Source organism: Plecotus auritus, assembly GCF_963455305.1.
Source record: "Plecotus auritus genome assembly, chromosome: 3".
Taxonomy (NCBI): domain Eukaryota; kingdom Metazoa; phylum Chordata; class Mammalia; order Chiroptera; family Vespertilionidae; genus Plecotus; species Plecotus auritus.
The window spans coordinates 201,839,188-201,983,366 of record NC_137772.1 but is presented as its reverse complement, the minus strand read 5'-3'; the positions used below and the strand labels follow the sequence as shown (position 1 = coordinate 201,983,366).

Genomic DNA, 144,179 nt, shown 5'->3' with positions numbered 1-144,179 from the left:
CCCCTCGGGGGATGTCGGATAGCCGGTTTTGGCCCTATCCCTGCAGGCCCGATCCAGACAGGAGGGAGTCTGATCCTGTGTGTTGAGCATCTGTCCCCTGGTGGTCAGTGTACATCATAGAGACCAGTTGTTCGGTTGCTTAGGCTTTTATATATATAGATCATGATGATGCTGATGCTGAAGAGGAGGAGAATAAGAAGGATAACAGTCAGCTTTTGTTGGAAATTTATTATATACCATTCTCAGTGCTCAGAGCTATACATTCATACTCTGCCTTTCCCCAGGCTTGTTTGCCTGGTGCACTCATGAAATATAATTATGATCTTTAAAAATATATCTTTGTATTTTTTCAAATGAGTGTTTCACTTGTAATTCAGAGGGCTTGACCTTGCCTGTGTCTTTTATCTACAGGGGAGCCCATGTTGGCATGTGTGGTAGCCAGTGCTGCAACTGTTATTCATTTTTTTTCTCTTTTAAATAGATTTTATTTTTTAGAGCAGTTTTAGGTTCATAGCAAAATTGAGCAGAAAGCTCAGAGAGTTCCTGTATACTTCCTACCTCTCTTTTACAGCCTCCTCCACTATCAATATCCCCCACCAGAGTGGCACATTTACTACAATTGATGAACCAACATCAACACATCATTATTGCCCAGAGTCCAGGGTTTACATCAGGGTTCATTCTTGGTGTTGTACACTCAGTGAGTTTTGGCAAATGTATAATGACATGTATCCACTATTGTAGAATGACGAAGTAGAGTTTCACTACTATCAAAATCTTCTATGCTCCACCTATTCATTTTTTCCTCCCACCAACCCTTGGCAAACATTGATCTACTTACTATTCCATAGTTTTGCTTTTTCCAGAATGTCATGTAATTGGAATCATACAGTTTGATTTTCAGATTGGCTTCTTGCATTTAGTAATAAACATTTAAGTTTCCTCCATGCCTTTCCAAGTCTTGATAGCTCATTTTCTTTTTAACAGTGAATAATATTTTATTGTCTGGATGTACCAGAATTTGTTTATCCATTCAAATGGATATTTTGGTTGCTTCCAAGTTTTGGCATTTATGAATAAAGCTGCTATAAACATCCGTGTGTAGGTTTTTGTGTAGACATAAATCTCTACCTCTTTTGAGTAAATACCAAGAAGTATGATTACTCAATCATTTGGTAAGAGTATGTTTAGTTTTGTAAGGAACTGCCAAACTGTCACCCAAAGTGGCTGTACCATTCTGTATTCTTTCCAGCAATGAATGAGAGTTTCTGTTGCTCCACATCCTCATCACCCGTTTGATGTTGTAAGTCTAATTGGTGCATAGTAGTATTACATTGTTGTTTTAATTTGCAATTCCCTAATGATATACAATGTTGAGCACCTTTTCATATGCTTATTTGCCATCTGGATACAGTAAGTCCTCACATCATTGATAAGTTCTTGGAAACTGCGACTTTACAGGAAACAATGTGTAACAAAACCAATTTTTAAAAAATATATTTTTATTTATTTCAGACAGGAATAAAGAGGGAGAGAGAGATAGAAACATCATGATGAGAGAGAATCATTGATTGGCTGCCTTCTGCACGTCCCCCACTGGGGATTGAACCTGAAACCTGGGCATGTGCCCTTGACTGGAATTGAACCTGGGACTTTTCAGTCCGCAGGCTGATGCTCTATCCACTGAGCCAAACTGGCTAGGGCCATCATATTTCTAAATAAAGACACAAAACATTTCTAATATAAAACATTGAAATAAATATGAGTTATATGTACATTTAAGAAAGATTAATAAAAAGTAAGGTGATTATTTTCTAATCTGCTTATAGGTAGCCAGAGCCTATCCTGGCGCCTCAGGGTGCCAGGTGAGAACCAACCCCGGACAGGACACCCTTCCATCACAGGGTGCACTCACACTCACAGTCACACTCACACTCACTCAGGCTGGGACAATTTAGACCCATCCATTTACCTAATGTGCACATCTTTGGGATGTGGGATGAAACTAGAGTCCTAGAGAAGTCCCATGCAAACATGGGGAGAAGGTGCAGACTCCACACAGATGGTGATTCCTGCTGGGAATCAATTTATTTTTCTCCTCAATGTTATAATGAAATGACATTGAGTAAAATGACACTTGAGGACCTGCTGTATCTACTTTGGTAAAGTGTCTGATTAAGACTTTTGCCCAATTTAAATAAGGTTGTTCATTGAATTCTTTGTATATTTTGGATGAGTCTTTTATCAAATATATCTTTTGTAAACATTTCTCCCATTTCTTTGTCTTATCTTATTCTTTTGAGCTCCTACTCAGTTTCAAAGTGCAGCTCAGAGCTCACCTCTGTGACAATGAACCTGTCGTCCCTTCCCCAGCATTCCACCTCTGTTGACTTTGTGCTGTCACTGTACCTTTCACAAACATCCATGGTATTGTAGATACATACCCACCAGATTGTGAGATTCCTGGGAAGAGGGTTATGCCCCTCATTTGTGCATTTCCAGAGCAGAGCACAGAGTCTGTCACTAATTAAGTACTCAAGTGAACCGAGGTGTAAAATGAGGACATACACGTGAACAGAGCATCCCTGGTTCTCTCAGAAGCACAGGGGGAGGTTTTCCTTCAGCAGAGGTAGTGAGAAACAAGCTCTGCAGGTGGCATTCTGGTCTTGGCTATACTACTCTTTACCCGAACATGGGTATTTTTGCCACATCCCAGTTGCAATCTCTACCGGAGAAGCCACAGGTGGGCAAGAAGCTGAATGCCCTCCCCACTCAGGACAAAGATGTTTGTAAAATGCTTTGAGGCTGTCCATGGGCAGGGAACTTTTTCATCACTGGCATGTAATTTTTCAGATTGTATCCTGACCCAACTCTTCCCACTCCTCTTTCCATGTTTGCATATCTGCCTGGCTAGAATCTGTCTGCCTCCAGAAAGTCTCTTCTGGTTTCCTGAACGGAACTCTACACGTATGTACATGTGCGAGTCTAGGTGGTGAAATTCTTTCTGAATTCTTTCATGGGTCAGAATGATGCAAACATTTAAATTAAAACCCTTTCCAATTCTATTCTCTCTCCACCTCAATCTCCCTTCTGCTTTTTCTCACATCTCATCTTTGCCTCTTTCATTGGATTTGCAGTGTTTTCATAAATTCTCCCCTCCCGATCCATCTAAGCTTTGGCATTTAGCTCAGAATGTGTTCCATTATGTTTAAGAACACTTTTCTCTCAATGGGGCTTTTATTGGGGCCAGGCTCAGCATTTTGAGTTAGGCTAAGCCCTAGGGGGAATGCAGTTGGGAGAAGAAAGAACTTTCACATCATTTTATAGGCTTGTGACTATTTGGCTTAATAGACATGAATGTGGAGACATTCAGATGACAAGTTAAGAAATTCCATAAGAGATCATCAGATGTTTTGTTTCCAAGACTTCAGGCTTTTGATGTTAGGTAGGAAAAATATGTGGATTCTTGACTAAATTTTGCAATTTTCACAGGATGTTTTAGGGATATTGGATATTTAGATAATAGTCATTATTAGCTTTCTAGAACAATTTATTAATTTAAAAATTCACCAAAGTATTGCATGCTTGTTGTGAAAAGTTCAAATAATATAGACATCTACAAAATAGAAGCTTAAATGTCTTTTAAGGGTCTTTTCTCCCTTCATCCATTTTCTTTCTTTCCTTAGATAAAGCATAGATTAAATAGGTATGATTTGGGACATTTTTATGTGCATTTGCATACTCTTATAGTTCTATTATTATTTTTAATGTAAATGGTCATTTTATACAATTTATTCTGTGATGTTCATTTTTTTTTTTTCAGTGAACAGTAGACCTTGGAGATCTTTCATGTCAGTTCCTACAGTTCTTCAGTGCTGCACAGAGTTATGTACATGGACACTATTGGGGATAGGGAAAATTCCCTTTTCCCTCTTAGTTCTTCTGGCTGGTAGAATTATTAAAGTGACAGAAGGCAGATTAACAGGAGAAAATGAAGTTCTAATACGTGCATATGAGGAATTCACATAGCAAGAACATTCCAAAGACAGGAAGGCAAGATAAGGAATATATGTCATTCTGAACCAAGGAGGGGGAAACAGGTATAGGACTTCAAAGGGAAGTAAGGCAAATTTGCAAGGGGATGAAATGTTTGCTAGGCCATCTAGAAACAGTGGAATGCAAGGAGGACTTTGATCAAATGGGTCTCGCTATGTTACTCCCTATCTACCTTATCTAGTTCAGATTAAACTGTAGTTATTTATGATGATATCACCCTATCATACATTCTTTTAGACAGTAAAGGGGAAGCCCAAATTCCTGAGCCTTCTGAACCTTGTTTTCAGCATGAGATACTAGTAATATTAATCTACATGCCATAGTGGCACATCTTGAGGACACTTGTTGTGAACCCCCATAACACACTGTCATTTATTTAACCACTTCCCTGGGGAGGGGTGTTTTTGTTTTTTCCATTTCATTTCTTTTTCCCCTCTTTGTATTTTAAACAAAACAAAACAAAAAAAAGCGACAAATATCCTCACATGCATATTTTTTCCTGTGTGTGTATTTCTGTTGGATGTTACCAAGCTTTATAAATTTTTGCTGAGTCTAAGTGAGATTAAACATCCCCCCTTTTTTTGAACCACTGTTTTCTTTACTTCAAATTGTCTGTTAATTTGCCTTGTTTACTGTTCTTAAGAGTTATGTGTTTTTTAATTCATTTTAGGAGGCTTTCCTCCAATATGTTATTATGAAAATCTCAAGCATACAGAGCAGTGTAGTGAATATCCATAAACCCACCATCTAATACTGATAATAAACATTTTGCTATATTTACTTTATTATAAAGTAAACCAAACTTGCATTTTCACTGTTTTATGCCAGAAATGACTTCATTTAATCTTTCCATCTTTTTATCACTTTATTCATATATCAGTCCACTTTATTTTCATGCATTTCAAAGTAGGTTGCAGATATCAGTATTCTTCAGATGCTTATCAATAACAGAATTTAATATTTATTTACAGTCCTTCTTTTGAGGTAAAATTTACATACAGTAAAATGCACAAATCTTAAGGGTGCAATTCAATGTAGGGAACTTTTTATATATTAAGAGTAATATATATATATAAATTTCTGCCTCTTTTTAACTTTATGTTATCTTTTACATACAGAAATGGAAAATTTACATAATCTACATAATTTTTTTATGCATTCTAGATTTTATGTCTTACTTAAAAAGTCTCCTCCCATTTTAATATTATTTTTAAAATTTAATATATTTAATGCTTTGGTAGTTCTATTTTTAATTTTTAAAATCCATATTAAATTATGTTTTTGTGTAGGGAGAAGCAGTCAGAAGCAGTCAGATGAAGGCTCTGGTCTACACCTTGCTGATTCACTTTTGAAGTGGGCAATGCTGCCTTACTTAGGGTAAGTGTTGCCATTTGAGAAGCAAAGGAGCAAAAGCAGTCTAGATATGTAGTTCTTTTGAGAAGACATCTAGACTACTTCATTCAATCTTGGAGATGTACTGTTGTGCAGGGAGACAATCAATTGGAGTCAATCAGAGAAATGGAAGAAGAAAATACTTGTAAGGATATGTTAAGATAATATATGCAAAAGCATTCTGTAAATTGTGTAACACAAAAGCAAACTCTTTCTATGATAAACATTGCAGGCATAAAGAGAACTATGTGTAAGGGTTCACATGTATCATGCTTTTCTCCAAACACAATTCATTCAGGATCTACTAAGAAGATAATACTGTATCATACAACCTAGCCATTCCATCCTTAGATATTTACCCGAGAGAAATGAAAGAATACATCCATGCAAAGACTTGCACATGAATGTCCATAGCAGCTTTATTTGTAATAGTCCAAAATTGGAAACAATTTAAATGTGCATCAACAAGTGAAGAGATAAACAAATTGATATATTCACACAATGGAATACTATTCAGCAATATAAAGCAATGGACTTATATAACCAATCACATGATTAAATCTCAAAAAAATTATACTGAGTGAAAGTATCCAGGAGAAATTGAGCACATGCTTTTTTATTATATATACTAGAGGCCCAGTGCATGAAATTCGTGCATTGGCAGGGGGAGGTCCCCTCAGCCCAGCCTACAACCTCTCCAATCCAGGACCCCTTGGGGGATGTCTGACTGACGGTTTAGGCCAGATTCCAGGGATAGGGCCTAAACTGTCAGTCAGACATCCCTCTCACAATCCGGGACTGCTGGCTCCTAACTGCTCAGCTGCCTGCCTGCCTGATTGCCCTTAACTGCCCCCCCCCCCCCCGCCAGCCTGGTTGCCCCCAACTTCCCCCTCCTGCCGGCCTGGTTGCCCCTACTGCCCCCCCATCCCTGCTGGCCTGGTCACCCCCAACTGCCCCCCTGCCGGCCTGGTCACCCCACGCAGCCTGCTGTTTAGTCATTTGGTCGTCCCTCACTAACCCCCCTGCTGGCCTGGTCACCCCACACAGCCTGCTGTTCAGTTGTTTGGTCATCCCTCACTAACCCTCCTGCTGGCTTGGTCACCCCATGTGTAGAGGGCCCCCTGGGAAGGCACATGGGCATTCTTTATTGTCAGCTGAACCCAGTGGCATTGGCAAGGCCACGCCCTGTGAACACGCCTTGCCAAAAGGGCCAGGGTATTGTCAGCTTGACCATTTCAGCCCATGGTGTGGGGAAGTGGATTTTGATATCTAAATCCAGCCTAGCACCAGGAATGCTCAGGGCCTACTCAAGAATGCAAATAATCTCCTTTTGTCTTGACCTTTTGGTGAAACTTCCTGGTATTTGGGGGTATAAAATAAACATGCTGCATCAGCTCTGGGTCACTGTCTCTCTATCAGAAGAGTGCAGCGGTCCACCTGGGCCCAGCTTTTCTTTCTATCTCTGTGTCTTGTCTTTTTCTTTTATTTCTCAATCCCCAGCTGCCTCTACTCAAGAATTGGACCCGCTCTCTAGCCGTGCTGGATGCAGAAAAGAGAGAAAATAGTTACACCATGCAGCCTGCTGTTTGGTCGTCTATCTGGTTGTTTCAGTTGTGACGGCCCCTGGCTTTTTATATATTAGGATAATAAAAACCTAAGCAACCATTACAGCAGAATGACCAGAACAACTGGTTACTATGATTTGCACTGACTACCAGGGGGCAGATGCTCAACGCAGGAGCTGCCCCCTGGTGGTCAGTGTGCTCCCACAGGGGGAGCGCCACTCAGCAAAAAGCTGGGTTCACGGCTGGTGAGCACAACGGTGGTGGTGGAATCCTTTCCTGCATCTGCGGCAGCACTAAGTGGCAGCGAGCAGGTGGGTGGTAAGGAGCGAGGGGTCCTGAACTGCGAGAGGAATGTCTGAATGCTGGCAGGCGGACATCCCCTGATGGGTCCTGGTCTGTGAGAGGGTGCAGGCCAGGCTGAGGGACCCTCCCTGCCACCCCTCCCCCCCCCAGTGCATGAATTTCAGGCACCGGGCCTCTAGTATTTATATAGAATTCTAGAAAATGCAAACTGTGAGAGAAGGAGAGAGTGAGGGGTTATAAAATGGAGGTGATGGATATGTTCATTATCTTTTTTTAAAGATAATGAATCAATTTTCATTGATTTCAGAGAGGAAGGGAGAGGGAAGGAGAGAGATAGAAACATCTATGATGAGAGAGAATAATTGATTGACTGCCTCCTGCATGCCCCACACTGGGGACCAAGCCCAGAACTCGGGCAGATGTCCTGACTGGGAATCAAATGGTGACTTCCTGGTTCATAGGTCAACACTCAACCACGGAGCCATGCTAACTGGGTGGATATGTTCATTATCTTGATTATAATGATGATTTCTTGGATGTATACATATGTCAAAACTTTTCAAATAGTACAATTTAAAAAGTGTATTTTATTATATGTCACTTATACCTCAATACAGCTGTTAAAAAATATCATTTACTTTGAAATCTTGAGAGTCAGAATCCAAAAGAGCTCAGACAGTCTACTGGAGTCACCTGGTGAGGCAGCTGCAGACTCAGGGGCAAGGCTTGCGTTCTGCCTCCTGGCCCTTCCTTACTTAGTCCAACCAACAGAGAACTCTGTGACCTTAAACCAGACCATGTTGAGGGAAGAAGATTCATGCCTTAACCAGTTTGCTTTGGAACCAAGATGGTATTGGAGGTATACCAAGGGTAGGATCCAACGGGTCTGATGCTAATCTCATCTCCTCACTTCTTCCCTTACTGTTTTGGACCAGTTCATTACCATTTTTGTTCAAGTTTTTGTGAGTGGCAGAATATACTATTGAAGGCTAAATAATTTCTTGGTAAACTCAAAATCAGGATTTTCACCCATTTGCTTTTCATCTGTGCTGAAGAGAGCTATTTAGGCATAAAGTAGAGTTTCTCTCAACTCCATGGGAACTCTGGGAGACTTAATCCTGTTGGATCGATTATGAGATAAATTTGGAGTTTCTGTGACCCAAAGAGGGAAAGCTTGTTAGACTTAGAGCACCAGCAAATGGAAGCTGTTGCATATCTTGGGAGAGGTTTACTTCTGAATTTAGAGGACTATTGTAACCTATTCAGGGTTCCCCCTTGTCTGGAATGTGACCTCTGTTGTCTGACTCATAATTGTGGAGGAACCACTTAATTTAGATGTCATATTCTATGATCAGAAGTGATCTTTTCCTGGATGACATATGGTGAGAGGTTCTAACCCATGTAAGACTCATTATTATGAGTTTCTGTTGTAGCTCTCATGGTAATGCTTGGCTTATCTGGGAATTACTCATGTAGCAGGTGCAGCCACCTGAAACATAGCCGAGAAACCAGAAGGAAGCAAAAAAAGGCCAATGGGTAGCCAATGTGGGCACCAAAAATTCATAGAGCTCCTCCTCCTACTCCTCTCTTAAAGTTAAAGACTATTGACTTTTATTTCATAATCTTAATTCTGATCTAAAGCAGATTAAAATTGGTGCACTCATGGGGCAGGGAGGAACTTTTAGTGACAGAAACAAGAAGCTGGCTGCTTCATGGTGAGGGAGGAGACAGAATTATAAAAACACAAATAAAAATGCAAAAAAATCATAATCTGAGGTAAGGACAAAGAGCTCTCCATAATTCCAAAGCCCAAGAATTCATTATTTTTGTACATTACAGTTCAATGTTGAAGGTTAGAAATATTTTCATAACAATGAAAACTGCTTAACTGACTTGATTTACCAAGTTTTAGGCTCTGACACTCTGGGAGAATCAATTATGTAGAATAGTTCATTCCCCACTGGACCCAATAAATGAGGCATTAATTATATTAACATGACATTGTTCATAGTTTTAAATTAGGAGCGGTATGCATGTGTTATTTTCTGAAGACACAGATGTCTGCTTTATCCTTTAGTTATTGCCAACTCCTGTGACATTATATATTTCACAAGAATATTTAGGCAGCCTATACTCCTTGAGGTGAGGAGACTGGGCTGGGAGGTGACATATTTAAGGAAGGAGAAAGTAAAGAGAGAGAATGAAGGACACAAGGGACCCTCAGTTGTTACCTGTCAATGGAGGTCCCTCATTTTATCAGCCTCTATCCACATGTCTCTCCCAGTTCCTCTTTCAAATGCGTGTGCACATGTTCCAAAATGAATAGATTTAATGGAATTAGAACAAAGGGTGGGGCTGTCTGGGGAGGTACCATCCATTTAAAATAAAAACAAATGCCTTTTGACTGCCAAGGCAGGAAATTTCTGCCCAACTGGAAGGGCTGGTTGTTGGAATGCAGGAATCCTTGAGGGGCCTTTCTGGAAAGGCCTGAGGAGGCAGAGGAGGCATAGCTGTACGAGAGCAACTCCAGGTATCCACACCCCACTGCTGCTGCTGTGGCCTGGCTGGGGAGTGAGTCAAGTTCACCAGGGGTGTCAGGACAGTGAGATGAGTCTGACCCAGCAGAAGGGGCAGGTAGACTTACCACATTTTGTCAGGGTCACCACTGTGTTAGGAAACATGGTGGACCCAAAGATGATTGAATTGAATAGCAGAGAAGAATCAGAACCAGAGTCAGGCCTCTCCTCACTCAACTTACTTGACCACAATCTTTTCTCATCATTCTACCTTTAGTACTTAGCATAGCTCCTGGCATGAGGTGTGCTCAGTCATGCTGAGTGAATGACTAAATGAATGAATGGAATTAAGACTAACTTCTTTGCTACCATCTTACCATATAATAAACTATATTTCTGAAATACTTGCTATCCCTGATTTAAATACTTGCGCGCACACACACACACACACACACACACAAAATAACAAAGCAAACAGCCACCCTGAGAACTTCTCACACAGTGAGATCCAAGGAAATTAATCAGATGCTAAAAATGGGAGAAGTCAGACAAATTACCTGCACATTATTATTGCTCACTACTTTACAAAAGTTTCCATAGAAAAAAAGAAATATTTAGTTTTTTCCTAGTAAACAGTTTGGTGATTTTCTGTTATTATTTTATTTACCCTTAGTAATGAAGTGCACACTCAGAAGTTGATGGTTAGACAAGTTTTACCCTGAGGAGTTAGCAGTCTAATTATAATGAAGACAAACAAGCATAAATACACATAAGTGCTTCTCTCATGAAAACACCCTGCAGGTAAGGCCTCTGTTGTATGGCTCCCAAACACCCTATCTTTAACTATGGTGTCCAGGATGTCAGTGTGTTCTGGTACCTGTAGTGTGGGCTGGTTGCATTTATGGAGGTGGCTCTGCCTGCTTGGAGCCTGTCCTTTGAGCCCACCGGTAAGATGTAGCTGTCCTTCCCCACTGTTCTCTGGACAGCACTATGCCGTGTCCACAGTAGCCAGTTTGCAAACTGCTGTCAATATTCCACCAGGGAAGGAGCTTGCACCATGTAAACCCACTATCACTAAGAGCACTGATGGGTCCTATTGACTTTTTAGAATAAGACCTTCTAAATAAAGGTTGGCAAACCTTTTCTGTAAAGGGCCAGAGAGTAAATACTTTAGGCCTTGCAGGGCAGTTTCTGTCCCAAGTACTCAGTGCTGCCATTTCGTTAATGCTAGGGCAACCATAGACACACATACATGAACGGGTGTAACTGTGTTCCATTACAGTTCTTTTTACGTATCAACTAGAGGCCCAGTGCATGCAATTCATGCCTGAGGAGCCGGGGGGGGGGGGTCCCCTCAGCCCGGCCTGCACCCTCTCCAATCCGGGATTCCTCTCGCAATCTGGGACCACTGGCTCCGAACTGCTCACCTGCTTGCCTACCTGATGCCCCTAACTGCTCCCCTGCTGACCTGATCCCCCTAACTGCTCTCCCCTGCCTGCCTGATCCCCCCTAACTGCCTAACTACTCTCCCCTGCCGGCCTGATTGCTCTAACTGCTCTTCCCTGCCAGCCTGATCACCCCTAACTGCCTTTGCCTTGGCTCTGCCACTGTGGCTTCATCTGGAAGACATCTGGTCTAATTAGCATATTACCCTTTTATTAGTATAGATTTTTTAAAAATAATAGTTTATTGATTTTTAGAGAGAGAGAAAGGGAGAAGAGAGAAATCTCAATGTGAGAGAGCTGCCTCCTGCATGCCCCCTACCGGGAATTGAGCCAGAAACCTCTGTGTGTGCCCTGACTGGGAATCGAACTGGCAACCCCTTAGTGCATGGGACCAACTGAGCCACACCGGCAAGAGCTATAATTTTTCTTTTTTAGACAAAAATTGGCACAGGTGGGAAATGGTTATGGCTTGGGGTTGGGGGAGGGGCTGTAGTTTGCCAACTTCTGTTCTAGATAAAGGAATCTCTTCATGATTACATTCTGGTGCAAGTTCCTTATCTGAGTACCACTGGACAGGTGACCTATGAAGGGCCATATTAGGCAGGCTCCTAAGGCCCATTCGTCTGTTGCTGGTGAGAACTCCAATACAAAATGTTGTGGGAAGGGATATAGCTTCTCTCCATGGATAAAGATTTCACCAGAGTCACTCCTACCCCTTGACCACATTGCCTTTACTCCCAAACTCACCAATGATTTTATCACCATTATCAACCTTATAAATTTATTTAGTAAATTCGTAAATGCCCACTCCCCCCTTGCTCTATTTCCTTCTCAATCTTCTATATTACTACTTACCTTCTTGCCTCTCTCTTTCTTCTAGTTCTCTGCTCTGGTTAACCTAGTTTTTGGCCAGTCACCAGCTCCCACTTTCTACCACTAAGTGTTTCTTCTACTAATATCTCCTGAGGCAGATGTTCCTTTTCTCACTTGTCATCTCAAAATGTCCAGGGAAAGGCTTTTTTGGTCATCTTTCTTCCTGTTTAGGGTCCTGACCCTGTCACTGGAGTTCTATGCTATTTAGATCTCCTACCTCTTACTCCTCTGAGCCATCATACTTAAAGACTTTGTTTCATTTGTCATAAAAAAGACTCTATTAAAAAAAAAAGACTATTCTCCAAGAGTAAGTTTCCATGTTGTGCTTCTTATAGCTGAATGCTTCTCTCCCTTTTTATCTAGTTTTCCCCTGAGCTTACCTCTACCATTTCCTAAATTGCTCCCCTGGCCTCATGATCTTCTCTTTTGGGTAGCCATTAAGAAGCACCAATGGCCTGGCTGGTGTGCCCAAGTGATTGAATGTCGATCTATGAACTAGTAGGTCGTGGTTTGATTCCTGGTCAGGGCACATACCTGGTTGCAGGCTTGATCCCCAGTGGAGCGTGTGCAGAAGGCAGCCAATCAATTCTCTCTCATCATTGATATTTCTATCTCTCTCTCCCTCTCCCTTCATCTCTGAAATAAATAAAAATATATTTTTAAAAAGCACCAATGTTTTCTCTATATGAATATTTATTTAATTGACTTATTTTATCTCTTTCATGTTCCATTCAGGTTCTTTGACACTGAATCTTTGGTTTGTACTCTCACAATCAAAACATTGAATCATAGTTTTTTGTTGTTGTTGTTTTGTTTTGTTCCAGGAGCCAACGTCCTCCAATAGGTTGACAGAGGTTGGCTTTTTTTAAACCTTGAGCTCAAAGGATCTAGTTAGTACCTGGCACCGGCTGTATGTTGTATAAACTTATTAGCCTGAGGACTATACAGATCCACCCCCCTCAGCCCCATGATTTCTTATAACTTGGCAAAGACATTCTCAGAATAGATAGCGGTAAGGTTCCAGAGGAACTGTGTGGCCCTTGGCCAGCTAGACTCCAGACAAGGTCTGTCTTCTCTCTATATATGGGTATTTCCTCCACCATTACAATATCTACCCTAACTTCTTTGAGGTGACCAGTCTGCTTCCCAGACTCTTGAATGTTCTGCAGGATTCTCCCAGAGAGGCTGGATTGTAGACATCCGTAGAATGGCTTCAGGTGCAGAGATCAGATAGGGAGAGTGAGGGAGGCTCTGATTTCTTCTCTTTTCCTCCTAATGGTGGAATGATCTGGATGGAACATAAACTCTTCCATGAGATTTCTGTTTTTTTTAAAATATATTTTTATTGATTTCACTAGTGGCCTGGTGCATGAAATTCATGCATGGGGGGTGTCCCTCAGCCTGGCCTGCACCCTCTCCAATCTGGGACCCCTCTAAGGATGTCCTACTGCCGGTTTACAGGGATCGGGCCTAAACCAGCAGTCGGACATCCCTCTCACAATCTGGGATTGCTGGCTCCTAACCGCTCACCTGCCTGCCTGCCTGATTGCCCCTAACCACACTGCCTGCTGGCCTGCTCGCCCCCAACTGCCCCCTGCCTCTGGCCTGCTTGCCCCCAAATGCCCCCCTCCCACCAGCCTGATTACCCCCAACTGCCCCCTGTGCCAGTATGCTTGCCCCAACTGCCCCCCCCCCACTGGCCTGCTCACCCACAACTGCCCCCCGCTGCTGGCCTGATTGCCTCACCTCCCCTCCCCACTAGCCTGCTCGCCTCCAACTGCCTCCCTGCTGGCCTGCTCACTCCAAACTGCCCCCCCCACTGTCCTGATCACCCTCAACTGACCCCCACTGACGGCCTGCTTGCCCCCAACTGTCCCCCCTGCTGGTCTGCTCACCCCCAACTCTCCCCTCCCCCCTGCTGGCCTGATGACCCTCAACGCCCTCCCCCCCACCCCCCAGGCACTGGCCTGATCACCCACAACTGCCATCCCATCCTGGCCTGATCACCCACAACTGCCCTCCCCTCTTGGCCTCTAACCACCTCTACCTCAGCCCTGCCACCGTGGCTTTGTCCAGAAGAACGTCTGGAAGGTCTCCCAGTCTAATTAGCATATTACCCTTTTATTAGTATAGATAGAGGCCTGGTACACAGGTGGGGGCTGGTTGGTTTGCCCTGAAGGGTGTCCCGGATCAGGGTGGGGGTTCCCTTCGGGTGTGGGGCGGCCTGGGTGAGGGCCTGTGGTGGTTTGCAGGCTGGCCACGCCCCCCATAGGGTGAGGGTCCCCTCTGGAGGGGCATGGCCAGCCTGGGTGAGGGGCTGAGGGCTGTTTTCAGGCTGGCCACACCCCCTACAGGGTGGGGGTCCCCACTGGGGTTCTTGGCCAGCCTGGGTAAGGGTCTGAGGGCCATTTTCAGGCTGGCCACGCCCCCTGATGACCCAGGCTATCAGCACCTCCTTTTTTTCTTTTCCAGCCACTCCTTCAGTGGTGGCCAGGATGGGCTGGAAGCCTGGGTCACCCCCAGCTACCCAGACCCCCAGCTCCTCCTTGAGTGGAGGCCAGGGCAGGCAGGAAGCTTGGCTTCCTCTGTCATCGGGGGCAATCCAAGCCTCCTGCTCACTCAAGCTTCGTGGCCACCACCATCTTTGTTGGGTTAATTTGCATACTTGCTCCTGATTGGCTGATGGGTGTAGTGGAGGGATGGTCAATTTGCATGCTTCTCTTTTATTAGTGTAGATAGAAGAAGGGAGAGGGAGAGAGATAGATAGAAACACCAATGATTAGAGAGAATCATTAATTGGCTGCCTCCTGCATGTCCCCTACTGGGAATTGGGCCCGCAACCCAGGCATGTGCCCTTGACCAGAATCAAACCTGGGACCCTTCAGTCCACATGTTGATGCTCTATCCACTGAGCCATCTAGCTAGAGCTTCCATGGGATTTCTTGTCATTGATTGGCACCACCATCCACCTATCACTGAAGCCAGAAACCCAGGTGTCATCCCCTTGATGACACCCTCTTCCTCATCTGCTCACGTCCAATCCACCACAGAATCATGTCATCATAGGCCTTAATACCTACTTCCTTTCTTCCCAGTGCCACTTTAGTTCAGTTGACCATCGGAACTAAATCCATTCTTTTGGATTACTAAAAAAACTATTTTCTCTGGTCTTCTTGCCTACAGTTTAAAGTAATTCCTAATCTCCACTGTAGTCAGAGAGACCTTTTTATAATGCAGATCTGATCCCTCAATGGTTTCTCATCTTTTCCATGTTAATGACCAGATTTCTTAGCCATTCCTGATCTGCTCCTTGGTAACCTTCTCAAACTTATCACTCACTACTCCCAACCTCTTCCCCTTACTTACCTTTCTTTGTCTCTGTCCTTGCCCACTTTTCCTTCAGGTCCCTGATCAGGTGTCTTGTTTTCACCTACCATGGATAACCTTCCTCTCCTCTTTAGAGGGCAGAGTAGGGTAGCTGTTGAAAGCACAGTCTCTGAAGTTGGATTATGTGCAGTTACCAGCTTTGCCATTTATTTGCCACATGACCTTGGATAAATTACATACCCTCTCAGGTTCATCCTCTCTCTCAGTTTTGAAAATGAGGTTGATAAAAAGGTTACCTATCTCATAAAGTTATGAGGATTAAGTAAATTAATATCATAGAGTTCATAGAACAGCATCTGACATGCAGCCAACACTCACTATACTTTAGTTATTATTATTGTTCTCATTGTCATTGTTATTTTCTCTTCCAGTATGGGATTAGGTGCCTCTCATATATACTCCCATTATACTGCTTTTTACCTTTATCTAGCACTTACCACACTGTATTGTAAAATCTCTCTTGTCTCCCTGTGAGACTGTGAACTTTTCCTTCATTGAACCCAAATGAGCAGCACAGTGCCTGACACAGAACAGATGTTCAGAAAAACACTTCTTGATTTAATGGATGAATACAAAGCAAAAATCTTAAATTCTCTATAAAATGAAGTAGTAGGATGAGATAAGTGAAGAAATAAATTAAAAAAAAACACACAAAACTTTAGGACAGCTATATTTCTCTCCTTATCAAAGATATACACGTGTCCTGTATACCACCAGAAACTGGAGCTCTTCTGTTTCTTGCCTCAGCATTATCAGCTGTCACCTTCAGTCTCTCCTCAGTCTATTATGGCAGGTGATCAAGAGTTGATTTATTCACCAAAACCCTTTTTCCTCTTTAACTCCTTTGTTAATTTCAGGTTCATGGCCATTCTGAGGATTTCAAAAGGCTGATTGATCTCTGGATAACTAAGATGTTAGAGGCAGATCTCAGGATCACTGTTGAGAATGTAATGGGCCCTTAATTTTTCAAACCCTCAGCAGAAAGCCAGTGTCATTAGTTCAATAATCTAAGGCTTATGATTCCTGTAGTGACATTCATTGGTGGTGGTGGCCACAGCAGAATTCATTGAGTTAAGCTCCTTGTTGCACATGGCGCCATGATGTGCACTCTGTACAGTCCTCGTTTTCTAAAAGTTGGACTTTGCTGGACATCTTCTAACAAAGCAGTGGCATGTGTTGCTTTGGAAATAGAATAGCTCATGTTTACGTGTCTTCAAAGAAGGGATCAAATGACTATTGGACAAGGGTGTTGTAGAGGTGGGTGGGATGAGACAATTTCCCTTATTCTAAGTAGGATGTAACCAGTGAAAAATGCTGGAATCATTCAAATTTTCTTTCAATAAATGTTTATTGAGCACCAACTGTCTACTGGACACTGTACTCAGTCCAGAAGACCCCAGAATAAATAACATACGCTGTGCTTTTCAGAAGCTCACAGTCTAGAACAGTCTGTCTGGAGGCGGTTTGAGAAGTCACCACATGATGCTGTGCAGAAGAGTCACATCTTATTTGGAGATTTACTCCAAAGTCAGCATATAAAGTGAAATGACAAATAGTCTAGAAAATCACTTCCTCAAAAATCTCCTAAAATAACTCCTAGAAACTTCCTTTTTTTTCTTGGCATTTCAGCGAGAGCTTCCTTTTTCTTTTCTTTTTTTAATGAAGCCAAGGTATATTTTGTAGAGAGTGGGAAATAAAAAGATGTCTTTCTCTTTTTATTTTGTGTTTCCTTTTTCTCTTTCTGTTTCCTGCGCATGTGCAGTTAAATCCATGCAAGTTAAATGTGCATATGATGCAGCCCTTCGGTTATCTCTCTAATGGAAGTTTATAGGAATGTATAAAGTGCTCTAAAAGCACAGAGGGAAAATATTCTAACTTTTCCTAAGGAAATCTAGGAAGGCTTTACTGAGGAGGTGTCATGTGAACAGGTGAAAGGTTAAGAGCTTTCTAAACACAGTGAATAGCATGAACAGCAGCCTGTAGCTATGGGAGAGCATAGTTTCTTCATGATCTAGAGTTTATATTTGAGTCAGGGATGATGACAGTGGAGAAGGTGGGGAGTGATAGGAAATGAGAGGTTCATCAAAGCAAGACCATGAAGGGATCAAAACATACCATGGGGCTGATACAGATGGAGAAAAGAGTGATCAGGAACATTGTGTCCACTCTCTGGCAGCTCACTAGCCCCTAGGCACCCTTCTCGCCACTTCCCTTTACTGTTAACTACTTCCTGAAATGGCCAGATACACTATTCTTCGTCTCAGTCCTGTTGTGCTACTTCCGACTCATGGAGTGTTATTTTCTAGCTGACGACAAGGATGTGTTTCTATTTCCTAAGCCTCTTTTCATCTAAGCATCACCAAGTCATTTGGAGACATTGAATCATTACTAATCTTTATGATGGCCCTAGATGTAGGTGGGTTTTATGGTCTATTTAATAGGCTGAGGCACAGCTGATCTCAGGGAACCAAGGAACCAGAGTTTGGCCTGGATGAGAACCTTGAAGATATTCCACATTCTGCTTTGTCATTCAGACCATGAAATGGGCATCTTTAGGCACCATGAAAATATTGCCTTCTTTACTTCCCTGGGAAGAAAGAGAAAGTGAGTTCCATATTTAGACATCTCTGGAGAAACTGAGGAAATGACAATGGAATTTCTGGATTAGAATTTATTCAAGACTAGAGGCCCGGTGCACGAAATTCGTGAACAGGGCAAGTGTGTCCCTCAGCTCAGCCTGCACTCTCTCCAATCTGGGACCCCTGGAGGGATGTCCGACTGCCCACCGGGATTGGGCCTAAATGGGCAGTCGGACATCCCTCTTACAATCCAGGACTGCTGGCTCCCAACTGCTCGCCTGCCTGCCTTCCTGATTGCCCCTAACCACTTCTGCCTGCCAGCCTGATCACCCCCTAACCACTCCCCTGCCAGACTGCTTGATGTCTAACTGCTACCCTGCCAGACTGTTTGCCCCCAACGTCCCTCCTCTGCCAGCCTGGTCACCCCTAACTGCCCTCCCCTGCAGGCTTGATCGCCCCCAACTGCCCTCCCTTGCAGGTCTGGTCCCTCCCAACTGCCCTCCCCTGCTGGCCATCTTGTGGTGGTCATTTTGTGTCCACATGGGGGCAGGATCTTTGATCACATGGGGGCAGCCATCTTGAGTGTTGGAGTGATGGTCAATCTGCATATTATTCTTTTATTAGATAGGATTAGATAGGATAGAGGCCTGGTGCATGGGTGGGGACCAGCTGATTTGCCCTGAAGGGTGTCCTGGATCCGGGTGGGGGTTCCCTTGGGGCATGGGGCAGCCTGGGCGAGGGGCCTGTGGTGGTTTGCAGGCCGGCCACACCCCCTGGTGACCCAAGCGGAGGTCCTGGTATCTGGGATTTATTTATCTTCTACAATTGAAACTTTGTAGCCTGGAGCAGAGGCCTGGGCTGGCCAGGGTATGCAGAAAGCTTGGCTTCCTCCATCGCCGGGGAAACCCAAGCCTCCCTCCTGCTCTCTCCATGGCCACAGCCATCTTGGTTGGGGTTAATTTGATTACTCACTCCTGATTGGCTAGTAGGTGTGGCTTGTGGGTGTAGCAAAGTGATGGTTAATTTGCATATTACTCTTTTATTAGATAGGATAACCTAGGTGTTATATTTAAAGCCTAGAGGGATTCTTTATCAGTTACAACCAGATTAGGCCACATATGACAAGGAAACCAAAATAGCAGTGTTTTAAATAAAATAGAAATTTATTTTCCATTCAAATATAAGAAGTCTAGAGGTAAGCAGTCTAAGGTTGGTAAAGTCATACACAGGGATTCAGATTTCAGTCTTACATAGTACTTTGTTATCCTCAGCAAGTGATTTGCATCTCATGATCCTAAGTGGCAGCTCAAGCTCCAGCCATCGTACCCACATTCTACACAGTAAAAAAGAAGGAAGGGACAATTAAGAAAGGGTGAGGGTCGGGTGGGGAATCCCAAGAGCAAGAACCCAAAGAACCCAGCTCTACATATGTGATCAGAAAAGCCTCTCTTTTCTCCTTGGTAACAAAGGAGAATCCTGTGTCAGCTATAGGAGCCATTCTAGAGAGTCATTAATCCCCATACTTGTGTGATATGATTAGCACTGGTCTTATGTAAATGCTAGGGAAAGAAGGGATCATCCTATTTGCTACCACACTAGCTCTCCAGGTTTCTTGACAACATCAACATGGATGAATCCTGTCTATTGATGTTTCATTCACATAACGTCCACTCATTCCATGCAGAGCCATAAATATCAGGCCCCTTATGGGGTGACTTTTTCTGATTCCCTCCCTTTTCCTCAGACTCTCAGCTGTTTGAATGACGCACAAGAGGTAGCTGGAATCTTTTTAGCAATTGTAAATATGAATTTCCTCTGTACCTAGAGTCAGACAATACATATATGCATAGTGACCAAAGACACAGGAGGGAAAGAGGAGGAGGAGGAGGAGGAAGTAGCAGTTCCAGTAGAGAAGTAATGCTGGGTGGAGGAGGAAGGAAGTGGGTGGGGCTGGCCCAGCCTTGTACAAATATGTGAATGAATCCAGTTTCTTTACAGGGTCCTTCCCTATTGTTGGACATAATCCCTTTCACTTGTTCCCCATGTCCTCACAGCCCTCCAGTCACCTATCCTCAGGGTTCCCCTTAGCACAGACATGACCAATCTTTTCCTCCCTTTGTCCCAAATAAAAGCAACATCTCCCATACTATGTCTCCAGGGATTCACATAAGTGACAACACCTAAATAATGGTTAATAAATCATGGGGTCTCAAAATGTGTTATATTTATCCACTCTCCTCAATGAGTTTGATATGCTTATTCACATCCATCATTATCAAGATAAGCATATGCTCCTCCCAGAAGCCATATTTACACTGGAAGAGATTTTACCTTCAATAGAATCCTAGCAAAGGGAAAAGAATTATGTAGGAGGTGTCTTTCTAGGGCTAGGGCTGGGGTTCTAGGTTCTCAGCAAGAAGGAGGGAGAGGCGGAATGGGGGCTCACTTCCAGCACCAAACTGGTGTGTGCCTAGCTCCATACTAAGGGGTTTACCCACAATGAATAAAAATGTGAATGGAGGTTTAATGAATGGATAATTTACAAAACTGTGGGGAAGGTTGAGAGAACCAGGAAGGGATGGGGCAATGTGCAGGACAAACATAGTGGGAAACCCACCACCTCTCAGCCTGAAGGCCCAAGGGGCAGGAGTGGCTATCAGCCCTAGGGAGGACTCTGGCTTCGGGAGAGGGGCCATTTGACAGTAGTTATGGCATTGGAAGAAGAACACAGCCACTGACCAAAGATGGCCTGGTAGGAGGGAACACATTCTGGAACTGTCTCTCTTCCCATTCTCCAATCTTTTATCTGGCCTCCTATTGGTCAAACCGACTGGAAACAAAAGGTACAAGAGGGCCTGGGTAATAGTCTGAAGAGTTGAGCCTCCCAAGGGCATGGTAGAGAAAGGTGGAAAGTGGACCTGGAGAAGCAAATAGGAAATGTTTTAGTACATAAACCTTTAGAAGCCTATACTTTAGTATAGGAGACAGACTGACGTGCATAGAAAAGGCAGTGTGATAGGCAATAGAAGACCAGGCAAGGTGACTTTGCTGGGGTAGAGAGTCCTGCTTAAGAGCTGAGGGAAATAAAATTGGATAGTTACTAGGATCAGTTGGTGGAGAATTTCAAGTCTCAGGGTTGAAGAAACAAAATAGTGCAGAGCAGCCATCAAGGTCATTAATAGAATATATTATTGAGTAATTTTTAAAAAAGATTTTTAGTGGCTGTTGGCAGGTCCTGAGTATTGTCTGGAGGACTCCAAATCCTCAGATCACCTATTATCTATAACTAGAGGCCCAAGTGCATGAATTTGTGCATGGGTGGGGTCCAGCTGGCTTGGCCCCAATAGAGGCGGATTGGGGCTGGCCTGTCGGGAGGAGGAAACAGCAGGAGGTTGGCCTGCTGGCCCACCCTGATTGGGGCCTGCTCAGGGCCGGGCCAGTTGGGGGGAGGGGCCAAGGGCAATTGGCTGGCAGGCCCCATCCCCGATTGGGGTGGGTGGCCGATTGGGGGCAGGGCTGGCTGTGGGGAGGGGATGTGGGTGGTGGGCCAGCCAGCTGGCCTCACCCCTGAATGGGGTGGGGGGCGTGAATCGGGGGTCAACTGCCGGGGCAGGGGCTGTGGGAGGTTGGCTGGCCTGCCCCACCTCCGATTTGTGTTGGCGGGGGGGGGGGGGGTTGATCGGGGGTGGAGCTGGCTGGGGGAAGGGGCCGTGGGCAGTTGGCTGGCTGGCCCTGCCCCTGAATGGTGTGTGTGTGGGGCAATCTGGGGTGGGGCCACGCAGAAGGAGGGGTTGCAGGAGGTTGGCCGGCCGGCCCTGCCTCTATTGGGGCAAGGGGCGCGATCAGGGGCAGGGCCAGTTGGGAAGAGGGGCTGTGGGCCAATTGGGGTGGGTTGGGCCAATCAGGGGTGGGGCTGGCCTGGGGGGAAGGGTTCGCTAGCCGCAGTGGGTGTCGTAGCGACTGGTTGTTTCAGTCATTATGGCGTTACGGTTGCTGGCTTTTTATATAATACTAGTGACTCAGTGCATGAAATTCATGCACATTAAAAGGGAATTAATTAGAGAAAATATTTTAATATTGCTATTTTCCCTTTCTCTATAATAGAAGTGTCAGAGATGAAAGAAAATTAGTAAAATGTATATGAAAATCTTCCTCCTGTCAGAGTCTGGGGCATGCCGTGGGAACCAGAGTCAAGTCCCCGTTCATCCATGTGTGTCTCAAAATCGTGCGAGGCCCAGACCCGGCTGGCCCCACCCCCATTGGGCTAGATTCAGACCCGGCTGGCCTCACCCCCGTCAAGCCCTGCCCGGGCGGGGGGCGCATCCTCAGGTCCCCCGGCTCGGCACTGGGGTGGAGGATGTGGCCTAAGGTCTCCCTGCCTGGGCCAGAATGGGGGGTGTGTCTTGAGGTCCCCCATCAAACCCTACAGGTGGGGGTCATGTAGCCTGAGGTCCCTTGTCAAGCCCCAGGGGTGGGGGCTGCGGCCTGAGGTCCCCTAGCCTGACACCAGGGTGGTGGGCGCAACCGGGCCCACCTGTCAAACTCCACCGGGCGGGGGACATGGCCTGAGGTCCCCCATCAAGCTCAGCTGGGCGGGGGGCACGGCTTGAGGTCCCCTGTCAAGCCCCACCAGGTGTGGGGGGGTGCAGCCTCAGGTTCCTGCTGATTGCTCATTAAGGCTCATTATGGGAACTCAGCCTCTGCTGTGGGTGCAGCCATATTGTATTATGGAATCCCTGCCTCTGCTGTGGGCACAGCCATATTTGTTACGGTGTGATGGTCAACTTGCATATTCCCTCTTTATTAGAGAGGACTAGTGGCTCGGTGCATGAAATTTATGCACGGGGGTGTTCCCTTAGCCCAGTCTGCACCCTCTCCAATTGGGGATCCCTTGGGGGACATCCCTCTCACAATCTGGGACTGCTGGCTCCTAACTGCTCACCTGCCTGCCTGCCTGATCACCCCTAACTGCCTCTTCCTGCCTGCCTGATCACCCCTAACTGCCCTCCCCTGTTGGCCTGATCTCGCCCCCAACAGCCCTCCCCTGCCGACCTGATCTCGTTCCTAACTGCTCTCCCCTGCTGGCCTGATCACCCCTAACTGCTTCTGTCTGCCTGATTGCCCCTAACTGCCCTCCCCTGCCTGCCTGATCTTGCCCCCAACTGCCCTCCCCCGCTGGCCTGATCTCACCCCTAACTTCCTTCCCCTGCTGGCCTGGTTGCCCCCAACTACCCTCTCTGCCTCAGCCCCCATCACCATGGCTTTGTTTGGAAGGAAGTCGGACATCTGGAAGATGGCTGGTCGACCCGGTCTAATTAGCATATTACCCTTTTATTAGTATAGATAGATCATATAGGATAGGATTGCTTAAATGGGGGGGGGGGCCTTTTTCAGCAGGAGGAGATGCTCTTGACAGACAAAAATGCATAATCCCTATATCTGGACTGATAGCCAGCCATATGCACTATATGCCAAACTGGTCATTAAAAAATTGAACCAAACAGCTGTTTCCCTTAAAACCCCTCCTCAGCCCCCACCGTAGGTTCTGCCTTTGCAGTTCACCCAGATTAGGTTCTGATTGGTTGGTTTCTATGCCAGTCAGCATCAAAAGCTCCGCCTCCTAGGCAGCCATTGGCTCCTCACACTTCACCCAGATTTGGTTCTGATTGGTCAGTTTCTATGCCAGTCAGCATCTCTGGGCCTATCAATGGGCCTGATCAGAGAGGCGGGGCTGATCAACAGCTGCCACGGAGGCTACGGATCAGACCCTGCTTCTCTCTCCCCAGGCTTCTGTTTGGACCTGATCCACAGCCCCCTCAGCAGTCAGTGCTGGGTTGGGGAGCCTGAAGCAGTGGCAGTCAGTGCTGGGTCGCCACGGCAACCTAGCACTGACTTCTGGTCCGTTGAGCCTTTGGTCGTTTTGGATGTTACAAACCCTTGGTTTTTATATATTAGGATAGATAATAAAAGCATAATATGCTAATTAGACTGGAAGTCCTTCCAGATGACCTTCCAGAGGAAGCCACGGTGGCGGGGGGGGCAAGGAGAGGCGGCGGCTGTGGTGGGTGAAGCCTGAGACAGCCACAGTGGTGGTGGGGGCCAAGCCCCTTACATGAATTTTGTGCATTGGGCTTCTAGTTATCAATGAAATTAATTCTTCTCCTCGCGTCTTTCTTTCCTTCCTTCCTTCCTTCCTTCCTTCCTTCCTTCCTTCCTTCCTTCCTTCCTTCCTTCCTCCTTTCCTGCCTTCCTGCCTTCTTTCCTTCCTTCTAGTATTACTTGATTCCTTTGCATGTGGCAGGCACTGTGCCTGACATCTGCCCCTGGTTGGTTTCCATCTTGGATGGCTCTTCATCACCATTGCCCCGTTCACTTTGTCCTGACAACTAGCCTTTCCAGACCCTTTTTAGTGACAGTGCTATTTCACTGTGGCTTGCTAGCAACCACTGTTGCTTAGGGTAGAAAGAAGAAGGTTTTTCAAAAGGAGTAACCCATATGGAATATTTAAGGTCAAGTGTGGACAGAGGAGTGAAGGGAAAGATTGGGATTCTGGAAATTCTGGACTAGAAGGGAAAGGCCGCGGGGCAACAAGGAAGAGGAATATCTGTGCCATTTAGTTCAATGTTATAGAGGTAGATGTATTTAAATGATAGCTCCTGTTGCTTCCCTTCCACCCTGTCCTCAAGAAATCAGCACAAATATGAACAAAGAGCTATCTCAGCAGGTGAAGGTAGAACTTTCTCTCAGCTCTCCTGACTCAGAACTGACTTTATTTTAAATATCTAAACCAGGAATTCAGTAGTGTACAAGCTTCATTCAAACAGCCTAGAACCATTAAGCAATGCTGACAGGCTCTTGGACACTTCACATGAATTTCTGGCAGTTCCCTTTGCCAACATGCCTCTCTCCCTGTCTATAGGGACCTGTTTATCTTTCCCTCATTCTGCCAATGGTCAGTGACTTGATTTCATCATTTCTTTGGAGAATTACTTTTCAGACTGTCTCTCCTCTGTCCCTTGGAGCCACTGCTCCTTAATAACTCAGCATGTCTAGCCAGATTATTCTGAAGTGTCATGAGGCTTCCCCCTAGATTCTAGTTTTTGTTGAGTAGCTACCTGTTTGCTGACAATGTATTTCATTGCTTTTACAACTTCTTCTCCTTTCTCTGATGAGTCACAAATGTCAGTAGAGTCTCCATCTTGGTCTCCACTTTGAGCAGCACAATGGTCAAGAGCACTAACAGTAGACTGCCTGGCATTGCCATATGCTTCTTCTATTAGCATCAATGTGATCTTGGACAAGTCACTTACCCTCTTTAAGCCTTAGTTTCCTCATCTGTAAAACGGGAATGATAATATTTCCAATTTTTTAGGACTGTTGTGGGGTTAAAAGAGTTCATATGTATAAAATGCTGGACCCCATGTCTGACTAACTGTGTGTTTTCAATAACAACATGCCTTTATAATTATCATTGTTGGGGCTATTTTATGGACCAGGGCATAGTATAGGCCCCTTCAGAGTATAGTGTGCTGATTTACTCTCTACACTGCTTTCTGTGCTTGGTTACAGGGGTCTTCTAGGCACAGAAGTGACTTGCAGTTCTAGGTTTATCTCCAAGTAAAACTCTATTTTCTCAGGAGGAGGAGGCTAAAGTTCAAGCTCTGGTCATGAAAGGCAGCTGTAACCTTCATCTACAGCAGTGGTTCTCAACCTTTCTAATGCCGCGACCCTTTAATACAGTTCCTCATGTTGTGGTGACCCCCAACCATAAAATTATTTTCGTTGCTACTTCATAACTGTAATTTTGCTACTGTAAATGAATCGTAATGTAAATATCTGTATTTTCCGATGGTCTTAGGCGACCTTGCTAGCGGCTCTCAACCTGTGGGTCGTCACTTCTGTTGATCTCTTACCCCCCGCCAAACCCTCCCCTGCCTTCCTGCTATAGTTTGACAGTGTGTTCGATGCTTCTTTGCCTCTATTTTTGTTCAACATTGTGCACTTACCAGTTGAAAAAAAAATTATTTTCGTTGCTACTTCATAACTGTAATTTTGCTACTGTTATGAATCGTAACGTAAATATCTGTGTTTTCCGATGGTCTTAGGCTCTACAGCAGCGGTTCTCAACCTGTGGGTCACAACCCACAGGTTGAGAACCGCCAGGGTCGCCTAAGACCATCGGAAAACACAGATATTTACATTACAATTCATTAACAGTAGCAAAATTACAGTTATGAAGTAGCAACGAAAATAATTTTATGGTTGGGGGTCACCACAACATGAGGAACTGTATTAAAGGGTCGCGGCATTAGAAAGGTTGAGAACCACTGGTCTAGAGCTTTCTTGCAATTGGAGAATTAACTTATGTTGGAGCTGAAGTTCCTTGGAGATCTTTTTATTTTTATTGTTTAAGGTATTACAAATAGTAGTACATATATTTCCTTTTTTCCCCCCCATTGACCTCCTCCCGGCCTCCCCTACTCCCCAGCACTTGCCCTCAGGGCCTGCCCCGCCCCCAGTATCTTGTGCCTATTGGTTGTGCTTATATGCATGCACACAAGTCCTTCTGTTGATCTCTTACCCCCCACCCCAAACCCTCCCCTGCCTTCCTGCTGTAGTTTGACAGTCGGTTCGATGCTTCTTTGCCTCAATCTATTTTTGTTCAACATTGTGCACTTATCAGTTGAAAAAAAAAAAGAGTGCAAGTTATGATCACTTCCTTAAGGGGCCCAGTGGCAGCTTGGTCTAGAAGCATGGTCTCTTAATTCCCAATGCAGCACTTTTTCTATGCCACCAGAGTTTTTCATGTTTTAGATATTTTGTATCTGTCTGTCTCATATATTTGAACCTCTTCCCTCAAATTAAATATTTTGCAGAGCCCCAGTGTATGAAGAGGGAAAGCTGAGCTGCTCTGGCTGAAAGGAGGTGCAGGCCTGGATCCCCACACACTGGCCTTTTCTCCACCTTCCGCAGCAGCCCTCACACTGCCCACATCCCTATCTTATCAGGACTTGTGCATCTGTTTCTTTAACATGGTGTCAAATTCCACTTTTCTAACCAGTTTTTCTAGTATATGGAGTTTTTGAACCTATTCCGTCTTAAATGGGGGTTGTTGGCTAATGTTCTCCATATAATATATTATAGATAGAGGTGTTTTGGACAGATCACCTTGACCTTTGGTCTTTGCAAGGAGACTAGAAGCCAGCCTGACTCTGTAACATTGGCCAAGGTTCTGAAGGATGGGAAGGACCCTAAAGCAAACAAGCCTACACCCCACTTTCATCAACCCAAATATTTCTGTCTTCAGCTTGCAGCACACCCAGGATTGAGTTCCAAAAATTCCATTTCACTTTCTTGGCTTCCTTATTCACTCAGTTACAACTGGACCAGAAGGAGTCTTGGCACGAAAAGCCTGCAAGGAAAAGGCTGTTTCTTTGAACTTTGTTGACCAATTTTGCAGACATTTTAGGTTCAGATAAGGTTTTGGCTGGCCAGTCAATTCTTTCTACATGTTGTTCTGATATGAACCCAAACTCTTCTACCTTCTGAGGTTCCCTTGTGAAATCATGACTATAATAAGCTGACATTCCTGATTTTAAAGCCAAGTTTTCCTAAAGGTCCTTTCTCCTCTGTGCTCCTGCTCCCAGCCATGCAACTCTCTGTTCCGTCAGGGGGAATGCAGTCTGAGACTCTTCCTCTGGTCCCTGAATGGCTGCTTAGAGGCATCCGTGTGTCTGCTCTGGCTGTTCAAGGGAGAAGGTAAGAGGAAGGTTTTTGAAAGCATTATTTTAGCTTTCTCAGCTATTTCCTACTAAGCTTTGCCTTAGTCAATTGAGCCTTTCACTGTAGTGGTTGTAATGAGAGCTAAGTGTGTAGTTTCTCTCCTATTTAGGGAGGAGAGAGAGAAAGGGAGAGTTTAAGAAAGCTCATTATCTTCTAAGCTCCATGAGGTCAGGGAGCATAACTGCTTTGTTTAATGCTATATCTTCTTCTGTCCCTTTACATATCTGGTCCATAGTAAACAATAAATACTGGTTGCAGGAGAATGAACATCTGCCTTCCTGCATCAGTAGATCTTCTCTTCTATCTCAGAGTTAAAAAATATAGCAGAGATCCAGGTCATGGACTTCAGTGGATTGTCTAATGTCTGTGGAGACTGCTTAGTAGGGCTACCTTTAAGTTAAGGAGGTCACTTTATGTGGAATGTTTGGAAGAATGTTGAGAGTTCTTAATGCTTCCAAATAATCCCACATTTTAAAGCTCAGCAGTTTACCATTTTAGATGAATGTATTGGGGTCTTGAATGTTTGTTTAGTAGGCATTCTCCATGAGAATGCTGATATTCCTAGAGAGACATCCTCAATAGATTTATTAGGGAGATGGAACAACAAGGTGTGGTGGGTGGAGTGAAGGTTTCAGAGTCAGATGGACCTTAGTTCTAACCTCAGTTCCACCATTTACCATCTATGGGAATTGGATAAATTATTGGACCTCTCTCAGTAGGTTTCCTTATCAATAAAATGGCTATAATAATATCTACCTCTTAGAATTATGAGAATTAAGTGATATTGCATACGTAAGGTGATCAACCACATCCTAAGAAAGAAGTGTTGAGGGGGAGAGGGTAAGAGAGGGTGGTGATAACAACTTCTGTCTTAGATTTAAAAATTTGTCTGGGATTAGTCCCATTGATTAATATTGCTTCACTGGCATGTAGAACTAGTATTAACCCTTTGGGCATATGGCTTGGCAGTCAGACTGCTTCTGGGCACGTTTGAAAAGGGGCCATTTCCTCTGAGCCAATGCAGCTCTGAGTCAGGTGCACAGCTTGGCAGGAAAAGCACAGGTCAGATATTAGTCCCCATCTGCCCCCTCAGCCAGTAGTGCCTGTGCAGTGAACTACCTGCCCAATCATATGGGGCGGGCTCACCAACTAGAGATAAAAGTTTACAGTAAATTTTGGATCTGTCATCAAATTTAGTAGAAATTTATGAAGGAAAACCTATTTATTATTTGAGGCACAAGACCTGGTTCAAACCACTTTCACATCTAATTCTATAACCCAGGGCAGGATTACAAAGCAGGTAAACATGCCAAGCCCATTTATTCATTTATAAAACAGTGATAACAATACTCTTAATTATTTATTGTTACATAACAAATTATCCTAAAATTTTGTAGCTTGAAAAAGAATAAGCATTTATTATCTCACAGTTTCTGTGAGTCAGGAATTTAGAGGCAGATTAGCTGTTTCTTGTGTAGAATCTCTTCTGAGGTCTTGAGGTCAAGATTTTGGTGGATCAATCAAGGTAATATGCCATATCAATAGAATAAAAAACAAAACCAACATGATCAGTTTTATATAGACACTAGGGAATGCGTTTGATAAATTTAACACCCTTTCATGTTAAAAACACTCAAGAAAGTAGAAATAGAGGGGAACTTCCTCAACTTGGTAAAGGGCGTCTATAAAAAACTCAGAGCTAACCTCATACTTAACTGTGAAAGACTAGATGTTTTCCCCTGAAAGTCAGGAACAAATCAAGAATGTCACTCTCTCCACTTCTATTCAACATTGTATTAGAGGATCTAGCCAAGGAATTAAGCAAGAAAAAGAAATAAAAAGTCATCCAGATTGGAAAGGAAGAAGTAAAACAATCTATACTTTTAGATTACATGATCTTATCTATAATAATAAAAGCATAATATGCTAATTAGACCGGACAGCTGAACGACCTTCTGGACGTCCTTCTGGATGAAGCCACGGAGGCGGGGGCCGAGGCAGAGATGGTTAGGGGCGATCAGGCAGGCAGGCGAGTGGTTAGGGGCAATCAGGTAGGCAGGTGAGCAGTTAGGGGCGATCAGGCAGGCAGGCGAGCACTTAGGGGGCGAATAGGCAGGCAGGCGAGCAGTTGGGGCAATCAGGCAGGCAGGCAGACTGGTTAGGGGCGATCAGGCAGGCAGGTAAGTGGTTAGGGGTGATCAGGCAGGCAGGCAGAGTAGTTAGGGGTGACAAGGCAGGCAGGCAGAGTGGTTAGGGGCAATGAGGCAGGCAGACAGAGTGGTTAGGGGCGATCAGGCAGGCAGGCAGGCAGGCCAGCGGTTAGGAGTCAGTAGTCCTGGATTGCGAGAGGGTGCAGGCATGGCTGAGGGACCCCCCACTCCACATGAATTTCATGCACTGGGCCTCTAGTATATAGATAATCCTAAATAATCCACAAAAAACTATTTGAACTAATAAATAAGTTCAGCTAGTTTGTAGGATATACTTGCAATAAACAATCTGAAAATGAAATTTAAAAATTATATTTATAATATTATTAAAAAATAAAATTCTTGGGAATATATTCATCAGAATTGTAAAATTTATGCTCTAAAAACTACAAAACATTTTTGAAATAAATTAAGATCTAAATAAATAGAAATCATTCCATGCTCATGGATCATAAAACTTAATATTGCTAAGATGGTAATATTCCTCAAATTTATCTACAGATTCAATATAATCCCTATCTGAATCTCAGCTGACTCTAAAATCATATGGAATTACAGAGACCCAGAATAGACAAATAATCCTGAAAAAGAAGAACAAATATGAAGGACTCATACTTCTCAACTTAAAAACTTATTCTCTCTCTCTCTCTTTCTCTCTCCTCCTCCTCCTCCCTCCCTCCCTTCCACTCTTTCTAGAAATCAGTGGGGGAAAAATAACCTTGGTGAGGATTAACAACCCCCACCCCAAACACAAACAAACAAAAACTTATTATAAAACAATAGCAATCAAGACAATGTATACTGGCATAATGATAGACATATAGACCAATGGAATAAAACTGACTGTCCAGAAATAAATCCATGTGTCTGTAGGAAATTGAGTTTTGCCAAGACACTTCCATGGGGAATAGAATAGTCTTTCCAATAAATGGTGCTGAATAAAGTTGGATTATCTCACATCACATACAAAAACTAACTCAAAATAGATAAAAGCCTTAATTAAAAGGGTTAAAACTGTAAAACTCTTAGAAGAAAACATAGGTAAATCTTCATGATCTAATATTTGACAGTAGATTCTTAGATATGACATCAAAAGCACAAGCCATGAAAGAAAAAAATAGTTAAAAATTGGACTTCATTAAAATGAAATTATTTTGTGCTTCAAAAAACACTGTCAAGAAAGTGGAATGCAAACCCCTATGGAAGAAAATATTTGGAAATCATGTATCTATTAAGAGACTTACATCTAGAATAGACAAAAACTTACAACTCAATATTAAGAGACAAATAACCCAATTAAAAATGGGCCAAGTAACTAAATAGACGCTTTTCCAAAGAAGATATACAAATGGCCACAAATACATGAAAAAATGTTCAACATCATGAGTCATCAGAGAAATGCAAATCAGAACCACAATGAGTTGTCATTTCATACCCACTAGGATTGTTAGAATAAAAAAGGTAGATATAACAAGTGTTGGTGAGCATGTAGAGAAATCAGAACCTTTATTTACTGCTGGTTGGAATATAAAATGGGGCAACCACTTTAGAAAACACTCAGGTAGTTCCTCAAATGGTTAAATATAGCGTTATCATATAACCCAACAATTTCACTCCTAGTTATATACCAAAGAGAAATAAAAACATATGTTCATGCAAACAGCTGTGTATGAATATTTATGGCAGTATTACTCATAATAGAAAAAAGTTGAAAACAACCCAAATGTCCATGAACTGATGAATGAATAGATAAATGGGATACATTCATATAATGAAATTTAATGCATCTATAAAATGAATAAAGTACTGGTATATGCCACAACATAAATAAACTTTGAAAACATTATGCTAAGTGAAGGAAGCCAGTCCCCAAAGGCCACATATTATATGATTATATTTAAATAAAATGTCCAGAAGAGGCAAATTGATAGAAACAGAAAGTAGATTAGTAGTTGCTCAGGGTTGGGGACTATGGGATAATAGGGAGATAGCTTAGAGATATGGGATTTCTTTTGAGATGATGAAAATGTTCTAAAAGATTGTGGTGATGGTTACACATATATGTGAATATACTAAAATTGTACACTTTAATGGGTGGATTGCATGATACATGAAATGAACTATATTTCAAGAAACCTGTCATTTAAATAAAGATGTTGGGAGAAGCTGCAATGATCTGAATTCTTGATAGGAACTGTAGGATCCACTTCTAAGTTGCTACTTGCTGTTGTCAGGAGACCTCCACTCCTCACTGTGTGGGCTGCTAAATTAGTCAGTGTTATGCAGACAAATAGGATATATAGAGACACACATATATATTGATTTTATTACAGGAATTGACTCATGCAGTTATGAAGCCTGAGGAATTTTCTGGTCTGCTGTGTGCAAGCTGGAGAACCAGGGTAGCTGCTGGTGTAATTTAGAATCTGAAGGCTTGAGAATCTGAAGGCTAGTGGTGTGTGTAAGTGCCAGTTTAAACCCCAAAGCCCCGAAACCAAGAGTGCCAATGTCCAAAGGCAGGAGAAGATACTAGTAGATGTCTCAGCTCAAGCAGAGAGAGCAGATTTGCCTTTCCTCTATCTTTTTGTTCTATTTGGACCCTCAGTGAATTGCATGATGTCCACCTGTGTTGGTAAGGGCAATCTTCTCTATGCAGTCTATTGATTCAAATGCTTATCTATTCCAGAGACACTCTTACAGGCACACCCAGAAGTAATGTTTTACCAGCTACCTGGGCATCCCACAGAGCCTTGTCAAGTTAACATGGAATTAACCATCACAGCTGTTGAGTGTCTTCACCGACGGCAGCTGGCTTTTCCTAGAGAGAGTGACCCCTGAGTAGAGTAAGGTGAAAGCTGCAATGTGGGTCGCATGGAGGTCACACTCCATCATTTCTGCAATATTCTATTGGCTGTACCCGTCAGCCCTATTCAATGTGGGATTGGCTACCAAAGAGCATGAACACCAGAGGGTAGAATCATTTGAAACCATCTTGGGAGTTGAACTATCAAATGAAAAAATGGGCATAAAACATTCTGTAAACTTTAACCTGCTATTTAAATATTAAATATTATAATTTTATTTTTGACCTATATTAATTGTCCAAAGCTAATGACAGTTTGCTTATTAATGGTCCCTGCTTTAGTTGCTCAAAATTCTTATAGTGTCCTGGAATTCTGCAACTATCTGCAAAATAGAAGTTAAAGTTTTTGAGATGATGTGTCCTTGTTGGCATTTAGTTGACAGAAGGAAACAGATATAAGGGAGAATAAGCTGGTAGTTCTAGGATTTACTGGGATGAGAACCAAATGACCATTTTAATTTAGATCAATTCTGTAGCCCTGCTTTTCAATTTGGCCTTTGTTTCCTCACAGCTTTATTAGGTGGGCTGAAAAGATGCAAAAAGCTAAATTACAAAATTAACAAAGTCGAGGGAAAAGAGACCCTGGACTGGGACCCAAGAAGAAACACTGAGTCTCTCTGGGTGATTGTCCAGGGAAAGGCACTTTGCACGCCCCTTATATGGAATCTGGTCCAGCTTCAGGCAGGCCCCAGAGTGCAGTCTCAGACAGGATGGAGAGGAGGGTGTGGTAGAACTGCAGCCAGATGGCTGCAAGCGGCCAGCTCCTCCCTCTGTGTTTGAATGGCTTCTGGAACACAACACTCCCCAGCCTCTAAGGCCCTTGACAAGAACAAATTTCAGTCTGCCTTCTGATGTTCTTTGGTTATGATTCTATCACAGACAGCATATAGAGTTTAGGCTCAGTACAATTATAAAAAATACAATCCCAGGTTCTCCAGTTAAAAATCAGAATTTGATTATGTGGGTAATTTCTACCATTGGCCTGGATGTTTCCTTTGCTAGCTCCAGTGGCTGTCTTAGGAGAAAGCTAGTCTCTCACACTTACTCTCGCAGCTGTCTAAGAAATCTATTGTCTCACCTATCTAGATATCTATAATTATAAAAGCATAATATGCTAATTAGATCGGACAGCTGAACAACCTTCTAGACATCATTCCGGCCGTCCTTCCAGCCGAAGCCACTGAGGTGGGGGCCAAGGCAGAAGCAGTTAGGGGCGATCAGGCAGGAAGATGAGTGATTAGGGGTGATGAGGCAGGCAAGCAGAGTGGTTAGGGGCGATCAGGCAAGCAGGCAAGCAGTTAGGGGCAATCAGACAGGCAGGCAGAGTAGTTAGGGGTGATCAGGCAGGCAGGCGAGTGGTTGGGGTGATCAGGAAGGCAGGCGAGCAGTTAGGGGTGATCAGGCAGGCAGGCGAGTGGTTAGGGGCTATCAGGCAGGTGGGCAGAGTGGTTAGGGGTGATGAGGCAGGCAGGCAGGAGAGCAGTTAGGAGCCAGTGGTCCCGGATTGCGAGAGGGATATCTGACTGCCAGTTTAGGCCTGATCCCACAGGGATCCCTGTAGGATCGGGCCTAAACCGGCAGTCGGACATCACCTGAGGAGTCCCAGATCGCGAGAGGGTGCAGGCCAGGCTGAGGGGACCCTCTCCCCGTGCACGAATTTCATGCACCTGGCCTCTAGTCTTCTATAATTTCATAAATATTAATATCTGTGTTAGACATTTCCAGAATGTTCAGGTATCTTATCTCATTGAATCATCAGTGTGACCCCATGACATAGACCATGTTACCATCATTTGAAGGCTGAGAAAACAAGAGACAGGAAAGGTTGAATAATTCCTTCAGTAGCATGCAACTAGTAACTGGCTCTTCAATCTGTTTCTCTGGGCTTTCTCCTGACCCCCTTCCTTCTCCTTTCTTCAGCCCTAGATACTAGGGTTTCCCTGAACTCACAGTACCACTGTTCTTTCTTGGGGAAGAGAGTGACCTGCTAAAGTGACCCACCTAGAGATACATAACACTTTCTACATTCTCATTAAACACCTGTTCTAGTTTGCATCATTCCTAGGAGCCCCAATAGAGCTTGTTGAGAAGTTAATGAGAGGATAGAGGGAATCCTGGAAATGGCCAGAGACCTCTTACAGATGAGCTGGCAATAACTCAAAATTAAGGGCAGCTCTGCCAGTCCCACATAAATTCTGGAATCATCCCTACTGTCTGAGGCTCCTCCAACTTGGTCTTGCTCAGAGGGGTCCTGGAATTGGTTTGGGCTCTATCCTTGTTTGGATTCCTAGCTTGTGATGGGATTAAAAACTGGACCAACCTCTGTGGGTATGTGGTGGTGGGAGGGAGCACAAGGTTACACCATATGCAGCGATCTAACTCCCTGGTTATCTTGTGATACTCCTTAGCACCTAGCACAATTTAGCACAGAGCAAGTACTCAATAAATGTTTTTGAATTTAATCAAATGGTAACCAATATTTTGTTTCCCCCCACCTTCTAGAAAACCTATTCTACAAATGAAATACACTTCACTGAAGTTCCTCCCTATGTTCCTCCCTTCCTCCCCCGCTTTCTTCTTTTTTTCCTTACCTCCTTCTATACATTCGTGTATACAGACTGCTCCCATTTGAGAGTGCCTTCCAGTCTCTGCTGTCCCACACAGAGAAGGGCGGAATATAAACAAATAACGAGCCTCCCCAAAACAATCTCACTTGATCTGTTTTTCATCACTTCTACCCGCAATACATATCAAATGTAAATTATCATTAATTCATTCCACACCAAATCCAACTGTTTGTTCTATTTTATTTTTTTACTTCCTGCATTAAGAAGCTATTACCCATAGTCCTCCACTCCCATCCCTGGGGAGAGAAGAAAACAACCCTGTTGTTTTCTGTGGGTGGCCTGTGAGGGTTATTGAGCAGATGTTCAGGGAGTTAGATTTCAGCATCTGTACATTAGTGTCTGGATCACTTTGGGAAGCTGTTAGTATTCAATCAGCTACTACTTGAGTACCCACCCACAACCACCTCTATTACTTTTTTTCTTTCTGTTCAATTCTATATTATTTAAATGAACTCTTCTGCTCTCTGAATGTATAGTGTCTTAACAGTAATGAGTACCAGTTGCCTAATAATATACAGCAACAATTTCAAAATTATTTAGCTCATACATATATTGACAATTATTTTCTCAGTGACTTAAGGACATCAGAAAGCCTCAAGAAAATGGTACGCAATCTCTTGACCAAGCTCCATAGTTTTCTTTGAACAAGTTACCCAAAGCTTTTCAATACAGAATGCAAAAGAGTAGTCCTAACAATTTCTGTGTATATCCTCTTTGAAAGGAAACAACATGTGCAAAGTAAGTTCTCCAGCTCACTTAGGAGAAATAGCCCTTTATGGCCAAATGGTGGAGAAATCAAATCACTGGATTGAAAACAGAACTCATGATGTGATACTTGTGTTCAGGGAGTAAATATTTAAGAGTTTAAATTTAGCAACTCAGTTGAAAATGACCATATATTTATATGTTCTAAAATGTATGATTCTAAAGGACAAAAAGGAGGAACTTGTAGGAGAAAAAGAATGAAAATCAACTAAGTGAATTCCAATAACTCAAAGTATTCCCTGGGAAGGTTTTTCTTTTAGACAAAGAAGTCTAAGAAAATTATTTGTTTCATAATAACAAGAAAAAATGATCTTGATCCATGAGAAAGCAGGGAAGGATAGAAAGAAATTAACTTGGCTGGGCCGGTTCCTTTAAAATGATCTCAGAGTGGAAGTTCACCAGGCTACCTGTGAAAAGGATGGAAAAAATGGAAATAACTTGCTGAGAAAATCAGAAAAGCTAAAGCAGGAAATGAAATGCAACTAGCAAAGGACATAAAGAGAAGTAGAAAAAAAATGTATTATTTAAATACCTAAGCCATAAGTGAGAGATATAGAAAAATATTACCCTTAATAAGTGAAAAAAGAAAGTTAAAAATATGGGATAATTAAATGCCAAAGTTAAAAAAGTTTAAATTATGAAAGTAATTTCTCATATCAAATCCCTCTATTTATACATAACCATTTTGTGTACATTTTGAAAAACACTTTGATGCATTTTCTTCTAGACCTGAACTATATAATGCTTAAAATATGGTTAGTTCAAATTGAGATGTATTGTGTCAAATATACACTTGGATTTTGAAGATTTAGTAAAAAAAAAAAAAAAAAATCCCGCTTGTCTCAGTGGATAGAGCATCAGCCTGCGGACTGAAGGGTCCCAGGTTCGATTCCAGCCAAGGGCACATGCCTGGGTTGCAGGCTCGATCCCCAGTAGGGGGTGTGCACACAGGAAGCAGCTGATCAATGATTCTCTCTCATCATTGATGTTTCTATCTCTCTTTCCTTCTCCTTTCCTCTCTGAAATCAATAAAAAAATATATTTTTAAAAAATCCCATTGATAATTTTTATATTGATTGCATCTCAAAATTATTATATTTTGGATAATTGTGTTAAATACAACATATTATTCAATTAATTTCACATAAATTATACAACTGAGCCACATTATGTTTCTACTGGATAGTATCTTTCTACATTTAATTTTCTATGCATAATAATCAGGAAGTCTTTGTTAACCTAGAATTACCTAATGTTAATCAATGAAAATGGGAATCAAAGTTCGTAAGTGGTATTAAATTAATTAAACAAGGAGGCCATTAGATTGAGGTGGCTCTAATACCATGGCAGCCTACAAAAGCAAACCAAAATCTAAGCCTGTAAATGCCTCAAGGTTATGAAATCAAAACACTAAGGACAACTAATCACAGTCAACTAGACTTTAAGCTATAGCCAATCAAATAATTTCCTTGCTTTGCTTCTGTAGCTTCTATCTATACAAGTCTTTCTCCTGACTCCTATTCCTGGGGTGCTCCTGACTACTTCAAGTTTGGCGCTGCCTGACTTGTATCAATTTTAAAATTTTTAATATGCCTCAGTTTGCCTTTTAACAGTCCTTTAAAAGATTAATTGTAATTTTAATCTTGATAATGTAATAAAATACACAAATAATTTTGTTATAAACCGTTTAAATAAAATTTAGGTTATATTTGCAATTATACACCAATACTTAGAAGAAAATATCAATCAATAAAATGATGGGAAATGGGGTCAGGAACTACTTAAAAAATATAGTTTAATACTACATCACTTCACACTGGATTTGTAACACAATCATAAAGCAGTCCAGTTTTGTAAAAATGTTTGAAGAGCTCATCAATTTCCTCAATAGCTTCTCATAATACTTTACTAGTCAGATCATTCTCTTTTGTATGGCCCATCTTGTCATCTACATTAACTTTCTCTTCAATTTTTTTATTGATCTAACTCTCCAGATCCTTATTTTCTAGAGGCCTTGCATGTGATTTGTGCAGCTCTCCAAACTCCCTCTCAACTCATTAAATTTTGCAACTCTGGAGACTTAGATAATAAATATGTGGATAATGAGGACCCCTGTGTACATTTCCATAGCTGGGTAACAATATAAAACACATCAATACCCTGTATTGCCACTTAACCTAATATCACAGTTATTTTCTAAGAGCTTTAAAATTTTTTTATAAACATCATTGTAAATGAATGACTACATGGAAGTCTATCCATCTCACAGATAAATTACAATTTACACTTTATTGACTCTCTTATTTTGGATGTTTATATGTGTGTATTTCTATTATAAACAATGCAACAAATAACAACTCTGAACACACATCTTTATTCCATTCCTGTTTGGTTTCTGATAGATACCTAGAAGCATAATTATAAGGTAAAAAATTATGGACATTTTTACTTAATCTGCCAAATAGTTTTCTCTGAATATTAGTAGTAATTTATACTCTTACCAGCAGCATATGAGTGTTCATAGAATCATACTCTTGCCAACATTACTACCAAGAAAAATATGTCTGTTAAGCTAACAGTGCATAATAAGTGTTCAATGTTTTCTATGTGACAATTACTCTTTTAGATACTTTATAAATGTATTCTAATTTAATTTCCCACTAACCCTATACATACAAAGGTTTTATCCATTTATAGATATCTGAGGCTTTGAGAATTAACTGATTTGTTCTAAACCAAGACTTTCTAGTTCTAAAGCCCAGGCTATTGTAATGTGTAAGTGGCAAGTATCATGGTTGCTGAGCACATGGAGAGCCATTATAAGTTAGGGTGATCAGGACATTTATGGTTTCCAGAAAACAATGCATTTAAATGATCCCTTCAGTGGTGGATAGTCATGAGGTAGAGAGGAATAATAAATGGTAATTAAAGCAGAGATGAGGGAGGTGAACAAAAGCACAGAGTCAGGAAAGCCCAGAGTCAAAGGGTAGACCAGTTGGCTGTAATGTACAAGTTTTGTAAGCTGGTTTGGTCTTCCAACTAGATAGGTTGGAAGATTATCTTATGAAAACTCGTGTGATGGCATGCAGCACAGACTAGAGTAGGGAAATCAGGATCTTAGGCAGGAGACCATTGCTGCATTAAAGTGACTAGTAGTAAATTCTTTATTCGCTCCCAATCAATCTTAGGATGGAGTCCAACCAAATAACTTACCCTGGTTGGCCAGGTTTGACATGTCTTTCCCTTCTTTCTTCTCTAGCCTCATTTTACCCCTTGCCCTCTCACCTCTAGCCTCACTGAGTTTTCAGTTTCTTGAACTTACTATGTTCCTTCTAATGCAAGAATCTTTGAATAAATTATTCTGTCAGTAATTTTCTTTCTTCTATCAGCATGCCATGTCCATTTTTCTAGTCAACTTCTACTCATACTTATTGTTTCAACCTGAATTGTGTTCTTTTTGAGAATACTCATTTCAGTTAGTAGTTATATACTCATTAGTATTATCTTGAGCACCTCATACACTTTATAAAGTCCATTGCTGGAAGACAGGCAGTCTGTATTTGTTTTTGCTTGCCTAGTTCTAACACAAAGCCTGGTGCAGAATAGGCACTCAATACACATTTGTTAAATGAATGATTAAAAGAATGAATTATCTGAACTCGTGAGCATTAAGTCAATAGGGATAAAATGAGTAAGAAGGAAAGGAGATTGAAAAGGTTTTGGAAAGAACTGACTAGACTTGGTGGTTGACAACATATGGGGATGAAAGAAGTAGAGGGATTAGTAATGGTTTTTAAGTTTAGCCTCTAAGTGACTAGTAAAGAGAGAAGTTTACTAGTTGCTAACAGAAGTGCAGAAGCAAGAGATACGATGAATTTAATTTTAGATATATCGAATCACCATGAAGACCCTGAGGAAGACAACATCTAATAGGCATTTTGGGGTAGGAGTAGTCATATATAGAGATATAGATTTTGGATACATTTTCAAAATGAAATTAACAAGGGAAAGAAAATAAATAGAAGAGCAGAGGCCCTGGGAACTGAATTTTGACAAATGTCTGCATTAAGGACACAGTAAAAGGAAGTGTTGACAAAGGGGACATGGGAGCAGGCAGAGAAACAGAGACACGAGGGTGTGTGCTGCCACAGATAACAAACACGGATGCTGGAGAGGAAGAATGAGCAGGGAAAACTAGTCATTGATCCTTAGACATTTCCTTGGTGACATTTGGAAGTAAAGTTTCTAGAGAGCATGAGGTGGGGAAAAACACTGTTTTCAGGAAAAGAGACTGCTTGTATAGATACTGATTTAAGAAGTGTGACAATGGAAAGAACATAAAAATAGGATTGTAAATAGTGAAACAAATGTTGAGGAACATTTTTCAAATGATTAGAAGTCTCATCGTGCTCACAGAGGAAAAAACATCTGTGGAGAGAAGTGGAAGGTACTGCTGGATAGAGGCAGCCATGCTTACCCAAGGGGAGGGCTGGAAGAAGTGATGAAGTAGTTGACGAGACTGGTTACCTTGAGTAAAAGAGGATGCTCTTTCTGGAAGGAACAAAGTCTTTTGAGATGGAGAAGGAAGGCCAGGCATCGATCTTAGATAGGAGATTATCATTTTTTGTCAAGACTGCTGAAGATATTGGACTGGGAAGGGAAAACAGTGCTAGAAGGACGTGGGGTAATAGTGAATTACTCTAGGTGTCCATATCCCCAATATTCTCTACTTGTACAAGCTCAGACTGGGGGGGAAAAATGAGTTGTTGTCCTAAAGCAAGTTGTTTGTCTGCCAGGCCAGTACTGATAAGCCTCTTTAAAATGCTCCAGAAGCCATGAAAACCAAAAACAGAAAAAAAAAAAAAAAAAAAAAAAAAAAAAAGGCAGCTTTGGGGGCTGACCTGGACCAGCAGTAGCAGTGCATTCTGGGATGGTACTCGCAGCTGGCCCTAGCCACAGCGTGCCCTAGCTGTGGCCCCTCTGAGGACTGTGGGAAGAGGCTCTTTCCTGTGTACACAGGTGGAGAACACCACATTTATAATCTCTAGCCCTGCCTCTGGCCCAGCCCAGCTGCTGACACCCTTCCTTTGGTCTGTGAACTCTACTACATGGTCAGGCATAGGGCAGCTTGGAGGCAGTCATGAACATCCCTTACATTTCCTCTCAACAATTCCAAAAGGGCTTTCCCAAAATATGATCTAATTTCATTCTCATGGCACCATGGCATTACTGTCCCCAATTTAAAGATGCCAATCATTAAATGTCTTGAGTGAGGCCATGACACTAATGCATATCTAGGCCTTTTAATTTGAAAACCCCAACTCTTTCAGTCATCCACATTTTTTACAATTGACTGACCCATTTTGGTGGTGAAGAGGTGGGTTCTGGGAACTGGGAGGGAAGAATGGGGGGAAAAGTAGATGACAAACCTGGATGGAAACATACCTGTATTTGCCATGCAGCCTGAGCTTACAGATAGTCACCTCCTGTGGGTCAGGAAGCCAGTTCCAGTTCTGCTAAAGGAATTGATGGTGTCTATAAATTTAAAATATTTTCATGGAAATCAAAGTCTTAGTGAGTTCTTAGAAGCAGTAGAGCAGACAGTTCGTGTGTGTGTGTGTGTGTGTGTGTGTGTGTGTGTGTGTGTGGTGATGTTGGTGGTTGGAACACGGACAGGAGGGAGAAATATCTAAAACTATACTTGTCAATCTTAGACAAACCCCATTACTTGAAACACAAAAAGGAAATGGCCTATTTCCCCCTCCTTCCGTAGATGTGTGCTGGTCCCCTCCCAGGTGAAGGGCACTGACCAGCTCTGTGACCCTGGGCGAATCGCTTCATCTCTCTGGGCTTCCTTTCCTGGAAGACGATGAGGCTGCTCTAGGTGATTCCTAAGGTCTGACTAAACTTAGTTTCTGGGGGAATGGAAATCATTGCAGCAGGAAGAGAGACGTTTATTCGTGTGAACTTCCTGTTCAGGCCTTTTCTGATTTCCCGCAGGGGCAGTGAAACCATTAATGGATCTGTGAACAACATCGTTTTCTCAGAGGTGTGTTTTGCCCTGGTGCTATTTGTAAAACTGACTGTCCAACTGACTAACCAATTAACCAACTAACTATTCAACTATTCAACTGACTAACTGACTGACACATACCTGAACAGCAGCCAGAGAGCAGGGAAGGAGCCACTGAAATGTCTTCTTCTGTGAAAAATCAGCGAAGGACGGCTAACATAGGGAGTGGTGCTGAGATTTCCCTCGGGGATCCTGGATCAGCAGCCTCCGGCAGACCCCAGATGTGAACATGATAACTTATAGGGCCGGCAAGTGGTCCTACAGCCAGGCCATTGTGCCTTGGAAGTGAATCATGGCCAAGAATTTTCTCTAAAGCTCGAGTGTCGGGAAGGAAGCCCCGGGATGTTTCCTGACACAAACCTGTAACCGCCTGGTGCTCCTCAGCTTGCAGAGCACTGTGACTTGGGTTTCATGTGGCGGTGCCAAGTGTGGAGGGGCCCCTGTGCACTTTCAGTCACGTGCCCTGGTGACTCAGGCCCTTTCTGGTTCATGCTTGTTGGAGTATGGGAACCAGGGAGGAAAAGTGAGAAAAACTTCTGCAGGAGCTCTCTGGGAGGGCCAGGGGTTGAGTAATAGTTTGTCATTATCCGGGTTGCCCTGAACCCTTTTTTTATGTGCACACTATAAAGTTGTCTTACAGCTGCAGAACTGCCATTTTCAGAGAAGGTTTCCAGAGCTCATGTATTCCATCTCCTGTCTCCAACAGGAGTAAGCCAAAACCATCTGAAGGGGAAAAAAATCTACATTTCACCACTTCCTTTAATGAAATAGTTTGGTATTTAACTCCCTCATCGCCAGAAACACTTTTCATGCCGTCTAACCTGAGTCCACTCTGCCACGTTTCATCACGACTGCTCTTTCTCTGGGAGACAGAGTGGAAAATTCATTCCATGAGAAGATGCTTGTTCCAACTTTATTTTCTCTTCCTTGACAATCTACTGCCCTCTGTTCTTTCAACTAGATTTCCAAGGTGTCTCCCTTTAGAAAGTGTTTGCTGTTGAACCCCTCCTTTCCATGAAGAGACCAGAGCATACCAGCTCAGAGTTCATTTAATCGTGCCTTTGTTCTTGTTGACATGCTGTTTTGAAAATACTTTGGGTCTATTTCAAGGCCAAGGGCTCTTTATTTCCAAGCAGGACAGTTCTTCTGAATGCAACGATGGTATTATGAAAAGTGCCTGGGCTTGGGGTCAGAAGCGCTGGTCTTCTCACGTACAAGCTGTTACTTGAGGCACATCTTCCACATTTGAGAGGAGGCTCTGTTTACTCATTTGGAAAACAGAAAATGGGGCTTTAACTGCTGAGGTCATTGTGAAGATAAAGAAAGAAAGGTACTATAAGTGTACTATATAAAAGTGCCGAGAATAATGGCTTATGTTTAACAGGTGACCCGCGGACACATTCCTTAAGGGCAGGGCATATAACTTTCATTTCTATAGTTTTTCTTGATAAGGCCCCAGGACGCCACTTTGTCCACAGGGTAAAATTAATGAGGATAGCTGACTGCCCAAATCTTTGGTCGCTGAGGAAAACAAAGCAAGATGAACAGGATTCAAGGCCATTTTGTGGTCTGATGAGGTCTGGAGAAGTAAAAATTGAAGGCCCCCATGCCAGGTGGGTTGAAAGAGGTGCGGAGGAGGGTGCAGTGGTGTCTGAACCAGGGAACCAGCTGAGGCAGGATTTATGGAATAGGAATCTAGGGGAAATAGAAAAACTGAGGTTTGGTTCTAAAGAGAAGGCTGATGCAGGCATATGTGGAAGAAAAAGATGCCAGCAATGTCCCCATGGGGGAAAAATTGGTCTCTTGTCGCTTCACCAGCTCTTAAGAGTTCATCTTGGTGCTGCTTTCTCTCTGTTTCTGTGTTACTTCAACAAGCCCATTCTGGTCCTTATTTGTGGGAGTGGGGTTTCTTTTTCCAGGTGTTCAGATTGATTATCTAGAAGGGTGCAGAATTAATTGCTGCAAAAATAATTTATTTCCCCCCAGAAGACACAGGATCTTGCCTCCATCTGGTTCCTTAGCCCTTCTTCTCCAAAAGAGCCCCAGACTCAGGAGATGGCTGCATTGACACTTTGGGGAGTACAAGGGACGAATGTCAACACTGCTTCAATGTGACTCCAGGTGAAGTGGGCAGGATTGCTTAGGGGTTGAGCAACCTGCTCCACAAGAGTTCTGCAGAGGGAAATGAGATTTGGGTGGGAAACACTAAGCCTGGAGATTACTGAGGGCCAGGGAGGGGTTTGTTTATAGAGGGTGAGGCCTTCTCTCTTGTTTTCTACTAGGTCAGATGAACAGAGGGATGAGGGGTGGGGGAGTGTTGGAAGGTCACGTCCACTCCACAGCTTACCTCTTTGATCAAAGCAAGTGAAGCACTCTGGCGGCAGTTGCTTATTTATTTTTCTATCCAGAGTGCTTGACCCACAATAGGATACCAGGTGATAAATAGCTACTTGTACGCAATGATTTTTGGTTTGTGGAATGACAGATGCAGGGAGCTGAGTTAAACACATTCCTCAGTTCATTAACAGGCTGTGCAAGGTTGCATTCTGGTTTTATTTTGGTTATTTGTTTTTTTCCCTTTCACCCCTGACCTTCACTCCCATTTTGCTTCTTCCCCCTTCCTCACTCCCCTATGCTTCCAGCTGCCAGTCACTGACTCACATATGATAGTCTCTAACGCTAGGACAAGTACTCTCACATTTGTGCTCCATGGACCTCTGTAAGAGCCTCTCTGAGCACAGACCCAACATGGGGGATTGCTGGCATAAAGTATATGAATATTTAATTTTTACTCAATACCCTCCCGGTTGCTTTCTAGAGATGCTGTGCCAGTTTAAGGCTGCTCCAGAAATACATGCATAAGTCTATTTCCTTGAATCTTCTTCATCCCTTGGTATTACTCAGCTTTTTAATTATGGTATATTGGTTGTATATAAAGTAGTAAGTCACTGTTTTAAAATTTGTACTTCTCTGATTTCCTGGTCTTCCTAGAAATACATATCTCATCTCATACTTGGTATCTATTTTCTAAATTGTGTATTCCATGTTTTGTTCACTTTTCTTTTGGGTTTCCAGTCTTTTTCATGTTGATTTGAAAGAGTTCTTGTATATGTGAGACACAATAATATCTATGTATGTAGATACTATAATTTTTGTGTGTGTTGTTCTTATCCAGTTTAAAATCTAGGTCATACTTATTCATTTCATAAAATGATTGCCATTTTAATTTTGATAATGGTTATTTATCTATGCAAGCTTTAAATATATTCTTTGCCAATTTTGACACTTTATAAATTCATTATAATGTGTCTAGGTATGAATCCTCCCATTTATCCATGTTGCCTACTTCTCCATAAGTCTACTTCTCTATTCCATATCTTAACCTTCATTTTTTGTTTCTTTTTTAGAAAAAGATTAAAATGTATATAGTGTTTATTTATTTATTCTCACTGAACACAAGTCCTATAGTGTTCTCTTGTATTTATTTCTCTTACTGGAGCATTTCTTCCAAGAGGCTATTAAAAGAGGTTTATAGGTCCTGCAATGTCATTATTGCCCCAGATTTCAAAGATAGTTTAATCAGTGTCATAGTTCTAGGGTGAAGGTTCTTGTCTTTCAACAGTGAAACAATTATTCTCATGGCCACCATCCATTGTTGATATTAAGAACTGTTCTTTTTCAGGGGATCTACACCTTCTCTGGAAACTTTTAGAATTGTCATTTTTGTTTTTGGTTTCTTGGAACACAAATTTATTTTCTTTACCTTTTGAGCCCTCATGGCATGACACCAAAGGAATGAAAATTGGTACAAACTTCAACAATGAGGAGAATGTGAAGAAGGTCTGCAGAGGATAAACAATGGTATGATATGTGGATTACAGGAAGCAGGAGGAGGACTGAGGGCTGATGAAGTGAGGTACACAGAGGAAGGTGCTGTGAAGAACAGACACATTGCAGGTGGTTGTCCAGGGCGATTTTTCTTAAAGAATTCTGGAAGGGCGCAATACTAAGAACTGTAGATTTGATGGTGGACAAGTGGGAGATACAGGCTTAGAAGAAACCCCCTTACTTCTTCACCCAGAGGTCATGGCGGAAGGATTGTTACTCTCTAAAGAAATTAAACAAGCTGCTGTTAGTGTGGGAGCTAATGCCACATCTGGGTCCATTTCTACTCAGCCTGAAATGGATCCCAATAGTCAACCATGCCTGCTGGTGTACACTGAATTTATGATCAGTTTTGCCAATCCCCCAGTGAGTAGGTATATGAGAGAATTGGGACATATGAAAAAGAAACACTGTGAAATAGAGAAATGACCAAAATGAATACAAGAGATAATTCTGGGTAAATAAGGAGCTTTAATAAAATGAATTTGTATCCTCTAGAGATATTTATAAACACTCTACATAAATTAAACGAGGAAAAATCTAATTAAAAAGTTGAAGGATAAAATAGAGGAAAAATAAAAGAAAAAGATATATATGAAATGATCAATAAAAAAATAACACTTATAATAATCCAGGATGGCCCAGTAGCCCAGTTGGTTAAAGGTTGTGAGTTTGATCCCCAGTCAGGGCAAGAAGCAACAAATGAATGTATAAAGTGACTTTCCACTAGGATTGTATAACTAGGAAAAGTAATTGTGAATTTTAAAGGCAGAAGAAAAGACATTTGCAGATAGGTGAGATGCTCACTTCTATACGTTTAAAAATAATTAAAAATTTTTTTCAATTATAGTTGACATACAATATTACATTAGTTTCAGGTCTACACATCTTTTTAAGAAGGTTATTTGAGAACACACTCCTGCAAGATGAGGGTGTAAAAAGCAAGCTAGAGGGAGATGTAGGATCTGGAGGCAGTATCTCCAACCTCGAACAGTAGTGAAGAGAGATACAGATGATAGTTTTCCTGCAGGTCTAGTGAGAGACCAGTACAGATTTTACAGCTGAAGGAAACACTAATTTGTATCCTCCACCATCTATGAAGATATCATAAGCACAGAAAAGTTAGTTCAATTGACTGAGGTCACACAGTGGTAAGTAGTAAGTTAGTGATCAGGACACAGCCAGGCTGACTTCCCAGCCTGAACTCTTTTTTAAAATATATTTTTTTATTGATTTTTACAGAGAGGATGGGAGAGGGATAGAGAATTAGAAACATCGATGAGAGAGAAACATTGATCAGCTGCCTCCTGCACACCCCCTACTGGGGATGTGCCAGCAACCAAGGTACATGCCCTTGACTGGAATTGAACCTGGGACCCTTCAGTCCGTAGGCTGACGCTCTATCCACTGAGCCAAACTAGTTAGGGCCCAGCCTGAACTCTTACTCCTTATTGTAATATTGTTTTTTTCTCGTAACTTATCTTAAAATGATGAAAGGTTTCCACTGGGAAAATGAAAACAGCAGTACGTTCTATGTGTGTAAAACACTCATTTATTAGAGTCAGATGCAAAAAAAAAAAAGCTATGTAAAATTACTAAATTAACAAATAACTTTAGAGAAATCAAGAAATAGTTCCTAGAGAAATGAAGGTAACCACCAGGAGAGAAAATTTAGACTGGAAGGTGATTTAGTTGAGGGAGAGGGCATGGGCAGGAGGAAGAGGAAGGCAAAAGATCGCTTCTTTGCATGTTAAGTCTTCCTCGCCTTTTAAAAAATTAAATTATGTGAAGGTATTACTTTGAAAAAATTTTAATGCTATTTCTGTGTACATTTAAAATGGTGAATAGGGCTTGTTTGGAAGATAAATCACATGAGGAATTATAACAATATGCAAAGGCATGGAAGGGAAAAAGTTCATGGCTTGGTGGAGAACAGTATGGCTTAGATGACTTGACCATAGGGTGGTTGGGGGTTGGTAGGAGTCACTGGAGATGACTGAAATAGCGGACCAGGGCGAGGCTGTGGAAAGCATAGAATACTATGCTAAGAAGTTTGGAATTTCCTTTGTTGGCCATGGGAAATTATGAAAGATTTTGAGCAGTGTGGTTCTGTCTGTGTTTTAGAAGGCTCTTCCTTATGGCAGTTTGGAGCAAGGTTGCAAGTGTGGCTGGAATAAAAAAATCTTCCTGACACTTTAGCTGTTTCCCTGAATGGCTGTCTGTTGTCCCACACTCGCCTGTTGGCTGGGGCGGCCCCTGCCCAGTGACACACTGATGTGGTGGAACGTTGGTGGCAACGAGTGGGCCACGTGGCATCACCCTTCCCTGCCTCATTCGGGAGCCACTAGGAGCCCACACCTGGGCGGTGTCTCATTTCAGCTTTTTAGACCTTACTATAAACTATTTTTTTGGTCATTTTTCAAGACATGTTTTAGCTTTTAGTACAGGATTTTTACCAACTTCTCCCCACCCCCCTCCACACCCTTTAATGATTCCCTTGGTTTTCATAAAGAGTCTTTCAGTTTTTCCCTCTGCCTTGCCAGTTCATCGAAGAAGTAGGATATTTTTTCTCCTCCTTTTATTATTAGTACGTATTTTTAAAATAATATAATGGAAAAAATGAATATAAACTTCTGGCCTCCTGCTCTCTAGGTTCACACCCACTGGTGTCTTTCCTCTGAGGCTTGTTAACTTTCTATCCTGTTGGGAGTGTGTCTGTGTGACCAGGAGCCTTCAGATGGCTTTTAGCCCGGGTGCTCCTGTTCTCATCATTTCCTCCCTGCCTTCTTACCTACTTCCATCCCTGGCTTTCTCCTGCCCTCTGGTTGCCAGGCAACATGGCTCAGGGGCAAGAGAAGCTGGCTGGCGATGCCCAGCTGAAAAAGCATTGGTGTTTCTTCCTCTTGTAGCAGCCTCCTGGCTGGGAGTGAGCAACTAGCTGAAGGTCAAAGGCAGCCATCCATAGCTGTGGCATTCTTTCCACTAGGCGTGAACCTAATTCTGAGGGGGAAATACTTGAAGGCAGGGAATGGGGTGAAGTAGGGCAGTTAGTTTTCCCTTCACACCCAAAAGGCCACGTGGCTCCTGCCTCCTGGCAGGAGAGGGTCAAAGTTGAGCTGAACAGTCTTTGTGCATTTTAGGAATGTGGATCTCCTTTCCTTCCATGCCTCTCCTTCGGAAGACTGACTTCTTGAGATTTGACACTGCCAACATGACAAATTCTCTTGCTCGTCGAGGTTGAATATTTGGGCTGGAGATGAATAGCTTAAGTATAACATGGGAGTTTGTTAGAACTGCCAACCTCAGTCCCACCCTAGACCTGCTGAACCAGAACCTGCATTTTGTCAGAATGGCCAGGTACTTTATATGCACATTAAGTTTGAGAATCACCGATTAAATACTCTACGGTCTACTTGGTTAGAATGAGAGCATGCAGCTGACTGCAGAACTTTCATGTTCCAGATATTTCTGCCTCTCCCCTGCCCAGTGGTGCATCACAGAGCCACAGTGTTGAGGGGGGTGGGGCGTGGGTGAGGTGTGTGCAAATGCAGACACTGTCTCAGCCTGATGGGAGCCCCTTCCCCTTTCTCCTTCATCCTTATCTTACCCAGGGTGAGGCCAGGCATGCGCAGAAGTGTTATCTAACCTTATCCTGGCATAATCTTATGAGATAACAAAGCAGGGGGTATTAATCAAGTTTTAACAATGAACCCTGATTTTATTGATGAGGAAATGACTATCTAGTTCAAGTTCACAGTACTAGGAACCAGACTCACCATTGTGATTGCTGAATATCTCACTTTACATCTTCCTTTTGCATGTGACCTAGCTTAGGACTTCCAGTCCCTTTCAACATGAAGCTCAGAAAAAGAATTACTATGAAAAGAAAAAACAATCAGAAACAAAATGCTGGGTTTGGGTTGACTCATAAATTCCACCACATAGGGATAAAACTAAGGACTTTTTCCTGAGCCTCTGCAAATGATTCCAGTAGTTCAGAGGCCCTTTTGAACAAGAGGTTACATGGATTGAGTTTCAAAGAAAAGAATGTCAAAAGAAATCTTCCAGATGAGAATGGCCTCCAGATGTGAACATTGCTCTTCCAGATGTGTGGAAGTATGGGGTGGGGGAAATGGGGGAGTGAGATGGTTCACATGTCTGCAAAATGAAATGGAAAAATATCTCTCAGCCACAGAGGAAAGTAGGACAAAGGGAAGAGAAATGAAACGAGAAAAACAGAATCCAAGTTAAACTCTTCAATGTGGGATCATGCTAACTGGAAGGAATCATTCCCACGTGGGCTGACATTCTAAATATGCGGTTAACATCGAGGCCACGCCTCAAACTGTGCTGCTAGAGAGAAAACTCAGAGGGTATTGTGCCTGCAGGAACTCATGCTCCTCTAAGCAGATCTGATTCGCCCTGTAGAGGAATTTCCCCGTGAACTGTCCAAACTGCAGAGCAGGCAGGACAGGCTTTGAGTCTTACTCGCGGAGAAGAGAACTGAGGCCAGAAATGCGGAAGGAGATGGAGCCAGCAACTGTACAGTCCTTTCTTTCTTCAGCTTCTGAATCAGCAACTCATTCTCTCGGGGATCACCTGTTTTGTTCCTTTACAATGGCTAGGAAGTCCCGTGTTTCACAGATGAGTAAATCTGAAACCACAGAAAATAGGCTTTGTGGCCAAGTGACTGTGGTTTGTCACATTTCTGAAATCTGAGCCATTGTCAAACTCCTGGCTGCATGGAATGAAACCCCTTTATTTTCCTCTGTTTAGCATCTTCACCTTCTCCAGAAAGATCGGCCAAATTACTGCTCCCACACATTCCTCTTCTCCCAAACCCTAATTTCCATGTCATTCTGGACATGTGATTTTTATTCTATCGTCTGTATTTTTCAGTGACACAAATAACTCATTATTTGCTGGTCCCACTGGTGGTGCTCCACATTTTTATCTCCCTCTAAGGTTTTCAGTATTTAAAGAACATATACCAACAAAATCAGTAAATGTAAGTTGCTAATTATTTGTGTCATTCAAACATGTGCACATGTAACAATGCCTATATACTGATCACACATGCACAAGTCATAATCTCTGGCCAATATGTTAATAATCCTATCTGATAAAGAGGGAATATGCTAATTGACCCTCATGCCATTGCAAAGATGGTGGCGCCCACAGCCAATAAGGAGGGGATATGCTAATTGATTGCCATGCCTTCAAAGGTGGCGGCACCCACAGCCACAAGATGGTGGCGCCCAGTCCGCTTAGCCCTGCCAGGGTGGCAGGTGCGTGGTAAGGCCTGGCCCGCCCCCAGGTGAGCCTGGCTTCTCTGTGTACCTGCCTCCAGAGTCCCCCAGTTCCCTCAGCCCCCCAGTCTCCCAGGGCTGGCCCGAGGCACAGGCAAGCCTTGGATGGCAGCTGCCCAGCTGCCCAGGGCTGTCTGAGGCTCAGGTAACCAGGGCCAGCCAAGGCTTGCACTGCTGGCAGTGGCAGCAGCAGAGGTGTGATGGGACATCTCCTTCCCCTGATCGCCGGGTCGCCTCCCACCCCTGAGGGCTCCTGGACTGTGAGAGGGGGCAGGCCAGGCTGAGGGACCCCCCCTCCAGAGCATGAATTTTCATGCACTGGGCCTCTAGTGCAATTAATAATTACCAACATGTACAAGTTTACTAGCTACCTTCTGTTTTCTTATGTGGGACCTAATTTTTCTCTGTGATCTGTAGCTCAACACATTTCTCAAAGCTCACACTAGTCTGAAGGTAGATTACCCAGGTAAAAGGTTCTGAGATCATTGCAAGGGGAGTGCATCAGTGCACCCTTGGTGCATGGATATATGTCATTGATCTGGGAATCAAGTACCAGGAAGTATAGTAGTATTATGATCATGATCAACACCACCAACATCATCACTACCATCATCATCATCATCATCATCATCATTATTGGCTAATTTTTAGTTCTTTATTTCCTTTTCTTTTATTCTAATTGGAGTTGAATTTCAAGCTACTGTTTAAGCCTGATTCTGAGCAAATTTTGATATTCAATTAGTACCTGATTCCATTTTATAAAATTGTTTCTGTCCTGACACACTAGAATGTACTCCTTTAAATTTGTATACTTAAACCCACTTAGAATTGGTTTAAAGCTTAAGAGGATAAGTAAGCTAGGTTTCATTCAGTCTGTGGTTTAAAAAATGTATACACTTCACTCTGACATTTAACTACAAACTTGGTGTATTTCATGCCTTTGAATCAAATAGATTGTGTTTAGCATTTGTGGTGGCAAGTTATTTAGTTCTTGTGAGTTGGTTGTATTCATCATCTTTTAAAAAAATTCCTGGTGCTACTACCATGAGCCTCCTTTGCCCCCAAATGCTGCACCACAGGCCTTGAATCATTACATATTGTCAGGGTCATACAGACTTTCTTCTGCCTTCTTATCTAGGCTTTCCCCACACTGCCTCGCTGAGTCACACATCTACTCCAGGAGAGATGGTGTTTAAAAATTAAAAAAAATTATTTTTCAATTAGAGTTTACATTCAATATTATTTTGTAGTGGTTTTAGGTGTAAATCATAGTGTTAAGACAATCATTTACTTTACAAAGTGTTCCTTTGCTATTTCAAGTACCCAGCTGACAGTATACATAGTTGTTACAATATTATTGACTATATTCCCTGTGCTGTACTTTACATCCCCGTGACTATTTTGAAACTACCAATTTGTACTTCCTAATCCCTTCACCTTTTCACCCAGTCCCCCAATCCTCCTCCCTTCTGGCAACCATCAGTCTGTTCTCTGTATCTGTGGGTCTGTTTCTGTTTTGTCTGTTTATTTACATTGTTCTTTAGATTCCACATATAAATGAAATCATATGGTATTTGTCTCTCTCTGACTGACTTATTTCACTCAACATAATACCCTCTAAGTCCATCCATGCTATCACAAATGTAAAGATTCCATATTTTTATGGTCAAATAATACTCCATTGTATATATAGGGTGGGACAAAGGTAGGTTTACAGTTGTGAGTACACAAAATATAGAGTTTATTCTTACCTTATTATTTATTAAATATTGTATTGTTTTCCATATGAACAACTGTAAACTTATTTTGCCCCACCCTGTATGTACCACAGCTTTCGAATCCACTCGCCTATTGATGGGCACTTGGGTTGCTTCTATATCTTGGCTATTGTCAATAACGCTGCAGCAAACATAGGGGTGCATAGATCCATTGCACTTGCTTTCCTGATTCTAGCTGGTCTTTTCAGAGAGAAGGCAAATGGCTTTTCTCCTATCACAATGCAGGTCCCTGCTGGAGAAAGGATATCAGCGGTGTCCTTTGTAGCAAATCATACCTCAGCAGTGACTAAAGATAAAAACCCAGCCCTTGTTTTTGGAATCCAAAGGATGTAATGTCATTTGGAATGTTCCTTTCTGTTGACTTGCCCTCCACCTTTCAGGTAAACCTGTCTGTTATGCTTAGCTCTGCCCTCTTGCATGTATGTGTTCATTCTTATCTTTTGGTAACTTAAGCTAGAGAAAATGCCTCAGGAATGACTGCTCTCCATCCATGAATTCTTTTCAGCATACTGTGACACCTGGTCCTCTCATGTTAATCTATTAGATTACATATACATTTGTTGCACACCTATGTGCCAAGCAGTTTACTGACATCGATCACATTTATTGTTACTTACAACCCAGTCAGCTAGATAGTATTGTCTTCATTTTGCACATGAGGAAACTGAGGCTCAGAGCGGCTGAATGCCTTGTCCAAGACCCTGTAGCTAGAAATCAGATTAAACTGCTCTGTCTGATTCCAGAGCCTCATCTCCAAGGACATTAGTTCTGATTCAGGTTACCCCAGGAGGCACTCTGTGATTTCAAGAAATCCTCAAATGCCCAAACCAATCTACTTGAATTCATTTTATCAATAAAAATAATAATGCCTATATGACTCATAGGTGGTGTAATGAAGTGAAAAGAAGGAGACAAGTATGTCAAAGCTTGAACGGTTAGAAATCACCCCCTCTACAAAAGGAAAACTTCAGGTGAAAAAAGTAGATGTTTCCCTTAGAATGACTTTTGCCATAGGTGTGTGAACCTGCCACCGCCCTTTTCAGTGGGTGGATTGATTTAATTCTGTAGCTGAACCTGATTGGGGAGATTCCTTTCAGGTTCATGACCCTGCTCTTGGAGATGCAGAATCTGTAACTGCTAGGCCCTGTGTGATGGAACAAAGGGCTAGAGTTATCAGAGTGAGATAAAACAGGATCAAGGACTTGATACTCATTTTATTGAAAAATTGAAAATGCAGATATTCATTCTAGAACTTGTAACAAGGTAGTGTTTCTATTAAAAAAATGTATAAACCATTTCCCCTCAAGTTTATTTTCTTGGGCATGCCCCTGACACCTTCAAGAACAACCTCTCTTGATCACCAGAGGACAAGTCTATGTATGTATACAGTAGAAGCATGGTTGAGGGAGGTTTATACCCTCATTGTGCCTCCTTCCGTAGAGTACTTGAGGCACACCGACACAAATGTGAGGCACCAGCAGTGCTGTTGCTTCCAAGGGTGACAATTGATGTGCTCCAATGTGCTCCTGGAGCTTGGCAGACCATCCTGGGGGTATAGAACTAGTCCTCTGAAAGTCACAGTATAACTCTGCAGTCTGTCTTATCATGAGAAATGGTGTTTCTGAAGGTTGCACAGAAAACTTTACTTATGGCATGGAGAAGACCACTGAATCCAAAAGGACTGTGGAGAAAAGGGGTTTAATTTCTGAGCCCTCAAAATAAACATTTAGGAAAGTGCTTTTTCATGTGTGTTTTTAAATTAACTGCAAATAAAGGAGAGAAGGCCACACCTTTCCCAGGATCCCCTTTTTAGATGTTTTCCCTTAGAGAAGGGTCAGTAAATAAACATGAAGCCACTAGACAATGACATGGAGTATGTTATCAAAATGGCATAGAAAAGTGGATGAAGGGAGCATGGAAGGGAATGGGTGTCAGTCTCCAGGCAGTGTATCAGGGCCCTAGTTTGTGTGGAGGATAGTGAAGATTGGTTTGGAGAGTAGGGAAGGCCACATGGAGATGTTATTGTTGATATAAAGGGGTAGGAATCTTCAAGGTGAATAGAGTGCTGGGTAATACATGAACATGATTGGAGCCATAGGGCTATGTCATGCTAAACCAGGTGATAATGAGGTTTAAGGGGTGTGTAGAGTGGGAAAGTAAGGGGGCCATATACAGGTCCTTGAATCAGATATGAAATGATCTGTGAAACCAGTTATTCTGAGCAGCTACTTGTGGTATCACTTCACAGAAGAAAACAATGAAAGCCAAAGCAACCCCTCAGAAGATAGCTCTAGTCGTCTAGCACGAAGAAGCTTGGAGATGAACTAGTGTTGATACATTTGGAATGGAGAAAAATACCTCAAAATAGAAAGTAGGGCAGAGGAACAACTAGTAGGATTCAGAATAAAAAAGGCTATGGGATTGGAGGAGTGATACTGAATGTACTTTTGGTGAATCTTGGGATTTTTGAGCAGGAAAAACCCTTAGTTCAATATCCAATATCCTTTTTTTACAAATGAGGGAACCAAGATCAGTAAAGAAGGTGTACCTATAGACATCCACATGGGCCAGTGAAGCTCAATTAGGCCTGTATACTTTTTGAAAATAATATAAACATATTTTAGGGTTTAGACATAGAAAATTCCATGATATAATTGGAAGATGGAAGCAGAAGAAACAGAATGTCATGTTTGGGTTCATGATTTCTGCAAGCTGATTTCAGAAACTCGACCCCTAATAAGCCCTGATCCTTGGAGAACTTTGGTGGATAGAGAGTTGCATTGGGGCTACTGTGGATGGAGAGAATCAGGTCATCAAACAAATAAACAAAAGTAACAACAAAAACCCTTTGGAAAACGTGGTAGGTTGAGAACTGGTAGGATCCTGGAGCTATACCCTGCTCCAGGGGGCTCCAAGATCTGGGAATAGTTTGAGTGACTGGATCGTTTCTAAGGGGCCCCATTCCAGTCTGGGTCACCCAGCTCCCACCCAGACTCACATCAGCTTCACACACTGTGGTTATCCATGATGCTTCAGCCAGCACCAACTCTTCACATCACATTATATCCAAAAACAAACAAACAAACAAACAAAAAACACGAACTTTCCCATGGGCTAGGAATGCATTTCATTTCATTTAGCTTCATTTAAAATACACTGTTAGAATTGTGTTCCACAATTCTGCCAAATACTATAAATATGGAGAAGTCACAGTGGTCTCCTACACCCATGAAGAGGTCAGTTTTTGGATGAATAACAGACAGGGAGAATTTTAAGTACATCCTGTCCTGTTAAAGGCCCGCCCCCCCCCCCCCCCACACACACACACACCAATTCTGTTCTCCTCCCTTCTTCTGCTCCCTCCTGCTCACCAACCTGTCCTGTCCCAACCCAACAGAAAAAATAATTGACATGAGGGCTGAGCCTGGGCGGAGTTGAGGATTTCTTCTTTCTCTTCCTCAAAGTGCTGTAAAACCTTCCAACTGTAAGGGAATACCACCCCCATCCCGTGCCCCTCAGCTCTCCTCTGGCAAACAGGAAACTGCCTGGGCTGTGAGGATTCTGAGCCAGGAAATTGGTCTTTGCTGCTCTGGCTACCTTCCCCTCAGGTTCTTCCTGGCCATTCAACACAGTTAAAAATAGTAACCACCAAAACCAGAAGAAAAGATGATTTCACTGTCTACCCACGGCAACTCGTGGCCTGATTTGGATGGTGGCAGATGGAACTAATCCTTGGACTTGGCACCTGGAGAATTTTCTTAGGGTCAAGGCTGGCCCTTCCCTCAATATTTCAACACCTGGTGCTCCCCGAAGAGCCAGCCCATCTCGGGAGGACTGTGAATCAGGCAGAGCTGGCTCGTCACACACGTACTTGTACACACACGTGTGCACACACAGACACACGGAGGGTGAGATTGCCATGGAAACCAGCCACTTCCCTGGGCACAGCCTGTGCACAGTGCAGGCAGCACACACCCATCCTGGCTCCTGAAGGCAAGGCTGGGGCAAACCTCTCTGCGGTTTGAGCCAGTCACTCCTGCTGGTCTGGGGCATGTGCATTCTCCCCTGAACTTGGCAGGCACCAGCATTTGTACAACATGCAGAATCCCACTCTTAGCATTAGGGAGAAGGAGAAGAGAAAAATAATTTGCGAAGGCACAGGGGGCCACCAGCAGTTAATTTTCAGGAATAAAGGAGAAATCTTTTTTTTTTTTACCATGAAGTACCTACCTCCACCGGCTGCCGTGCAAATTAAAATTTTCAGAATGGAGGCAAATTCACAATGATGAGAAGATACAGGTAACCTCACTATAGGGCAGAGGGCCTTCCATTTTGCTTAATTTGCTACACAGTTAATCAGGCAAGTGGGTTTGAAAATAACTTCTATCTAGCCCAGCCAGTGTGGCTCAATGGTTAAGTGTCAGCTCATGAACCAGAGGTCACAGCCAGGGCACATGCCAGGGTTGTGGGTTCGATCCCCAATAGGGGGCATGCAAAAGGCAACTGATCAATGTTTCTCTCTTGATGATGTTCCTTTCTCTCTATCCCTCTCCCTTCTCTCTAAAATCAATAAAAATATATTTAAAAATGAAATAACTTCTATCTACGTGCCTGGCACCTCTGGAAGTGTTATGGGGAGACAGAAGATATATATGATCTCGTTACTATCTTTGAGAACTTCATAGTTATTTAAAGAGGAAGAACTAACTTAGCTGAAATAAACTAGAAATAAAACACACCAAGCATTTAAGTACTGAGCACCTACTAGAAACTGCTCTGGGAAAGGCAGCTGTGAAAAAAAGCATAAAGAAAAGCCTACCCTCAGGGAGCTTGGGTTTAATGCAGGAGGCAGGGAATAAGTAGGAGGAGTCAATAGAATGTATATACTGGGTGGTGTAAGTGCTTAGGGGAAAAATAAAGCAGCGAAGGGGGATAGCAAGTGTTGGGGAGGGGCTGCAATTTTAGAATAGGTGACCAGAAAAGTTACTACTGAGAAGATGACATTTGAGTAAAAGCATGAAAGACAAAAGGTATTGAAATTGCATGGTCCAGGCTGGGTAAGCACTTTACTGGAAGCAGAAGAGCAGCTCAGTGAGTAGCCAGAGGAAATGCACGCAGGGGTGAGGCTAGATCTGAACCTTGGAAAATAGAGAAAACTTTAGTAGGAAGAAGAAATGAGAGAGACAAAATTGATATCATTATACTGAAATTCTGTAAACTGCAATAAATGTTTTTCCTGTGTCTCATGTTACACACTTTGAAGAAAAGCAATGATATTGCCTAATTATACCCTTTGGGTAGATGCATTAGCAGGGATGTCCGGCCATCTCCATCACTGCTTCTGGGACTGGGAGGTTGCATGGGTGTGGGGGTGTCCCTCACTCTAGCAGAGTTTGTGGGGAGGTGGCAAGGGCAAAAAACTAGGGCTCTGCCCTCAGCCAGAAGGCCATGGATTCAAATCTTGCTTGGCCACTTACCTTGTGACTGGGCATGCTACTTCATTCTCTGAGCCTCAGTTTCCTCATCTCTAAATTGGAAACACCACCTTTAGAAGAAACAGGGCTGTTGTAAGGTACACATAAAGCACGCAGAAAGTCGTACCCATTATTATGATTATCATGATATCGCATAACTATGTGAAATAAAATGATGGGCACCCTACGGTTGTTGTGGGATCTCGTCATAAGTCTGAGGGGTGCTAATGGTAGTCAAACTCATATTTCATTGTAGAGCTTTCTGCCTGGGGCAAGTGACTAAAAGGGGGCCAAAGAGAGGTTAAGTGATGTGCCCTGGTGACTAGACACTGGGGGTGTTGTTAGATTGTACACTCTGACCTGGAGTCACCAGGGCAGAGAGCACTTCTAGGACCCGGGGCTGCTGATGGGAAAGGGAGTTGAGATGAGGCAGGCAGAAGGTAGATGGGGCTGACTAAGGTATAGGTCTAAGGCAGGCATCAGCCAAGGGGCCATGAGCTCCTGGAAACCTTCCTTCCAGCAGGCACAAGCTAGTTTACTAGCATCACAGAGTTGATGATTGCCTATCAGTCCTTCCCCGAGAAGGGACACTCAGGATGGGACCTGGGAGAGCTAGCCCATGGACTTCCACCTTCCCCAGGCACTATTTCTTTCCCTCTCTTACTGATCTTGACAGTTCATCCATGTGAGTACTCAAAGGCCATACGATAAAATCCTGATAAAGCCAACTGTGACACTATGAGACGCTTCAGGCTTTTAAAAGTGGCCTGCCTACGACCTGAGGGACTGCATGGGAAGTGAGTCAAGAAGGCCAGAAAGCACTCAAAAGGTTGGGAAGTAAAGCACGGGATGGAGAGAGCTAAGTGCTCCAGAGCAAATTAAAGGTCCATGAGTGCGATAGAGGCTAACACTGTGGGAGGTAGGAAGACCAGGGGCTGCTGCAATGGCCACATTTGCTTCTGGAGTGTTCCAGCCACTTTGCCAAGGGGCACGCTAACCACTGAGCTCAGGTGCCCCTTCCAGCACCTGGGACAAGCATTTCCGCAGCTTTGTGCACTGTGCCTCCCATGTGCGATCTGGATTCCATATCATGATGGTGACTCAGACCTCTCTTTTGTGTCCCATGGGTCTAGCAGACAGGCTTTCAACTGCTTGCTGATTCATTATCAACAAGGCAGTTACTAAGACTTCTTAACCCTTAATTTGTTTTAAACATTTATTGAACACTTATCACATGCTATAGCACGGTCTTTTATCTGAATCACCTTGTCTTATTCTCATAAAATCTTTATGAAGCATGCACCCTTATTATATTTATTTTGCAGAGAAGGAAACTGAGACTTATAGAGGTTACATTATATGCTCAGGCCTCACAGTTAGTAAGTTGTAGGGTCCAAATTCAGAACATAGTGCTACAGGGTCTCTGTTTATGTATATGAGTTCCTAAAGACAGGAGACAAGTGATTTTTTGGAAGGGGGCAGGGAGATTAACTTATTTATAGTACATTTTCACAATTATCCATTAACTTATAAACATATTTTGTTCAATAAAAATAATAGAGCACCCACTGTGCTTAGGCATGGTTGGTAATTTGTGAGGATTCAAACACAATAGACCATCCTTGCCTTCCAGGATCTCACCATCTGATGGAAAGAGGGAGACAAACAAGTAAATGAATATTGTGTTTTCTTGTGATGATGTCAAGACAGCTGTGCTCAGAGGCTGTGGGAGCTCCTCGTAGGGGAACCAAATCCATGCTAAGTGGGGGGTGTCTTCCTGGAGAAGTTGATGCCCAAGCTGAGTCTTGGAGACCAGGTGGGAGGGAAAGGGAATTTCATCAAAGCAGGATGTTGAAGGCTTAGGGATGTGCTAGAACCATGTGCCTGGGATATGAGGCATGAGAAGTGAGGTGACATGTTGGTGAGGGATGGGACTGGTGATATTGGCAGGATCTGACTGTGAAAGGCCTCGCATGCTGGCCAAGTAGTGGGTCCATGTTCTAGCAATGATGGGCTGCCATTGAACCGCTTTCCAGAGAGGAGCGCCATGGTAATTTTGGAAAGCCACTCTGAGAAGAGCGAGAAGAATCAGGAGAGGGTGCCTGGAGTTGGGGGACAAGATAGGAAGTGACCACAGAGATCCAGGTGAGTGATCAGGAACAGGGCTACAGAGGGCTTTGATTTGGGTTATAGGGCTTTGAACACTCAAGTCCCCTCCATCCCAAATCAAGAAAATACATATTATGCCTTCATTCTAATGTTATTAATGTCATTTTTAAGTTCAAATTGGTATTTCTAGTTTGCTTATATCCAGTGCTCACTGATTATCACTTAGCAAGTCTGCAGACATTATTGAGAGCCTTGATAACAAGTAGTATTCAAGGTTCCTACATATGCTCTGTCCTTTCTGAGATGGGTTTTATTCTCTTCATTTTAGAGATAAAGAAGTGAGGCTTGGAAAGGTTAAGAATTTGCCCAGAGTCCTTCAAAGTGAAAAAAGCTGGAATTCAAACCAAGCCCATCATCTCAGTGAAGTCTCATCATGGGTTTTTGGTATTTGTTTTGGGGGATAATTTCTTGCCTTTCCACCCACACTTTATAACTATTTTAGAAATCCAGATCCTATAGAAAATTCATTTTTGTACCTTCCAATTCTCATATTAAGTAAGGGTCGCAGGCTGGGCCAGGTACTGGAATGAAGGTTTTGTAGTTCGGAAAATGTTTTCACCTATGTTACCCTCATTATATCTCATGTATTCCAATGAGGTGGGGAAAGCATTATTATTTCCATCTTACAGATGGGAAAACTGAGGCTCAGAGAAACAAAAGTCAGATAATTAAGTGATGTGGCTTGCTCTAATGCTCTGAATTTTCCCTTTTTCCTTTCTGTTGTCTTTTATTGACTACGTTCAGGTGGCAAATGGCATCCCATGACAATCTTTGGTGTATAGGACTCTGGGAAACAATTGTTTGACCCTCTGGTTGTTTCTGTCTTTACCTCCAACCCAACTAATTCAAGTAACACTGAGTACCTACAGTGTCCAGGCCCTGGGTGTCCAAAGATGTACAACTTGGCCCTTAGGGAGTGAGTGGTTAACAGAGGAATGGACAAGGGCCAGCTAAGGGTGAGACTGTGTGGTCAGTGCCATCTTAGAGGAAGGTGCAGAACCCTCTGGATCCTGGGGAGGGATTACTCATTCTGCTTAGGGTGGGGTGGAGGGCTGGAGGAGGCCTCACTGAGAAGGTGACATTGGAACTGGCTATGGAGGTAGAACAGCATTTCTTCAGGGAGAGAAGGGTAGGACAATGGCAAAAACAACAACCCAGGTAAGCCCTTGCTATGTGTGAGGCCTCATGTTAGAAACCTTACAACTATTATTTATTTGCCACTCCCAATAACCCCGTGAGGAGTGAACCAGTATTATCTGGATTTTGCAAAGGAGGAAATGAAGGCTTAGAGAGGGTTTGCACCTAAGCAGTCTGATCTCAGCACAATCTTCTACCCCTACATCACAAGACCTGGCACTCAAACTGGAGACTTGAGCTTAAGCAAAGCCTCAGAAATGAGAAAATACCCACTACGTTTAAGGTGAAGGGTGGGTAAAAGGAGGGCATAGGCTTGAAAGGTGCATGGGGCCAGTGGGTGATGGGCCTTGCATAGCATGATTTCATTTTCCAGCAAAGTTAGGTTGCAGTTATGTGATCCTTTTTGGTAAGATCTGTATTTTATACAGATAACTCTGGTGGCAGGAAACCGCAGGACCCATAAACCCCAATGCCTACAGGGAACCAGGCCCCTAAAGCTGAGAGACCAGGCCATGTGGGAAGGAGGCGATGTCCCTGCTGAAGGTAGCAGGCTCCATGCCCCCGCTCCAGCTCTTCATGGTTTAGTGTTGCCCTGTGGGAATGAAGTCTCTTTGTTGACAGTTTCTCTGATTTTTTTAAAAAATAAAATTTGGAAAACCAAAATTTTATTTGAAATTTCTTAATCTTAAAATATAGAAAACTAATTTAGATTACTTTTAGAACCTTTTCAGGGCCAAACAGGTTATGTGTATACCTGCTGGTTCAAAACCTCTAGTAAAAGGTACATCTTGGGATAGAGAGTGCTTAGAGGCAAGGAGACCAATGTTAGGAGGCCACTGTAACAGTTTACTAGACAAAAGAATACCTAGACAAAGGCCATAGCAGTAGGCATGAAGAACAGGGGTTAGGCCTGAAATAAATTTTAAATGGATTAAATCAAACTTGGTGGCTTTGGCCTGGAGGTGGCAGAGGGAGGAGTCTAAATGAACTGGGTGGATAATGGAGCTGTTAACTCATTTAAATTTTGGACAGGTGTTTATTGAGTATCTACTGTAGGTTAGGTATTGTGTTAGGAGCAGAAATACATCAAGGACTGACATAGTACTTTGCTGTGAAGGAGCCCAGAATTTTGCGAGGAGGTCTGTTGGAGGGTAAGCCCAGAGAGATTTGGGGCCACAAAGGAGCACCTCCTCCAGTCTTAGGAAGTGGGGTGCCAGGGAAGGCTCTGCTAATGAGAAATACAGGAGAAGTGCACATGGGAGAGAGAAGATCATGAATCTGATTTTGAATTACTTGAGCTGAGCCTTATCTCCAACCCTGCAATTTCTGTGATCTGATACCCTCTGTGATGCTTTTAGTTCTGTGACAGTTAAAAGCCCAGATGGCTTGCTCACTTTTATGACACATTCCTTTCTTGCAGTCATGTTTTCCTTTAGTCCTCTATTAAGATGGCCAGAATAAGTGGGTATATCACTGAGAGTGTAGCAGATGTGTTACCGCCTTTGTCCATGGCTTCCCCAGGTCCCTCCCCACTAGCTGTCTACCTTGTGTGTTGCAATATTTGTAAAGTGAGCCTGTGCTTACTTTTTTAGTTTACTCATCACTGTTGTGATGAATAACCTGCTTTCTTTCAGGTATTATTATTATTTGGTGGGTTAAGGGGACACTATATGCTGTTAATCACTCTATCTACTTCTGGAGAATACCCCACATTCTTTACTGAAATCCTTTAGAAAGTTCTGTTTCATTCACTCACAAATGTTTACTGGTTGCCTACCAAGTGCTAGGAACTGTTATAGCTGCTTAGGATGCACCTGTGAATAAAGGACTCCTACCCTTAGGTAGCATTACTTTGCTGTAGCCTAAGTGCTTGAGCCAGGAGAATGTTCCCTCTAGCTCTCTCTTAAGTGGGGCTGTGGTTTTCATCACCTGAGCCTCTCCATTCCCTTAGTGTGGCTTTCCCACAGCATGGCAGCTCCTTAACCTGGCAAGTAGAGATCCACTGTCCCAAACAGGACATTAAGTGCTTTGCCCAAGTTCTAATTATCACTGTTTTAAATCCCATAGATGGCAGCCCCTCTACATATTCTGAAACCAATTTATGTTCTCTTTTGAGAAGATAAATTCTTAAATCCTATCCATTGACCATTCATCAGATGTGCACCTTCTGTCATAAAGCTCTTATAATCTTTAATTCTTTGTCTTTAACTAAGAGTTCTTTCTGGGGGAAAGTTTCTAGTATGTCCAAAGAGTGCCTGGGATAGAAGTTTGAGCTGGTTCATGAAATTGAATTTGGTAGCTAGAGTAGGATATTCAACTAAATTTCCCTAGGGAGGGCTGTTTCTCATCAGATTGACAGGCATGCAAAGAATCCAGATGTTTGCCTACTCAGAGAACACGGGTGCAGATTGTGGGGAGGGATATTTTGGAATTACAAGCTGCTCCTTGAGTATATAGAAAACGAAATGGAGTAGTTCAAAACCACCTCAGATACTGGGAATCCTCTACCTTTTTGGACCACCCTGGATCTACAGCAGACACTTCGTAGCTTCCACGAGCCACAAAAAGGTAAGTAATGTAGAGGAAAGAGAAAAGTTTCAGCAAAGAAAGAGTTAAAAAAACACACCTAAGAAAGCTAAATGCTTTTCCTTAATGGTTCTGTGGCCTTGGTCAAGCAATTAGGCCTTTCTGAGCTTCAATTTTACTCTTCCATTATGTTTTCTTAAAAAGAGGTTAAAATACAAGAAATGTATGTCCATAAGATACTATGCAAATGTAAATTTTTAACTGTTGTTGTTATTATTTGTAGCAGGCCTCTCTCTTGGAGTCAATATTATTCTGGACCTGAATCCATGGGCACCCCTTCAGCAGGCTGAAGACAGTCTGATTGCCAGTGCCCAGTGAGTCAACCCCTCCCTGCCCCGCCCATCAGCCAGCCAGCACCAGGGCTAAGGAATCTGTGCAGCTATCATCTTGCCACCATCTAGCACGGACCTTGCATTTTATTGCTTCTGAGCTAAGGCTGGAAATTCCTTGGCAAGAGCCCCACCAGCCCGGACTTGTCTGTTTCACTGCATCTAGTTTGATGAGGGCACCGCATGGTACCAGGAGGCAAGGAGCTATAAGCTCATCAGGGACAGATCACTGGCACATGTCTTGTGGCCTCTCTGAGTTCAATGTGGGCTCCATCCTGTACAATTGGCTAGGGTCACATCCTGAGCCATGGGATTAAGGCACACAATGAGAGTAAAATGTCATGGGCCTGGAATTTTGGGAAATGGGTGTGGTCAATCTGAGAACACTAATGAAGCAGTCCATGGAATTTAGCCAGAACTAAAGAATCTTAAAAATCTCACATTCCTGGCAATTACCCAGCCCTATATATTTAGGGTTCAGCAGTCCCATTTGGATTCATGTTCTCAGATGGAAGATCAGAAGGACAATAGTATAACCTGTTGATCATTGATCACTGTTGATGAAGTTAAAAAGAGAAGGAAGAGTTAGAGCTGGTTAGCATCCAGTTATAAATGCTTTGCATGAGTTATTAGAATTGGGAAAGTGATTATCATAAATTTTAATACTAAGAGGAACCCTCAAGATCATGAGGACTAGAGAAAAGAGGGGAAGGCAATGTGATGACAGAGGCAAAGGTTGTAGTGACACAGCCACAAGCCAAGGAATGCCTGCAGCCACCAGGAACTGTAAGGGGCAGCTTCTGAATTTAGCCCAGTGATACAGATTTTCTTCTCCTGTCTTCCAGAACCATGAGAGAATCAATTCCTGTTGTTAATCCTAGGAACTAACTTCAGAAGATGCAGACTCTGACCTTCAATCATCCCAGTGCTGGAAGATTGGCTGACCTTCAAATGTAAAACCAGGATGATGTAGAACCAGGATGATGAAGACTAGGATGACGCACACCAGATCATCACTTGACCAGTTTTGAGATCCGTATCAGAATGGACTGTGCTAGTCTGCATGCAGAGAATTTTTCAACCCCCTCCCCTTGATTTATTGTTCTGCTTTTTTCTCTCCCTCCTTATAGAAACCTCTGTCTGCACTGAAATTCTGGAATGGGCTTTGCAACAAGAGTCCCCCATCTCCTCAGGTGACTGGCACTTGAGTAAACCACTTTCCCTTTTTTACCAGCATCTGTTTCATGAATTTAGTTTTTGTGGCAGCAGGCATCTGGGCTTGGGTTCCGGTTCCATTTATGAACCAGGAAGTCCTTACTAGATACCAAATCTGCCAGAGCCTTGATTTTGAACTTCCCAGCCTCCAGACTGCAAGAAATAAATTTTTGTTTTTTATAAGCCACTAGTAAAAAAAAAAAAAAATCCCATAGATAGCATAGACTAGGATCCAGAGTACTTATGTAAATTTTCCAAAATTGCACACAGTTGAGTGATGTAATCTATACTACATGCCAATCCAGTGAATGGGGCATAAAATATTCAGTAAGAGAACAAATTTGTCATTTCATGTGTAGATATGTTATGTACAAGGATTTCCATGATAGTATTGTTTATGGTGACAAAAATCAAAGCAACATAAATATCTATTGTCCATTAATAGAGAATTTAAAAAATACTTTATGGTAGATGCATGTAACAGAATACTTGTAGCCATTACAAAGAACAGTGTAGATCTAGGTTTATTAACATGGGAAGCTGTGGGGCTGAGCTAGAGGGGACCCTGTGACCTGTTGTGTGTGATAATAGCAGATGTTAAGCAGCATGTACATCAAGCATGTCAAACTCAAGGCTAACACGAGCCAGAAACAAGGTTTAAGTTTATGTGGGCCGCAAAAAAACCCCAAAAGCTTCAATTTTCATAGAAATGTAGGTTTATTTCGATAGAGACATGCTGAATACAAAGGGCTGAAATAAATGAGTAATCATTAACATAAAATAATAGAACATTTTAATAAAAATTAATATTTTTTCTTGAACATGAACTTACCAGACACTGAATAACTGCACAAATTAATAAGCGTAATGCAAATAAACCTATTTTTCTTGTTCTCCGAAAGCGAAATATTTGCTGTTGCGCACACCAAACAAGTCAGTACAAGACTAATGACGTGGCCATCGGCTGCTAAAATATTCGCTGCTAGTATTAGTGGAGAGAAATGGTGCGCCGCGAGTAAGGCGCGTAGGGGAAATGGATACAACACGATTATAGTAATCAGTCATTAGCGAACATTGTAGTTCGTTATTAATAAATGTGTAACAGGATATTGCAAAAATTAAGTTATGACATTTTTATTAAAATGTTTCTTACATACCGTTATATTGGCTGGACCGCAAAAATATTCGTTGTGGGCCATGAGTTTGCCATGCTTGATATATATCATCTTGGATCATATTTTATACATGTATACCTACAAATGAAAGAATGTTTGCAATAATTATCTTAGAAGCGAAGTTTAAGATTATTTTAATTTTATTATTTACATTTTAATGCATTATTGAAATTTTGTTCAAAAGAATGATTCATTTGCCCTGGCCAGTGTGGCTCATTTGGTTGGGTGTTGTCCCATGCACCTAAAGGTTGCCGGTTTGATTCCTAATCAGGACACATATGCTGGGGTTGTGGCTTAGATCCCTCCATAGGGGTCATGCAGGAGGCAGCTGATTGATGTTTTGCTCTCACATTGATGTCCCCCCGCCCCTGTCTCTCCTTCTCCCCTCCTCTCTCTCTAAAAATCAATAAAAACATTTAAAAAAAATAGTGGTTATTTTTTACAACCAGAAATCAAATAGTAAAAGGACATCCTTTTGGGGTCATGGATCCTGTGTGCAGTTTCAGAGATCTGCAGAATGGTGGGAATGAATGCCCCCACATCTGGTTGGTTAACAGTTGCTTTCCCCTCAATATAGGCAAGTGCTGCTCAGCACACAATCCAGAAGGAAGGGCATTTTGGGGGGCATGATGCCTTGGATCTTCAAATGAAAGTTCTTAGTAAAATGGAATATTAAGACATGCCTAGTCCACACAGTATATTAAGACATTCCCAGAACATCAAAATAAAGTCTTTTATTAAGAGTAAAAATTAGGAAGAATAGAGTGGTTGGTTTGAGCCTCTGTGGATGAGACCCTCCCCGCAAATAGTCACAAAGGGTGGCAGAGATTGATGGACGCCCCCCCCCCCCCGCTTCCCTCTCCCTCCCCCCACCCCCCAGACTAATTTACATGACAGGGTGTAGTCTCAGGCAAGTATGGCTAAGGTGAAACTATAACTAGAAATATGTAACTGAATAAATCATACTGGATAGCACTGTAATTTGGCTTAAAGTCTAGTGTGTTAACCAAAGAGGGGATGATCAGTGTGGGGTCTGGAAAAGGAGCTTTGTGTGCTGTCAGCTTCTACCCAGCCCAGCTAGGAAAGACAAGCTGTAAAAACTGAGACTGCAGACTCTGCCAGGTCCAAGAGCCTTGAGACACCTCCACGCACTACCCATAAGGAGTGGGGTGGACCTGGCATCCATGTGTTTGGAATGGCAAATGCTACCTTGTTTTGTGTGTGTGTGTGTGTGTGTGTGTGTGTGTGTGTGTGTGTGCGCGCGCGCGCGTGCACGTGAACCAGTCTTAAGGATTTGAAAGAGGTCGTTTAGTCTTGTTAGACCTAAAGATATTTAACTAATCACCTTAAAATTTAACCGGAAAGAATTTCCAAAGAGGCTGAATTATTGAGTCACTCTACTTTTTATTTGTGGTTACTAAGACATAATTTGTGATCCTGAAAGTGCTAACTTGGTCTCCAAGGTTACTTCTATAGTGTCCCTGTGTGTTCTACTGACCACACAATCCTAGTGGGGAATACATTTTAAGACACACCCCCACCCAGGATGGGCTGCCTGGCCCCCTTCCACGACAATTTCCATGGACAAATTTAAAAATATGTGTACATTGCTTTTCTTATAGCTGTGGGAGCTTAGCTAGAGGGTGCTCTGGTCAGCAGCTGAGTTTGAGGGGAAAATTTTAGAGGAGGACACAGATCCTTGTACTTGAAAATTGGACACTCCATTGATTAAATGTACTAGATTTTAATGTAGGCAACATCTACTTACTGGACCTGCTGCCCACTCTATGCAAAGGGAGGGGCAGTCACTGTTCCATCACTTATGAATACTCAGTACCTGAAATGGTCCATTAAGCAGTAGGAATCAAGAGGTCAGTAGCATGAGGGGCAAAGTGAAGAAGGCAATATACCTTTAAGATCTCCCTCTGGTGTTGCAGTTGACTTTAGTTAGAGAAAGATAGGATCTTTTCACTTCTTATTTTGTTTGCTTGTTATTCTTCTCTGGCTATGAAGCCATAGCCATGTAGACAGAGGTTGGGAGGTCTGTTCTTTTAGCCATTTCAGCCATCCATACACATCCCAATTGCCTGAACAAGTTGATTACAGCAATTAATATTAATTTGGTAACTGTCCAAGGTGGCAGGGCTGGCTAATTTCACCTGCTGAGATTCAGACGTCTTCTTCAACGCAGCCATGTCTCTTCTACAACCGCCTACATCATAGCGCTTTGTTATGGAGACTTTCCACTCAGCTGGAAATTTCAGGCCAAGGGCCCGTAATCTTGGAAACTTGGAGTTTCATCAGGTTTATCTTTCAAAAGCAGTTTCGGGACAAGCTCGCTAAGAGACAAGAAAAGGGAAGACTAAAAGGATTTTAGAGACTTCTCATTTTGTAAAATCACATCTTGCTGAAAGGATTTTAAGAAAGCAAACAATAAAAGCAGGAAGAAACAGCCTGTGGGAGAAATAAAGAGAGGTGCATAACAGAAAGAGGTGACAGGGAGGAAGATGAAATTTCTGGTAAGTTCTCAAATTTCAAACAGGAGTGGCAAGGAGCACTTGGAAAAATGCTATTTATCATTTTTAATCAATTTACCTTTCAAGCAGTGGTTGCTAATATGAACAATGACATTCGATGCACATATCACAGCTTTGGGGAGCAGGTTTGAGATTCTTTTTGGCTAATTGAGTTTGAGCAAAAACAAGTTCAAGCTCTTCTTAGTTTTCTTTCCTAGGAGCCATTGAGGGGCCAGACCTACCTTAGGAGAGTTCTCCTTATATCTAGTCATTAAAAGCCCTTGATTCCTACATTCACTGAAAGCATTTACGCCAGTTCATACTTGAAAATCTGCCCCAGATGGCACCATGCCAGAAGTTGATTCTTATTGCTTCAGAAGGAGGGGCAAATATTGCCGTGACTGAGCAGCACTGTGGCACTGGGCAAGAAGGGACATTCCTTCCCAAGAATATATGGCTTTATTGGGGTCAGATGAAACTTTGCCCAGTTCTTTACTCATGCGGGATGTGAATGTGTCTAATCCACTTTCCCAAGGAGGGGAACGGGAGCACAGCAGGAAGGCAGATGACCCCTATGAGTTTGAATGGACTGAGAAGACACCAGACAGAGCTGCATTCTCCAGGCCCATGCGGTTTTAGACCCTGGGCCCTTCGCTGTCTGTCCGCAGACTTAAAATCGTCCAGCTCACAGCCATGGAAAGAAACAGCCTTACTGCTTTAATCCCGTCCAGAGGCACAATGGACCAGAGCCTCAGCCAGAACAGGTCCAGTTTCCTCCTCAGACTTGATAACTTTGCTTTTTTAAAATGAGCTCATAATTAACCATTTCAAGGGTTAATTATGAGCCTTTAGAGATCCTGGATTGGCATTTATTTAAAAAAAATGTTTACACAACTTAGCTTTATGTGCTATGTGTGTGAGTGTGTGTGTGTGTGTGTGTGTGTTTTAAGAGCCAAAGCATTTAACATTTTCTTTCCAAACCCTACATCTCCAAATGTACTTGGAAGGAGAGACTTATTAGGTCCATTAGGAAGACTATGTTATCTACTCCCTTAGAATTATGGTGAGAAACCATATGCAAGAGGGCAGATCCCTGGCTCACCCCATTGCCAGGCAGTGGGAAGAGAGTTTGAAAGTGGCAGAAGGCCTTGGGGGTGAAAGGCAAACGGAAGGGTGGGAGAAGGCCAGGGGGAGTGGTAGAATGCTGCTCGGAGAGAATGTGTGTCATTCTGTTCTTATAGCCCAAGAGGGTTCCTGGGCCTCACCATCCTGCCCTCCCCGAGGGTTAGGCTGCTCAGAGATCACAGGGACCAACCTATTGCTGGGAGTGGCTCCTCTCAAACAGGCATTTTTATTATCAAACAAGTGATGGGGGAGGCGGGGGAGGAAAGATGGGAGAAACTGAAGCCATCTGCTGCCACATCATCCGTTTTTAATGAAAAATCTACCCTGTCTCATCCTGACAGGGACAGAATTCAGTTCTTGGACTTGGGAAGTTGTGGCATCAAATCAGTGTGTGTGTGCGTGTGTGTGTGTGTGTGTGTGTGTGTGTGGTGTTTTCCCCATCATCTACTTCAGAAAATATTCTCTCCTTTCCATTAACATTTTTTTCCCTAAAAACCAAAGTTGTATAGGTTCATTGCAGTGGATTTGGAAACTATGACACAAAAGAAACTAAAATTCACCTATAATTTTACCACCTAATTGTATCAATATTAGGTGAATAGCCACCAGTCTGTTTTTGATTTTTTTTATGGCATCTAAGTTCCTAGAAATCTTTCTCACATCTGTGACCCAATGCTCTGACAGTGCCTAGGACGTTGTGCCCTGCAGATGTTGGTTGAATGAATGAATAAATAATTAACTATATAAGAATAATTTGAATTGAATAATAGAAATAAAGTTGCTTAGATGTGACAAACTTGGAACCAAGCTGCTCCTGCTAATTAACTGTGTCTCCTTGGATCAGTCACTTTACCTCTCTGGGCCTGAGTTTCTTCTTTAGCACAACAATCATTATAGTTAACACTGATTGAGTGCTTACTATGTGCCAAGCATTGCTATAAGCTCTCTCTGTGTTTCTCACCATAATTCTATGCGATAGGAACCTTCTACCCCCATTTTATACACAAGGAAACTGAGGCATGCAGAGGTTGATTTGCCCATGGTTGCACAGATAATAAGGAGGAGAGCAAGGCTTGAACTCAGGCATCGGGACTCTCCTTTCCAGTGGAATGCCTTGGCTGAGATTAGATGACTCCTCCGGCCCCTCCTGGCTCCAGTGCTGAGTGAGGGAGGAGTGGTGCAGGGGGGTTGTGCCAATTATGCTCCGGCTGAGCACAGGACAGCGAATTGTAGAGCAAGGTCCACATGATTAGTGCATGGAGATCACAGAGCAAAGTTCTCAGCCACTTCCTCCCGACTGCGTGGAGTTGGCAGGGGCATTCACCAAGTGCAATGATAAATCAGCCGGCTGTCCAACCAGTGCGCCGTCATTCAGAGGCAGCTTTACCTGGGCTCTTGGCGTGTCCCCTTCTGCCTCCAGGGCCGCTCCTTAGAGGACAGTGCACCCGAGTCAGGCAGGGAAGTAAATAAGAAAGAAATCTGATCATTCCTGATGGTGAACAGCAGCTGATGCATTTGATGGGAGAGGGAGCATGGGACTCTCCTTGGCCGATCAAATAGGATTTCAATGGGCAGGACACTGTCCCTTCCCCTCACCCTTCCCAGATGAAGTTTGGGCACATAACTTGTGTTCTGCCTTATCCCCTTGGTAACCAGGGCTTCCTTTTGGTAACGAGGAATGGGCTTCGGTAAACAGATCTATTTGTGTGACTCCTATTACTCATTTGAAGCAATGTCACTCCTTTTTCCACTGTGGTCTGTGTGTCTGAGTCAGAGGGAGCCTAAACAGGCTTCTTTGAATTGATGGCTCACTCCCAACCTCTCTTGACAGCCTGCCAACCTAGAAGGGCGTAGCTTACCAACAAATCTTTTTTTTTTTTTTTTTTTAAGCCAGACTGATTCATAGAAACTCCTTTAAAACACAGGGAAAAGAAACCGCCCATCACACACCCCAGCACACCAGCGCAGGAAACTTATAACCTCGGGAGGCAGGTTCCTCCCCTCACTGTGGTCACAAACCTCCAGAAGAGCAGACCGGGCAGCTGCCAGCTCCTGCCACTCCAGGCACCTCCTTCGCTGGGACCCTCAGGTAGGACAGCTCCCAACACTGTGGGGAAACTCAGAGAATTCTCTCTCCTTTCCACTGCTCTCTTTCTTCTGACCTCATCTAAGTTTTTCTTTTTCTTTTTCCCTTTTCAATTTTTCTGTGATTCCTTGCACTGAATCTTTGAAGCATTTGGCTACAAGTGGATACTGAGACAACTTTTTCCGTAAGGTTCAGAGAAACGTATGTGGACGGCGGGGAGGGCCAGGGAACTCAGCAGGACAGGGCTGTCATGATCTTGCAGTACCTGGGTGCTTGCTCTGCAGAGGTGAAGGGAGCAGAGACTTTGGAACACACCTGGAGAGGACAGTCTTTACGGAGGAAACGCCACAAACCTTTGAAGTGACAGGCGGCGCTTGCCAGATGTTTCCCATTCCTCCATTTTGATTCAAAAATTGCTTCAGGACTTGAATTGTGTCTGCTTCGTTGGTTGTTTGCTGGTCTTTTGGGGGTGATGGTGAATAGAGGGTTGCTTTTCAGTTTATTTTTGCTGTGGCTTTTACTGCTGCCTTTTTCCCCTTGTTCATTCACTTTTTTTTGAATTTAAGTGTTTTTTTTTCTGCCCACAGGTTGGGAAAGAGAGGTGGGTTTTGTTTAAAGGAAACCGTTAGAGAGAGAGAGAGAGAGAGAGAGAGAGAGAGAGAGAGAGAAGCAATTGCTTTTTTCAAATAAGACTCCGGGAGGGGTTCACTTAATAGAATCCGGAGCCCGAGCTCCTTCTCTCCTTGGCCAGATGTGCACGATGCGAGAGGCAGGAGGGAAACTGGAATTGGGGGAGAGGGTGGGGCGGGGAACTTCATCTGTTCCTGTAACAAATGTTGAATGGCTTTGTGCTTCCACCCCAGAAATAGCTGCATTTTAGTGCTGAGGGAACAGTTAATAAATCAGAAGTGATGAAAAAAAAATGCTTTTTAGGTGGATGTGGAATTTTTCTAAATGGAAGGCAGTCATTGTTCGGGGACGTGTATCGTCTCACGCTTCCAAGTTGTGGCTGCACAGATGCAAACACTCGTGCTAATCACGAAGTGAATCTGGAGAAAGGAAGGAGGGTGCTTTCTGTTTGCTTTTTTTTTTTTTTTTTTTTAGGTTAGCATTTTGGTGAGGTGTGGCCTATTTCAACATAGTTACGGGTGGATTCCAACCCCCCCCCCCCCCCCCCCGCCCACCTCCCTCCTGCGCCACACACACATAAACAAGAGGACGAAAATGACAGGATTCAGCTTGTCTGGTGAAATTAGACTTTTCCTTTAGGAACGCAGTCCGTTGGAAGGGAAGGTTTAAATGTAATCAGCCTGTGTACACTGTACAGGCAACGCTCCTGGGAAAACTGCCCTCAGGGGGATGATTAAGTAAACGCAAGGGCAACCTTTCGGGATGCAGGGAACTCCCACACTGGCTTCAAAGGTTTTTTTTATTTCCAGATTACCTGATGTGGATTAGGGAAGCCATTATTAAGTTGATAGCAATGGTATTCTATGAAGTTAGTACACATCTTTCCGTTTTGCGTGGGTTAAAACTAATAAGCTAACAGCAAATTGAAAATTCTGTGTGTAAACCATCATGGATTGCATTGTTTGTGCCCTGTTTGACACTATACGGTAGTTTTATAAATGAGATAATAGGCTGCGTGTTATTTCCTGGGCTTGGAGGGCAACTGAAAAAAAAAAATGCAATTCTGATTCCCGCTTTCCCCTCTTCCTCCAAGAAGTAGTGAGAGTCCTTAGCGAAGGCAGTTTTTCTAGATCTCAACTGGAAGTCCTTGACAAGGCTGAACGGTGAGGGTTAGATTCTCCTCCCCTGCTGCCTCTCACCCTCAGAGGAGGTTCGAATTCCACCCCAGACTCTGAAGAATGGGGCGGGGGCGGAGCACTGTCTGGAGGGCTGCGGGACATCCGGTCTGGTGTCCTGGTCAGAGGTCCCCCCAGACTGTACATTAAGGGCACTAAACTGTCCTGGGAGTTGTCAGAATGTTGTCAAGGACCAACCCAGGACAGATCACATCTCAGAACAGACGCTGGCTACTTCCCAGGAGTTCAGGGCAGACCTCCGAGGAAGGAGAGACATCCTTCCACAGACCACGGAAAAGACTCGCTGTGGCTTTCCCAACTCTTCCCACTTCCCTCCTGAGACCAGCGTAGGCCCATGCAGTTCCCAGGGGGACATGCAGACATGGGGGGTGGGGGGGCGGTGTTACCGAATGGGCTTCACCAAGGCCGTGCTGTGGATGAAGACTCTCTTGGCTTGGTCTGGCTGGCTCTGTGGGTTTTGGTTCATGCCGGACCACTGAGATCAATGGGTCCCGCAGGAAGAAGCAAAACAGCTTTTTATAGGCTCATCAGCGCCTGATGGGGAACACATCTGAAAAAATGGCCAGAGAAAAGGGCACAGGACAAATTTAGTTATATTCCATCCTTAATTTTATTCTCAGTTTGGGAGGGATCTTGAAGATCCACTCTTCCATTCTCCTACAATATGCCGAAATCTTATTTTTACACCATCCTGGACAGATGGCCATTTGACATTTCTTTAACATTTTGGGGTGGGGGATGGGAGGCTCAGTACCTCAGAGTGCACGTCCATGCCCACCCCCCTTTGCTGGACAGCCCTAATGATTAGAGTTTCTTAAATCCAGTGAAATTGGGTTTCTAGAACTTCTATTCTTTGTTCCTAGCTCTGTGGTCCTGAAGCGACCCAGAAAATATTCCATTTCTGTTGTTGCTCCACCCAATGCTTCTTACCTCTAAACATTTAACCCTTACTTAATTGCTAATGAATCAAACTTGATTATTATGAATATTATTGCCTGAGACTCAGCAAAAGGAGCAGGAGACATTTTGAATCTTTGAAACTATGCACGTAGTAAAGCATAGCCATATGATTTGAGTCCGAGGTATTTCATTTTCTACCTTCTTTAAACTTACCACCTGTATATACAAAAGCTCAGAGATGTTTGGGACTCTCAGATATACATGCTCAGGGGGACACACCCAGTTGCTCCCCACAAGGTCATGGTTAAATCAGTTTAATACCAGACACAGAGGCTTTTAACGTGGTCATGTGGGGGTTGTCCCTTAACTTGGTCCAGAGTTCCTGTAGCCCGTGCCTTCACACTGTTACCACCTGTCATGGTAACTATGGGAACAGGCTGCCAATTGGTGTACCCTGGGTCTAATTGCTGGCAGATGATCTGGATGTCAATCCCTTGATGGAGCTCATCATCCTTAACCAGTACAGGACTGGGGTCTTCTGACCATGAACTTCCCGTTTCCAATCCTCTTCCCAGTTCTGCCCAGATGACTCTGATTTCTATTTAGTGATCAAGGGAGCCCAAATATGGTTCTTATTAGTAGTTTAATGAATTCCCAGCACCCCACCCCAAACACAATGTCTCAAGATTATACTTGGTAACACTTTGGTCCCTGGCGCTGGCTAGGTAAAGTCATTGCTCTCAATCTAATTGGAAGATTCACTGATAGGAAGCATAAAGATAAAACTACAAATCCTCATGGATGTTGCTGTTTCTCTTCCCTTTTAACAAAATATTTGGATCAACATTTCCTTTCCTGCTGTGGAAATGGCATTTTCCTGCTAAAATGGACTCCTCAGCCCCTAGTGCCAGTGGCCTTATGTGGGTGTGGCAGTTTTTGTGTTTTCTGAGCTTATTTCATGAATTCTGTCTTCCATCGGGGAAGGTGAAATTGAGAACCTTTTAGGCATAGGTTGAAACTGGTGGTAGAAATCCCGGAGTAGATGCAAACACTGAACAGGAAGACGAAGGGGCTGTGGTCCTGTGCCGACTCTGCCGTGGGACCATGGTTAGGTCACTTGTCTTCTCAATGAACTTGGGGGTTTCCAAGACCCGTGCAGCTCTGAAATTATATTGTTCCAAGGTCCTAACATTCCTATCTTGAGAAATCCTTGGCTCATAGCTAGTTTAATCCATAAAAATTGGTAGAAAAGCGAAATGAGGCAACTTGTTGCACTGAAACGACCATTTTAGAGGATCGAGGACCCAGGTAGTTTCTTCTGCTTCATCCACTTGGAGATTTCTTGGGCATGGGGTTCGCCGGCTTCATCATCTAATAGCAATGAGCACTCACTCAGCTCTGGGGAGAAAAGAAAGAGGTTTGATTAATAAAACACAAAGAAGCCAGCTCTGATGAGGAGGGGCAGGCTACCTAAGCCTGTCAAGACTGAGAGCAGCCAGGCACCCAACCAGGCTCAGGGAGAAACTGAGCAGGTCCTGGGAAAGGAACTCCACCCTCTTCTCAAGGAGGGAGACCTTGCAGCGTGAGGGTGTGTCCGCCAAGGTGTGGATGGGAGCCAATAAGGAACACATTGAGTGGAGGAAAGGGAAGCTACTAGGAGGAAAGGGCAGAGGAAGGAGCAAATGGGACTGCCTGTATTTCCCTAGGGCCCCTGTGTTGGGACAAAGAAGAGAGGCAAATGGAAAGGCCTAGAAGGGGGAGAAAAAGCAAAGTGGACAGAGAAAGACAAAGGAGGTGAAAGAGCAAGACAGAAGTGTAAGGATGTTTCCACTCCTAAGTCCCTCCCTCTTGTTTGGGGACCACACACCCTTCATGCTTCAGGACACGCCTCAGGTTCAAACATTCTGTTCACTGTGCCTGGTGAAGAATCTTAAGTTGCACAGGCACAAATGTTGGTCAATACATCCTTGGTATCATTTGTGTTTCCATGGAATATTTGTGCCAATAGGGCAGTGATTTTCCAGACATTTCTCAACTCTTTTCAGAAGGATCAGATCAGAGCTGAGAGCCAAATGAGGTTCTTGATACTAAGATTTCTTCCTTCAATTAATCAAAGTCCCCTCCTCAACGGGCTGGAGCTATTGGTTTTGGAGAGAGGATTCCTATCCTGAAACAATGAGTCAGACCAGTGGGTGTGTTCACACTTCGCTCAGAAAGAGCTGAGGCCTGGAGCTTCCCTTTGCTTTGTAATTCCGTGAGGAGGGGACTCCGTGCTGAGGGTGGGGGGCAGGACGGGATGTTTGGAGCTCATCTCAGGGTTTGCAGTGTGGGGGTGGGTCCGGGCCTGTGGTGGCCAGGTGGGAAGAAGCAGTGGCCCTTAAAAAGACCCTTTGTTTTTGCCAGTGGCACTGTTCTGAGGAGCTGTGTTGACTCCCTGACTAACAAGAAGGTAGCAGGGGGAACAGGGTAGTTTGAGATCTCCTGCTGAACTCTAAGACAAATATAGGAGCGAGATCACACTAGAGTGGAAGAAGCCTTGCCTAGATGGCGGGAGATGGCGGGCTTCAGTTCTCATTCTGCTTTCCCTCTGGGGACTCCATTTCCTCCTTTGTCCAGGGACTGGACTGAATAACTTCACCACCTCTGAACTTCTAAACAACCAACTGCCCTAAAAAAGAGTGACAAAACTCGAAGCCCGCCCAGTGCTCTCTGGGCACCTCCGGTTGAGGGGCAGTGCCCCTCCCAGCTCGTTGCCACCCCTCAAGGCTGCAGCTTTGCTGGTTGAAGCATGTTGCCGCCATCTACTGTCGACCCGCCCAAGCGCCGCTGGGCCCGGGCCACACCTTGATTTTCTTTCCAAACCCTAGTTATTATTTTGGCAACCTCTCCCTTGAAGGCGTTCTGGCCGCCAGAGCGCTCCTCTTTGACAGAAGCAGAAGACACTGATGCTTCCGTCCTAGCCCGCCCGCCCGGGAGACTTCGCCCTAGGGCCTGACCAGCTGCGGTCTGGGGGCGTGGGCTGGCTGCCTCTTCGCAGCCCACGCCTGGCCTCAGCCTTTGCAGATGTGGCCCTGACCCATTCCCTCCCCGGACAAGGGGAAATAAGAGAGACACGGAATTCTCCTTGGGAGCATTTGCAAAAACAAGATTCATGCTATTTGTTTGCCTTTAGCGTAGTTGCTGGTCCTCAGACGCTGCCAGAGAAGCCAAAAGCCCATTTCGCTGGCCGAAGCCTCTCGTTTTACATGATTGAACAAAAAGGATAACCAGCCACGGTATAGCCTTTGCTCTGTGTCAGGCATGGCCCTTTAATCCTCACATCAACCCTATGAGGTTTATAGATCACAGTTAAGAAGCATGGAGTCAGCAAATCACCACGATGTATACTTTAAATGTCTGACAATTTTATATGTCAATTAGACCTCAGTAAAACGGAAATTAAATAGAGAAAAAAAGAAGTGGTAGAGTCAGGATTTGAACCGCAAACCTGTGTGCCTTACCATTAGGTACTGCCTCTCTAGGAGCCACGGACCAGGGAGGTTTTGTGATTTTCCCAAAGTCAGCAGCTGGTCAGGCTGAAGTTTCATGAGAAGCTGGCTTTCTAATAGGTGCTCTTTCTTCTTCTTTTTAAAATAACATGCTTGCCCCCTCAGCCCCGCCCCCTAGTCCCTCCTCCCTACGTGGGAGTCTGCGCTAGTCTGTCTATGCCAGTGCCGATCAACCCTACCCTTTCCATGGTGCCCTGTTTATGTTAGCCAGCACTGGAGAGATGCAGTCCCCTTTCCCCAGGATCATGAAAAAAAATAGATGTTTTCCTTGGAGCATGGAGATCCTTGTTACTTTTGCTTCTTGATGGCTGATGTTTCTCCAGGTCATAAAAATTTCCCTGCACTTAAAAACAACAGGCCTGGTATGATGTGTATACAGTGAGGAGCAACCCGGAGTTCTCACCTCCCACACCAAGTGTCAGATATCCCGAGGCAGGAGGAAATGGTTCTGCAGGAGCTTTCTCTCCACACGTTTCCCACGGAGAAATGAATGCCCCCCTCTCCCACCCCTCCGTGAAAACAATATTTAGAATGGAAAGTACACTTGATATCAAACAACAATAACAATGGCCAGAAAAGCTCATCCAAGGTCTCATCCACTGGCCTGACTTGAATCCCAGCCTTTTCCTCCTCAGGATACATCCTCTATGGCTGCTCCAGAAGAGAGTATTTCCTTTTCTGCCTCTGTGTGAAATAGACATCCACTTTGCCCACGCAAATGCTCCCCGGTGGGAAACAAACACATCAAAAACAAACCAACAAAAGCAAAATTGACCTGGATGTGTGGAGGCTGGGAAGACGTTTGTGCCACAGCCCTACACAGTGTCCTTAGGGAGCAGCTGCAGCCGGAGTTTCGGGTGTCATGCTGAGGAAGATGGCACGGAGTCGCGGGCTGACTCATGGAGATCATATGACCAGGAGCAGCTTGGCTTTCATCGTCTCTTGTGCCTCGGAGGAAGCAGCCCGCCTTTGGTCAGATGGTGTGAGAAAGCTTTCTTCAAAGTTTGCAGTTATCCAGAAAGAGGGTGGGATGTCACTGCTGGAAAAACATCAATCAATGAAAAGGCAGTCGAGTCATCTCAGGACTGTGTTCTAACCTGATTGAGATTTGGGAACCTCAGGTGGTGCCCTCTGGCTAATTTTCTGATTACCTGAAAGTTCTGTTGCAAAGGTAACCATTTTAGAAACGGGCTGAAGAGGAAGCATTAGACAAAGGGCAGGACTAAGTTCAGGGGAGTCGTTGCCAAGAGAGACTGATGCATTGTCAGAAGGACCTTCCTACTTTGGGGGTGTGTGTCTTGGTAGGTAGTGAACTCCCCGTGACCAGAGGAGTTTAAGCCTGAGTTAGGTAGTTCCTTGGTGTAGCTTTGTAGGTGAGTTTTCATGTACTGGGGAGGAACTGCAGTCCAGAGATTCTGTAACTGAGTTAGAAAAGTTAAACCCGTGGACAAATTAGTGTTTAGAAATTTAAGATATTATCTTTTCACTCATTTCCTCTGGAATAAAGGACAATAAGCACATATATATCCCTATATAGTCAAATGTACTGAGGAGATATTCATGCATTTACATAGGTTTTTATATGGAAATATATAACAGTTTGCATGTAATAAGATGCTCAATACATAGTTATAGTAATATATAAATAAATCTAAAAATAACAAAGGACAAAAGTTTATGTTTTAAAAGGAAAGATTTTCCCTCTAGAATTCTGTTCTTAATTATAAAGCCTTCAGTCTCTTTGACATTATTTTTCCATCAAGAAGAATATATTTATTTGCTCACCCAACAGATAATTATTCAATACCTATCATACACAAGATGCTTCCTTCAGGAGCTTAGGGTCTTCAGCGTGGGGGAGCCAAACATTTCTGAAAATAGCTGTTACCCACCAGGCTGCCACTAGTGGTTTTCATAAAGGGCAATGGAAGAGCTACAGCATAACTGGGAGAAATGACAACTTCTGACCTCTGTATCTGGGAAGGCTTCCTAGAGGGGGCAGGATTTGAGCTTTTTGAAAAGAATTTGATAGGTAGTTACTGGAGAAAGGAAGCTGTTTTCTTTCTGAAACCCAATTCCTAGGATCCCCACATTCCTAGGATTGCCAGGGCCTGAGTGCTTGCAGGGTTTGGAGTCTCTTTCCTGGTGGCGGGGAGTTTGGAGGATTTTGAACAGAGGAGTAACATGGTCAGATAACACACTGGTAGTGTGGAGGGTATATTAGAGGGGTCGTTCGGAAAAAGGACCTTGGGTGATGCTGATGCTGCGGTCCAGGCTAGGACATGAACTGGACAAGGACAATGGGAAGTAAAGAATGGATGCGAGATAAATAATGGAGGAAAAACTCATGACCGGACTGTGATGTTTTGGGCAATAAAAGCAGGATGAGAGGAAGGCGAAACAGGGGACTTAGCATCTGGCTGTTATTACTCTCTTCTCCCCAGAAAAGCCTGGGCCATCTTGGGCTGCCAGGGAAATGACCAAACTGCCTTCTCCAGCCAGCCAGCGCCTCAGGCTTCCCAGAAAGCTCTCTTGCGCCATCTGGTAGAGGATATCTCCATGTAGCCTTTGTCTGGGAGAATCTCACCCACCCTCCGATGAATCATGGACATTTGAGCTCTGCGGGACTCTCCTGCTGCTCACAGGGCCCTGGCTCCCTGTTTCTGACTGTTATACCGCCAGGCTCAGGGTATTCTTCAATGACTCAAGCCTGGGATTTCCACCACTTCCTTTGCTGGAGAAGTAGGTTTTTGGTTACTCTATTTTATTGTATTGTTCCCAATGATTGTACCACAGATCACCTTAAAGAATTACTTCCCCCTGACTCCGGTGGCAGTTTAATAAGCACACAGACAACACGGCAGGAAGAAGTTATCTGACCAGGAGCTTAGCAAACATGAAGCCAAATGACCAACATTTTTAGGAGTCAATTATCTTAAAGTCTCCGTAGTACTAGTTTCTCATTAAAAAAGAAAAGGTGTCCACAAGAGCCTGATAAATTTCTCATAGTCTGAGGACCTTAGAAGTGTTAGGTTTCCCAAACAAAGGCAAAGAGGCAATCAATGCAAGGCAGTCTCAGAGCTATGTTCCTTCGATTCTTTCATTTGTGGGGGGGGGAACGTATTAAGAGGGAGTCGAGAAACCAACAATCACTTAAGTGAATGGAGGCAACTGGAGGGCAATTATCCCCCTGCCCACAGGAGGTCATCATTTACAGCCTCCATCACCAGCAATTGTAATCCTCAGGGCCATTTCCAGGAACTGCAATACATTTTCTATTAGCCAAGAACTTAACCCACATCTAGAATGGTTGTGAGGCTTGCATCTGGGACAGGTGCATAAAGAGACAGCTTCGCTAATGCGGCCTGGGCATTGTGGGGAGGAAAGGAGAAGCATGGTCAGAAACAACAAATGGCGGCGGTGGAAAGGGAACTGGCAGGCCTGTGCCTTAGGACAGAAAGAAGAATCTAGGAGGGAGAACAGAAAACCCATGTGTGGCTGTTAGTCTCTTACCTCCATTTCTCTTAGCAGTCACTTTTCTCTAGAGTTAACATTCATGCCTCCTATATTTTTCTCAGCTTTCCATCCAGCCCATGGAGCTTTGACCAACCTGTGTTGGGCATGTTGGGTTGGTGAGGGTATAGGGGGAGATCTTCCTCTGCTTACAATGGTGGGTGGAGAAATGTGTTCCTGGAACCCCACATAATATAGTCAGTGGATGTCCTATCCTTTAAGGACACTGTGCATTGACTAGCTCTGGTGGCCTGTATCTGAGAGTCTAAGCACCACAAATAACCCTGTTGTTATGGGACTTCCCAACAACCAACTGACAAACTTTGGGACTGCCTGGTCCATCAAATGCTGGGAGAGAGGCAGGCATTGCACCCAAGTAGTCAGAATTGCAATGTTGTTATTGTCTACTTCCTGGTTCGAGCTGCCCAGCTATGACTAGGGGTATGCTTTGCATTGGAGAGTGCCATCCATGGCATTTTAGAGAGGTGTGAGGGAGAAGTCAATTATTGTTTTAGTGGAACATACTGCCAATAGCAACCAATACTTCCAATGATATTAATGCTCAGAAATGGTCTCTTTTTAGTGCTATGAAGCAAGATATACACCAGGGCAGAAAATGAGTCTCCCTCGAAGCTATACTGCAAGTGATGGGTGTGTAGAAGTCGAGAGAATGAGATCTGCTGTTATTTAAACCTATCTGCTCTGCTCTTTGTTAGACCCCCAGACATTCACCCATTAGGTGCCACTCATTCTTAAAGATCTAAGGGTTGTTTCCCACCCAACTTCCTTAGGCTGGGGGTTTCTTTGCTGAGGGTCATTATTATAGAGACTGAATAACCAGGAATGATCCAGGCCAGAAATTTAAAGATACAGTTCATTCTCTTTCCACATGTGTTGGTAGGGCCACTGAAAATAATGGAAGCCCTTCTACACTGACAATAGATGACACTAAAAAACCTGACAAATTTGGGGCAGTGAAAAGATGAAGTTATAGGTATAAAGTGATAGCTCTACTAAACAGCCACTTCCTCTGGCTGTATCCAGAGGCCAAAAGCAGAGAAAACTGTGTGTTCTGCACACTAAGAACACTTGCCATTCCAAGACAATGTGCTTCTTTCCTTGGTGAGTGGATGGAACACAATCAGAAATCTAAGATGAAAGAGAGTCACTTTTTTGCTTGATTTCACCCCCGCCCCCGCCACACCTCTCCTTTTGCCTACACTGGGCAGGAGACAATGATCAGATGGGGCTGTGGGTTAGATCAGAAGTGAGATGTGCAGGCCAGGAACTCGAGTGCCCCCCGGAGGTGGGTGGATGGGCCAAGGTGAGGGTGCAGGGGGAGGAAGATATTTGGAATGCAATGATGTTCAAGTCATCAAAAGGGAGGGTGTGACCAGGTATAAATCAGGCAGACAGAAAATGCTGTTGAGTCCCCAAAGACATGGAAGGCTGAGAAGAATGAACTTTCTCCTCTTCATTCCTGAGGGTGTGTTTTAAGTGGTCTCCCACTCAAGCGGCAAGGATTAGTCATAATGGCAACTTGTAAGAGGACCAGAAAGGTTGCATATACACGCCCTTGTGACCTGGATGGCAGATATCCTATTACTTGCACTTAACATGGGGCAGCCTGGTGACTGATTGACTGGTTTGGGTTGGCAAGAGCTACTCAGTTTCATATAATAATAATAGTTACAACCACAAGCAGAGCAACCCCTTTGGTACCTGCTGTGTGCCAAGCATGGTGCTAGGAGTTTCACATATGTAATCCAATTTAACCCTCACGTTTCCCTGTTGCAATCTTCCACTTCATATAGGAGGAAACTGAGACCAAAAGGTCAAGTAACTTTATATGATTCTAACTCAACCTCTGTCTAACTCCAAAAACCTCTTTTCACAGTGCATTAAAGTCAAGCAGAAAATTGTGGAGGTATGTAAGAGCCTGAGAAAAGCAAAAATGAATTTGAAGGCCTGCAGAGAGTATTCATAGCAGACACATGAAAGCTCCAAATTCTCCCCCGAGGAGACAGGAGAAACTTCATCATTTTTGTCACTCAACTCACAGTGAAAATGGACAAATTCCTACCAAATAGCCTGGGTGGAAGGGAAGTGCTTGGATGGGGAAGAAGGGCGGGGCTTGTTGGAGCAAGTGTGGAAGTGTCTGCCTCTCACTATTGGCCTGTAAAGAGCAAGGTACTCTAGTGTTTCCTGAGCAGAGATAAAAGGCACCTGAAGTGCTGCAATTAGTGCTCTTCAATAAATACCTGCTCCAGTAGGAAAGTGGCTCAGGCACACTCAACACTTCAATTAAATGAGGCAGAGTGAGAGAGAGACGTGGGCTGATTGCAGGATGTGCAGAGCCCCTAGGTGGGGAAGTCCACATGTCCCACCCTGCTAGGGTCTGAATAAGCAGAGCCCTTTGCTTTGAAGTCCCTGGGGGTCTGCACTGCATGTGACTGTTTGGGCATGACACAGCACTCCTGCAGCCGACATAAACCAGAATAGCCTCCCATGTGCATCCTTCACACTCCCTTTATGTCCTGGGTTTTACGATCAATGGGCTCTCTTTTTCTACACTGCTGAGATTATGGCTGAACGCTTTTGTTTATCCATGCACATTCTTAATCTATATTAGTTCCCAATTCTCCCACCATGTGATTTATGCATTTGACTGTCTTCTGCATTAAGTCTTGAAGGACTGGAATCTGTATAAATGTCGCATACGCTTAGAAGGCATTCCAAGCTGCCTGCTTCTAGAGCCCCCAAAACTGTCATATTGAGTCTGTGAAATATAACATGGCTCCCAGACCAATAGCAGGTTCCTCACCATGGGGCACACACAGCCCAAAGGCTCAGGTGCAGTGACACAAATCTGAAATGGTCAATATGTAGGTGATCAGACCATTAAACTGCAATTCTGTTGTTATAATTATTGAATACCAAACAGCACGATAATAATAGAAGTTGTGGCTCTCACATTTTATATCTCACCTGGGATCAAATTAGTCGCCTCTTCAGTCTATGGACACCGAGTAATAGCTGCTGTTCTGTGGGACACATCCATTTCTATGACAATTGCTGGATGCACAGTTTGACAGAGGCAAGGACACTGCCCTAGTGGAAAATGGAAATTTATATGACGCTGCTGCACTGAAAATTATAGTTGTCAGGAGGCCTTTAAAAGATCCAAGTCCTACGGTTTGGCCTCTAAAACACAAACAAAATAAAGTAGTAACAGTTATAAAATGTCCTTTTTTAAAACAGGCTGTTTTGGAGAGATGGGTATATAAGTACCTGAGATGCAGAATTGTGTTTATATATAGGTATATGTCAATAGACGAATAGGCACTTAGGGAACCAGGCTAACTAATGTTTTTAGGAATTTACGATGAAATTGTGGTGGTTTTTATTGCAGCGCCTTCAGATTGTAGCAGATAGCCCACAGGTGTGGGAAAGCTGAATTATCTTCTTGCCTCTGACAGTAGTAACCTTTTGTTTCCCTCTTGTTTTCTCCTTTCTTCTCAGGACTCGGAACTCACCAAGTCATCAAAAAGCCAAGATGTTGGTATTACTGGCTGGCATCTTTGTGGTCCACATCGCCACCGTCATTATGTTATTTGTTTCCACCATTGCCAATGTGAGTAATGTTCTTTTGTTTATTCATTCATTCATTCATGAGTTATTTAAATATTTACATAAAGTGCTATAAAGAACGTTTAAGCCACAATCCCTGCCCTTCATGAATTTTCAGTTTAGGTGTGGAAACACACACACACACACACACACACACTCTTTCTCTCTCACACTTCAAATAACTAAATAACAGGAGGATAAAAGTCATCAGTGTCTGCATGAGACTAGAGGCAGGAGAACTCAATGAGGCTTCTTCAGTCTCTACAGGAGTCTTCCCAGCTGAGGTGAAGCTTGCAGGAGTGCTAGGTGGCTGGGCTTTCTCTTGGCACAAGACGGAATAGTGGGAGGAGCATAGGGATACATTCCAGGCAGGGTGCCCAGGTGGGAGGGACTGACTTCCTTCAGGGCATAATGAAGACACCTAGGTGTCAGGGGCAGAACTTCCCTTCCTTCTGGGAACCTCAATTAGGAGAGATGAGAGTGAGATGGTGAGAAGCTTTGGTTGCCAGACTGATGGATTCAAGTTCTGGGCAGAGAGTAGTAGCCTGTCAACGTGGAATTTTGCAAGATTATCACTCACTCAAAGGAAACAACATAAAATATTATGGAGGGAGCGTGTTCCTTCTCTCAGAACCTTGAGCTATTCTGCCCTCTAGTGCTAGTTTGCTTTTCTTTTGCTTTTCTCAGGAAAAACAAGACAGCTTATTGGACACAAAAACCAAAAAACACCAGTCGCTAGATAGGCAAATGATGGATCCAGAATCTGCATAGATCCCTGTCACAGTTAAAGGATAAATGGGTTTTAAAGTTCAGATAGAAGAGTTTTGCCAACATTGGCTGGGGGGGGGGGGGGGGGGCGCGGTGATTATAAGCATGGCCAATGTAAGCATGACTGTGATAAGACAGAACCCTTGCCCATGCAGCCTCCCCCAGACTCTAACTCAGCCATCTGTATGCCAATCCCTGAGTCTCTCAGGATAATAGGTCTGATGAATGACTTCAAAGTGTATTCATGGATGCCAAAGTGCTGAATACTGAATCAGGAGCAGGAAACTGCACGCCCTTGACCTTGCCTTTTCAGTAATGTGCATTTTAGCAGACACACTCCATGTGGACAGTTGGGGGTTTGTTTCCCATTCCTGAAGGATAACTGGGTTTGTTGGGCACAGTAAGAAGGGGAGCTGGTCCTGTGGTGAGCCTCAGGGAATATATTCTGGCCACTTTCAGCTGCCCCACAGTAAAGTTCTTGATGTGCAATTTTGCTATGAAATTACATTGCATGTTGTGACAATCAAAGTTGGATCCTTCTGTTTAGATGAAAGTGGCTTATTAACCACCAGGACTCATTGCTATTTTTTTTTATCCTGTGTTTCTTAGTTGTCTCCAGTTGAACATTTTTCCTTATTTTTTTCCCCCTTTTTTTAGCCAGGCCATTACATGACACAATCTTTTTAAAATATATATATTTTCATTGATTTTGGAGAAGAAGAGAGAAGGAGAGAGAGGTAGAAACATCAATGATGAGAGAGAATCATTGGTCGACTGCCTCCTGCACTCCCCATATTGGGGATAGATCCCACAACCCTGGTTCATAGCTTGACACTCAACCACCAAGCTACACTATCCAGGCAACACAATCTTGATCGAATCTCATTTCCACTAAGAGATGGGTTGCATAGCCACATGTATGGCTAAATATGGTGTCTTGCTTAAGATTTGTTTCCGACACAAGCTGATTTGATATTTCCTTTTCTTTTAAAGCAGAGGGTCAGTTTTAAAACAATGCTTTGTTTCCTCCTGGTTTCAGGTCTGGGTGGTTTCAGATTTTGGAAGCGCATCAGTAGGTCTTTGGAAAAACTGCAGCAACGGTCACTGCGAGGGACCCCTGGCATATGCTGACGAAGGTATCTGTAAAGCTATTGTATTCAGTGCTGACAATTTCTGTGATGGGGGAAATGTCCAGCCTGTCGGGGATTGGTTGGCCTGACACCCTTGCTCTCCTGCCCCTGTGTCCACAGATGCGCTCAAGGCAGTGCAGGCCTTCATGATCCTTTCCATCATCTTCTCCGTCATCTCCCTCGTGGTCTTCGTGTTCCAGCTCTTCACCATGGAGAAGGGAAACCGCTTCTTCCTCTCGGGGGCCACCATGCTGGTGTGCTGTGAGTATCTCAGGCGCAGACTTCAGTTTACCCAGGCAAAGCTTTTAAGTAGATCTTACCATGGGTGCTCCCGGCAACTTGAACAGATGAGCACATGGGTCTGGTTATTTGTCCTCTTTCTGAAAACCCCTGCTAGCTGCTTGGAATAAGAACCCTTGTCTGCTTCGTTGTTTAAGTCTAGTGCTCTGAGGCAGCGCCCGAGTGGCAGGCCGCCCACCCACAGCACTTGTGTACAAGATGCTTGAAGAGGGCCAGACAGGTGGGAATCCTCGAAAGATAAAGCCACCGCCACAATGCTCTCAATTATTGCCACTCTCCCTTTCCTGCATTCTTCCCACACATATCCAGTTTGGTGGCATGCTTGCATCCCGGGGCAGTCTGCCTACATGGGCTGGGTTGTGGACATAAGGTTCTGTGTTTTACTTCACACTTGCAGCCACAACCCAGTGCAGATGTGAGAGCCCAAGCAGCTCTAATTTATCAACAGGACCACCAAGCTCAGATCAGGGCAGATCAACAGAACTACTGTTTGGGGCCAAACAGCCAGATTTCATTTTCCCATTGCAGATGAAGAAAATAGGATCTTTTAAAAATTACAAAACCTGTTCTTGGTTTTAATGTAAAAGGAAGAAAGGAAGAAAGAAAGAAACCAAAATAACTCCCCTTCTCCCCCCAAACAAACAAAATACCTAAACTTTCTTTTTTCCATTGCAGGGCTTTGCATTATGGTTGGGGCGTCCATCTACACTCATCATTATGCGAATGGTTATGGAATTTCATACTCCCCAAACCACCACGGCTATTGCTTCATCCTGACCTGGATCTGCTTCTGCTTTAGCTTCATCATTGGCATTCTCTACCTGGTCCTGCGAAAGAAATAAGGCTGAACAAGTGTATGGGGATCTGGGGTGGGGTGGGGAGGAGGGAGCCATGGAATCTGGGAGGGAAGTGAAAGTTGCCCTGCAGGAAAAGCCAAGCCAGGGGAGGGGGGTGGGGAGGGGGGACATGAGGGTGGGAGAGGCTGAAACCCAAACCTTTACTCAGGAGGTTTTCTACTGTCAAGCCCCTGCCCTTGGGAGAAAGTAGTTGGCTAGAACTTCCATGCTCCCTTGATGTGGGCCAGAGAGCCTCTCTCCAGCCACCAGTTCTCAGTTACACACACTCACTCAAAGGGGGGGGCGGGGGGGGGGCACCAGCTGCCACACCACTGGCTCCGCTTCTGAGGGTGAATTCTGGGTCTTGCACTGTGGTCCTCAGACCTACTGCACCAAGTTAAAATAGCGGTACAAGTTCCAACAAGGGCAAATCTTGTTTTTGTACTGAGTATGCTAAGCCTGGAAGCCCTCCTGCCCTCCTGACCCAAAACAAAACATCACATTCCAGTCTGAAGGGCCCACAGGAGGGCTTCGGCTGTGGAGCCATTATCCCTCTTGAAAACAGATATTTAGCTCTGTGCAATTCAGTGGTATTTGTGACAAAATGGTCGGAAGGGATATAGTCATGAAGCCAAGTTGGTGGGTTAGTTAAATCAAGAAAGAGAACTTTTCACAGTGGAAGGCCTGGGACGGGGGAGGGGGAACGGTCGAACCCAGACCAGCCCTCACACAACTGACCCTCCTGGAGACTTCTTGCTATGGACTTTGCTAGGCCTCTCGCTTAGAGCCAGGGCAGCTCTTGTGGAGTTTCTGTAATGCCACCAATGAAAGCACCACACTAATTATGGGCTCACGGGGCAGTCTTGCAACAATGCTATATTAGGGTTATGATTTTAGGATTCCCTCTCCCTGCAAGCAATGATTCTTTTAAATATAGAATGAGAGAGACGGACATAGCTCCTTGTAACGCACTCCGTTACTCTCCCTCGAAATTATAAACTTTTCTAATTATCCATATTGGGGACCAGAGGCAACTCTGGCTTTGACACTGGCTGGAGTGGTCAGCTTTCGGAAAGCTTGCCTATCCTGCTTCATAGGGGAGGCAAGACATTTCTGGAAGCTAATTGAAACACACACAAACCAAAACCAAACAATAGGTCCTTGGGTGAAAGGTGCTATGTAATTGGAAAGTGTTAAGCATATTATATTTAAGTCATGATAAGAACAGAGTGCCTGTGCTCCCAGGAGAATAAGAACATTTCTGTGAGAGAAGTAAAATTATAGGTGATGGGCAGGTATTTTCTTTAAGGAAAACACACACACACACAAATCTCTGGTGGTGCCCAGTCAGATGGTAATTGATCTGCCTGTTGCCACAGAGCTTTTCTATATAGGACTTAGAGGTAGTATGTTATTCCTGGTTAAGCAGGCACTGCTCTAGCCTGGAGCAGCTATTTTAAGCCATCTCAGATTCTGCCTAAAGGGTTTATTTTAGGAAGACATTTCCTTGATCACCCTGGGAAGATCTACCTTAGGGAGAATCTGAGACATCTTGCCTACTTTTCTTCTCCTAGCTCTCTCCTCATGTCATTTCTTATAAACTTTTCCTTTTTGGGGAGTTGTTATGCAATGATTGCTAGTATTTATGTAAAAGGACTCTTACTAAGTATATTTCTCTATGTTCATTCTGGTTAAGGGAATGTTGAGGACAGACCACTGAATTATCTGGGCTGAAGGTAGCGAGGCTGGCAAGCAAAAGCTATGGATAATAAACTTTTTAATTATCATTTAATTATCACATGACTATAGAAGGCTGTCTTATGTGCAGAAGCATACTTACATATCAGATATATTCAAAAGAGATAATCGCATGTTAAAAAGTCAGACTATGACTGGAGTGAACCATGTATTCCCATGTCTTTTACTTTGTTTCTGTGCCATTTATGTCTCATGTAACTGCATTACAGTGGTGGGTTGTTCTAGTACTGTATTTGGCTTCTTCTTTAATAGATTGATATTTCATATACTATAATTGTAAATATTTTGATACAAATGTTTATAACTCTAGGGATATAAAAATAGATTCTGATTCCCTTCACTGTGTGAATGTTTTCTTTTGAAAAAAAAAATGTAGGAAATATGGATAACAGTGACATTTATTCCTAATTAGATTGTCAATCAGTTTGATTTGGACACCTTGGCATTTATTTGAGACATTAAGCTACTTTCTGCTAATACATTAGACATTTCTACATTAACTTTCAGGCAATTGAATATTATTAAACCTCTTAAGCACAGAATGGAATGTACTCTTACACTAATACATTAGAGATAGGTTGTGATCTTGAATCAGAATGGCTTATGACATTAAGAAATGAGATACTTGCAAAGTTTCTTGAAGTAGCAAACTCATCTAATGTGTCTTCAATATATAAAGCAATTCACAAAGGTATGCAACACATAAATTTGCAGGAGCCCATTCATTGCATAAAATGGTATATATTTGTGTGGGCACTTTGAGAAAAGAAAAGTTTTACTGCTTTCTATGAGCCATAAGGATTGGAATCAGTGCTACAAAGTAGGGTAGATACTATGTGTCCCAGCACCATGTCAACACCAGTATGAGAAAAATGGTTTTAATGTGGAGTCGGCAATCTTCCAGTCCCCTACGGTCTTGATGAAATGACTTCACAGAGTAATACACAAAAAATACATAAAGGACCCTGAAAACCAAACTTCAACATATTTTAAATTTAATTACTTAAATTGCATTAATTATTGATACCCTCTAAGAGACATATATGATTTCTTAGGTTGCTTCCAGGATACCATTATAAGAGGCTACTCCTCTTGCTTAGCTCTCCCAGGAATTCTTTCCCCCACATCATATGCCAAGTCATGGATCAGAGCTCCAGAGAATCCCTTCTTCCCTTATGCTTATAGGTCTTTAGTCATAATCTCCAATAACCTCGCTCTACCCAAATTACCTTTTTGCCAAGATGAAATCGTCCACCTCAAAGACCTAGATGGTGAATGGGGGTGTATTGATTGGGATTCTCCAGAGAAACAGAACCAACAGGATATGTGTGTGTGTGTGAAGAGATTTATTTTAAGAAATTCACTCACATGATTATGGAGGCAGGCAAATCCAAAATCTGCAGTGGGGAGCGGGACTGGCAGGCTAGAGATCCAGAGAAAAGTCTGTGCTGTCCAAAGGCTGTCTGCTGGCAGAATATCCCCTTGTTTAGGGGAGGCTAGTCTTTTGTCCTATTCATGCTTTCAACTGATTCAATGATGCCCAACACTGTGGTGGGGCAGGGGGAAGGGGGAGACATGTTTTACTCAAAGTCCCAATGATTTAAATGTTAATATTATCCAAAACCCCCTCATAGAAACATCCAGAAAACATTTGACCATGTATTTGGGCATCATGGCCCAGCTAAATTGACACATCAAATTAATCATCACGGGGGGGAACATCCTTATCAAGGATAAGACACTGGCTTACTAAACATTTTCAGAGATGACTTAAAAGAAGCCCAGACAGTGTTTACAGTTGACACTTAGCTCTCTTCAGTGGTGACATTGTAACATGGGGGTCAACTTTCAAGATGATCTTAGATATCCTGTGAAGAGACAGAAAATTGCCAGTCTTTTCTATAGGAGCTTAATAACTATTTGTTGAGTTAAATGTCTTAGGAAGAATCAAATTGAATTGAATATTGAAGTATTAAATTGAGTATTAATTAAATGCTCTTAGTTTGTTAATCCTCATCTGAATATATTTTTTCCCCATTAATTTTTAGAGAGAGTGGAAAGGAGAGGGAGAGACAGAGAAAAACATTGATGTGAGAGAGATATATCAATTGGTTGCCTCCCACATGTACCCCGACCAGAGCCAGGGATCGAACCCAGGACCCTACAATCCACAGGCTGATGTTTTTTTCCACTGAGCCAAACTGGTAGCCTAATTAAATATTTTTAGAAGAAACTGGTCTAAATTATGAGTATCAGGAAGATGAGCTATAGAGCTCTCCATTACCACTCAAGAATATGACCGCTGGGCAAATGACAACTTATTTATTCATCAAAGTGATACACTTGAGGTACTAAGTGGTTAATAGACAGCTATACCACTGTGCTTTGGACTCAGCCATTACAGTCCCTGTGCAAAACTCTACTGACTTTCAGGCACAGAAAAAAATATTTCAGAAAGGCCTTGAAAGAAGGCATATCACCAAGAAGATAATTGTGCAGGACTCCACACTTAAACAAAAAGAGAAGCCGTCTTTTATTTGAGTAAGAAATAGCCAGAATATACCAAAATTCAGATAAAATGTTCCAGTAAAAAGTGTGTAAATGAGTTGAAAAGAAGGGTTTATTACAGGGAACAGAGGGGAATGGGGTCAGATGATGGGCGGTAAGATAAAAAGAAGAGAACTCGCTGGAAATTTTGAAGTAGATCTTGAGGAGGAGTGATTCCTTTTTAAAGACGTGTTTGCAGTCCAGAAGGGCAGGCAGCTTCAGAGAACACAGGAAGTAGGGAAGGCTCCATGCTGATTATGTGGACCCCAAGGAGAGGAGTGTTTGGAGTCCCACCTGGCCTTACTTCTGTAAGGAGACATGTGGGGCCTACTCATGGGGCTGAGGGTGACTACTAAAACATGTACAGTGCTGGGTGCTTGATGCTGTACCTACAGGCTGGGGGAAAAGATCAAGCAGACCTCTTTCCTGTCTTACAGTCCAGTTTGGGGGTAAGTCTCCTACCTGGAGAAAATGGGAGGGGCTCTGAGGGAACATGGAGGAGATGAGGAGAACTGCCACCTCAGGGAGGAGATAGAAGGTTGAAGAATGGAGATAGGAGGATAGAAGAGATACACCTTGCTTATCTCTTACCTGCTCAAATCCCCCTGCCCCAAAGGCCACTCCTTTGTTCCAGGCTCTCAATGTCTTCCATCTGGATAACTGCAGGAGAGAAACATTCCACTGGCTTCCATACTTTCATTTATAGTTCCTCCTACCTATCCTTGATGCTGATGTCAGGATGGGTGCTGATGGATTCTTCTGTTACTGCCAGGGACCCAGTTCAGGGCTAAGAGGACCAGAACTCCAGCATAGGATGCCAATGCATATAACCTTACGGCTCCATCCCTGAGGACCTTGAGTGCATACATGTGGAGACCCCAGCCCACACATCCAAGACCAGTTCTCACCCCTCTCCATCCTGCAAATGGCTGTCCCATCAAGTTTCTGGAACTAGTCCTATAAGAACTACAAATTCAACCCATGAGTTTCCTCCCCCTATTTTTTGCATTCCTGGTCTCAGGAAATAACCACCTATTACTAAGATGCACAGGCCAGAAATGCAAGTGTTATTCACGATTCCTCTTTGTACCTCATTCTTTACATCTAATTAGTACTTGTATCTTGTTGATTCTAATTTCTAGATTCCTTTTCCCCCCATCTCCCTTACTATGATATTAATTTAGCCTTTTAACAGGATTTATTTAAAGGAGCTGAATAGTCTCTCAAAAATTCACGCTATAATGCATTTTTCACCCTATTGCAAAAATGATTGCCCTAAAATATAAATATTATCATGTACTTCCTCTGCTTTTAATTCTTCACTGGCTCCTTCATGCTGTTCATGATAAAATTCAGAGTCCTAAACTCATGGCAATCTTTCCTCATCATATCCATTCCATCTTTGAGCTAAAACCTACCACTCACACCATGCTGTAGGGAGTGTTTCCCACAAACTATTCCTTTCTCATGAAGATCCTTCCTTCTTCTGGTATCTGGCTCCCTTATCTGATCCTCCAGATTCAGCCGATTCCTCATCTCTGAAAGGGTGACCTGACCACCCCAGGCCCTACTGGGATACTCTTTGTCAATGCTTATTCCAGCAGAATATTTTTTCACTAACTATTTTAATTGTGGGTTTAACTGCATGCCTTGCTCACTAGACTGTGAGCTCCATGAAGGCAGGGAGCTCATCTTTCATTTCCTTACCCCCAGCATTGAGCACTATGCATGGCAATTAGCAGATGCTATATAATAAAAGGGTAATATGCAAATAGACCAAACAGCAGAATAACCAAACAACCAATCAAAGGGTACTATGCTAATGATATGCCAAGGCTGCTCAACTGCTTGCTATGATGTGCACTGACCACCAGGGGGCAGACAGTTAACTGGTTGACCAGTTGCTATGATGTGCACTGACAACTAGGGGGCAGTAGGTTAGCTTGCTGGGGTCTGGCTGATCGGGACTGAGCGAGATGGGCTGGACACACCCTGGAGCCCTCCCACAGTCCCTCCCTGGCCCGATCATGCACTGGTGGGGTCCCTCAGCCTGGCCTGCACCCTCTTGCAATCCAGGACCCCTCGGGGGATGTCAGAGAGCCAGTTTCAGCCCGATCTCGTAGGCCACTCCCCTTAGGAGGGCACCAGATGCAGGGCTCATGACTGGGGAGCGCTGCTGTGGCTGCACGAGCCTTTCCCGATCGGGACTGATTGGGTGTGAGCCCGCAGCAGGCACAGTGGGGCTGGGATGAACGGGAGCGGCAGGTAGGAGCTGCAGGTGGTGTTGGACTGCAGGTTTTGGCCCGATCCCTGCCGGCCACCCAGAGGGACCCCACCCATGCACAAATTCGTGCACTGGGCCTCTAGTATTCAATATAATTGTGAGGAGTGCCAGGGAAGGTGCTGGGTGATATCAAGAGGGTGAGAGAGCCCATCCCTTATGGTTTAGAGGGAAATTAGACAAGTGGCTCCAATGCAGGTGCATCGTGGTTGATGCTGAGAAAGCTAGGAGGGAAGTTACCTCTAGGTAACTTGAAATATTTTTAGGTTCCATAAATTTGGTAAAAGTCATCTCTGCAAGTGTGTACTTTTTTCTTCTTCATAAAATTAGGACATTCATAAATTTCCCTGGAGCCATCCATGGATTTCTGGAGTGCCCCATGCCTTACAGCAATCTGCTCCAGCCCTCATCTAGCTGCCCTCCATGGATACATGTGTTTAAGGAGCATTTGAGATGAATTCAAAGGGTGGGTAAAATTTTGAAAGTTGCACCTGTGGGAGGAAGAAGGAAGCTGGTTCAGAAGGATGGGCCAAGAAAAGCATAGAGATGGAAATGCTAGCTGGAGCAAGTGACCTATTTGGAAAGGTAGATTGGGGTCTCTGTTGCAGAAGGTCCTGACTCTCAGTGATTGGAATTTTAAACCGATTTGGTGAGATCATAGTCATTAAATGATTATAGAATGGGTTCTATGGGAAGAGAAAGAAAATGGGGAGAGGGTTGGGAAGCTGTTACAACAGTCTAGAAAAAAGGTATACTTGAAGTAACTGGAAAAAGTGGATGGGATGGGAATGGAAGAGATTAATACAAAAAATATGGCTTAGATGCCATATGACTCAGCAAGAATTTAAGGAGAAGACAACAAAAATTATTCTGATGTTACAAGCCTGAATGCTGGAAAACTGGCCATGCTGTTAATGAAACAGGAAAGCTGGAGGAGTAATTGACTTTAGGGGGAAGATGTCAAACTTAGATCTGGACATGCTAAGTATAAGGAGCCAGCTGGATATTTAGGTAGCCCCCTGCTTTCCAGTCTAAAGAAGTTCTAGGATAATTTTGAAGGGCTCCATTCCAGAGTAGTCCTGGAAGTCCCTGAAGCACCCAAAATATAAATCCTGAAGAGGCTGCATATTTTCCACATTTAAACTCTAGATAGTTAAGCTTTTCTGGCACATCCATCACTCTAAGTCAACTCACTTGGGACTGACCCTTCCCATATCTGTTTTAATCCAGCTGTCATCTTATTTAAAATTTTACTTTTAAATTGTTTTATTGCAAAATTTAGCTTCCTCAAATTAGCATCATAATTTCTCTTTATGTTAGCTCCAACCCAGATCCTGTAGCCCTCTGGGAACAAGTCAATTGGGGTGGCATGGACATGGAGGGGTAACAAGAGAACAGGGCATGGATCTGTGTCACCTGGAGTTTTAATTTGGTATTCCATATAACTTCTCATTAAAATATCTGATTTTTTTGAATTCACTTTTCAAAAATGCTGTATTTTGAACACTTTTAACATCTGCTTTTGTTTTAAAAATGGTTGTCTTTTTTCTTTTTAAAAGACATCTTTTACTTTTGTCCAAACTTTTTTTACCCTCAAAATGGAGACTTCTTTTGGGCAAACTATTATGATGCTGAACCTCTGAACATCAATCACACCAATGAGAAAGATCTAAAATAATGTCTGGACACAGTTAGCAGTGACCTGGCATAGACATTAGTCACATGACATTATGAAAAAGCTAATGTGATACTAGGATGTATGAAGAAATTTGAAGATGAGGGGCAATAATCTGTCTATATTCTAAATTGGTAGGATTATAGTCTCAATTAGAAGACTGTATTCAGTGTTGGTCACCACTGTTCAAAGGGAAGTGAAGAAATTACAGTGACCATAGAAACAAGCAATGAAGATGATTAAAGCATTGGAAAATAACTCCCAGAGTGAAAGATGAAACGTTTTTTTGATGTCTCCAGAAGGGATGACTAAGGTGGGACACAGTTCTGAAAAGGTTTTATAAGGTGATGGATGGTTAACAGAAAGATATAACACTAGAATGTATGATGGAGGAAGATGGTGAGCAAACCAAAAAAAGTGCTCTATCTTAGGTAATTTAGGCCATAGTCAGCCTTTTATCCTTTCCTGTACTCTTGGCAGACATTACTAATTAATGACAACACCCTCTGCAGAGTTGGGGCCAACTCTCAAAATCCTCTGTTTGGAATTCCAGGCAGCCTCTGCCAGTCCTTTGAAAATTTTACTTAAGAGGAAACCCATTTGCTACTCTAGGTTTAGACATTTAATTTTCTGAGGGCTTGAGTTTTTACCAGATGATTTCTCAAAGCTCTTTGCAGAACCACAATTCTACTAAATCATTTGGTTAAATGAGTTTCATGATGAAGGAACTTAATTTATAGATGATAATGGATCTTGGTCCTTTGAGTGAACTGGACATCTCTGGAACGCTTTCAGTGAAGGAATTGGAAGTTTTGTTGCTTATTTTATCACATAAAGTTTAGTTGTCCTCTCAAACAAGCTCTTCACAGGCATCTTAGAAAGTCTAATAATGCTGACAAAAACGTCTCATAATGCTTGAACAAAAAGAAATATATGGATGGAGCTAGTTATAAAGGAAGCATTTCTACCAGGATATTCTCTTTAAAATATAAATACTTAGTCCAGGAGAAGAAAATTGACTTTAAGTTGACCTTGAATGCAGATTGGCTGAAGAAGGCATTGTGACCCTCTAATGAAGCTAATTGAAATCTATTTGTTTTTTTTTCTGTATCTCATTTTATGTTGTTATGAAAAAACATGATGAACAGTGGTTTTCTGACATGAGTCTCTGGGAGGTAAGCCATGATGAATGGCAGATCAGGAATCTGAAGGGCGGAAATCAATACTTGCTGTTACTCTGTAGTAAATTATGAGAAGGGTTGGACCAGACAGAGAGACAGATGTTACTTTTCAAATCACACTGTTGGAACTTCCATTTTTTATAAACTTCCTCCCTCCCTGTGGATATAAGTTTCTGTCTTTGCTATGTATACTCTCATTGTATGGGGATTTATATCAGGACAATTAAAAAGGTTGCAGATAATCCAGCTTGTTAATGTCTGAATTTTCTTCTCTACCATCTAATTTCTCTAGTTTTTCTAATGATGAGTCATATAGTTTGTTTTGTTGAAGGAAAGTCTTTGGATCACAAAATGGATTAAAATAAAATAAAGAGAACTAATTGTGCTTTAAAAGAACCTTAAGAATTTCCTAATGCTAAGTTCAAGGGCAGCTTCTTTCTTAATGCTGTTTGGCTCAAAAGCACACAGACTGGAATCACTGAATTGGAAATACAAAAATAAGAGATTTTTAAAAAACCATTTCTTCCAATGAGGTCAAGCAACAGTTTTCATCATTTCTTAGATAAATTCACCATGTTCCTCCTCCTCCTCCTCCTCCTCCTCCTCCTCCTCCTCCTCCTCCTCCTCCTCCTTCTCCTTCCTTCTTCTTCTTCTTCTTCTTCTTCTTCTTTTCTCTCTCTCTCTCTCTCTCTCTCTCTCTCTCTCTCTCTCTCTCTCTCTCTCTCTCTCGTACATTCTGTATAAATTCTGTATACCAGAAAAAATAGGAGTGCTCATGTGCAAGGCAGAGTGTGGGTTGGAGAGGTTCTGGAATAAAAGGACCGGGAATAAGAAGAGAGTTTATGAAGATACTAGGGGCTCAGTGCATGAATGTGTGCACCTTGAAAGGAACTGTGGCTACAGTGGGTACAGGGGTGGGTCTCGGCTCATTCTCCAGCCCCTTCCTGGCTCCTTCCACTGTGCCCGCCCCCCCGTCCTTTTTCTACCAGCAGGCCCACTCCCGCCACCTCCACTCCCACACCCTGATGGTGCCACTCCCACACCCTGATGGTGCCGCCCTGCTCCCACCTCCTGACAGCCCGGAGCGATTTGTGCCCGCGGCAGCAGTGGGTGTGATTGGGGCCAACACCATCAACAGGTGCAAGTGATGGCTGCTGTCCCAATTGCCCCTCATGAGTTGGGGAGGTGGAGAAGCCCTCAGGGGCGATTGGGGCTGGCAGCTGCTGCTTGCACCTGCTGATGGCACTGAGCGACTGAGACTGGCACTGGGCACAGGTGGCAGGTGTGAGCAGCAGCTCCAGTGCCGGTTGCAGGTGTGAGCGAGGCTGGCACTGGAAGTAGGTGCAAGAGGCAGCTGCCAGCCCCAATATCCCCTCAGGAGCAGGGGGACGTGGAGAAGCTCTGAGGGGCATTCGGGGCTGGCAGCTGCCACTTGCACCCGCTGACGGTGCTGAGTGATCGGCACCAGCACCAGGCGCTGGCAGCAGGTGTGAGCAGCAGCTCTGGCACCAGCAGTGGGTGCAAGTGGGGCCAGTGCTGGCAGCAGGTGCGAGCACCCAGTGAGACCACTGTGCACGGGAGCAAAGAATATTCAGTAACCAACAGAGGCTTGCCCGATGACAGTGGCCAGTGCCCCGCCTTGGTCTGGTGCCCCTGCTCACCTGCTCCACCATCCTGCTATGGCTGATGCCTGCCATGTTCCGCATGTGCCCCCCTGGTGGTCAGCGTACATCATAGTGACTGGTTGTTCGGTTGTTTAGTTGTTCGGTTGTCCTGCTGTTTGGTCTATTTGCATATTAGGGTTTTATATACATATAGATAAATCATGATTTTGGCTATTTTTCAACAAGAATGTAGATAAGCCCAAAGAATGCTATATCTGTCTTACACTAATAAGACCTATTTTACACTAAGAACAATAATGTATTTCCATTTTCCAGGTACCTCTTTGCTCCTTCTGTCTTATGGATACCCGTGAGGGGGTGAAATTCACAGAGGCTTTCAGATGGACCTTTCAGGGCTGAGACCAAGAGCCACCCCTTAAAAAGTGCTGCTTGTCAATCCAGTTAACAAATAAGATTAACATCCTCATCTTAATGAGTGGCTGGTTCCCAGTCTGTTATTTCAGACGTTGACACTAGATGTCAGGGAAAGACTTAGCATTCTAATTTGCAGGTCTCAACACCATACAGCAGAAAGGAAGGCTGCCTGCTGAGGGAAATCAGGTATTGAAAATTGGCAAATTTCCCACTGTGACTACTGGGGACAGGGTTGTAGATTCAACCCCCAGTCAGGGCACATACAAAAATCAACCAATGAGTACATACATAAGTAGAACAACAAATCAATCTCTCTCTCTCTAAAAATCAATTTAAAAATTCCATTTATAGAATGGTTTAGGTCAAGGTCACTTCAGAGAATTAGGTTATTTTGGGAGGGGAGAAATAAGAATCACCAATTTATTCTTTCAACTTTATTATAAAATATATTCAATTTTATTTAGAACAAAAAAGAACAGTAGATATAGCATGGTCATGTTCTTATAATCCTTTTTGTTAGTGAATTAGGAAACAGCCAACCTGATTAAAAATTATAGGAATGTCTCATAAGATCATTGCAATACTCTCTGGTAGTTTCTTTCATTTTATAAATGATATTAACTAAAAATGTGGTTTTGCTGCAGAATAACTAAATCTTGACCTGCTTTAGTTACATTGATAGATTCCCAAGGCTCTCAGCCACTTAACAGGCTTTCTGATGTAATAAAAAGCCATGTGCTTTTTCATTACTGTGGATGGCACATTCAAAAAATTTCCCCCTCCCACTGTGCCTCTCTCTCTCTCTCTCTTTCTCTCTCCCCTCCCTACCCCCCGCCCCACTACTTACCTACCTGAAAGAAGGCAATGTGAACAAACTGAAATCAGGCAGGACAGTGTAAAGAACAAAGCCAGAAAAGGGTACATGATTTTCCTCATCATGCACACCTCCCTCCCCCTTTAAAGGGTCATTACCGTAGTCTTCTCAATCATCCTTCCAAAATAAGGAGTCATCTGCATGCCCAAAGCTAAAAATAGCACTCCCCCAGTGGGAAGAGGGCCCACCCAGACATGGTGTAACAGTCCCACCCATGGAAATACATCCCAGGAGTCTTCTTGGTAATTCTGGAAGCCATTATATCATCATCAAAAATAGCATTTGATGTCACATGGGTGTGTCTTTACTTATTTGTGAGCTGGATGTTGGGCAAGGCTCAGGGAACATGAGAAGAAAAAGACAGAGCTTCTCTGAAGGCTTACAGTGGAGATGGGAGGCAAACGGGCCAACAAATCATTCTAACGTTCATGACAGATATTGACAAGGATGCCTGTTGCCACACAGCGATCTTGACAACCTCTTCCTGTTGGATAAAAATTGATGTGGACCAACAATCGAGGTAGTTACTCAGTGTAACTCAGATTAGAAGATTACTCAGACAGGAATAAAAATATGGGCTGTCAGTATTATTGATTGATTTGTTGACTGGCTTATTAATTAAAAATACTCACATGGCACATACTCTGTGCTAGGTATCATTCTAAGAATTTTGCAACCATCAATCCATTTCATCCTAAAAACAGATCTACTAAGTAGGTACCAGTATGAGTCCTATATTACAGATAAGTAACTTGCCCAAGTATTGATAGCTAGGGCTAGAATCCTGGGAGCTATTTCCCTTACCTTTTCTTCTACCCAGTTTGAATCCCCACCCAACAACCTTGTGTTATGATAACAGTAGAGGCCCGGTGCATGAAATTTGTGCACTGGGGAGGGGGTTGTCCCTTAGCCTGGCCTGTGCCCTCTTGTAGCCCAGGAGCCCTCAGGGGATGTCTGACTGATGGCTTAGGCCCAATCCCCTGACATAGCAGCTTCTGTGTGCTCTCCTGTTGATCACCCACTCTGAGGAAGGCCAGCTGCCATGTCACAAGGATCTTTAAGTAATATGATGGAGATCTCCACATGGTGACTGAAGCTCCTTCCAGCAGCCGGTATCAACTGGCCAGTCCCATGAGTGAGCTACTATCATTTTGATAGGAATCACACTATCTGAATTGTCTCATTCATTTCTTTGTTCATTTGTTTTTGCAATCCCCTCTCCCACTCCTCATGTCACCAACACTTTAGAGAGCAGGGGTTGTCTTGTTCACTCACTGCATCCCAAGTGCTTTGAAGAGTACTTGGCATACAGTGGCTGCACAACAAATATCCCAGTGAGTGAAATTCTGACCTGGAATTGTTGGCTATAAAACGAAACTATGCATAGTCATCATGCAGAAATCATATATATTAGAACATATACAGTAGAAATGCACCCAGCACAGACTCCTGGGATATTTTAAGAACTCAAGAAATGTGATTCTCCATTCTCTCTTGCCCATATTTATTGCAAACTCATCTCAAGGTTCCTAAAATGATAAGAATTCCATGCCTCTGGCCTTGTCCACACCTACCCCCTAACCCAGGACTACTTTAGTATCCCTTGCTCCTTCCCATCCATGTTCTGCTCCAGTTCCTACTCTTTTCTGGTCTCTTCCACAGTTGTTAGGATAAGTGTGCCCCCTGATGTCCAATTCATATTTTCTCAGGCCATTAATCTGCTAAAAAAATATTCAATGACTTCGAATTATATGAAGAACAAAGTCCCATCTCCTCAGCCTGGTATCCAAGACATTTCAGAGTCCGGGTTCAATCTGCCTTTGCAGTTGCAGTCTATTCTACTCTTCCCTGCCTCCCCGACCCTCACATGCTTATGTGTCTGGCACCTTGACCATGTCTCAAAGCTATGCCTCTACTTCATCAAAGCTGTGTCGACCCTCATGCTGTTTCCTCTATCTGAATTGCTATTCCTTCACTTTCTTTTGCCCATTTAATCCCAGGTCACTCAAACCCAGCTCAAAGACTCTGACTTCCACGAACTGCCTGACTTCTGTTCATGTTGTCACCATGACAATTAGACTATGTCTTATAATTGGTTTGATTTTCTACAGACTTGCCTTTACCAGGTTTGTAAGTTTCTTTAGGGCAGGGGTGGTATCTGATCTATTTAATACCTAGTAGGTCCATAACCTGAATGGGTAAATGAATATCAATGCTGAGTCTGGAGTCCGTGTTTCTGGATCCTTGTCAGACTGGACTGAGAGGGAAGAGGCCACTTATGTTAATACTGGGACAGAATATTTAAAATTGGAATGGCCTTGGGCATAAGTAGTCTAAACTGATAGTTGGGTTTCCACTGCAGTTCTGTGAGCCTGAGCTTCCTTAGGGAAATGATGCACACAGTCATTTCTGAATCTCCTCCTTTATATTGAAAGGAAGAAAGTGAGGAACTCGGGAAATGTCTTCTGTACTCTGATAAAAGGAAAAGTGTGAAAGTTGACATTATTAGACTATCAATGACATGCGTATGGGAAGTTGTATTTCTGAAGCTCTATGCCATCCCAAAATTGAATTGAATTTTATATTTCATTTGTTTGTATCCCATGGTAGCTGTATATTACAAGTAATTGAGACAAACAAGACTGATGCTAGGATATAATCTCTTAACTAATTTCAAGACGAAGGACTATATAGTAATATATAGTGAAGTCAACACATTCCTGGAGCTTTAGTAACTAGATAAATAAAAACTTACCTTCTTCCTGAGTCACTTTGCTGTTTTTCTTAATGATCTTTTGTCTCTGTTTCCTCATCTGAAATTTAGAAATACATCACTTCCAATGTTACTAACAAGTTAGGTGTCTAGTGAAAACTGATTGAGTTAGTCCTATAAAATTGAACATTTTCCAGAAAAAAATGCCAGTTGTATTAGAAAATGTTAAATTTGAAGTTGCATACTTGGGATCTGTCTTTCTGGATCATAGACCTGTACCCAGAGACCAACATTATAGGGTGCATTGTCCTTGATTGCTCTTCTTGGCTTTTGGGGAGGACATTTGCCTGCCTCAGAGAACAACCTTCCAGCATTCAGATGGCTAAGTTTGGAATATCTACTGCCAGGTTCTATACAGAAGGCTACCACGATAATCAGGCCAAGTCCCAATAACCTAACCTCAAGGGGAGATCCAAACCAGCTAGAGAGGCTGGTGGGAGCCACTCAGCCAGTCTCTGGGTTTCCATCTCTATTTCTGGGTGGAAGAATACATTTTCTTACCAGGCATGTCCTACTGATAAAAAAAAAGGGACCAATCATATTACTTATAATCACCTGTACCACGTGGTTTTATAAAGCAAGATATGCTATAAATGCTTACTTAGCTCTATGGTTTATGGCAATGTAAACTGAGTATAGTTTTACGAGGAAGACTAATTAGAATCTAGTGGGTTTGGGGCAGGTTTCCACATTCCCTGGGGTTTTTTAAAACTTTAGGCCAATCTTGGATCTTGAAGACTAATTAAGTGGGGCTTCTCCTTGACTATCCAGGGCAACTTCATTTGGCACTCATCTGTTGGCGACCTTCAAAGTCATACTCGGGTGAAGGTTTAGACATTTCTTGAGGGGACTAGCTAGAACTTAACACTCTCAGGCCCACCATGAGGAGAGAGTGTTCCTGTGGGTCAGATCTTTTATGCTTATGCAAACTTGTAGAGAATTATTTCATAAGTCCCAGCCACTGCTCAGAAAATAGCGTATAATTTATATCATGTTCCTGGCAAACTTAAGCTACTTTGTATGGCCTTGCAATTTAGACTGCCAGGCATAAGAATAAAGCCAAAGCCCACATCAACAGAGTTGTGTATATTCCTTGGCAAACAGTTCATAGCTCACCACATTCTTCTCATAACCAGATGAGGCCTGTGACATAAACACCAGCTGGCTGGTGTATGGTTACTTTGTTTTATTTGAAAGTTTCTTTAAAACATACCACCCACCAGTACTACCACCAGCCTTGTAAAACTAGAGGTACCCTCTCAAAGGTCATTTATGAGCCAAGGTCAACAGCTTTCATGACTGTTCAGGGAAAGGTTGCTCACCAGGGCACTTGCTGCTGAGCAATGCAAGCACATTTACAGATGAGGCTGTGAACGCATGTGCTTGTGTCCTGTGTTCTGAAAGTGAACACTGTCTTGCATAATATAGATGCAGTCTTGGCTAAATGTATATTCAGCAGAATGTTCCTCTCAGCCCTGCTCTAAGGAGATAACAGATAATGCTATTCCATCAGTTGGTATGAAGTGGGAAAGGGTCAAGAAAACATTTGCAGATTAGAGCAACAGGCTGTGAGATACGTCCAATCATACCATCCCAAGTCTCTGGGCATGAGCTACATAACCAGAATTTGTAACCAGCAAAGACAAATTTTACTATAGGTTAATTTTTATGTGAGACTGAGCTTGTGTGAATGAGTGACAGAGAGGTAGAGAGGAGAAAGAGGGAGGGTGTAAGAAAGGAGAAAGTGGGAAAGAGTGAAATTGATGAACGAGAATGAATAATAGGAGGTAGAGATAAAAAAGCAATATAAAACAGAGAGGTATAAATGAAGTAATAACATTTGGTAATTGTGGAAATAAATCACAAATAGAATTTTGGAAAAGAAGGGATTTAGTATCCTGAGCAGGAATTTTGAGAATATGGCTGTAGATAGAAGAAAGATGACATGAATAATGGGGAAAAAAAAGGAACAGGCAAAGGTAAACACTTCAAGAAATAGGTAGGAAACAAGATGTGCATTAGGAATTTAAATAAATTATTTTGTCTCCCAAGTTTTAACTTACAATGTTTTCTGTCCATGACAGTCTAATTCCCAATTAAGATATGCTAATAAGGCTGACCATATACCCACTATGCCTGATAAGCAGCTTATTTCCTTTTTGAGTTGGGGGAAGGCAGCTATCTTGTCTTTCCACACTTAAGTTTCTCATTGGCATTCTTCCTCCAAAGACATAAAGTGACCGCATATTGTTCTAACTAATATTTGTTTTAGTCGAATACACTTTCATCTCTGCTGAACTGGCTACTAGCTGCTTATATAAACTTTGTATTTCTCCATCTGCTTTCAGTTACCTTGATCAGAAATAATATTCACTTGGATCATTTTATTCATGGGGAAAATTGTCTTCATTCTGGTCTGTTTATCTGTGGATAAATGTAATTATTTTCCAACATGTAAAGTATCTTAGGAGGCTGTAAACATGCCTTAGAAGTAACGTTGATAAAAAGGGGGAAGTTGTGCCATGGAGTCAACTTTGCTGACCTGCCAAAAAGAGACAGTGACTATGAGCTGAATCATGGCAATGGAGTGAAAATCTGGATTGTCCTTCAAGGGCTGTTAGAAAGCACATCAGAAAATGGCAGGAGGACTTAACACATATAGCAGCCAATTACTAGGCATCCAAGCATTGTGAGGCAGTGGTGTGCTGTCACATTTCACAGAGGTGAAACACACCTATTTACATGCAAATTTCTGCAGTGAGAGTCCCTGACCCAAGGTACAGCAGGAACTCCAACATCCTTCCCAAGGGGTTCTGGGGTTCCCAGGACTTGATTATATTCTCCTGATGTTATTGACAAGTTCTTGCATCAGGCTTCTCCCAGATTTCCTCTGCTGGGCTCATTTTCACCTCTTGATAGTGACTAACACTTCTGGTCCACTCCACCCCAAAATGTCATCACAGATCCTCTCTTTATTTCCCAAGCTAACAGGAACATAAAGATATGGAGAGTAGCTGTGGTTAAGATTATGAGCTCTGTAGTCAGATTTCATGAGTTCCAATGCAGGCTCTGACCCTTACTTGTTGCATGGCCTTAAACAAGTTACTTATACCTCAGTGTCTTTCTCTGTAAGGTGCGGGTAAAAATAATAGTTCCTTCATAGAGTTGCTGTGAGGATCAATGAGTTGCAATATGAAGAGCACCTGGCTCATTGTCAACCCTCAACACATATTAGTTATTACTAGTGATAGATTGTAATGGTTGAGAAACTTTCCTGAAGACTTGAGGTTATAGGAAAAGTACAGCTTTGGGAAGAACAATGTGAAATTGGATATGAGATGCTGCTGCTGAATCCATTGGCCACTCTGTGGTGCAGAGTCCCCAACCGGTTGTTTTTCTCCTTAGTCCTCAGCCTCCGCATCCTGCTATAATGACAGTCTTCTTTAGTTCCCACAGTCCTCTCTCATCACCCCACATCCTGGGCCACAATTCCTACTCTCTGAGTTTTGAGGAAGCCAAAAATCAGTAAACAGCACGACAGTCTGCACTCAAGACAGACACTTCTTTCACTTGTACTCTTTGTAAACCTTAAGTCTTCATGGTCTTAATCTCTCCCCCAGATTGGGCAAGGAGTCTTTCATTTGCATAACCACAAGTCCCATTCAGGAATTTCCCAAACAAACAAATGGTCTCCTCCCAAAGCTTCCTGCCATTCCCAGCAGAGTGGAACCACTTCCAGAGTCTCAAGATTTGTCTCTTAGCACTGAAAAGATTAAAAACACATCTCTTGACAAAGATATACTTGTGTTCAGCCTATGAAGCATGTTTGGTGTTGTTGATGATCATTACCTTGAGGAAAAATCGGAGGTGCTTCAGGAAATGGTCTAACCAGTGATTACATTTCTGGGTATATAGCCAAAGAAATCCAAAACACTAATTCAAAAGAATATATACATCCCTATGTTCATTGCAGTATTATTTATAATAGCCAAGCTATGGAAGCAACCCAACTGCCCATCAATAGAGTGGATAAAGAAGATGTGGTACATACATACAATAGAATGTTCCCCAGCTATAAAAAAAGAGTGAAATCTTACCAGTTGTGACAGCATGGATGGACCTGGAAGGTATTATGCTAAGTGAAATAAGTCAGAGAAAGATGAATGCCATATGATTTCACTTATATCTAGAATGTAAAGAATAATATAAACAAACAAAAGAGAAACAGACTCAGAGATACAGAGAAAAAACTGACGGTTGCCAGAGGGGAGAGGTGTTGGGGGACTAGGAGAAAAAGGTGAATGGATTGAGAAGTACAGATTGGTAATTCCAAAATAGTCAATGGGATATAAAATATAGCATAGGAAAAATAGTCAATAATATTGTAATATGTTATGTGATAACTATGTATGGTGTCAGTTGGGTACTGGAAATATGAGGGGAACACTTGGTAAAGTATATGATTATCTAACCACTATGCTGTGCACCTGAAACTAATCTACACTAATAAAAGAGAAATATGCAAATTGACTGTACCTCCACGATGCCCACCAGCCAATCAGGAGTGAGTATTCAAATTAACCCAACAAAGATGGTGGGTTAATTTGCATACACAGGTGCAGAGTGAAGACTGAAGGCTCCGGCCCAAGCGAAGACTGAAGACTGAAGACTAAAGACTGAAGATGACTGAAGACTGAAGACGACTGAAGACTGAAGACTGAAGAGGCTTGGCTTCTCCACTGTGGCTGGAGTGAAGGCCTGGGTCCTGGGTGCTGGAGGAAAACCAGTGCTGGCAGCCAGGGGAAGGAAGGCCTATTGCACAAATCGTGCAACGGGCCTCTAGTACCAAGTAATACTGAATGTAAACTGTAATTGAAAACATAAAAAGAAAAAAAATGGTCTAAGAACTGGATGAGTAAAGAGATAAAGTTGGTGTCAATGACACTGAGAATTGTTTGTTGGAAACATCTGATGAAGCTGGAAACTGGAGGCAATGAACATATTTTTATTCTGTATGCTTCCCTTCACTACAAAGTATACTGTCTTTCTATTCTAACCACCCTAGCTTGTATTTTCATCTCTCTGAAGAATAGTTTCCTTGAAAATCATTAATATTCTCAAAGTTGCTATATCCAGTGGCTTTTTCTTAATCCACACCTTCCTCCTTGATTGTTTAGAATATTTGACATTATCAAAATTCTGTTCTCCATTGGATCTCGTAGTCCTTCATCTCTGGATTTTCCTGGAATATTTGCTTGCTCCTTCTCAGACATTTTTGTGGTTTTTCTGTTCCCACCCTTTTCCCCCAAATGTTATGGCCTAAGACTTTATCCTTGACTTTTTTTTTGTTTCCTACACTTTCTCTTCTAGTAACCTTATTCATTGCTATAGTTTTTTTTTTTTTCTTTCTGCAGATGACTCCCAAATTCCTACCTTGAGTTTTGACATTTCTTGTCTGTGCTCACTTTTCCAACTGCCTTTGAGCCTTTCTATTTAGATATTCAGCTAAAACATTAAACCCAAACTAAAAAGTCTTCATCTTCAAAACTATGGGCATTTGTTAATGTATTAAAAAAAAAAAACAAAAAACCCAATGGTACCATAATCTTACATTGAAGCAGATTTAAAACCTCAAGTCAAGCCGAAACCGGTTTGGCTCAGTGGATAGAGCGTCGGCCTGCGGACTGAAAGGTCCCGGGTTCGATCCGGTCAAGGGCATGTACCTTGGTTGCGGGCACATCTCCAGTAGGAGGCGTGCAGGAGGCAGCTGGTCGATGTTTCTCTCTCATCGATGTTTCTAGCTCTCTATCCCTCTCCCTTCCTCTCTGTGAAATATCAATAAAATATATTTTTTTTTAAAAAAAAAAACCTCATCAATATTTTCTAAAAAAATTTTAATTCTGACCCATAGTAAAAAATAGATTTTATATCATAACTGGTATACATACACAGACAGACACATACACTCATGTAACTGAATAACATTTCATAAAATAGTACTTACCCTCACTGTGTATGATGCTCTCTAATCTATTTTATTCTAATCTATTTGATTCCATTTTAAAAAGTCTGGTTGTGTGACCCATTTAATTTGATTTCATGACCCACTAAAGAGATATTGCAGTTTAAGAAATATTGCTTTTATGTAATCTTTGATTCATCTTTCTTTTTAAACTCCCAATCTAATCAGTCATTATGTAACAGGTTTATTTCCAAAATGTCTTGCATATTCAATCCACTTTTCTATTTTGTCTCTGACTCTGTCAAATGTCCCCTTCCTTGGGAAGGCTTCCCAGGTGTCCTCAGCTCTGGGCACTCTCACCCTCCTCCAAGCAACTCTGCTTCTTAAATAAGTATCACACTTCACAACGTTCTATTTTCTTATCTTGATTATTTTTTTCTTAGACCTTGTCACTTGACAGTACGCAATGTCTTTATATGTTTATTTATTTTCTTCCCTTTTCACTAAATTAGGAGATGGAAGATTTGGTATTCCTAGCCCTGAGAATGGAGTTGTGCTTGGCGCCTAGACCAATAAGACGAGGTTGGAGAGAAGAATGAATGAATGACTTCCAGCAGCAGCAGGGATGACTGTTTCCTCTAGGGCCAGGGAGAAGGAACCTCCAACAACCTTCTTTTGTTTTTAATTTTAATTTTTAAAATATATTTTAATTGATTTTCAGAGAGGGACAAAGAGAAAGAAACATCAATGATGAGAGAGAATCATTGATCTGCTGCCTCATGCACATCCCCTACTGGGGATCGAGTCCACAACCCGGGCTTGTGCCCTTGACCAGACTCGAACCCAGGACCCTTCAGTTTGCAGGTCGACACTCTATCCACTGAGCCAAACCAGCTAGGCTGTTTTTTATTTTTAAACACCTTGGATATTGCGCCCACCCTCATGGCCAAGGAATGGGCATGGGCATATTGACTTAATATCTCCATTTATTGCCCTGCCCTGGATCATTCATTGTGAATGGTTCTAATCAAGGCCCACCTTACAGCCAGGAGTGGGTTGTATTCAACAAAAAACCCTGGGTGTTACACTGTAAAAATGGGGGAAGAGTTGGAATGGATGTTGAGAGGAAATCAAAATGCCCATGACAAGGATTCAGAGGTGGTCTAGCAAAAACATTTACCTTCAAAACTGACTTTGCATCCAACCTGCACATGCTGAACAGATTACTATACAAAGTCAGTGAAATGACACGTAACTTCCTCTCCCCAGACCTGCCTCTCCCTGCTCCTTCCAGCTAAATCTTTTGGTCTACAATACACTACTTGTCATTCTCCAAAACACATAAAAAAATACACTGTCACACTGTTGCTTTGAATGGAATGACAAAAATGAATGATTGTGTCGGTGGTTAACATTTCATACAAATTAATGATGCACGGATAGAAATGGGAATGGTGCAGAACACTATTCTCTACATTCAAAGATGCCCCAGGGAAGGGATGTGGAGGGACATTCAGAGACATCTAAAGCACTGCTGGGAACTGGCTAGGAGGTCGTTTCTGTAACTTATAGATGCTCTTCAGCTGGCAAGGCCCATTTTCTACAGGAGTCCCCTGAGCCAAGATGGGACAGTGGATTCAAATCCCCTGAGATCTCACCATGTTGACTCTTTGGTACCCACCATGTCTTCTTATATATGAAAGAAGAAAATCACCCTCATCTCCTTTCTCACACCCTGACGTCACTTTTAAAGAGATAGAGGCAGCTACTGTAGTCGAAGCTCACAAGAGGTCTCTCAGTTAGTGAAGTGTGGGCATCTTTAGCAGGGATAATGTTAGCATATGCTGACACATTCATCCTCGCTGTTCCTTGTGGCTTCCATAACCCTTAGCATACCCAGCCAGGGAAGGGAAAATTTAGTGAGTGCCGCAGGCTCTGCAGAGACCTCATCCATCCCTTCTGAGAGGACTCATAGATGTGGCTATTAGTAGGCCAGTGAGAGGCAGACCAATTAATCTGTACTACAGAAGACCTCAGATCCCTTTCTGTTGAAGTAATCTTGCTCAGGAGTCTTTCTGTCATCAAGACTTCTCTTTAAGCCCTGGCCAGATTGCTCAGTTGTTTGAAGTGTCATCCTGCAACCAAAAAGGTTGCAGGTTTGATCCCTGTAGGGACACATTATGAGAGGCAACCAATTGATGTTTTTCTCTCACATTGATGTCTCTCCCCCAAATCCCTCTCTCTCATCAGTGGAAAATATCCTTGGGTGAGTATTTAAAAAAAGTTGCCTTTAAGCCTTTCATGCTGACCCACCCTCTTATGCCACTGATTCCCTTTTATTTATTTACTGAGGCCTGATGCACGACATTCATGCACTGGGGTGGGTGGGTGGGGAAGGGTCTTCAGCCCAGCCTGCGCCCTCTCACAGTCTAGGACCCCTCTGGGGTCCTTAGCGCTGCCACAGAGTCAGGAGAGGCTCCCACCACTGCCAATGCGCTTGCCAGCTGTGAGCTCCGTTTCTGGCTGAGCAGCACTGCCCCTGTGGGAGCGCACTGACCACCAGGGGGCGCTCCTGCATTGAGCGTCTGCCCCCTGGTGGTCAGTGCACATCATAGCAACCAGTCATTCCGCTGTTCAGTTGATTTGCATATTAGAGTTTTATTATATAGGATATTTGTCTTTGAAGGTCATTTTAATCAGAATTAACTTGGATAAAAGTACAATGCAGGATCTGGAGATAATAGGATGGCCGAGGGTGGTGTTCACTAGTGGAGTAATCTGTGGGAGTGGGAGTTGTCTGTCCACAAATATCCAAGAGTGTGAAAATCCAAGCTTAACTACTCTTTTGGATCAAAGTTCAAAGATTCTGATACAATCTGGGAGGATTAACACCTCAACACATGGTCTGTTATCAACCACTAGTCTATTAGTAGAGATTGGCTTTCTTAGATTGCCTACTCTGTTCTCATACCAAATCAGGACAGAGCTTTATGTGTACTATCTCATTTGATTGTCCAAACAATCTGTGGCAGATCTTATTTTACAGATAAGAAATTTGAAGCCCGAAGAGAATGTGATTTTATTCATCCATCTATCTACCTCTCTGCCCAGCACATTTAATAAATGCCTGCAATGTAATGGATATTGTGCTGGAAGCCAGGATAAGATAAGACCTCTGACCCTGAGGAATTCTCAATTAAGTAGGACAGAAAGATAGTGAATTTTTACTGGTAATCCTACCTGGAGTCATATGTGTAGCTGGTTAATGGATAAAGTGGGATCATGACTCAGGTCTCAGAACTCCCAATCTAATATTTTTTTCATTGCATCAAACTGTCTCTTTCATTGCAGCAACTGATTTCCTGATGTGTGAAATATAGCTAATCTATAAAATGTGGCATAGATAATAAAAATGATTGCAGTTCACCTCTTGTGGAAGACTCTTTTGAATGGCCTTAATGAATCATATGCGATAAAAATAATAACTAGAATACTGTAAAATTGTCATTGGTCTTTCTGTATTCCTAATCACTCAGTGATGCCTCCCCCAATGGCAAGGGATATCCATGGCCTAAAGAACCATGGTGTAGGTACTGTGCTTCATAATTTTGAATTATATTAAAATTCTTCCTTTTGCAGAGTAGCATTTCTTTCCCAGCCAAACTAATTTCATGGCCTTTGCTAATCTGCATGGATCTCTAGCTCCATTAGAGGGGCAGGTAGAAGGAAGGCCTAAGGAGTGATGAAAGCTATAGACCTTTCCTTCAGATATTTGTACATACATTCATAATTTTACAAACATTTTCATGGGTTTTATGAACTTCTTGAAACTTATTCATGGGACAAGCATGCAATTCAGATAGCTCTAAAGAGACTCCAGGGCTCAGGTAATTTGACAAGATATGACTATGACTTATTTCACCTATTTCCAGGAGTCTCTTGATGGAGGGCAAGAAGGAATTCTGCCCACAGACTGTCTATAGACTCAAACTGCACAATTCTGTTCGTTTTATTTTTTGGAGAATCTTGACTGGTACAGATTTTCCCAAAGGCTACTGTTAAAATTGTGGCAAAAAGGAATATGATATACAGAGTGCACCTTGTTTCCTGACAGTGGTAGCTGTGCATGCCTCTGCCAAGGTGGCAGATAAAATGTGTGCTTGTTCCAACTGATAAATCTTACAACTGCCCTTTGAGACTCATTATCTTAGAAAAGTGTGAGCAATTTATACACTTTCAAAAGCACCTGCATGGTCTAACAGAATAAAAATATCAGATTCCTGGAATCTAGTTTATGGAGCAAGGCATAGAGTGATCAGGCCAGTCAATAAAACTGTGCCCCAAAAGAGGACTAACAGACTGATTGAACTACTTGTAGTTGTCCAGAGCCGCCATGTGGCTTCATACCTCTGTGCCTTTGCACATGCTGTTCCTTCTGCCTAGAATACCCCTACTCACATTGTATATTACTCAGGGTTCTCCAGAGAAACAGAACCAATGGAAATAAACACAACAAATATATAAATACTAGAGGCCTGGTGCATGAAATTCATGCACGGGAGGGGGTGGTGGTGTGTCCCTCAGCCTGGCCTGCACCCTCTCCAATCTGGGACCCCTCGGGGGATGTCTGACTGCCACTTTCCAGCAGTTGGACATCCCTCTCACAATCCGGGACTGCTGGCTCCTAACCGCTCGACTGCCTGCCTGCCTGCCTGATTGCCCCTTAACCTCTCCCCTGCTGACCTGATTGATGCCTAACTGCTCCCCTGCTGGCCCGATCGCCCCCAACTGCCCTCCCCTGCTGGCCTGATCTTGCCCTTAACTGCCCTCCCCTGCCAGCCTAATTGCCCACAACTGCCCTCCCCTGCCGGCCATCTTGTGGCGGCCATCTTGTGGCAGCCATCTTGTGGCGGCCATCTTGTGATGGTGTCATGTGACGCCACCTAGGCTTTTATTATATAGGATTATACATACATATGTATAATATGTATACATATTACATATATATAAATGCAGTAAGTCCTCATTAACTATGTTGACAGGTTCTTGGAACTGCAGCAAAAAGATGTATAATGTAATTAATTTTACTATAGACTAATTGATATAAACAAAGTTAAGTTCCTACAGCAAGCATCTCATCAATGTTATAACAAAACAATGTTATTTGAGGACCTGCTGTGTGTGTGTGTATAAAATATATATGGAGCTCATATATATATGAAGAGAGAGCGGGGAGTGGGGGAGACAGAAGATAGATAGATCTATTTTAAGGATTGGCTCACATGATTACGGAAGAAGGAAAATCTGCAGGATGAAGAGATGATGCTGCAGTTCAAGCCTGAAGGCTGTCTGTTGGCAGAATTCCCTTCTTCTGGGGAAGGTCAGTCACTTGTTCTATTCAGGCCTTCAATTTATTGGATGAGGCCCACCCACATTATGGAGGGCACTCTGCTTTACTCAAAGTCCACTATTTTAACTGTTAACCTCACCAGAAGTACCCTCATGGGAACATCCAGAATGATGTCTGACCACATATCTGGACACTGAAGTCCAGCCAAGTTGACACATAGTTTGCCTGGAAACTTCTAATTTTTTAAGGTCCAGCCTAAACTTCTTGTACTTTGTTCTGCCACTGGACTCTGCATATTCTTAGATTCTAATCTATATTCCACAGTATTGTAATGATTTGATTGCATGCCTGTGAGCCTTTCGCGTTCAGGGACTGTGGGGTCTATTGGAGACAATATTTCAAGATAATATGCTAGGCCTTACCCAATACCCAGCATAGACAGTTGCGCAGTGTAATTTGTGGAATAAAATGATAAATTAATGGAAGGATTTAGAAGTTAGAAATAATATCAGCATTAAGTTACTTAATCTTCAAATAATGATCTTTTTTCTTTTTTTCTTTTCTGGAATATTTGGTGCATCAGCCATGCAATAGAGCTTGGTCACCTTGTCCCAAGAACACATATACATACTTACCCATATTCATTTTAAAAGGTCATTAGAGGTGGGTACAGTGATTAGCCCTTTCTGCCTTTCTCAGGGCAGAATGAAGCAGAGGGAAGAGCCCAAGTTTATAGATTTGCCTTTGATTCATATAGCAGCCCCTTGTCAATTGCCTGAACTTGGGCATGATTCGCATATCCTCAAATCTCTGTAATTTTAATCAATTATATGAGAACAACAGTAATAATACCTAAAACACAATATTATTAGAAAAATGAAGCATCTAGCTTCTACAGTAGTTCCCCCTTATCTGAGGTTTCACTTTCTGTGATTTAAGTTACCAGCAATCAACTGTGGTTCAAAAATACTAATTAGAAAAATCTCAGAAATAAACAATCATTAGTTTTAAATTGCATGCCATTTTGAGGAGCATGATGAAATCTCACACCATTCCCGCTCTGTCCCACCGGGGAGGTGAATCAGTCCTTTGTCCAGAGTCTCCACATTGTAGTTGCACTCCACCATTAGTCACTCAGTAGCTGTCTTGGTTATCAGATAGACTGGCACAGTAATGCAGTGCTTGTGTTCAAGTAAACCTTCTTCTACGTAAAAATGGCCCCAAAGCACAAGAGTAGTGATATGGCAATTTGAGTACACCAGAGAAGCTACAAAGTGCTTCCTTTAAATGAAAAAGTAAAAGTTTGGTACTATCTGTGGTTTTAGGCATCCCCTGTGGGTCATGCATGCATACCCCATGGATAAGGGGGACTACTGTAGTAGGTCCTTAGTAAAAGTTGATCTCTTTCTCTCTCTTTTCTTTTTTATCTATGTTTGAATTGATATCTAGTATATAGTGCATTAACTATTGAATAACTAAGAATATGTTGATGAGTTCTAAAGAGAGTCTGAATATCTTTGATTCTCTAGGCTCCCTTTTTGTCTTCTTTCAATTTTTGACCAAAAGGGAGAATGTGGAGTGTGTAGGAGATGGTCCCATATGAAAGAACAGAGGAGATGGCTGGTGTTGGTACCATTGCATTCTCTATTGCAATTGGAAATTTCTAGTCTTTTCTGGGACACAGGCACCTTCGGGAATCTTTAGAATGCTAAGGATGCTTTCTCCACAAAAATGCACATACACGCGACATTTTGCATATAATCTCAGGGAGTTCACGGATCCCATAGACTCCACATTAAGAACCCTGGGCTAAAATCTCATATTCTCTCTCTCTCTCTCTCTCTCCTCTCTCTCTCTCTCTCTCTCTCTCTCTCTCTCTCTCTCTCTCTCTCTCTCTCTCTTTCTTATCTCTGCCTCTATATCTTTGTTTCTGTTTCCATCTATACTTTCATCTACTTCACTAATGTGTTTAGAATTAGGATCTGGATTTTGCATGAAAAAATGAGTAAATGAATAGGATAGTAGAGGGCAAGAAAGAGCCATGCAGTTAGAATCGTTCCTTCCCCCAGCTGCCCACCCCCCTGGAAATTTCTCCTTGTAGATGCTGATCTATTATAAGGCGGAAGGTTGTAATGATTAAACTCATAGCCTCTGAAAGTAGACTGCTGGGTATAAATCCTGGCTGCGTGCGACTTGGGCAATTAATTCTGTCAGTCTTTCAGTTTCCCTGTTTTAAAAATGGAGATAATGATAGTGCCACCATATTGAATTGTTAAAAGAATGAAATAATATAAGATATATATGATTTTAAAATAAATTTTAGTAAGTGCTCAGTAACTGTTAGCTGCTACTATTATTAATTTTGTTGATTATAAATCAGCAATATTATAATTACTTATATGCAATGCATGACATACTACAAATAACAAATTCAACATCATTAAGAGAAAAACTGCAACTAAAAATACTCCTTTTGCAAAAACAAACAACTCCCCTTTCCTTAAGGTGACTTACTCTTAAATAGGAATTATAGGATAACAGGGTAACAGGAATACCATCCTGGGTTTTTTTCCTGAGACCCAGTGAGAAGTGGGATCCATTGTTCACAAGGTGTTTTTTCTCTAATAACAAGGTTTTCCATTGGGAGAGGAACCCCCATAGGTTACTCTAGAAGTTTACTTCTAGACATCACCAGGAGGATTTATGTCTTTTTGTCTTTTACTTAGGAAGGGGTCTCTAGCCTGGTAATTATTTTTATGCCAAGACAAAAAGGTATACTATTATGTCAAATTATAAAGCTGACATTTTCCCATGAGAGGTTGCTTGAAAGCAAGAAAAAAAGAAGAAAAAGAAATGTAAATGTGCAGTCATCACTGTTAAGGCTTCACATTTTTAAGGTAAAAGGCTGTCTAAAATGGAATTTATTTTTCCTAATTTATAGGTCTTGTTTACATTTGGCCCTTCATTCTTCTCTTACAACGTGTGCCTACTTGCTTTTTAAAAGGAAAAGATTAACTATTACTTGCCTGCTGCAGAACTGTCCAGTTTATGCAGTGTTACCGGGAGGGGAAGAACCATTCATCCTGGCCAGCTCCTGGCACCCCACTCCCGCTGCTGGAAGGGGAAGCTGCAGTTGAGTTTGCGTCCAGAAGGTGGCGCTGCCTGCGAACCGTGGGAGGGGGGAAAGTCAGGTAGTGGAGGTGGGGAGCAGTCACCAGGGGAGATGGGAAAGCAGGTAGGGAGGAGGAGAGAGGGAGGAGGAGGAGGAGGGAGGGAGGGAGGGAGGGAGGGAGGGAGGGTTGAGCAGTGGCAGTGGTCATTGTTCTGATGGTTCCAGAAGTATGAACTGTGACTTCTGAAGGGAGGCAATTTAATTCTAATTGTAATTGAGGTGGGAGGAGACACCTGCTTTAAGTTAGACAGGTGTGGGAATGTCTAGAAACAGGATGAGCCAGCCCTCCCAGTAGCCTATTTGCTTGAGATTTGAAGCTCCTTCTGGGACAAACTCATCCTGAGGGAGGAAGGAGGGGCGCTGAGCTTGACCAGTAACAGTATGTCCCTAAGTGATAATTGTGTGAATTGTCAGGGGTGGGGGGAAGGAGAGAGAGAAAGAGAGAGAGAGAGAGAGAGAGAGAGAGAGAGAGAGAGAGAGAGAGAGAGAGAGAGAGAGAAAGAGCCATGTAAATACCAGAAGAGACCTTTTACTAAAAATCCTATAAGGCACTGAGGTACAAGCTGCACAACCTTGGGTCTTTGGGCAGAGTGTAACACCAGCGACGGGCCCAGAGCAGGTCCCAGGTGATGGACTAGGTACCCATGCTGTAACTGGCTGGTGGGGATGTTACTAACAATGGCCATAATCACCATGCACCCAGAACTTATTTTCTTCCAGGCCCCATGCTAAGTGCTTTGTAGTTTTCTCTCATTTAGGTTTCAAAACAAATCTAGAATTTAGATTCTATTTCCAGTCTCATTTTACAGAAGAGGAAACTGAGGGTGACTTAGCGTGTGGACAGAGCTAAGAAGCTGCAGAATCTGGGTTTGCAGCAGGTGGGCCTGGCCCCAGGGCACATGGCTGCTGCCATCCTTGCCCTTGGTACCTATTTCAACTTGTGCTAGTGACAGGACTTGCCCACTGGATGTGCCCAAAGGACAAGATGGGTCATGGTGGAGGGTTCAAAGCAGTGCTGAGTGGCATTGTCTTGAGGTCATTGTGGTGCTCTACTAGACTTGAGCCAGACCTTGAAGGCTTGAGTTTGGGAAAGAATCAAGCATTTTAGGAAGGGGCCTAGAAGGGAGAAAGGAGTGAGGCAGGGGCAGGCAAGGTGTGATCAGGGGCACCGAGAGGCCAGTCTGACCAGAGGAGGGGGCAGTGGCATGAAACCTGTGTAGGAGGGGTGGGCTGGAGCTGGCAGGCTGGAATGACATATCAGTGATGCCGACACACATGGGCACAAAGAAAACACAGTGAAGGGAGGGTAAGGTGGGCTCTACATTCCTATGACCCAGAGGCTAGCTTGTCTTCTGTCTGCAGGCTCTCTCACCAAGCTTTGAGTTCTTGGTGCTGACCTGAGGGTATGAATTATTTATGGGTCCCGGTCATCCCAGTGTGCAGTTGGCATCAGAAATGAATTTTTTTTTCCTGAAGAAGGTTGCAGAGATAATAACTTTATTGTCAATTCTCAATTATCTGTGAGGAAATAAGGTTAATTGAAATCTAGAGATTTCAATAGCTAATAGCTTTGCTTTCCTTGGTGATCCATCTTTCACCACTACTTCCAGAAAATAGTAAAATTGACTAATCAGATTTTCACTTTTCCTCTTTTATGTCCTCCATCTGAAATGTTAATAAGCAGTGAAATGGCCCAAATGTGGACAGCAGGAGCAAGAGGAAGGGAAGCAGGGGTCTGGATAACTGTCCACCTAGACATTAAGTTCCCAAGAAACCGGGAATTGAGCATTGAGGTGTGTTGGTGCCAACATCATTGTTGCTGGCCGCTGATGGGGATGGGATGTGAGGGGTATCTGAAGTATAATAACTACAGATATCATTGAAATTCAGAGTTCAAGGGCATCCCACACAGTCTACATGTCCTAAGAAATTTGACAAACTATCCTGTTAGGGAGGCTAACATGGGGGGCATAAGGTAAAAAATGGGGGTGAGTTGAACTGAGCACCAGCTGGTGGGGTGAAGGAATTCAGTGAACAACTCCATGCCCCTCAGTTCCTTTCCTCCTCTGTTCTCCTGTATGGCGGTTTTATGTGGTAAATATTTATGTAGTATCTGAATTATTGGTGATGTCATACATGCCCTTGTATCTTAGAGCACATTGTGATTTAGAATTGAAATTCTTTCTCATCCCCATTTCTCCTGAGGAGGATTTATTCTTGATGTAAGGATGTGGGACCTTGAGAACATTTATGTCTGAGAGAAAAGAGCTTGGTGTGTAATCTAAGAGCACCCCTCCTTTCTCTCATAAGCAGGGGAAATGGATTTTGGCTAAATAAGGAAGTTGTAAGTGGAGGAAGGGGGCAGCGGACTAGAGAGAGGGAGGTTAAGAATTTTCCACCTTTCTTGACAGTAGAGTAGGAGGCAGTAGAGTAGGCAGTAGGAGTAGGAGACAGTAGAATAGAAGGCAGATGCCTTGGGGCGGGAAGAATCAGTCTTTAGCCTGGGGATGTGGGGAAAGAGAGCGAGGCAACCTGGCAGGAAGAAGAAGCAGGGATAGGATGGGCTCTGTGTGGATGCAGCTTCTGTTCAAACCCTTATCTACTGTCCTGACAGAGCTATACAGAGAGAAGAAGGTGCTGTGGCAGTTCCTTTTTTTCTTGGCACACACTGCTCCTTCTTCTGTGGCCTATGACTTCTCCCACCTGACAGCTGCTACTCTGATGTCTTGCAGTCCAAGAGCCCAGGAGCAATGCCTGGCCTTTGCAGCTTCCTGACATGCTGGGCACATCCCCTGGAGCCTGAACTTCAGGGGTCTCTAGAGCTTGATGGATCCATGGGTTGGGTGTGTGGGGCTACATGTGCCACGCCAGCACCGCCAAGGGTGAACCTGAGGAGAGGCGGTGAAGGATTGAAGAAAAGACAGACAAGAGAATACAGCTGGGGCTCAGTGGATCTCCCGTGCCTGGATGAGGACACAAAAGACCCAGCCTGCAAGCTGATGCTTTATTTTATAGTCTGGTTAGAACAAGGGTAGATTAACATGTATACAAATGTTCTTGTTTTGGCAAAACTTGCTGCACCTCCCATAGCCCATTAGCTACTTAGGAAGGAATTAGGGAGGGCTACAAGGTCAGGCTTAATTATGCTAGGAGAGCTCTGCCCTCCAGGCTGGGACTTGTTTGTGGCCCTGCTACAGGTCAGCCCGAGGCTTGACCCTAGAGCTGCTCCCTACAGCTACATATCTTGGCACATCAAAGCCTAGGAAAGGGGAGTAACACCCTCAGGGAAGAGAATCTCTGAGGATGAACACCCTCCAAGACTCTTCCCACACTCCTGGTAACATCCCATCTTGTTACAGGATGTGAGTGACTATGATGGTGAAGAGAGGAAGTTGGACAGGAAATTTGAGTGCTGATATAATATGGAGAGGGGATTTCTCTATATGAATTTTGTGAAAGTTTACTCCCATGAGATCTCTTGAGTCATGTGTTGCTTACTCTCAACATGAAGTAAAACCCCCTGGGATTCTGGAAGCAGATGTTATCTGACTGTGATCCTGGTGACTCCTGGGAGACTGTGCTCTCTTTAAAAACACACACACACACACACACACACACACACACACACACACACACAAACTAGATGTAATTTTTAATATTTTTAAAATTAATTTTATAAAGAGAGGGAGAAAGAGAAACATTGATTTGTTGTTCCACTTACTTATATGTTCATTGGTTGCTTCTTGTATGTGCCCTGACCAGGGATCAAACCCACAACCTTGGCATATCAGGGCAGTGCTCTAACCAGCTGAGCTAAGTTGCTGCTGGGAAGTCTCACAGCTTATTTACCAGGTTGTCAGAAGACTTAATTTTTGTTTTTGGCCCCATGAAGGGTTAGATGTATTATTTGGCCACTAACAATACAGTCTTGGAAAAGTCACAACATCATCCTGACTTCAGTTTCTTCATCTCAGAAATGAGGGGGCTGCATAGCCCTGGCCGAGTAGCTCAGTTGGTTAGAGCATCATCCTGATATGCCAAGGTTGCAGGTTGAATCTCCAGTTAGAGCACATAGAATCAAAGAATGAATGCATAAATAAGTGGAATAAAAACAAATCAATATTTCTCTCCCTCTCTCCCTTCTCCCTCTCTCTCCCTTCCTCTCTCTCTCTAAAAATTAATAAAAAATATTGACTGGGTTGCATACATAATGTCAAAGGTTATTATTCACCCTTAATAGGCTTTTATTCTAAGTCTCTGGATGAACAGCTTCCATCTCTGACTTTATTTCCTTATCTACAAATGGGGGTAATAATACCGCCTTTACCTTGTAATCTATGTAAAAGCACTTAGAGCTCTGGGGAAGAAAAGCATTATTTAAATCCAGAATAGAATAATTATTATATTCTATTTGTTCTCACTCGTCATTCATCATTGCTGTGCTCTGCAATTACGGCCTGGGGTGAGTTATGTGAACAGTCACACTGGGCAAATTTCTTGGTGATGGAGCATTCTGATTGTGCCGGTGGAAAAGACACCAAAAGTCTTTTACTTAGTTATTTTAGTGTGGAACTTGCTATCTATTTCGAACATAAGATATGTGGTTATTTGGTCTTTGTGGTGGTTTTCTTGCCCTTGAATTTCTGTGGGAGTTGTTTTGACCAGTTCTGACCTGGGAAAGCACAGCAGGAGTCCTTTTTGGCTCCCAGCAAGACCTTGCTAATGCCCCTAACTGTGATGTCACCTGGGGTTTAGAGCATAACCAGGGTCCCCATGCCTGGAAAATTTGCACAGCCGAATGTGCATAAATAAAGGCAAACCTCACCTAGCTAAACAAACACACACAGGCTTTATAATTGCTTTTGTATTTTCCCATTGTAGCCACCAGGGGCTTCCCAAATTGTGGTCGATTTTAATGTCAGTGGAAATCTACTGGGAATTAACAACAACAAAAAAAAAACATTTTAAAATTAAATACAGTGCCTATGAAAGTTCAAAGTCTGTTACCTTGTTCATTCAACATCACTATTCATGCAAAATGTCATGCAAATCAGTCCTTATTTACTGAGTACTTTGCTTCAGTAACCAAAAAATGCAAAGAAAAAATTGCTTATGGTTAGCCATCTATTTTTCCAAAAATAGGACTGCAATTAAAGTAGTACCACATGATGTGACTGATGATATCAGTGTAGGAAAAGAACCACATTTTGGTGGCTGGTGCTCAGGGCTGAGCATCTGTCCCTCGTCAGGAGCTGGGCAGTGTGTCTAGTAGAGAAATCCTGAAGCACCAGGGCCGTGGGCAATGTAGATGCAATGCTGGACACAGAATGATGAAAGTATTCTTTGTGGTGAATAATCACAACAACTGTGCCTTCAGATACCCTTTGAGAACCTGATTTCACCTCTATGGTGTTGAGTTTCTTTTTATATAAAAATGAGAGGTTTGGGCATTGGAATTTCTAAGTTCTTAAGAGTCTCTGAGTATTTTCAAAAACAGTTAGGACCACGTATTATGCATCTGTTATATTCATTTGCAATACAAGGTAATTTGAAAATGTTTTCTTACTTAACCCTCACGACCATCCTTTGAAGTAGGAATAGTCAGTTCCATTTTACAGATGGTGAAACTAAGCCCAAAGAAGTGAAGTCTCCTACCAATGGTCACACAGGTTGTAAGTGACAAAGCCAGGGTTTGCATGCAAATCGGTTTGATTCCAAAACTTCTCTCTGCCCCATTCTCATACTGAGAGAATAAATTCAACTAACCTATGTGATTTAACTCTCAGGGAATAGCATTCATTGCTGGTTGCTGTATCAGTTAATTTCACTGGTGGTAAGCATCAGACCAGACAAATTCACATGAGTTTATCCTATCACAGAAATATGGATATAGGCTGTCTTTGGCAGGTATTGTGGCTATAGAGTCATCAATAACCTCAACTCCTTCTATCTTCCTGCTTAACCATATCCTAGGATATAGTTTTCATCCTCAAGGTTGACTTATGGTCCAAGATGGCTGATGGAGAACCAGCCATCACATTTGGGTTGCAGGCTGGAAGATGAAGGAAAGCAAAAGAATATAGGTGGCAGGTCTCCAAGTTGAGTTAGCTCCATTTAAACAAGATTTCAAAAGTTCCACGTGGCCCCTCTGCTGAAAATTAGTGAAGGACAAGAAGGCTGTTCTTAGGAACACGGTTCATGGAGGCCCTTGTGACAGTGATTGTCTCCAACTTGCCCCCAGAGATAATCAAATGGGATGGGGGCAGAATTTAAGGACATGGACACGCGTACTGGTGAAAATGTTAAGCTGACAAATGTAATCTTTATTATGAATGGCAGACTGCCCAGTTAAACACTAGAGTTTATACTGTTAAGGAAGAAAGGGAAAATGGGTATTGGGAAGCAAACAGCTGTCTTTGTCCTAATTACCAACTCCATGGCTATCCCCAGCAATTTCTGCTGTTGGAGCTCTGAGCTTTTGCAGATTTTTGCCTGTCCCCAGCCTCTCAGGTACCACTTTCCTTGCCTGTGGTTGGATATGATTAGGCATGTGAACTAGTTTTGGACAACAAGGTATGAAAGGCTTGTGAAAGGGTTTCTTTGCTCTTAAAATGTGATGTTTGGGAAGAGATTGACTTTCTTCTACTGGACATTGCTTGTGTCTGGCAATGACACCCAGAAATATAGTAGCCATCTGTGTAACCTGTGGGGAACCTACTTCTGAGAACAAAGTTGTGCCTAGAGGATGGCAGTGGGTATATAAGGAAAGAACTTGGGCACTTGAGGCTATATTGACCAACTCTGGAGTTGGCCTACTTCTGGACTTTTCATGACATACATTTCCATGTTGTTTAAGCCCATTGAACCAGGGTATTTTCTTACTTGCAGCCAAAGGCATCCTGACTGACATGCAGGAGAAAGAAAGGAAGAAAGAAAGAAAGAAAGAAAGAAAGAAAGAAAGAAAGAAAGAAAGAAAGAAAGAGGCCCATCCTTCTTTCTCCCCTGATGACAGCTAGACAACAAACTATGTGTATCTGAAGACTGAACCCTGTATTGCTCTATTTCTTATAAGAGGGACTCTTGTTTTTGATTTTCATAGAGAGGATACCTTTACAAAGAGTATTTAATAGGCTCAGGTTAGAATCAGAATATTTTAGAATTGCAAGGGACTTAAGACTCAAAGAGAGTCAGTGATTTCCCCAGAGTCACACAGCTAGATAAGGGTAGAATTGGGGCTGGGCCAGGCCTTCTGGAGACCTACCAGAAGCACTCTTTTACTGTACCATTGTCCCTCTCCCCTGGTCTGCCTCCATTCCAACCAGTGGGTCTGACATTCTGTGGGTCTGACATGCTGTGGATCTGTCTTGGTTATGGTTAGAGCTCTTCCTAAGTGTTGGCCTTGACTTTCTGCCCCTTCCATATGACCCCCCTCAGTTCCAGGCTTGAGGGCTGGCAATGTTGGGAATGATGACTTACAATTGTAGGAAGGAAGTGTTTTTCAGTGTCAGTTGTTGCCAACCACATCAGCCATGGCTGTCGCCCTTCCTCTCTCACTCCTCTTGCCAAAGTGTGCTGGAAATCATTAAGATGACCACGTCTCCTTCCCTTGAAATCAGACCCCACAGGGTTTCTGTGCACTCAAGCCCCATCTGCTCTTCATTCCAGACCATGTCATGTCACAATTATTCCTAATCATGTCTCATTTGGCCAGTCAGCATGCACCTGACTGGGAGAAATTGCCCCAGTGAGAGTCAGAAGTGTGTGCAGCTGTACAGGGCTGTGGGAGAAATGCTCCGGGACCTAAGTGACTGGCTCAATCATGTTATGTGGAAATTTTCCAAGAGAGGCAGCATGACAGTCCTGGGCTCAGTAGTCAGACCCAGCTCAGCCACCTACTAGTTGTAAGAGTTTGGACAGTCTATTTAAATTCTCTATGCCTCAGTTTCCTCCCCTGTAAATTGAGTATGATAATAACCTACCTTGTAGATTTTTAGTAAATACTAAGTGATATACACAAAGGATCTAGAAAACCCTCAGTAAACAAGAAGGTATCTAGTAGGCATGCAATAAACTATTAACTAAAAAAATAAACTTTTATCGTGCAGTTACAATAGCATTTAGGCTTTAATTTGTGTTTTTTTTCTTTTTTCTTTTTTTTTTTCTGAATTGATGCTCTTTACTCCTTGGTTTGACTTGATACTTACTGGTTCCCTAGAACTCAGGGAACAGGTTAAGTGTCTTTCATCCCCAGTTATAGATTCTTAGAGCTGAAGGAAACTTGGAAGTCTTTATCTTGATCTGCTTGGTCCTGGCCTCTTATATATTACTAGAGGCCCGGTGCACGAAATTCGTGCGCAGGGGAGGGGGGTGTCCCTCAGCCCAGCCTGCACCCTCTCCAATCTGGGACCCCTCAAGGGATGTCCGACTGCCCGGTGGGATCGGGCCTAAATGGGCAGTCGGACATCCCTCTCACAATCCAGGACTGCTGGCTCCCAACTGCTCTCCTGCCTGCCTGCCTTCCTGATTGCCCCTAACCCAGCCGTGGGCAAACTACAGCCCGCGGTCCGGATCCGGCTGTTCTATCCGGTTCTCTTGCTCTCCCCTCCACTCCTTTACTCTGAATTTATATTAGTTCACACAAACACTCCATCCATGCTTTTGTTCCGGCCCTCCGGTCCAGTTTAAGAACCCATTGTGGCCCTCGAGTCAAAAAGTTTGCCCACCCCTGCCCTAACCGCTTCTGCCTCCCAGCCTGATCACCCCCTAACCACTCCCCTGCCAGCCTGTTTGCCTCTAACTGCCCTCCCCTGCAGGCCTGGGTCCCCCCCAACTACCCTCCCCTGCAGGCCTGGTCACCCCTAACTGCCCTCCCCTGCAGGCCTGGTCACCCCTAACTGCCCTCCCCTGCAGGCTTGATCGCCCCCAACTGCCCTCTCTTGCAGGCCTGGTCCCTCCCAACTGCCCTCCCCTGCTGGCCTGATCACCCACAACTGCCCTCCCTTGCTGGCCATCTTGTGGTGGCCATCTTGTGTCCACATGGGGGCAGCCATCTTGTGTGTTGGAGTGATGGTCAATCTGCATATTACTCTTTCATTAGATAGGATAGAGGCCTGGTGCATGGGTGGGGGCCAGCTGGTTTGCCTTGAAGGGTGTCCCAGATCAGGGTGGGTGTTCCCTTGGGGCATGGGGTGGCCTGGACGAGGGGCCTGTGGTGGTTTGCAGGCTGAAACTGGCTCTCCAACATTCCCCAAGGGGTCCTGGATTGTGAGAGGGTGCAGGCCAGGCTGAGGGTCCCCATGGTGCATGATCGGGACCAGGAAGGGACTGTGGAAGGGCTCCAGGGCATGTCCGGCCTGTCTCGTCCAGTCTCAATTGGCAGGACCCCAGCAGCAAGCTAACCTACCGTTGGAGCATCTTCCCCCAGGTGGTCAGTGCATCTCATAGTGACTGGTCAAATGGTCGAACGATCAGACACTTAGCCTATTAGGTTTTTATTATATAAGATTGCTAAGCAAATAGGATTAAGACAAAGGAAGTGAATCCAACAGGTAAAGCCTGAGTTACTATTACCCTATGAGTTATAAGCAACTCCCCTCTTCCCCAAGAAGAAAATACTTTCAAGATACTATTGAAGCACCAGAAAGAGCAGCACCCTATTAAGACCTCATGGTGGAGGACAGCTGGCTTTAACCTGTCCCATCTTTGCCTACCCAGGCCATTCTGGGCCTACTTCAATTGGGGTTGCTGCCTTTCCTCTGAGGTTACCTGGATCATATGGTCTTGCAAAAGGTAGACAAGCCTAGAGAGAAGGCATCCCCAGATATTGTCTGAATTACACTTAGCAAGAGACGGAACTAAGGGGTATACCAGGGTGAATAACAGAAATTGTAACTCTTTGCTCTGTCCATTGAGAGCGCCAACTCCTGATATGATGACTAACTTCATGTGACCTTGAGAGTGTAATATACCTTTGAATTTACCATCCTCCTTAGAGGTAGAATGAGGGGAATTTAAGACCTTGAGTTATCCCATGATTCTTGGATTTGATCAACAATGACCTCTTAATAGCTGGTAAATTTGGTTAATTCTATTAGTGTCCTCTCTTTAATGGCAGAGGTCATATTAGCTTTCTGTTCACCACTTGCTATTGGTTTCTTGTCTGTACTGATGACCGAGGGATGCAAACTCCACTGTGACGAGCATGATGTCTATATCGGCACAGGCGTGCTCACATCAACTTCACCATAATTCAGGGAATGCCTTTCATGTCTTCTAATAGAAAACAGACTAAGGAATAGTAAATAAAAAAAGTTAAAGATATTCTTAAGGGGAACATTTGCTATTTTAAGATCTGAATAGCTGGAGGATATTTTGTGACAAAGCCAGGCAGTCCTCCTATCATGGGGACACTTGAAAATTCCTCACTAGGCACTGTTCTAGAGATTGGCCTGAATGCATGGGACAAAAGCTGCTGGGTCAGAGACTGCACTGCAGTGTCAAGGGCCCAGCTCCTGAAGACTTTTAGAAGACCCAGCCCTCTCTTGGCCATCTGGTCCTAAATACCAGAGGACATACTGACAATTAGTGAAGGACAGAGAAGGCCGTTCTTAGGAACACGGTTCATGGAGGCCCTTGTGACACAGTGGCTGTCTCCAACTTGCTCCCAGAGATAATCAAATGGGATGGGAGCACTGGCTCTGGATTGCACTGATGTTATTCCACATCTGCAAGAGCCCTGTCTTATTCTCTGAGTTCCAACTTCTATTGAGAGGCAACACACCGGGCCAGGCTACTTGGGTGCTGATTTCTCTATCTTTGGCTACTCACACCCTCAATTCCTCTGTTGTTTGTCTTTTTCCACCTTAATATGCGTTCCTCAGTGTAGCTCTTTCCTTTTTCATTCACTGTCTCTTTAATTTCTCACTGGTTTTTCATTCTCCAATTTTCAGCATTTTCTGGCCTCCCCACCTTATCCTCCATTCTGCATTTTCCTCTCTCAAGCTTTCTTTCTCTTCTGTATTCTACCCACCATTTTATCCTTTATTCTCTCTCCCTCGTTGTCATCCTAATTTCTCCATTCTGTTATCTTTTTCCTTCCTCATAAAGCATTCTCTGACATATTTTAAGACAGATGTTAGTGCTCTGATAAAAATAAGAGTTTGACACAGAAATCTTTTACTGAGAAACCCTTGCTCTCTATTCATCTTTAGGCACTGTGGTGGCTCACATGCTTGTGTTCCATGTTGCTATTCATCATGCATATATTTAATGTGCTATTTAACTCCAGGATAAGGCTGGTTTTTCCAAGATCAGTTATTAGTTTTTGAAGTAGGTCTTTATTATAGATAAGGAAGTTAAGTGGTTGAGCATGGTTTTATATAAACCAACATAACAACCAAGCCGAAAAGAACACTCTGTCAGGCGTGGAGGCCAGAGCCTCTGGGTGGTCCTCCTTGACTCCCCAAAATAGATTAGATGCTCCACCAACGTGCTATTGTGCTGTGTGTTCTTCTTCTGGAATGGTGCTTGTCAACCTGCCTGTGTGCTTGGCCATCTCCCCAACCAAAGCATAACTTTGCATAGTGTCTGGTATGCAGTAGGTGCTCAGAGCATGAAGTCCAGAGAATACTAAGAGATCCTAGTGAGAGTATTTTCCTCAATCAGTTCTTTGCCAGTTCACAATGAAATTCCCATTGGTAGGTGAGATCAGAGGGCATTTCCTTTTGAATAGATATCCCAAAGAATGAGTCAGCATTTCTTTCCAACAGGCCTGTGCTAGGAAATATGGGTATCAGGGACACCAAAATAAATGAGCATGCCTGATGTCCTAGAGGAACCAAGAGTCTAGTGACGGTTCTTCCAAAATCTTGAATTTGATTTTTCCCAACCCCCAATTTTGGTTATCTTTACATTTGTCTGAATGGGGAGTGTCCTCAGCTCTGTCCTTCCAACCCCACTGGATGGGAGCTGTGCATCTGCTGGTGTGGCTCATGGGACAGGATGGTGAACTCACTTCTGTGGGATTTTCCAGTGTGTGAGTTTCCCATGTAAATGCACATGTATTTTTCTAACCAGGGCCTGTGAAGCGTATGCTATCAGGTGCGTTGTGTGTTTTTTTGGAGATTATCATCCCCACATGATTTTTTAAAAATTGTTTAAAGTATTACATATGTCTCCTTTTCCCCTGATTGACCCCCCCCACTATGATCTCCCCCCAGACAAGACCCCTCTGCCCCAGTGTCCATGTCCATTGGTTATGCTAATATGCATGCATACAAGTCCTTTGGTTGATCTCTTACCACCCTCCTGCTTTCTCTCTGAGGTTGGACTGTCTGTTCAGTGTTTCTTAATCTCTGGATCTTTTTTTGTTCATCAGTTTATGTTGTTCATTATATCCCACATATGAGTGAGATCATGTGTTATTAATCTTTTTCCAGTTGACTTATTTCACTTAGCATAATGCTCTCCAGGTTCATCCATGCTATTGCAAATGGTAAAAGTTTCTTCTTTTTTATATCAGTGTAGTATTTCATTGTGTATCACAGTTTTTTAATCCACTCATCTGCTGATGGGCACTTAGGCTGTTTCCAAATCTTAGCTACTGTAAATTGTGCTGTTATGAATGTAGGAGAGTATATGTCCTTTCTGATTGGTATTTTTGGTTTCTTGGGATATATTCCTAGAAGTGGGATTACTGGATTGAATGGAGTTCTATTTTTAATTTTTTGAGGAAACTCCATACTGTTCTCCACAGTGGCTGTGCCAGTCTGCATTCCCACCAGCAGTGCACGAGGGTTCTTTTTTCTCCACATCCTCTCCAGCACTTGTCGTTTGTTGATTTGCTGGTGATAGCCATTCTGACAGGTGTGAGATGTTACCTCATTGTTGTTTTGATTTGCATCTTCCAGATAATTAGTGACTTTGAGCATCTTACCTAATAATAGACAAACATGTAAATTGACTGTACCTCTGCTATGCCCACCAGCCAATCAGGAGGGAATATGCAAATTAGAAGGACAAAGATGGAAGCCGCCCAGCTGTTCCAGATGTGGAGTGGCTGGGCAGGGCAGGATGCCTGCTATGAGATGGAGGGCCGGGGACGAAGGGATCTACAGGAGCAGCATTCTGGCTGCAGTGAAGACGAAGATGGCAGACTCTGGCCGGAGTCTGCAGCAAAGGCAGCAGACTCCAGTCTGAGCGAAGGCCTGGGTCCCAGGTGCTGGAGGAAAACCGGAAGCCAAGGGAAGAAAGGCCTATTGCACGAATCTCTTCGTGCAACGGGCCTCTAGTGTTTTCATATGTCTCTTGGCCTTCTGTATGTCCTCTTTCGAAAACATCTATTTAGGTCCTTTGCCCATTTTTTGATTGGATTTTTTATCTTCCTTTTGTTAAGTTGTATGAGTTCCCTGTAAATTTTGCAGATTAACCCCTTATCTGAAATAGCATTGGCAAATATGTTCTCCCATACAGTGGACTTTCTTGTTGTTTTGTTGATGTTTTCTTTTGCTATACAAAAGCTTTTTATTTTGACATAGTCCCATTTGTTTATTTTCTCCTTAGTTTCCATTGTCCTAGGAGCTGTATCAGTAAAGATATTGCTATGACATATGTCTGATATTTTGTTGCCTATGAAGTCTTCTAAGATTTTTATGGCTTTGTGTCTTACATTTAAGTCCTTTAACCATTTTGAGTTTATTTTTGTGTATAGTGTAAGTTGGTGATCTAGTTTCATTTTTTTTGCATGTATCTGACCAATTTTCCCAGCACCATTTATTGAAGAAACTGTCTTGACTCCATTGTATGCTCTTGCCTCCTTTGTCAAATATTAATTGAGCATAATAGCTTGGGTCGATTTCTGGGTTCTCTGTTCTGTTCCATTGGTCTCTATGTTTGTTCTTGTGCCAGTACCAGGCAGTTTTGAGAACCGTGACTTTGTAATATAGCTTGTCTGGTATTGTGATCCCTCCAACTTTGTTCTTCTTTCTCAGGATTGCTGTGGCTATTCGGGGTCTTTTTTTATTCCAGATGAATTTTTGGTGAGTTTGTTCTATGTCTGTGAAATATGCTGTTGGTATTTTAACAGGGATTGCATTGAATCTATAAATTGCTTTGGGTAGTATGGACATTTCAATGATGTTGATTCTACCAATCCATGAACACGGTGTGTTCTTTCATTTTTTTATGTCTTCCTCTATCTCCTTTTTCAATGTCCTGTAGTTTTCTGAGTACAGGCCTTTTACATCCTTAGTTAAGTTTATTCCTAGGTATCTTAAATTTTTTGGTGCAATGGTAAATGGGATTTTTTTTTTTTAAGTTTCTCTTTCTGTGAATTCATTATTGGTGTATAAAAAAGCCATAGATTTCTGGGTGTTAATTTTATATCCTGCTACATTGCCAAATTCATTTATTAAGTCTAGTAGTTTTTTGATGGAGTCTTTAGGGTTTTCTATGTACAATATCATGTCATCTGTGAATAATGACAGTTTTACTTCTTCTTTTCCAATTTGGATGCCTTTTATTTCTTCTTCTTATCTGATTGCTATGACGAGCACTTCCAGTACTGTGTCAAACAGGAGTGGTGAAAGTGGTCATCCCTGTCTTGTTCCTGTTCTTAGGGGTAATGGTTTTAGTTTTTGCCCATTGAGTATGATGTTGGCTATAGGTTTGTCATATAAGGCTTTTATTATGTTGAGGTATGATCCCTCTATTCCCACTTAGCTGAGAGTTTTTATCAAGAAAGGGTGTTGGATTTTGTCAAATGCTTTTTCTGCATAGATTGATATGACTATGTGATTTTTGTCTCTCAATTTGTTTATGTGATGTATCACATTTATTGATTTGTGGATATTGTACCAGCCTTGCATCCCTGGAATAAATCTCGCTTGGTCATGGTGTATGATCTTTCTAATGTAATGCTGGATCCAATTTGCTAGAACTTTGTTGAGAATTTTAGCATCTATGTTCATCAGGGGTACTGGCCTATAGTTCTTTTTCTTTGAGGTGTCTTTATTTGGTTTTGGAATTAGGGTAATGCTGGCTTCATAGAAAGAGCTTGGAAGTGTGCCTCCCTTTTGAATTTTTTGGAATAGTTTGGGGAGGATAGGTTTCAGTTCTTCTTTGAATGCTTGGTAGAACTCTCCTGTACAACCATTGGACCAGGGCTTTTGTTTGCTGGAAGAGTTTTTATTACTGCTTCAATTTCATAGGTAGTTATCAGCCTAGTCAGGTTTTTTGATTATTTCTGATTGAGTTTTGGAAGCTTGTATTTTTTCTAAGAATATGTCCATTTTGTCTAGGTTGTCCAGTTTGTTGGAGTAGAGTTGCTCATAGTATTTTTTTTTTTTACAATCCTTTGTATTTCCATGGGGTCTGTTGTTACTTCACCTCTTTCATTTCTATTCCCACATGATTTTTGTTTACAAATAGGTCCACAGCCTCTCCTCCCCTCCTGGAATTACTTCCAGAATTGTGCACAGGTTTAAAAAATCAGTTGCTTGTAAAGCTACATTCAGTTCACAAAAATGTCATTGAGCTCTGTCATAGTTACCGAGCCACTTTTAATCCATAGTCACCTTGCTTAGGAACTGGTCCAATTTAAGGGAATCAAATACTCAGTTGCCCTCCCAGGAAGAAACTTTTGAGCATGAAGAAACCTTTGGGCATATCCTGAGTTCAGGGATGATTGACGGATGTCTATATGTGCCCAAACCTATCAAATAGTACATCTTAAATATAGGCAGTTTGCTGTATACCGATTATATTAATAGTAAAGCTATTAAAAAAAAAAAACCTCAGTGAACCCAAAATATCTCTCTTTTCTCTATCTGAAATTCACATTTTGTTTTCTTTCCTGTCTTGGGCTTCATCAATCAGACTTTATGAAACAAACACTGCTAGGAAAGTAAAAATAGAGCCAGCAGAGTTTCTCATTCTCGATCAGTTAAATCAATTTCCTTTTTAACTGGGGTTCAGAGCTATAAGTGTCCAAACTGGAGTTCAGATGAGTCAGGGGAAGCAGGAAAAGTAGTTTGGGAGTCTGGGGAAATTTGAAGGATGAGGATTAGGATAAAGTGACTTGGCAGCCAACCAGATTCTGGGGAGGGGTCCCAGGAGAGAAAAGTGTTAACTTGTGTGAATTTGTGTCAAGGGTCAACCCTGTTATTGATTGATGAACTTCCTCTCATTCTTCTATTCACTGGTATAAATGGTAAATCTGCTGAGGCTTTGAAATAAGGCAAACATGGACCTGACTACTGGTCCAGCACTGATTAGATGGATGACCTTTGACAAGTTTTTCAACTGACCTTTAACTTCAATTTCCTAGGGTGTAAAAGGGCATAGTATATTAATCTCATCTGGGGGTTGTGAGGCCCAAACGGGTTAATACAAATGGAGAGCTCCACCTAGCGCCTTGCATAGATGAGAACCTATTAGCTTCCCCATTTCCCTCTAAATTTTCCTTACTTGTAAAATATTTTATGTAGATAGATGACCCTTGAACAACACTGGTTGGAACTGCATGGGCCCACTTATGTGTGGATTTTTTTCATCTTGTAAACAGACAACAGAAACTTACGGTATTAATAAATACAGTAAATACTGTAAATGTATTTTTTCTTTCTTACGATATTTTTTCATAGACTCTCCCCCTTTTTTAAAAAATATTTTTTTTATTGATTTTAGAGAGGAAGGGAGAGGGAGAGAGAGATAGAAACATCAATGATGAAAGAGAATCACTGATCATCTGCCTCCTGAACACCCACTACTGGGGATGGAGCCCAAAACCTGGGCATATGCCTTTGACCGGAATCGAACCTGGGACCCTTCAGTCCACAGGTTGACACTCTAGCTATTGAGCCGAACCAGCTAGGGCCATTTTCTTTTTATCTAGTTTCCTTTATTGTAAGAATACAGGCTATAATACATATAACATATAAAGTATGTTTTAATCAATTCTTAATATTATCCAGGGAACAGTAGGCTATTAGTAAGTTTTTGGGGAGTCAAAGTTGTATTCAGAGTTGTTCAGGAGGTAACTGTATATATATTGAAACTTCATCAAACCCATTTAAAAATGTGTATATACATTTTTTTGTAACTACAGAATTAAAATCCATTTTTGAAAAATGCAGAATACAAATCAATCAATGGGGGTGAGGCGTCTCCCTCCCCTATGAGTTCTGAAGAGAAAATGAACACCCCAAAATATAAACATTCATTAGACTGCTTACAGACCCCTGTTAAGGGCAAGCAGCAGTTTGGCTTGCTGGCTTATTACCTTTGGTCAGTTCTGATCTCATTTTGATTCTGGAAATCCAGGCTGACACATTTTTAGAGATACCATTGTCTTATTTTAAGCCAAAGCTGAAAGAAAATTTGGCATAATTTTAGATCACACAGTTCAAGAATGCTTGCTCAGGGTTGAGAGCAGAGGGTGGATGTACCATGTGACCCAAAGCAGATCTTGCAGTTTTGCTGTTTCCTTTTTAATAAGGCCAAACCCAGAGCATCCAGTCTTATTCTTCACTTGCTGTTTTTTCCAGCATCCAAGCACAATAGAATTAGCCTCTGAGTTTTCACTGACCCTTCTCCTTCCCCTCCATCATCAGCTCAGTTACCAAACTATGCCTAGTCTCTCTGCCCTGCACATTTTGCATTATTTCTGTTGCCTCTCCAACCACGGCGCTACTCTTTACACCACAAAAGCTTCGACTCTTGCCAACTGCTCTACCTTTCGTGCCAACCAACCACTCCTTTAAATTCTTTATACATTCACTAGTAGCCCTGCGCACGAATCCGTGTGCCAGTAGCTCTCTGCAGCGCCTGGCCACTCCGTGCCTGCTGCCCAGAGGCTCTCCGTGACCCAGAGGCCCAGCCGTGGCCGGGCATGGAACGCTTGCCTCGTCGCCGGGGCGACAACGCAAGCATTCTCCCTTCCCTCCCCTCCCTGGCCCCCCGGCCGCTCTGTGCCCGATGACTAGATGCCCTCCGTGGCTGGGTTGGAATTCTTGCCTCATTGCCGCAGCAATGGAGCAAGCATTCCACTCATGCTTCCCACTCTCAGCGTCCACTGCCCCCCTCCCCCCCAGACTGGGGGACTCTGGCAGGGCTGAGAGGACTGGGTGCCACCATCTTGTGGCTATGGGCGCCACCATCTTTGTGATGGAGTGATGGTTAATTTGCATATTACCTTTTTATTAGATAGGATGTTATCAAGAGACTTCTGAAGGCATTTCATCTACTTCTGCCATTGCTTCTGTGCCTTATTCCAGGTTACATAGGTAGCTGGGCCATGCTGCATCTGCTAGGTCCATGTGGCCTGGAATGTCCAGGAAGGAGGGGGCCAACATGGAGGAAGGAATCAGTTCATATGTGGAGCTGGCCAGGATCACTCTGAAGGCAAGGAAAGGCTCAGGAGCACCTCAATATTGGCATTTTGTGTATCACATTTCTTTCAAAATACTTTATCTGCTTGTGGCGTTCTTAACCTAAGACCCTCCTGCTCATTCCCATTAACTGGAGGTCAAGTTCAGTCCCCTTAGACTAATGATGAATGTCCTCACAGCTCAGGCCAAGCCCATTGTGTCCCTGTCTCCCACACACATCTGACACAGCAGCCACACAGCAGCAGTTTCCTGTCCACACCTCACGCCTTTGCACATATGACCAGAACATGCTTGGCCTGGTCCCTCCTCTGTGACGCTGTACCTGCCTCAGTGGTTGCCCTGCATGTCACCATGATCCTCTAAAAATCCTGACAACGGCAATAATAGTAATAATGACAACAATGGCAATGAATATTTATTGAGTATGGACCATGTGCCAAGCAATATGCTAATGAATATTCCTTATTTATTTACTTGTCAAAATAACTTTATTATGACACTCCTTTTAAGGAGGAGGAAATTGAGCTTTAAAGAGAGTTAGTCATTTACCCAAGGTTACAGCTAGGAAATGGCGGCCTGGGGCTCAAACTTCTGTCTGACTCCAAAGCCCAACCCCTAATTATGACATTGCCCCTCCCCACCAGTCCTTGAACCAAACCCAGGGACTTGGGTGGAGGTATGTTCGCCCGTGCCCAGCAGTTTCAGCACAGATGGTGCTGCTGCCTACGCTCTCCCTCCATTCCTGCCCTGAGCTGTGCGCTCTCATCCCCTCTCCTCCTCTGAAGAAGAAGCCCCACGTTCTAGGAAGATGGTCAAGGCAGGCCACCAGTTGTCCAGCCGGAAACACCTGGCTGGTCAAAGACTTTCACAAAGCTTTGTTTCCACAATTACCCTTTACTTCCCTACCCCCACCCTAGACTTCATGCAAGCCAACTGGTATTTCTTTTTAAGCAGCTGAGAACACCAGATGGATGGGTAGGGGGAGGTGGAGGCACAGTGAACGGCAGGAAGGGGATAGGCAGGGGCTGTGGATGAGGGGGAACGTTCTGAAACATGTGATGCAGGGAAAATGCCAGACAGGTCAGCAGAGGCAGAAAAGGAAAAAAGAACTGAAAAATCGAGCAGCCACCATATGTGTGCGTGCACATACACGCTGAAATAGAGAAAGAAACGTTCTGGTTTCCGTAGCAACAAGACCTAGTGGTACCTCAGCCAGAGAAACTTAGGGGGGGAAAAGGCATTTGCCTGTTAAGGAGCCTGATGAATTGGGAGATAATTATATAGTGTTCTGCCACCACTAAAGACAAGCAAATAGACTCCGGAAAATATTTTAAAGAGCATGGATTGTCACAAAGCCCACGAAGGCAGGGTGGGAGTGAGAGGCAGCAGGCAAGGAGAAAAGGCTACTGAAATGATTGGAGGTGAACACCTCAGGGGATGGCATTTGTGAGGGACAGGCTAGAGCCAGCTCAGAGGACAGTCATCAGCCATCTAGTGTCAGGCAAACGTTTGACATATTTGTATTTGATCCAAAGGTGCTAGTACATTAAGTCCTATTCTTCTTTGTCCCTTCAGCAAGTGGGTGGTAGATCTGAAAAAGCTAAATGATTAGACTCCATATGAGAGAGTTTGCTGACCAGAGTGGTGGCATCTGTGTTTATTAGGGCTGTGATACTAAAATGAAAAAAGCCACGTGAATCTCATAGTACATCTGGTTCTTCAGATGGGGTGGAACAAAAGAGGAGATGCTTTAAAGTTGAGCAGGGAAATGTAAAGTCATTATTTTGTACTCATAGCACAGCACTGAGCATATAACAATTGCTAAGTATTATCTGTAGTGAATGAACGAGGACTGAATGGATGAATGGATGGATGAATGGTTATGTTGGTGAATTGATGGATACATGAATAAAGAATCATGAGTAACCTGGTCCCCATCTTCTTTCCTCTTTCTCATCTCACTCAGATTTGTCCTCCAGAAGATGGGCATGAAGTGGGCACACTCTCAGAGGTGGAGCTTTGAAAGAGAGTTATGCTTTGAGACAAGTCTCTAGGTCCTGGGGCTAATGATGGGCTGGCATCTTCAGGAGACTCTTTGAGGAGTTGGATTTTCTGCACATGTTCTTCCCCATCATGGACGGGATACCCTGTGATGTTTCCTTCTAGTGATACATCCTGAATTAGAGAGAAGAGCTCGCCCACTTCATCAGAGCACCACAACCACTTTTTGTAGCTCTTGGGCCTCAGGTAAGCCCTCCAGAGCTGAAGGAAGTATCTCTTCAATCACTTTTCTGTCCTCTGATTTCCTAAGTGCTTGGTGAGCTTCTCATGTGACTCTTCACTACACAATTTGTAATCATGATTTATTATTATTTTTCCTATATCTATGTCACATCTTTCCAACTAGACTATGCTCCTCAGGAGCAGGGACCTCTTGTGAAACCTCTTCATCAAGTGAGCCCCTAGCAGAGAACCTCGCATACCCAAAGCATTGAATGCCTGCAATGCTGACACCAAGGAGAAGGACATTGATCCTTAGCCTTTGAGAACTGACTGAAGACAACAAACTCCTCCCCAAGCTAGGATTAACTCCATGCCAAGAAGCTCCTTGCATAGCAAACCCAGCTACCATTTTGTGGGTGCGGCCTGGTCTGCTTGCATGTTCTGATGAGGTTTGAGGGCTGTGTGAACTGATGGGAAAGAGTCAGGGAAAGTGATGGAAGACTCATTCCCCTGTTCCTCAGAGGCACTCGGCCTATTCTTAAACTGAGTGTATCACAGTCATGTCACAAAGGGGCCCTGCCAGGGAATGCAGACCAACATCATCAGAAAGCCTCTCTGTCCTGGAGGTGGAGACAAGGGCAGGAGTACCTTGAGCACCACGGCCTCCTTATTGCCATAATCCTGGAGGTGCATTTTGCTTATACTTGTTTTCTAGACAAGGAAACAGAGGTTCAGAGAGGTTGAGCAGATTGCTCAAGGTCCCACAGCCAGTGAGTGACATATGTTGGATTCACATTAAGGATTTACAGTGTGTCTCAAGTGTCCAGGCTCTTCACTTCTGTCTTATAATGATTCTTGTGACTCAAGCTCATAGAAGGCAATGGAGGAAGCCAAGCATGTTTCCTTTCCCTGAATAGATGCCTCTTCTAAAATACAGCTGGTTTGGGAATATGAAAAAGAAACTAGGATCAGAGCCCACTGCTAGTTAAAATGAAGATAAAGGAAGCAGAGTTCAGAGTACGGGAAAACTTATAAGTCTTATTTTGTGTAAGCATTATATTAAACAGATTCCATTCCAACTATAAACAGATTTTCACATTACCACCTTCCCCCCTCCCATTCCCCTCCATAAGCCCCCACCATCCCCAACAGATTGTTCTCTTCCTTCTTGTTTAGGTTACAAGTAAGCAAAATTGGCTTTCTTTTCATTCTCCACACTCTTTCCCGCCCTATACCATCTGGGGGGGGGGGGGGGGTGCATGTTTCCTAGCCCAGTTTCTTTTTAAATCCTCCTTTTGCATCCTGTCCAGCGGCCCATTTGCTTTTGAAACTCTGCGGAGACTTTCTCCGTGAGCCGCCAGGGGTCGCAGTCGAGCAGCCGGAATTGGTTCGGCGCAGGGGCGCTTGCCGGAATAGCAGGCCCATCTCCTGTATATATATATCAGCGCTCAGCATTAATCAGGCTGCAGCTCTGCAGTGCTTTGCGAACGGAGTGAGAGACGAGGGTTGGGAACGAGATCGGGCTTTTTCAGGTCCCTGGAGCCTGGCCGCCTCAATTCTCTCGCCCCAGGCTCAGAGCAAACAGTGCTCATTGAAGTGGAGAGAGGCAAGCCACTCGCCCTGGTCCAGGGTCTTGCCCTGCCCTTTAGGATTCTTAAAGGGAGCAGGAATCAGAAACCACACCGGGCCTGTGGGACTGCGGAGGGCAGTGCCCGCACAGGCCTGACTTCATCAGGAGTCGAGGGGGACGGTGGTACAGGGGCAGCTCTTCCTAGAAGGAGAGGCCATCTCTCCCATCCCTATTACTGCTCCCAGAAGTAAAGCGCCACTCTCCTCCTGCACACACGTGGACGCTCGCTGTCACCCCGATAAATTAGGTCCAGCCCCCCATGGTCTCTGTGTGTGCCTGGAAAGCAGGACCTCTGCCAGGATTTTATCATTTGGAACGCTGGGGGCAGCAGGGGCAGCATGTGCTTCTTTAGCATGAATTTTTCAACATTACATATTCACCTCTCTGCTCTGTTTCTCTCAAGTCCCTCCCATTGCTCTTTTCACAGAGCTGCTTCTTAAAATTTGATTCAATTACTGGGCATCTAAGCTGGAGGCACAGGGGGAAGAGAGGAGGAGAGGGAGTAGAGGGGAGGGCAGGGGATCTGCCAGCCAGGATGCAGGTGGAAAGTCAACGAAGAGGAGCTGGGGGCTCACAGCCAGGCTGACCAGTGGTGGGAAGCACCATGGAGCACTTTTATTCAAGCCAGTCAGGTGCACCCAGAGAGGCCCAGGAGGCTTTCACCTTCCTCTTTTCTCCTGCCCCTTCCTGTGGTCCCTCCCTCCCTCCCTCCCTCCCTCCCTCCCTCTCTTCCTTCCTTCCTTCCTTCCTTCCTTCCTTCCTTCCTTCCTTCCTTCCTTCCTTCCTTCCTTCCTTCCTTCCTTCCTTCCTTCCAGAGGTAAGCAAAGGTGTAGACAAATACACATGCATAAATACATGCTTATCATATGAGACAGGCTTTGATTGTTTTATAATATGATTTAAAGAAATAGGAGCTATGGGAAGATAAATTAATTGTAGTGGAAGGATCTGGTAAGTTTCAGGAAATAAGTAACATTCGTGTTGGAGCTTAAAAAATGAGTAAGACTTCTGCAAAAGGGAAGGGGCATGCCAGGTAGAAAAAAGAGCTTAAACAAAGACAAACAAGTGAGACATGTTATAGCAATGGGGGAGAGCAATGAATAGGCTGCAGTGGCTCAGCGACAGGTAGAGGGGAGGAAGATGTATTGATGGGGTGTAAGCATGCAAAGGTAGTTTGGACCAGAAAATGGAGAACTCTGCACGCCTGGATGAGGCGTTCAAGCATTGTATAAAACACAATGAAGCCCATCAGAGGTTTCCATGAATTTGTGGCTTGGGGGGATCCCTCCAAAGAGTGGGTGGATAAAGGACTGAGGGATCAGAGGAGTGCTGGGTGTGAGAGAGCTTTTAGGAGGCCATCGTGGTTGTACAGCTGGAGAGAATTCAGGCTTGAACTAGGGCTGCTGTACTGGGAATGGAAAGAGAATGGGAGAAACTGTAAGCCAGGCTTTATGTTTGCTCTTCAACATCCATACTCCCATCCCTTTCCCCTCCTCCACTCTCCATCCCAGCTGATGATCCCATCACCCTTCATTGGAAACTCTTCTCCCAACCACTGGGTCTATATACTAGTATGTACCTGTATGTATCATTGTTACCCTCTTTCCTTCTCCTGGGATGCAAAAATTCTCCTTATCAAAGGCCAGCGCCTCCCCTCTGCTCTTCTAAAGGATTTCTCTTCTTCATGATTCCTTGGTCCTGCATCATCAGTCTCTCCCTCTTTAATATTCATTTAAGTGTGCTGTATGATTCCCCATGTTTACTACAGTTTCAATTGATGCTGTGTTTCTTTTTACCCATACCTCATTTATAGTAAAACTTCTCCAAAGTATTGTCTACACATACTGCTTCCATTTCTTCGTCTACAAATTGCTATTCAGTTTGCTGTAATCTGGCTCATGGTATTGCTCTGCTAAAATTACTCTTCATTATCATCCTAAACACAGTGGGTTGTTTTCTGGTCTTATCTTGGTCTTTCTCTCATGTTTGGCACATTTGACCCCTCCCTCCTTCATGAAACACCCTTCTTAGTTTTATGACAGCATACTCCTCTGAATTTTTTTCTATATCACCAGCCTCTGCTGCTCATGCAGTTTTGCTGGCTCATCCTTTTAGTCAGGACCTCCAAGTGCTGATGTGCCTCAAGACCTGGTTATGAGGTCACTCTTGTCCTCTTCTCTTCCCTTTCCTTCCATTCTTTTCCTTTCCCTTCTCTTTTGTCTCTTCTATGTACTCTCATGGCATAAATTCCATCTCTACAATGATGTCTCCATCCCAGAACTCCTCCCATGGAGCTTCCAGTTCTTATATCCAACTGTCAACCTGACATCCCCACCAGAATGTCTCATTGGCATCATAAATTCAGCACGTCTAAAACAAAACTCTTAATTCCCTACTGTAATCACTGCCAGCTGGCCCTGTACTTACTTCTATGTCCACAACTCACGAAACAGCATTATCATCCACCTAGCTGCTTATACCAGAAACCCTGAGTCATCCTTGATTCCTCGCTTTCCCTCATTTCCATATCCAATCCATCAGCAAGTTCTAGCAGGGTTACCTCCAGCATATATCTCAAGTCAGACCATTTCTCACCACAATTCTGCAGTTCAAGCTGTCACTACCTCTTAGCTCTCACCTGGTCTGGTGCAAAAGC

General features: G+C 43.2%; 1 protein-coding gene across 1 annotated transcript; it reads left to right on the top strand.

Moving 5' to 3' along the window:
* Window positions 1-73,065: 73,065 nt before the first annotated feature.
* On the top strand, window positions 73,066-91,765 carry EMP1 (epithelial membrane protein 1). The gene is made up of 5 exons (XM_080661100.1): window positions 73,066-73,224; window positions 86,531-86,642; window positions 88,446-88,542; window positions 88,657-88,797; window positions 89,512-91,765. Exons 2-5 carry the CDS (start codon window positions 86,565-86,567, stop codon window positions 89,676-89,678), a joined length of 483 nt encoding a protein of 160 aa, XP_080517226.1. The 5' UTR covers window positions 73,066-73,224; window positions 86,531-86,564; the 3' UTR covers window positions 89,679-91,765.
* Window positions 91,766-144,179: the final 52,414 nt, after the last annotated feature.

What these genes read in the sequence shown, in the direction of transcription:
- EMP1 (XM_080661100.1), top strand. Translation starts at nt 86,565, where the DNA reads ATGTTGGTATTACTGGCTGGCATCTTTGTGGTCCACATCGCCACCGTC. An exon ending in TTGTTTCCACCATTGCCAAT is followed by an intron (nt 86,643 to 88,445) that starts GTGAGTAATGTT and finishes TCCTGGTTTCAG; the next exon opens with GTCTGGGTGGTTTCAGATTT. An exon ending in CCTGGCATATGCTGACGAAG is followed by an intron (nt 88,543 to 88,656) that starts GTATCTGTAAAG and finishes CTGTGTCCACAG; the next exon opens with ATGCGCTCAAGGCAGTGCAG.